The 133914-nt window shown below is 39.1% G+C and overlaps 1 protein-coding gene across 1 annotated transcript; it reads right to left on the bottom strand.

The window, feature by feature from the left end:
- Positions 1 to 45593: 45593 nt before the first annotated feature.
- RNF180 (ring finger protein 180) lies at positions 45594 to 114035 on the bottom strand. Its single transcript, XM_086629819.1, has 6 exons — positions 113934 to 114035; positions 111597 to 111692; positions 106957 to 107901; positions 67252 to 67477; positions 62362 to 62487; positions 45594 to 45793 (listed from the first exon to the last, which is right to left on the bottom strand). Exons 1-6 carry the CDS (start codon positions 114033 to 114035, stop codon positions 45594 to 45596), a joined length of 1695 nt encoding a protein of 564 aa, XP_086485945.1.
- Positions 114036 to 133914: the final 19879 nt, after the last annotated feature.

Raw genomic sequence — 133914 nt, 5'->3', positions numbered from 1 at the left:
GGAGAGGCGGAGGGGCTGGCGCCCTCCCTCCTTCAGCAGCATGTCAGTCCCTGCGGAACCGCCCCGCCGGTGGCATGCTCTGCCGTCCTCCTTCCCGCAGCCGGCGGGGGGGGCGAGCGCTGCCGTGCCCGGCGGAGAAGGTCTCCCATCCAGCGCCCGCCGAAGCCTGCCCGATGCTCCCGCTGGGGGAGCGGCTTCGCCCCGCCGCGCCACTACTCGCTCCCCCTCGGCGCGTCTCGCCGCTGCGCCCGCCGGCAGCCGCTCGGAGGGGCCCGTGGGTGGCGGGGCCCAGCGGGCTGACGCTGTCAGCAGCGCACCGCCCCCACGGGGCGGGAGCGCGGGCGACAGACGCCCCCCGGGCCTCGCCGCCCCTCCCCGAGCCCGGCAGCGGCGGCGCCTCGTTCGCCCGCCCGGCCGCGCACCGCGGGGGGCGGGTCAACGGCGGGGCGAAGCGCCCTCCCGGTGCGTGCCCCGAGGAGGAGCCGGGCAGCGCCTTCCCTTCGGGTGGCCGCAGTGTCGGCGGGAGCCGCCCCCGGAGCGGTTTTCCTACGGGCGTTAGCACATCGTCCGTCCAGCTTTTGCCGAAGTTGGTGCTAACCTTCAAGAAGCTTACTTAGAAAATAATTTTCTAGTTAGCAAAGACTTAGTTCACTGCTCAAATTTGTTTTCTTTCACGAAAAAGCATCTCGTTTGAGGGCTCTAAGAAGAATGTTCGGAGGGTGCGATGCAACTGCACTGTAGATTGTATTTGTTCATTGTAGAGAAGATTAAATAGTAATCAATTGGAGAAATAGCTTCCACTGTGCACCATAGTGTGGTTGCGGTTCAACAGGCTGATGCCCACAGTCCCCCCAGGCCGTGGACACCAGGCCCTCCAATGCAGATGGCTGTGGGGCTGTGGCCACGCTGTGTCTGCAGCTGCTTTCCTCAATACCCATTAGGGTCTGTGCTGTCCTGGGGCAAGCTATGGTCTAGGCCAGCTTCAGCTCTGGGACTGGTCCTATTCCTCTCCCTAGCCAGGTAGCCATGGCTGTTTAGCTCACTTCCGGTATAATTTTAATTCTTCAGGACATGAAAAGCTTTTTATCTTCCTGTAATGTTTTTGATACCAAGGGAACGCCAAATGCATGACACACAGAAACCCAGTCTTGACAAGGAGCTTGAATAAGCCAGCGATTCCACTCTGGCAGGTTGAGGGCCTCTTCTCAGGCTGTGGTGATCATTACTCTAACACAGACACCCTGGCATCTACCTGAGTCTGGACATTGCCTGTAAGTCTGCTTTGAAACTCTTTTTAGACATTTCCTTTTATTCTCCCTGAAATGGAAGATACTGGATGTGTGTTAGTGTTGACAAGTTTGTGGGGCTTGCAAGCAGTCATCATTTTAGGTAAAACTGAAATGACCTTGTAATTGTAACATTACTGCTGTAAACATACTACTAGATCTTCAGCATCTAGAGCAGCAAGAACTTGCAGTTTGCAAGTGCTATTTTAAGGATACCACTTTTTTTTTTCATAGTAAACTTAATTCTATTACTCACAGGAAATAAATGCTTGGATTTGGTGCTGCATGAACATAAGCTTTAAGCCGGGATTTCATGTTACTTCCATACAAAGACAAAGCATTACCTAATGACAAGGAAAATATTTTTATACCAGCAAAAAGCAAAATGAACACATCTCTCCTCATATCTACATGAAACAAAACACATATATTTGTAAAGGGAAATTAAAACATAGTACTATGCCACATTAATGCTAGTGTTTTAATCGTTGCTCATCTATCATTTTAGTTATATGTTCTAGTCTTATTTCAGTCTATTTGTAGTCTTATTAAGAGCTATCGTAATAGCAATAATGAAGTAATATTAATCCTAAAGCCAAAACCAGTGACAATAAATCTGCCAAAGAGTGCAGCATGTTTGCTTGTACATTATTTATCTTGTAATGAAGTTCTGGTCCCTTGAAGTCAGTGCCAGAAGTCTCATTGACTTTGTAAAAAGGTTAGAACTTAGTTCCTGGTGATATATGTGCCCTGTGTAACACTGAGTCATAGTTGAGTTTTGCCTGTTAGCTAACATCTGGAACAGTTCTGAAGTCCCAGTGACCTACAGCATGTTCATTCCTGATTGTTGGTAGCTTCAGTATGTCCACATTTGGAAGCGGATCTGGTGATTCTTTCTGTAATTTCTAAGACCACATGTTGTCATAATTCTTCAGCTGACCTCTGAAATTGTCATGGAACATGACGAATTTGATGGCAGCCCAGGGTTACGTTGTAGAAGCAGGGGCGATGAGGAACAAGTCAGTTTGGGATACATAAGAAACAGTGATTTTTGTAGGCATCCCAGTTCTCGGACTGGGGGGAAGAGCTCCAAGCTAAGCCACCAAATGCCATTGCACGGCAGGCAGAGGGAACAGAAAGACTCAGTTTGAAAATATGTATCACCAGTAAACAAAATGCTCTGTTGAGAAAACAGAGGTATGTAAACTGCAACACTTTCCTGAAGAGAGACATGATTCTTTCCTCTTGTCTGAACTAGAGCGCATGTCACAAATGGCCTTATCCTAGCTTCATTTCCTGGTGTTTAATGGATTGCAAGAAGCAGGGGCTTGTTGCTCCCTCCCACAGCATCCTCTCAAGACTATGGATAGGTGACCTTGAAATAAGTTCAGAGAGTACTTGGTCCATTACATAGTCAAATTCTTTGGCAACTTCACAGCTCATAACGAAATAAAAGTAAATATGTAGGCTTTGCTATGCCTAGCCTATATCATAATTTGAAAAAATGAACTGAGATAAACTTTTTACTTGGAAGTCTCTCTTGTTCCATTTTGTTGTAATCTTTGTCTCATCAGTTTATTTCTCTGGTTGTTGGCTTCTGGTAATATTTCTGAAGAGTGAGTAGAATGTAATGGACTAGAAAAGTTATGAAAGAGACACTGATTAGCTGAGAAATGTGAGGGGATGTCTTTGGAGAAAAAGAAAAGAAAATGAAAAAAGGGCAAAGGAATAGAGAAGGCAAAAAAGGTCATTTCTGTAGAAAGAGATACAGGGAGAAGAGGAAATCGAGAAACAGGTACTGAAGAAAATAAAGGAAAATAATTCTGCATGATCTCTTTAGGACATAAAAAAATACAAGTTTTAAAGTTAGATTGAAAATGAAAAGAATAACTACAGAGACTTTTTCACATTTAAAAAATATTTATATTTAATCTTTCTATTAAATAATTTGTAATTATTATATAATAAATTACATAATTTATATTATATTTAGTATTATAAAGACATTAATATTTCTTTAAAATATATTTTTTAAAGAAAGTGAACTGACTGTCTTTCTAAGTAAATATGGTACATTTTAAAGAGAGCACAAATTTATTCCCTGGAAATGCAGGGCCAGATCAGTGTCTGGAGGTAAAGCACTCGATTTTTGTAGCAGGCTTCCTCTGGAGTAAAACTGTTTAACCCTCATAAAATAATGCATTTGGGAATCACAGCTTCAATAGCCGTTTCTTTTTTATTAATAATTTCCTACAGGCTGGGAAATTAGGGAAAGGATTGCCACAGAAGTCACTGTGCTGGCCTAATTCCATAATAAGTCTTTTATGTATCCAAGGTGTTAGCCTTCCTGACTTCAGAGATCTTCCAGTGGTGGCAGCTCCCTACACCCCTTCTCCTCAGCATTTGCTCAGTGCAGAACTTACCAAGTCAAATTGTTTTGTAGCAAAGATTGCACATTAGCTTGTTTCTAGTGTCTATTAGTCTAACGTCAAGATATAGAAAAATATTATACTCAGTGTCTTTAGGAGTCAATAGAGCATTTTTAACCTAAATACAGTAATAGAGTCTTTTTTTTAATGTCTAAAAATATTTTACATAGATACCTCACAAAGCAAACAGAGACATCCCTGTCCTGTGAAATTTAGAGCCACAGTTCAACAAAGACTAGCAATATATTAGGCGAGATTGTAAAGAAAACGGAAACATTTTTCTAAGTTCTGTTGTGTCAGTGTCCACGATTTCCAAGTTTACTTAGGAAACTAATGTCCATGCAGTGTACTGGCAGTGGAGATGCTGAGGAAGAGGCTTATTTTGCTTGCAGTCACTGAAAGTTTTTTAAAAATGCAGTCATTAGTGAGTCTGTCTGTAGCTGTCAGTCCAGTATAGGCATGCTGCTCCTGGTTATGAATGCGTGAAACAACACGCTTAAACTTGCAAAAATGTCAAAACGGCTCAGTCTGCTTTACTTACCTTCCCTGTAAGTGTTGCAAAAGGCTGTTTGTGACACTTAAGTCATGCCCTGAGGATGCTAGAGATTATTGCGGTGAGATTTTTGGCACTTAAGAACTATTGTATTCCCTAAATCAGAGAATGAAAGAAATTCTAAGCCAGATAATCCAGGATATGTTCCCACCTTCTGTATTTCCTTTACAACATGTATTTACATATGTAATTCCAACATGAATTTATATGGAAATACCTGTGGGAGCACTCAGGTAGCTAGATAACTAACTGTTTCAAATTTAGCCCGATTTGCCAAACACAATATAGGATTGAATGACAAGGAATTCTAAGAAAATGGCCCATACAATCAGATATTTTTTGCTTTCGCCTCTATGAGTACAATTTTTCTAAAACATAATATTGCTACTAAAATAATGCTACTGCCATCATCACTTCTGTTATTATGAGAAAAAAACACAAATGCCTAGTTTAAAAAACCAAACCTTAGCATAACAAGTCTTCAAACTGCAGAAGTTAAGGATTATTTCTGAAAAGAACAAGGCTAACATCAGTTTCTCATTATGAAAGTATCAATAGAATAATTTACCTTTAGCTCTAGTGTATTCAATAGAATACAGAATGATTGCAATAAAGAAATAAAAGATTGCCTTAACATTATCTTTTTTATGGTACAAAATCTGGCATAAAACCAAAGTCACACAATAAATGGAAGATAAAAAAGACCACTGATAAATCTTCCTGTAAATGTCTGTAAAAAAGCCAAGAAAAATAATCTTAAAGATCATAAAGCACAAAAACCTAAGTAATTTAAATATAAGAACTAACAATTAAAAGTCAAGTTTTGTGATATTATTTAAATTCCTCAGGAATAACAAGTCCCATGACAAATTTAATAAATGACTGAGTGGCAAAATATTAGAAGAAATCTTACACATAATAAATCTGTGCATTATTTATGGGATGGTGAAGATTAAACTCTTAAAGCAAAACATTGCTATTATTAAAAGTAGAATAGGAACAGCTATGAAAAAGAAAACACCATGGGTTTGTGAGGACCTGTAAGATAGAGAAGTGAGGCAATACAGCTCTAGCCAGAGGGGTGTTTAAGAATAAATGTCTGTAGCTGTATCAGTACTTTACTACTTAGAAAAAGCAATGTTTGGCATATAGTGGTTTGGAGGCTGCTTGATGGATGCATAGGAGAAATATGTGAGGTTTGTGGTTTTGTATTAAGTGTATAAATTGCAGTCCTCTGTGTAGTCAGGGAACATATACTTAATTCAAAAAACCAAATATAATCTTTTGAGAATCTCAGAATAGCACGTAAATACAGAAACCAAATAATCTTCATGCCCCTGACTCCTATAGGAAATATGCCCGGACCAACACAGAGGCTCTCCACTACATCGTCAGGAAAGTTTTAAAAAGTCATGTGCTTTATAGAAGTTGAATAGATGGCAAAATTTGTAGTCATTATCATGTCCAGGGTTGTTCTGTAGACCCATGTGGTTACTAGAAATAAAAGTCCTATAAAAAATTTCTGGTTTAGTCAGTATGAGAAATCGTTTGTCACTGTGTCTATACTGTCTCCTAGTCACATGGTTCAGGTGCTCAGGAACAGAATAGGAAGCAGCATAAACTATACCAATGAGAGGAATCTTGCTAGTAGGCTAGATCTTAAACATTTGTTTAAGAAAGAATATTTTTATAGTCTTTCAGCTGTTTTTTTTTTTTTGGAGGTTTTAAAAAGCAAAGGTCCAATAACATTTAAAGAAGGGCATATATGTTCAGATATCAAAAGCAAGTCAAGGATAGGAAAACTTCACTACTGTATCCAATGTACATACAGCACAAGAGCTATGCTGTTACAAGGAATAATCCAAATATAACTCTCAGAGCTAGTGAGCTAATGAAAATCTGAAAACTAAATCAGACTGGACACACAGGCTTAGTCAGTTTGACAGAATTCTGTTTTTGTTATAAGAAGATGAGAATACAACTCAAAATTAGTAAACTAATTGGAGGCAGCAGTACTCTGAAACCTGTTCTGTTTCCCATCTGAATTTGGCCTTTGTGAAAAAGCCTTTACTGCCTCCTTTATATCTCCACTCTCTGCCTGTCCTGATAACTGTTCACTAGCTACATGTTTGAAAGAGAGATTTTAGCCCTGCAAAGCAAACGTTGGCTTCAATTTCAGTTGCACGTTTCTGTTAAATGGTTGGAAGAGATACAACATTGATTTTTAAAATTATCATTACTTCACTTAGGAATTAATGTTCTATTGAAATTAACAGAAATAGATCACATCCTCTTAAGAGCTGTCATCTGGACTGTTACTCTGCAGGTTCAACACATTTTCCCATTTGAAAGATTATTTTAATAACCACATTCTCATATTTTCTTTAAATGAAAGCTTAAATCACACAGAAAATGATGTGGTTTCCATACAAGTGTCATTACAGCACACCACAAACAATGACTTAATCTACTTCTGATACATAGCAAGTGCAGTACAGTTCATTTTTAAATGAAAATGCAGTATCATTGAATCAAATGATCAGTGATTTCAGAGGAGAAACCTGAGCTTTTATTCTGCCTTACAACAAGCTTTTTAGCCTTGCTGCTCTGAGAAACTGCACTGAAATCAAGCCATTCTTAATAGAAACATACACTGCCAACTGCCTTTGTCGTACTGTCTTTAATCAGTTATCAACCTGCTTTCACCAAGCTCATCAACCTACTAAATTCACATTTCTTTTTAATTTCATGGGCATAATTTTCAACATGAAACAAAGCAAACAGAAACACCCTCCACTACACAAGGTTGCCCAAAGCCGCATCCAACCTGGCCTTGAACAATTCCAGGGATGGGGCACCTACAACTTCTCTGGGCAGCCTGTTCCAGTGCCTCACCACCCTCAATGTAAAAAATTTCTTCCTGATATCTCATCAAAATCTACCCTTTTTAAGTTTTAAGCCATTACCCCTTATCCTCTCACTACACACCCTTGTAAAAAGTCCCTCTCCAGCTTTCTTGTAGGGCCCTTTTAAGTACTGGAAGGCTGCAATAAGATCACCCAGAACCTTCTCTTCTCCAGGCTTAACAGCCCCAATTCTCTCAGCCTGTGTTCAGAGCAGAGGTGGTCCAGCCCTCAGATCATCTTCGTGGCCCTCCTCTGGACCTGCTCCAGCAGCTCCATGTCCTTCTTGTGTTGGGGACTCCAGAGCTCAATGCAGTACTGTAGGTGGGGTCTCATGAGAGCAGAGTAGAGGGGCAGAATCACCTCCCTCGACCTGCTGGCCACGCTTCTTTTGATGCAGCCCCAGGATATGGTTGCCTTTCTGGGCTGCAAGTGCACATTGCTGGCTCATGTTGAGCTTCTCATCCACCAGCACTCCCAAGTCCTTTTCCTCAGGGCTACTCTCAATCCATTCTCCGCCCAGCCTGTACTTGTGCTTGAGATTGACCCAACCCATGTGCAAGACCTTGCACTTGGCCTTGTTGAACTTCATGAGGTTCTCACAGGCCCACCTCTCGAGCCTGTCAAGGTCCCTCTGGATGGCATCCCTTCCCTCCAGCGTGTCCATGACACCACACAACTTGGTGTCATCTGCAAACTTGCTGAGGGTGCACTCGATCCCGCTGTCCATGTCTCCAACAAAGATGTTAAATAGCACTGGTCCCAGTACTGACCCCTGAGGAACACCACTCATCACTGGCCTCCACTTGGACACTGAACCGTTGACCACAACTCTTTGAGTGCAACCATCCAGCCAATTCCTTATCCACTAAGTGGTCCATACATCAAAACCATGTCTTTCCAGTTTAGAGACAAGGATGTCGTGTGGGACAGTATCAAATGCTTTGAATAAGTCCAGGTAGACGATGTCAGTTGCTCTTCCCCTATGCATCAATGCTGTAACCTCATCATAGAAGGCCACCAAATTAGTCAGGCAGGATTCACCCTTAGTGAAGCCATGTTGGCTGTCACCAAACACCTTATTTTCCATGAGCCTTAGCATAGTCCCCAGGAGGATCTGCTGCATGATCTTGCCAGGCACAGAGGTGAGACTGACTGGCCTGTAGTTCCCTGGGTCTTCTTTTTTTCCCTTTTTAAAAATGGGGGCTATATTTCCCCTTTTCCAGTCAGTGGGAACGTCACCAGATTGCCACGACTTCTGAAATATGACAGATAGTGGCTTAGCAACTTCATCTGCCAGTTCCCTCAGGACCCGCAGATGCACCTCATCAGGTCCCATGGACTTGTCTGTCTTCAGGTTCTTTAGATGGCCTCGAACCTGATCTTCTCCTACAGTGGACGGTTCTACATTCTCCCAGTCCCTGCCTTTGCCTTCTGTGGCTTGGGCTGTGCAGCTGGAGCTCTTGCCAGTGAAGACTGAGGCAAAGAAGTCATTGAGAACCTCAGCCTTCTCCGTATCCCGGGTAGGCAGGTCCCCTGTTTCCTTCCGGAGAGGGCCTACATTTTCCCTATATCTCTTTTTATCACTGACATATCTATAGAAGTTTTTCTTGTTGCCCTTAATGTCCCTGGCCAGATTTAACTCTATCAGGGCTGCCTGAGAGTCGGAAGGCTCTACAGAGGGACCTGGACAGACTGGATCAATGGGCCGAGGTCAACTGTATGAAATTCAACAAGACCAAGTGCCGGGTCCTGCACTTGGGCCACAACAACCCCCTCCAGCCTTACAGGCTTGGGGAAGTGTGGCTGGAAAGCTGCACAGCAGAGAAGGACCTGGGGGTGCTGGTCAACAGCCGATTGAACATGAGCCAGCGGTGTGCCCAAGCAGTTAAGAAAGCCAACAGAATCCTGGCATGTATCAAAAACAGTATGGCCAGCAGGAGCAAGGAAGTGATTGTCCCCCTATACTCAGCACTGGTGAGGCCACACCTGGAGTACTGTGTCCAGTTTTGGGCCCCTCACTTCAAGAGGGACGTTGAGGTGCTGGAGCAGGTTCAGAGAAGGGCAACAAAAGTAGTGAAGGGTTTAGAGAAATTGTCCTATGAGCAGTGGCTGAGGGAGCTGGGACTGTTTAGTCTGGAGGAGGCTCATGGGGGACCTTATCGCTCTCTACAATTACCTGAAAGGAAGTTGTAGGGAGATGGGGATCGGTCTCTTCTCCCACGTTATGAATGACAAGATGAGAGGGAATGGCCTCAAGTTGTGCCAGGGGAAATTTAGGTTAGATATCAGGAAGAATTTCTTTACAGAGAGGGTTGTGAAGTATTGGAACAGGCTGCCTAGGGAGGTGGTGGAGTACCCATCCCTGGAGGTGTTTAAAAGTGTAGATTTGGTGTTGAGCAATATGGTTTATGGACCCTGACAGTGCAGGGTGAATGGTTGGCCTCAATGATCTTGAAGGTCTCTTCCAACCAGACAATTCTATGATTCTATGATTTAGCTTTCCTAACCTGATTTCTGGTTGCTTGGACAATTGCTCTGTATTCTTCCCAGGCTACCTGTCCTTGTTTCCACCCTCTGTAGGCCTTCTTTTTGTGTCTGAGTTGGTCCAGGAGCTCCTTGTTCATCCATGCAGGCCTCCTGGTGTTCCTACCTGACTTTCTCTTTGTTGGGATGCACCGCTGCTGAGCTCGGAGGAGGGGAACCTTGAATATTAACCAGCTTTCTTGGGCCCCTCTTCCCTCCAGGGCTTCATTCCATTGTACTCTACCAAGGAGATCCTGAAGAGGCTGAAGTCTGCTCTCCTGAAATCCAGAGTAGTCAGCTTGCTGTGCACCGTCCTTGCTTCCCTAAGAATCTTGAATTCCACCATTTCATGATCACTGCAGCCAAGGCTATCCTTGAGTGTCACGTTTCCCACCATCCCTTCTTTGTTGGTGAGAAAAAGGTCCAGCAAAGCACCTCTCCTCGCTGGTTCCTCTACGGCTTGGAGAAGTAGAGGAACCATGCATTCCGGAACCTCCTGGATTGCCTATGCCCTGCTGTGTTGTTCTTCCAAGAGATATTGGGGTGGTTGAAGTCCCCCATGAGGACCAGGGCTCATGAATGTGAGGCAGCTCCTATCTGTCTGTAGAGGGCCTCATCCACCCAGTCCTCCTGGTCAGGTGGTCTGTAGCAGACCCCTACTACTATATCCCCTGTCCCTGCTCTCCCTTTAATCCTAACCCATAAACTCTCAGTTGGGACCTCATCCGTCCCCAGGTGCAGCTCCATGCACTCCAGCTGGTCTTTGACGTAGAGGGCAACCCCTCCTCCTCTTCTTCCCTGCCTATCCTTCCTAAAGAGCCTGTACCCTTCTATTGTGACACTCCGGTCATAGGAGTGAGTAAGAGGGAGGGAGGGTTTAGGGAGACATATTCACCAAGATCATTGTTTCTGACAGTGTATTTCAAAGGTAAGAAAAACAAAGCAGCTTAAGTTTTAATGAATTTTAGATTGAGAAAAGGACACAGCATGTGGGAGGACCTGCAGAGATTCGGAAAGATATAGCATGTCTTTTTTTTGAAATATGTTTTTAAAATCCTGCATGAGGCTGTTGTGCTGCCAGTAAAGAGCTGAAGATTTGAGAATCTATGACTACTCTCCTAAAAATATAGGACTGCGTTATTCTATAGAGGCAAAGAAACAAGTGCTTGGTTTCAGTGTTGTGTCATGGATTTGCATTTTCGTTTTCACCTTTTATTCCGTTCTTTTTAACTTTCTCCTATTGTTTCTTTGCTTTAATTTCTTCACAGTTTATGCTGTATGCTTTTTTAATTGGCCTGTTTTCATCTTCTGTTTGTTCTTGTAGTCTTACAGTATCCTTCCACTCTATATTTTGTCCTTATTTTTCCCATTTTGTTTCTCATTCATTTATCTGTTGTCCATATTCCCTTCTGTTTTTTCTGTGTGATCAAAGAAAAATGTTGTGTTCTGTTCTTCTAAATGACAAGTGGAACTATTGTTTTGAAGTGTCAGATTTCCAAATATGAGCAAAATTCAAAACTTACCGTGCATAGGCTAAAACTCATAATGAGAGAAGAAGATTTATTATACAAATGAGCTTTAAAAATGACAAAAATTCATACATAAACACAGACTACAACACATGGTAGACTTTCAGGGCCAGATCCCTAGTCCTGCCTTTGTTCACCATGAGTAACAACAGGAAACTGGATAAATCCTATGGAATATATGCCACATATATATAGAATATATATACTATGGATTAATACCTGCTTATGTACTATTTCTTCCTCTTCTCCCTGAGGAATGCCAAAGCTAAGAGAGGACAAAATAGTTCGAACAACAGCTCTGGGTGTAATCAATGGGTTACTCTTAACATGGCATTAACACAAATGGGGTTCAGTAGATGTCTGCTGAGAGTTCCATCTCTGTTCAGTGTTTCCCATATCCCCCAGCTGACAGTATTGGCAATATGATTACTAAATTAGATTACATGAGTGTGAAAGGGATAGCTGCTGGAACTTAGAGGAGAATTCTCCATGATCCTGACAAATTGAAAATATCATCCGTAAAAATGTTGTGAAATCATGTAAGGAATGTGCAAGATACTGCACTTTGGTAGAAGTTATCGACCATTCAAACGTAAGATTGGGGTAGGTAAAACCCTGCAGAACAGCATCTGGGCATTTTTGTTGTTGATGTGATGAAGCTCTAAGGAAGAAAACCCCCTATCGTACCAGGAGGTAGAATTAGTGTTACAGCTAGCAAGATATGTGAAATAATAACTCCACTTCATATTTACTCATTGTCCTGCCTTGCACTTCAAGCAAGATGTGGGCCACTTGGAGAGAAGGAGAAAAAAATTATAAGCTGGGTTAGAAAGCGTGAACTCTGTAGAGACTGAAAGTACTGGAAGTAGATAACTGAGGAGAAACAGCAGTTCTCAAGTACACAAACTGCTACAGCATATGGAAAGTAATAATCTTTTTTTTTTTTTTCTGGCATCATAGACATATACAATAAATTTTGGTAAGAGTAGTCAGGTTAGATTGAAAATTCTTTTCCATGTTAAGGATAGTGAAGGGCTGGATTAGTTTTCCACAGAAGACTTTAATTGAAGGTTTTTAAGAAAAGTATGGGCAATCTTCTGCCAGAAATTTTACACATATTATTAATCACCCCTTGGGAGGGAAATGGGATTATAGACTCCTCAAGGTCCTTTTCAACTCTATTCTTCTGTGACTTTTTGGAATTACAAAAATATCATGTCAGCTTCATAAGAAATATTAACTTATAAATATTCCTATAGAAGGTAAAAACTTCTGCTTTCACAACCTTCCCCAGTCTTATGAAAAGTTTTGTCATTTCATGGAAGTTTATTTGTTAATTCATGAGACAAATACTTCCTTCAACTATAGTTGCCACTACTTCAGCATCTTTTTCACTTTTCAAATTCAGTGCTGCTGAAAGCAACATTTCGTTACACTCAGTTACTAGTAATGCTATTGCAAATAGAGCTCTAGGGAATTGATTTAATGACAGCAGTATCAGTTCTATTAAATATTCCAGAAATTTGTACAGCATTTAAAGATAAGAGGAATGAAGAAGTGGGGGAGAAATGAAGGGCGAGAAAAGGAGAAACATACACTAGCATGAAGAAATAGGGTCAAAAAAGCTTAAGAGAATACTTATGAATGATGAAATAAAGTGAAATGGAAAGCATTAAGAGAGCAGTTATTTAGGAGTGAAGGTCAGAGTGATAAATGCAAGTCAGTGGGACACAGGAAAAGAGCAAGCCCACGTTTTGCCTGTAGCTTTTTTCTGTTTTCCCTCTCTTTCCATTCAGAAGACGTGCTATTGACATTTGAAAAAGAATGGAATGTTCTAAGCATTGTTCATCTGTTTTATTTGTAAATATTTTTATTTATTTTGAGGAAATGCCAAACAAAAGCTTTACTAATTCAACAATGGATAGGAAGCTACAAGTATGGATGAACAGCAACAAGAGTGTGTCAAATAGGCATGGGTTGTTTTTTTTTCTCGTAGACTCACAACAGATATAAAAAAGTTTGATTCCCTGAATCCACTTATTATTATTAGTGGAGACTGCCTAAATCCATCAGCTTTATGTGTAGCAAAAAAAGGAAAGCACATGATTCTTATTTTAAATGTGCTGCTTGTTTACAGTCTTCAGTAAATAAATCTAAGGTAAGTTGAATTTCATAATACCTATGGTTTTCTGGTTTATTCCCAGTTGTGAGTGGTCACTGGTAGCTTTTTTATTTTAAGTTGTCTCAGGCAGGACATTGTGTTCTTACCTTTAATGCAGCCTGTGGTCTTTTCGTTGTTAACACAGCCTAAATCCTTGATGTGATGGGTAGAAAGACACTGTTTTGATCCAGTGGCTGAAGTAGTGCTCTGCAGTAAGCCTCAGCATTGCCCTTGTCACAGCAGGACAAGCACATAATTTGCATAGTGGCAGCATCTTTGTGGCTCTTCCAGCTGTTAGAGGTGTACCACAGTATGTCTAAGCTCTGCAGAGCCCAGCTTCACAGGATACATAGGGTGAAAGGCACATACTTTTGCAGGCTCTTCCTCAAAACTCCTCTCTGTAAGTGGAATATCCTCTTCAGGAATGAATGAAGAGTCAAAGTATGCCTCTAAGATTGCAAAAATAAAAGAAAATCTAATCCCAGAAGTATGGGACCATAATATAAAATCACCAGTCAACAGTTAACTTCTTTAAAAAAGAAAACAGCTCATCTCTAATCTAAGTGCTACCTGTAGCAGATATGGGGAGTATTACTTCAAGGGAGAAGTAAATCCAAGACCATGTAAGTCTATGTAAGATTTTTGTTTGGCCTACAATCTGCTTCTAAAGTAACAGGCAAACCATACAAAATGTGCTTCTGTAAAGAAATTACTGTTTAATAAACAGAGTAATTGACTCTGAGTTGAAACAGACTTTGCTTTTGATGTGGGCAGCAAGTGTTCCGACTCCCAAATGAGATTGTGACAAATAGCATCAGAACTAGTAGACAACAAAACTGGCTACTGAAAACAGCAGTGTGGTAACCCAGGAAATGATGAAACACAAGCTAGTTTGTTTGGCAACTACTCATACAAGTGAGGCAAAGGTCCTTCAGGCTTGCTAAATAGATGATTCTTTCTTTTTATGGATTTTTGTTTGTTTGTTTTGCTTTGTGTTTCCAAACATATCTATCCTTTCAGCCGTGGATTTAGTTTGGTGGATGGATGAGGTCAGCTAGTCTTTTTTCAGTCTTTACTACTTTTGGTTGCTCTTTTGCAAAGCTCAGACGCTAGTTAATTTTTACAAAGTAATTCCTTATGATAAAATTTGGGTTTCTGCTCTTGTTATATACTCCAAACCAAGAATGTATAGAGCATGAAACATGAAAAGATAGTATTTTGCAAAGAAAAGTGCCAGAAGTGGTTGTGTCCATAAAAATCTCACTGTGTACATACTAACAGTCACTTTCATACTAAATAGTGCTTCTGCTCATGCTAGTATTATTTCAAATATCCTAAGTATGTGGGATTTTTCCCTTAGCAATTATATCCTCTGCAGAAGCAGCTTAGCATCCAGAATCATCTAGGAAAACTCATCGAAGAGAGAGCTTCTCAGGAACTACAGCAGTAGTAGGTCCAGGATTTGAGCTGGAAGCCCCCTCAGTGTTGCCTTTATGTAGGATTCTGTAACATACAGACATTTGAAAATACTGTGGTCAGTATTTCTTATACCTACTGTTGTACTATTTAATGTTTTTTTTGTAGGCTACTGAGAATAATTTTTTCTTTCCTACATATTATTTCATATTCGATACAGAAAATAGTATCATACTAAGCTGAGAGAGATTGGTTTTACCTCACCTGTATGGCTGGACATTAGATGTAAACTTCTGTTCTTAAGCCTTTATAAAAAAATGCTCCCATAAGGGTGATTTATGATTGTTTTAACTTTGATAACTTGCAGATTGAAAGTAATAGATGCACAAAAGTGTCCTTTAGAAATGTGTGTATCTAGAAGAGTTTAAAAAATAAATTAAATTAATCCAGCTTTTTTTGCTATAAAGGACAGATGGACTACGTCCCCCTATCAAGTTCATTTTAAGGACAAGACAAACAATATGTTTCTTCAATCTCTAGCTCATGGCAAGTGACATACAGAAGCAGCACTTGGCTGAAATTTACAGTTATTATTAACTTTGAAAAATTACTTTCTGGATTCACGTTTAGGAAATTAGAATTTGATTTTGGCGTTGGATATTCTGAAAGAATATGTACAACAAATGCAGTTTTCCAGGTTTCCTCTCTAATGTGTATGATACATTTAGTTTGGAACCATTAGGTCACAGCACAGTCAAAAAAAAAAGTTAAATGGAACAGCATTAAAATTGGGTTAGCAGTCTAGATACTTTTGCTACTATGAACAAATTAACCTAAACTATACAGGTTATGTCAAAGCACCTAATGCAATATCTGCAAAACTTAAAGCAGAAGGAGCGGAGCTAATCACAGTTTACGACTCAAATGAAGTGTCAGCCTTGCACAGAATATCCAGGTTCAAGTAGATCTGATACTAGTTGGCCATGACAATGATTATGAAATAAAAAAGATTAATGGAACATGCATTATGGAAAAAGTCTGATTTTCAAAATTTCTCTCAAAAAAAAAAAAGGAAACTTTGGTCCATCCTTTCAGTATAATTTTCAAAGAACTGGCATGGGTCCTAATGGGATGCACCTGCGGGTGCTGAGGGAGCTGGTGGATGTCATTGCCAGGCCACTCGCCATCATCTTTGCTAAATCATGGGGAACGGGAGAGGTGCCTGAGGTCTGGAAGAAAGCAAATGTCACTCTGGTCTTCAAAAAGGGCAAGAAGGAAGACCCAGGTAACTATAGACCGGTCAGCCTCACCTCCATCTCGGGAAAGGTACTGGAACAACTTATCCTTGGTGCTGTCTCTAGGCATATCAAGGATAAGAGGGTCATTAGGGGCAGTCAACATGGCTTCACTAAGGGGAAGTCATGCTAGACAAACCTGATAGCCTTTTATGAGGACATCAGCCAGTGGGTGGATGATGGTAGAGCAGTGGATGTGGTCTATCTTGACTTCAGTAAGGCTTTTGACACAGTCTCCCACAGTATCCTCACAGCTAAACTGAGGAAGTGTCATCTGGATGATTGGATAGTGAGGTGGATTGTGAACTGGCTGAAGGATAGAAGCCAGAGAATAGTGGTCAATGGGACAGAGTCCAGTTGGAGGCCTGTATCCAGTGGAGTCCCTCAAGGGTCGGTACTGGGACCAGTATTGTTCAACATATTCATCAATGACTTGGATGAGGGAATAGAGTGCATGGTCAGCAAGTTTGCTGATGACACTAAACTGGGAGGAGTGGCTGACACACCTGAAGGCTGTGCTGCCATTCAGAGAGACCTGGACAAGCTGGAGAGTTGGGCGGGGAGAAATTTAATGAAATACAACAAGGGCAAGTGTAGAGTCTTGCTTCTGGGTAAGAACAACCCCATGTACCAGTACAAATTGGGGATTGAACTGTTGGGGAACAGCACAGGGGAAAGGGACCTGGGAGTCCTGGTAGACAGCAGGATGACCATGAGCCAGCAATGTGCCCTTGTGGCCAAGAAGGCCAATGGCATCCTGGGGTGTATTAGAAGAGGTGTGGTTAGTAGGTCGAGGGAGGTTCTCCTCCCCCTCTACTCTGCCCTGGTGAGGCCACATCTGGAATATTGTGTCCAGTTCTGGGCCCCTCAGTTCAAGAAGGACAAGGAACTGCTTGAGAGAGTCCAGCGCAGGGCCACAAAGATGATTAAGGGAGTGGAGCATCTCCCTTATGAGGAAAGGCTGAGGGAGCTGGGTCTCTTTAGCTTGGAGGAGACTGAGGGAGGGACCTAATTACTGTTTATATATATGTAAAGGGTGACTGTCATGAGGATAGAGCCAGGCTCTTCTCAGTGGCATCCAATGATAGGGCAAGGGTAAATAGATGTAAGCTGGAACATAGGAGGTTCCGCTTAAACATGAGGAAGAACTTCTTCCCAGTAAGGGTAACAGAACACTGGATCAGGCTGCCCAGAGAGGTTGTGGAGTCTCCTTCTCTGGAGATGTTCAAAACCCACCTGGACACGTTCTTGTGTGATCTGATCTCGGTGGTCCTGCTCCGGCAGGGGGATTGGAGTAGATGATCCTTTGAGGTCCCTTCCAATCCCTAACATTCTGTGATTCTGTGACATTCTGAGAAATCCAGAAAAAGATTTATGTATAAAATCAGTGATCAGTGAGTATACTTAAAACCTTCAAGTAGGTGTGATTTTCTTAATGATTTATTTAAAAAATAAACAGCTAATAGGAACTAGGTTAAAACTTATTAAAAAACAACTGTTTTCAATGACCATATCAATAATATTGTGTCAGGAAGCATCTCCATTATCCTTGATGCAGAGCTTTACCACAGCTGCATCCTGAGTCCATATCTGCGTGTAAATTTAGGAGGTGGGAAGCTCTAAGCACTCTGTGTCTTATGTTCTGTATTATTCTAGATGCCATTAACTATACTGTGTTTACATTGCAGCCATGGGATTTTTCTGCTTTTATAAATACAGTTTAGATTTATTTTTAACAGGAAATTGAGTTAGTTTGCCCTGGTATCTTGAAATGAGATACATATTTCTTCCTAATACAACTCAACTGACTTCAGTAAATTTAGACCACAGAGCAATGTGGCATTTTTTTTTTTTAATTGTTTCAGTTTAATTTTTAATGGAAGGTTACTCTAGTGCTTCCATGCATTGACTACTATTGAAAGACATCACCTTATCAACCTTAGTTTTAAGATCACATATGAAAATGGCATTTAGAAATCTTGTCATTTATCCAGTTCAATCCTAAAATATTACTGTATCTGGAGAATATAGGAAAGTTTATAGTAAAAAACAGTACCCCTGACATCTCTCTGTGTGTTACTTCCTGAATTCTTGAGAGAATTAGTTGGTAACAGTATATGAATTATGTGGCATGTGAATTATATTAATGGTATATGGATTAATAAGGATTAACATTCAACAATTAGAAGCAAGGGCAGAGTGAAAGAATGCAGCATTCAATAACATTGTTTTATGTATTCTGGGACTTTCTGATTGAAAGATCACCATCCATAAGAATTTCCTTTATTATAGATATTTATTAGTAATACTACTGTAACACTACAATCCCTAGAGCATTATTACTTAAATCTCTGATGTGGTTATTGCTGTTGGGTTGCATAGTGCATTCCTACTGTGAATAAAATATTTCTGACAAAATATTAAATTTAAATAAGCTATTTTCTCCGATATGCAGCACTGATACAATTTACAGTCAATGACAGGTACATTCCCATAAAGCAGTCTTTGCCATGCTGTAGTAGCATGGCATCTGCTATACTCTCTGCTCCTGAGTGGACTCTGGAGATCACAAGACAATTTTAATTAGATCATTGGTATTCACAAGAGATGCTAAAAACTAGCATAGGTTACAGTAAAACTTTGACACTGTTAAAGTAAGGTCGACTGTGAAGTTGATGCAATCTTTGATCTTAACTGTCTTTAAACTGCAGAAACATTTCTGTTGCTGACCGCAGGTGAATTTGTTTTGAACATTTAACTGGGAGAATAGTTAAGAAAATTGCTTAGGAAATGCACATGGGTGATGATGGTTCCATGATTTAAGCAATAAGCTACAACCTGTTAATCTGATGTACATGGTCATCAGCTGTTATCATGTATTCTCAAGTTCTGGCTAAATTCTTCTCAATCTTCTTATAGGATTTAATATAATCATTTGAGTCCTTTTACCTTCCCCTTTGCAAAGGCAACATGAAACAAAAAAAGGGTAATTTTGACTTTTCAAAGCTCACAAGTAAAATCCCAGATACCCTTTGTATTCAAGAACTGATTCCCTGCACAAGAACAAACTCCCCTAATTCAGTCACCTGCAGAGTCATCTCTTGTAGACCAGTCAAGCTTTCTTCCTAAGGACAACAATGGATAGAGCTGAATTTATTAATCTTGTGGTACTGTCTCAGGTTTATCATCTTACAGTAGGTCTTAATCACTTCTGCTGTCCACTGTCATTATCTGCAAATCATTTATATTGGATATAGTGAGAAACACTACACTGGAATTCCCTCTCCTTATATAAACTCCAGAGATGCATTATGTAGCATTTTGTTAAACTTCCTGTAAGCATGGGCGCAGTGTGGAAGCTAGGTGGCTTTAGAGGTGTTGGTATTAATTAAGGCCAAAACAAATGATGTTTTATACATTGTGCTGGGTGTATGTGATGGGATTTTGGCAGCACGGGAAGGGTTGCGAAAATGGTCCCTGTAAGTAGCTGTGAAAAGCTTCCCTGGTTCCAAAACTGGTCGGACCACCTCTGGCCAGGTCAGACTCCCCATCCCCTCAGATCAGGGCCAAGACAATCAGCACCTCTGCCAAAGCCCTCTTCAAGATGGGGACAAAGGAGCCCAAAGCAAGGCGGGACCTGTGCTGAAGAGAGTAGACAGCCCTTGCAGCCCGTGGAGACTAAGGGTGGAGCAGAGATCCCCCTGCAGCCTGTGGAGAACCCCACACTGGAGCAGAGATGCCTGTGCCTGAAGGAAGTCTAGAGAATGGTCTCCATGAGCTGCTGGAGGCTGACAACGAGGCAGAGAGGCATCTGAAGCCCATGAGGAACCCCACGCTGGAGCAGGTGGCAGCTCCCTAAGAACCCATGACTGTGGGGAAGAAACCTGCGCCAGAGCAGTCTGATGGGTAAGGACTGCATCCTGCAGGAAGGACTCAACGATGGAGAAGTCTGTGGACTGTCCCTTGAGGAGGGGATCCATTGGAGCAGGGGAAAAGAGTGTAAGGAGTCCTCCTTTATGAAAGGAGCAGCAGAAACAACGTGTGATGAACTGACCTGCGACCCCCGCATTCTCCATCTCCCTGTGCCACTGGGGGAGGAGGTAGAGCCGGGAAGAAGGGAGGGGTGGGGGGGAAGGTGTTGTTTTTAAGATCTGGCTTTGTTTCTTGTTACCCTCTCTGAATGAGCTGTTAACGAATTAAATTGATTTGTCCCCACACCGAGTGTGTTTTGCCTGGGGCCGTGGTTGGTAGGTGATCCCTCCCTGTTCTTGTCTTGACCTTCAGTCCTTCTGTTACATTTTTCTCCTCTCCACCTCAGTGAGGGAGAGGGGTGAGTGAGCAGCTGAGTGGTGGCTGAGCTGTCGGCTGGGCTGCACTGTGACGTAAGTCTATTCAGATTTATGGGACTGAAGGGATAATACACTTTTCATGTTTTTCTACCAAAAATTGTAAAACAAATTTCCGGTTTTTGAAACAGATTTCTAGATTTAAGGAATGTTTGTTGCAAATAAGTATATTGGGAATCTTACTTTTCAGCATCTTTTGGAAGTAGTTCTTTGTCCAGCTGATACAAAACAAATACTATGGGAGGAGCAGAAAGCAGTCTCAGAAATCCTATAGCCAATGCAATCCTAGAAGCTGCTTATGCTGATGTACCAGTAGCTACTTCAGGTCATAATTTAAACCCAAAATGTTTTGAATATGTTAATGTTTAACCTTGGAAACATGTCTCAATTATTTAGTTTTGAGTAGCCCTTTCAAAATATCTGAATAAGAACAAAAATTTGTTACACAAATAAAGCATTCAAACATAGTTACATTAGAGGAAAACACACCTCTGAAGTAATTAGGAACTTAATATTAGCAAAAAAATTGTAAAAGTAAATCTTAATGCTTCGTATATCAATACACATGCAGAAAGTATCAGCATGTAATGAATTAATCACATAAGCTGACTGCTTCAGATTGTGATTGAAGTATAACAACATATGTGTTCATATACACTGGTGCGTATATGAACATATAGTCTTATGAGAAATAATTTTAAAATTGGTACGGATAGGTTAGATTGTATTGCTGATTCCCATTGCTTTAAAGATCTACTGTTCTGTACACTCTGTGTCTCTGTAGTTTGGTTTGTTGGTTTTGTTTTGTTTTTTTTTTTTCTTTTAAAGTATGTGGTATCCAAGGCAGGAATCAAGCATATTGTGTTTGTAGAGCAAATATGGTTAAGAGTGAAGAATGATGCTTAGTTAAAGTACAGCAGTACTGTAATGAGACAAAATAGCTTGGGTGAAATCCTGGTTGTAGTCCTGAAAGCAATGTGTTTTTGCAATTATTTCCACTCCTCAATCAAAAAAGAAGCGGTTTGAGAACACATTTCCCACACATAAAGACTTGATCTACAGATAAAATCTAAGTCTGCAGAGCAATTAGTTTTGCCAAAAGTGCTTTAAATCAAAGTGCTACCAAACTATTTTAAAAATGAAACCTTTTACATGTCTTCATATACAATTAATTTTGGTGGTGTTGCTATCTTCATTTTCCTTTTCTTCCTAGCTAATAATTACACTCTTTATACTGTTTTGTTGTTGTTATTGGTTTGGTTTTTTGTGTGGGTTGTTTTTTTTTTTAAATCACTGTTTTACCTATTTTGCCTAGATAGCTTCATCATTATTTTATGATGGAAGGGATTATGACTGAGATTTGGCTTCTCCATTTATCCATGTATGCAATATTTTAAAAAAACAAGCAACACACCTCTAACTATAGAAGTCATTAAATCAACATGTTTGCTCAATTTTCTAGGACTGTTTACTGCACATAAAGTTGTGTATACATCTTTGCAGTATTGACTCCTACATCGCTGCTACTTGAACAGCATGCTTTCTTATTTAGCATAGCCTCAAGCCACAGCTAGCCTCAGATCTTTCAACAAGAAAATGTATTATATACCCAAATGTTTACAGAAGAAAAATTCTACAGGAAATTTAATTATTTTCTGTTATGAATTTGTATATACCCTTTGTTTAAACTAAGTATACCCAGCAGAGGATTTTGCTATGATGATGTTTTTGCTATCGTCCCTGTTGCAGATCCACTGCTAGTAGTCAGAATTCCAGGGAGACAACTACTGGAAGCTTTTTAAAAGGAGTTTTACAGATACCCAGCTCTTGATGGAAAGTCTGTAGAGTTATCATCCAGTCTGTTCTACCTGTGTATGAAAATATAGTCGTCTTAGGCACTTTAAATGTTTCACACAGTTTCACTTAATGCTGACAAGGGTACCACAAATTTTGTGTCATAATCGTACAAAGTATGATGATTACTTCTCTACAACAGACATTTCTAATATTATTACTATCTTATGCAAATACAAAAACTGGGATAAAAACTTAGGTAGCTTTCATTTAGTAGTGCCTTAACACAGATGATCAGTTCTGGACTGTTGGCAAGAAAAGTAACAGCTGCTGCCTCAAATATCCTCGTAATTGTAAGATATTTGGCGCAAGTATGATCTTATTAATCTTGTTATTTTAAGAGCAATGTCTGGCTCACTGCGCTGTTCTGTATGGTTCATTAATTTGACATATTCCTTTTCCTATCCAGTATTTGTCTTCTTAACTTCCAGATTTCCTCAGGTAGCAGGAATAGAATTTGAACTTCATCCAGATGCAGAACCAGGGCACAGAGCTGTAGGAGAGTCAGCGAAAAATCAAGGTCTGTGTCTGGAGGAAAGCAAGGTCTACCAACTTACCATTAAGAAATAGTTGGCTAATGTAAGTTGTGATATGTTTTTGTTATTATTCATGCTTTTGAGCCTTTATTTCCATAAAGTACAGTCTGATTGATTACTGAATTGTGAAAGTATACTGGTTTATAATTTGATTCTTTTCCCTTTTTTCCTCCATTGGTTTTCAAATTTGTCCATTTCCTGATATTTCCATGTGTCTTTAGTTTGATAAATATTTCTGCTCTCCTGTAGATTAGAAAATGCAGATATCAAGCCTGTTTTTTTTAAACTTTCTTACTTGTCTTCTAGTAAAGTTCACACATGCAAATACTATTTTTGCATATTCAAATTAAGCATAGCTATTTGTAGCCACAATTTCTCAGTCTTATTTGCATGCAAAATGTACATGTTCAATCTGGAAGTTATTTAAGAAGGTAGCTCCAAGCCATTTCAACTCACTTTTCCAATGAATAAAAATTCATACTAAACCAAAAATTGAATAGTTTTATTACTAATGCTTTTGCAACCTTACAATTCAAAGTAATTTTGAAATAGACATTTAAATGTATACATTTACAGAACTGTCATATATGTGAATGTGACTCTTTCTGTCAGAGACTTGTTTTTTTTTGTTAATCTTGTAATCATCCAGTTTACTAGGAATTTGAATAATGCAAATAAGGCTAAATAATGCACAAAATACAAAACATTAGGACATCGGTCTATGGGAGCTTTACCAGAGTGAAGCTGAGATTCTCAAACGGCAGGAAACATCTGTGACAGCTTCCAAGTACCTAACTGTGCAAGTCCACAGAGCTCCTACTTTGTAAGTATGGTAATGCTTCCTCAGATATAAGGTGCTTCATAGATTATTCACAGTTGATCATTTTTGGGCAATCACTCCTGTAGACATGTAGAGATGGGTTTCTGAAGGGACATGAAAATGGAGGAGGTAGAAAAGACTCTTAAGGAGGTCAAACCCTGTTTTGAAATTCTAGTCCCCTTGTAGGGAAGTGGATTTAGCATACAGGGGCTTTGGATTTAGCATACAAGGCTTTCAAGGGACAAAAGCCTTTCTGATAAAGTCCCCTCTCTGCTCTCATAAAGAGTCTGTGACAAAATTATTTTTGCAGCATGTCTGTCTACTGATGCATCTTGGCACTGTCACCATCTATCTCCTTTTCTTTCTTGGCATCTCATGAACATCTCATAAACATCCATAAACGTCTGGAGAATCATAGAATCATAGAATGGCATAGGCTGGAAGGGACCTCAGAGATCATCTAATCCAACCTCCCTGTCATGGGCAGGGATGCCTCTGAACTAGATGCGGCTACTCAAGGCTCCGTCCAACCTGGCCTTGAACACCTCCAGAGAGGGGGCATCCACAACTTCTCTGGGCAATTTATTCCAAAGTCTTCCCACCCTCGTACTGAAGAATTTCTTCCCAAGATCTAATCTAAATCTGTTCTCCTTCAACTTAAACCCATTTTCCCTTGTCCTATCAGTGGACACTCTTGTAAAAAGTCCCTCCCCAGCCTTCCTGTAAGTTCCCTTCAGGTGTTGGAAGGCAGCTATTAGATCCCCGAAGTCTTCTCTTTTCAAGGCTGAACACTCCCAGCTCCTGCAACCTGTCCTCGTAGCAGAGGTGCTCCAGCCCCTGGATCATCTTTGTGGCCCTCCTCTGAACATGCTCCAACAAATCTATGTCTCTCTTATGGTGGAGACACCAGAACTGGACCCAGTATTCGAGGTGGGGTCTCACAAGAGCAGAGTAGAGGGGGAGAATCACCTCTCCTGACCTGCTGACCACGCTTCTCTTGATACATCCCAGGATGCGGCTGGCCTTCTGGGCCGCATGAGCACACTGCCGGCTCATGCTGAGCTTCTCATCTATAAACACTCCCAAATCCTTCTCTTCAGGGCTACTCTCAACCCACTCTGTGCCCGGTTTGTATTTGTGCCTAGGATTGGCCCGACCCAGGTGAAGGACCTTGCATTTTGACTTGTTGAAGCTCATGCAGTTTGCACTGGCCCAATTCTCAAGCCTATCAAGGTCCCTCTGGATGGCATCTCTTCCCTCAAAGGAGTCCACGGCACCACACAACTTGGTGTCATCGGCAGACTTACTGAGGGTGCACTCAATGCCGTCATCCATGTCGCTGACAAAGATGTTGAACAGCACTGGACCCAGAACAGACCCCTGAGGGACACCGCTTGACACTGGTCTCCATGTAGACATCGCACCATCGACCACAACTCCTTGAGTGCGACCATCCAGCCAGTTGTCTATCCACCGAGTGGTCCATCTGTCAAATCCGTGTCTCTCCATTTTAGAGACAAGGATCTCATGTGGGACAGTGTCAAACGCCTTGCACAAGTCCAGGAAAATGACATCCGTTGCTTTACCCATGTCAACCAGCGCTGTAGCTTTGTCGTAGAAGGCCACTAAATTGGTCAGGCACGACTTGCCTCTAGTGAAGCCATGTTGGCTGTCACCAACCACTTGGTTATTTTTTATGTGCCTTAGTACAGCTACCAGGAGAATCTGTTCCATGATTTTACCTGGCACAGAGGTAAGGCTGACTGATCTGTAGTCTCCCGGGTTGTCCTTGGTCCCTTTTTTAAAGATGGGGGTTATGTTGGGCCCTTTTCCAATCTGTAGGAACCTCACCAGACTGCCAGGACCTCTCAAATATGATGGCTAGTGGCCTAGCAACTTCAGCTGCCACTTCTTTCAGGACCCGTGGATGTATCTCATCAGGTCCCATGGACTTGTGCACCTTCAGGTTCTCTAGGTGTTCCCGGACCTGATCTGCTCCTACCCTGGGTGGTTCTTCACTCTCCCAGACCCAGCCAGCATCCTCTGTGATTTGGGCGGTGTGGTTCGAGTGGTTGGCAGTGAAGACTGAGGCAAAAAAGTTGTTGAAAATTTCAGCCTTCTCCATGTCCTCAGCAACCAGGTCACCCGTATCTTTCCAGAGAGGCCTCACATTCTCTCTCGTTTTTCTTTTTTCTCTCACATACCTATAAAATCCTTTTCTGTTATTTCTAATATCGCTGGCCAGATTTGACTCTGTCAGGGCCTTCGCTTTTCTAACCTGGTCTCTGAGTACACGAGCAACTTCCTTGCACTCATCCCAGGTTACCAGTCCCTGCTTCCATGCTTTGTGTAATCCCCTTTTGTATTTGATTTTAGCCAGGAGTTCTTTGTTTATCCATATAGGTCTCCAGGTTTTTTTTGCCTGATTTCTTCCTTTTAGGGATGCAATGCCTTTGAACTTGGAGGAGATGATCCTTGAAAGTCAACCAGCAATCTTGGACTCCCAGTCCCTCCAGAACTTTACCCCATGGCACACTACCAAGGAGGTTCCTGAAGCGGCGAAAGTCAGCTCTTCTGAAATCGAGGGTTTCAAGCGTGCTGAGCTTCCCCCTCTTAGCTGCCCTTAGGATCTCAAACTCCACCATCTCATGGTCACTGCAGCCAAGGCTACCCACGAGTTCATTACCTACTAGTCCTTCCCTATTGACAAAAACGAAGTCTAACATGGCACCTCTCCTCATTGGTTCCTCTATCACTTGGATAAGGAAGTTATCGTTAATGCATTCCAGGAATCCCCTGGATTCCTTGTTCCCTGCCGTGTTGTTTTTCCAACTGATGTCAGGGTGGTTAAAATCCCCCATGAGGACCAGGGCTTGTGAACGAGCAGCAACTCCTATCTGCCTATGTAGGGCCTCATCCACTTGGTCCTCCCGATTGGGTGGTCTGTAGCACACTCCCACTGCAAAGTCTCCTACCCTTCCTTTCACCCTGGCCCACAGGCACTCGGTTCTTTCCTCATCTCTTGCCAGGTGGAGCTCCATGCATTCCAGCTGTTCGTTGACATAGAGGGCAACACCCCCTCCTCGTCTCCCCTGCCTGTCCTTCCTGAACAGTTTATGCCCCTGTAGTCCAAAACACCAATCACAGGAGTCATTCCGCCATGTCTCTGTGATGCTGATCAGGTCATAGCACTGCAGGCTCACAAGCATCTCCTGCTCCTCTTGTTTATTGCCCAAGCTGCGGGCATTCGTATAGAGACATTTGAGTTGGGTCCCTGATGAGGTACCTGGAGCCCCCTGATGATGCTCAGATGTTTCCACAGTAACCAACCCCTCAACAACCCCTGTGCTCTGCCTGCAACCCGGCATGACACCTTGATCCCTTGCTAATTCACAAGACTGCACAATCTTGCTAGTGCATTCCTCCCCCACAAGCACTGGCATACTGCACTCCGGCTCCCTTCCAGTGATCCTGATTTCACCCCCACCACCTTTCATACCTAGTTTAAAGCTCTGTCTATGAGCCCTGCCAATTCGCTTCCCCAAACTCTTCTCCCTCTGTGGGACAGACTATGACCATGCCTTTCTAACAGACTTGACCTCTTCCAGATCCAGCCGCTGTCAAAAAAACCAAACCCCTGCCGGACACACCAGGCTTGGAGCCAGGTATTAATCTGCTTGTACTTCCTGCCTAATCCCTCATCATTGCCCACAGCTGGAAGGATAGAGGAGAACACAACCTGTGCTCCTGATCCCTTGACCAGGAGCCCCAAGGCTCCGAAGTCCTTCTTCATTGTCCTTGGAGTGGTTCTTCCTAATTCCTCACTGCCTACCTGAAACAACAAAAGGGGGTAATAGTCTGAGGGCTGTACTAGGGAAGGAAGCTTCTTCCTGACATCTTTAACTCTGACCCCTGGGAGGCAACAGACGTCCCTGTGCAGCGGGTCCAGTCTGCATATCGGGCCTTCTGCTCCCTTAAGCAGTGAGTCACCAATGACAATGACCTGGGAGAGAGAGAAGGTTGCATTGCTCCATCTCCTCCAGGCACCAGTGGCAGGAGTTTTGTTGCACCAGGTTTTCCATGGTTACAAAAGTTGGAATTAATTTAAATTAAAATAACTTTGGTACCAAAAATATAGGCAGCTAAGACTATATTGTTACTGGAAGAATCCCTTCAGATTTGATATACCTGGGATTAAAGTGGGATATGTGAATTTTAAATACTGATTTACTCAGGCAGGTCTGAAAAATCCCACCTAAGATTTTATTCTTTACAGCCCTGAATACGTCCCTTCAGGTTTTTTTTTTAGGTTCTTCTCAGTGATGCTTGAATAAAGCTTTTTCTTTCAGAACACTATTTACTTACAAGAAGGGACAGATGCTGACCTAAGAAATTCTTTAGATGACTGCAATACTAACTTAAAGGTCTTCTCTGTAAGAGACTCTTGCCATCTATTCATGAACTTCATAGGCTAAAATACATTCTTCTGATTTTCATACCAATAAACTACATTGCTTTCTCAAGTTTGAAATGCAGAAGAAGCAGCTAAAAAATGGAATGTACTTACAGGAAGTTTAAGACAGTGAGTAAAATTCTTTTAATACGCCAGAAAGCAGTTCTTCTTTACTCAAAGGCATACAAAATGCTCAAGAAGTGAGGCATTATTCTTTGTCAGCTACGTTTTTGCACTTAGATGAACAGTTTATAGCATGATCTAATACTGGCTATCTTGCATCTTGTTCAATTTTTTCCTATACTCAAACGACTGAATAAAACGCCGTATTTCATTTGTATCATAGGTCTCACCTTGCAAACTTGCAATGACGGTTCTTATTTAGAATATTTATTGCTTCATAGACAGGAAGTGCAGAATATAGTGTTTAAAAACTGACTGTACAGAGAGATGGAGAAGTTGTTTAGTAGTAGATGCAATACCAAATGTGTTTTAATCTCTTCCAGATTAGGATAAGGAAGTCCACCTGACATCCTGGGATAAGCACCTGTTACATACATACTTTTGATCCTAAGAATGGTGTGAAAAGTGAAGATAGTTGAAACTATTTTCATAGATCTAAATTACATAACCCAGACAAAGGATCACATGCTCCTATGAATGGTGCTGAGAAGCACAAAAAAGTCTGTCTCAAAGCATTCACATTAGCTAAAACCTTCCATTTGTAATTTTGCCAAAGTAATTTATAACCCCATGTCTGTAAAGGTTTCCTAAAGTCTACTGGGAGTAGATGGCTTTGTTTTGAGAAAGTATGAAGGAAATCAGGTCAAAGCCACAGAACAAAACCTAGAAACACTGTTAGCATTTCACAATGGACAGCTTCAGATAATGCAATGATGATCTAATTTCTCATGAAAGTAGGTGTCTCAAAGTTCAGTGAGAAATAGAACTCTCTAATATTCCTTCTAAATCTTTTCTTTCACTATCCTCCCTTAGGTTCACTGGCTATACCTTTTCATCTCTGTACAGCTGTGTGAATTGCTTTATTCTCGTTTTTTCTCTGTTTGAAAAGCGAATGGAAAACTGTAACCTTTTTTTCTGTTGGATCTACTCCTAGCACAGGCATCTTTTGATGGATAACAAAAGTGGCCTAATTGATGTCTTCTTTACTGTTCCTTATTGATCCTGCTGCAGCAGGCATGTTTGGTGTGGGAAAGAGTCATCCTATTCACAGCCTGTCCAAAGCTAATACAGCCCCCACGTTAATTTAAATGGCTCATGAGAACAGTGTGCTGGGGCTCTCTAATGGGCTTCCTGATACATGCATTACAGGTCAAGCCAGGTTATTCTCCCTCCTTGAATCCCATACTGGTTCCCTCCATATCACCACATCATATTTATACTCTTTTTCCTCACACAGAAAATTAAACAGAAATTACTCTTTTTCATGACACTCCCTCTCTCCTCTCATTCTCCTACTATTCAAACACACTGATTACTTTCTTCTGTTAGAATAATCTGTCACCATGTTCATTTTGCATAACGTGTGCTAATCTCAGCCTGTGGATCAGCAAGAGCTTTTAATCTTTGAAAACCTCCTGGGCACTACATGCTCGCATGCACCCTATGTGTTAGACTTGGCATGTACGTAGATCTGTAGTGCACTCACGGCACTGTGTGTTAATGGTATTTTTGAAGGAACAGGCAGGAGATGTAGGACTACCGTTAAGATCTTCTTTCAAGCTGTGGATTTGAGGGCCAAAGTCTTAAAACAGCACTGTGTGTAACTGGCATGTAAGAAATCTCTAGCAAAAAGGAGCAGTAGTTAAGGTGAAGCTTAACTTTTAGCTTCAACTCATCTGCATGAGATTGAAAGTAGAGATCTGGTAATGAATAGTTCATACTACAAAAACTTGAACAAGCAGTAATTCCACAATGATGGTCTGTCATCCATGAAGTTTATCAAAATTATAGGTTATAATAAAAAAAATGGGGTTTAAAGTGTTTATTAAATATACCAGTGTTACCATGCAACCAGATTAACATTTGTTTGAATGATCTGTAGGTAATGTAATTATTTTATTCTATTTTTTATAATACATATATTACTTCATTATGATATCTTTTGAATTTGCCAGAAGCCTTTGAAGAAAGCACAGTTAAAAAAAAAACAGTAAATGCAGGGCCTGCTATAGAACGAAGGATTTGCCACATTTCCCAGAAAATGTACACTCATGACAACTCAGAATGGTGAGAAAGGAGGTTTTGTACATGTTCCACATGGCTCTCAGCAAGGACTGCAGCAACTCTGACTCTGACTGAATGTGATAAACAGCATCAAGGCTAATACAGTATCTAAAAGCTACATCTCATATAAACTGATGTCAAAAAACAATTTCTTAATGAATGTCAGCATAATTATGTCAAGTGTTATTTTGCTTTTTCTTTCCATTAAAGTTGAAATGTTTCATTGTTTCAAACATTTATTTGAAATAAGTACTGAACATTTTTTTCATTTATCCATTATCTGAAAAGAGAAATCTATTTCTTGTTTTTTTTATAAAGGTTTTTAAAAATACGAGAAACAAACGTTCAGATATTTAGTAATTGACTTCTGCTGGTGGATTTATTAAACCATTTTTTTTTCTATTCTTGCTTAAATATTATTGAAGAAAATTTCAATTCATTTTCAAAATGGTAGCATGTATAAATTTGTTTATAATATTAAATCAGAAATATATTTACCAACATAAAAATAAATGAGAAATCTGCTGTTTTCCTATATAAAAATAACTAGTACAATCATAAGTCTTACATAGGCTGCAGTAATGATTGCAGGAGGATACTTAGACAACTGATATAAATTAACATAGGAAGGGAAAACATTTAGTCCAATAGATCCTAGATCATAGAATCATAGAATGGTTTGGGTTGGAAGGGACCTCAGAGATCATCTAGTTCCAACCCCCCTGCCATGGGCAGGGACACCTTCCTCTGGAACAGGTTGCTTAAAGCCTCATCCGACCTGGCCTTGAACACTACCAGGGATGGGGCATCCACAGCTTCTCTGGGCAACCTGTTCCAGTGCCTCACTACCCTCACAGTAAAGAATTTCTTGCTAATATCTAATCTAAATCTACCCTCTTTCCATTTAAAACCACTACCCTTGTCCTATCACTACAGGCCCTACTAAAAAGTCTCTCTGTCTCTCCTGCAAGCCCCCTTCAAGTACTGGAAGGCTGCAATAAAGTTTCTTCCTGGAGCCTTCTCTTCTCCAGACTGAACAGCCCCAACTCTCTCAGCCTGTCTTCATATGAAAGGTGCTCCAGCCCTCATCATCTTCGTGGCCCTCCTCTGGACCCGCTCCAGCAGCTCCATGTCTTTCCTGTGTTGGGGACTCCAAAACTGAACACAGTACTGCAGGTGGGGATCTCAACGAGAGCAGAGTAGAGGGGCAGAATCACCTCCCTCAACCTGCTGGCCACGCTTCTCTGGATGCCGCCCAGGATACGGTTGGCTTTCTGGGCTGCCAGTGTATATTGCCAGCTCATGTTCAGCTTTTCATCCACCAGTACCCCCAAGTCCTTCCCCACAGGGCTGCTCTCAATCTGCTCATAACCCCAATATTTCTCCTTATGACTAATAAAAGAGACGTATCTCCAGAGTTTTAATTGGGTATTTACTTTGATATACTGTGTTTTTAATACACTTAGTACTATAATTATACCTTCTCCTTATATGTAGCAATATATAAAAAAAAGTAGTAAGCACATTCATATATACTACTGCACTAATTAAGAGGTGTTAAATAGGCAGTGGTTTTAACTGCATTTAACTCTGTTTCATTTTTACAGGACCTTACAGGATGCACTGAAAGTAGCCTCATCAAGTTGTTGCTGCTTTTAGAACATTGACAGTATTTTTTTCTTCCAGAAGTACAAACAGTTGTTTTCTAGGAGCTGGACTGATAAAGGATCATGATTAAAAAGGGCTCAAGGTATCAACATAGTCAGGCATTTACCAAGTGAACTGAAATTTGAAGTAAGACTTAGAATTCTTTCTATCTAGAAGAGAGAATATTACATGCAGGAGAATAGGATTCACAATAGTCCTATCGCGACTGGGTGAAAAAGACGGTAAAGCAGGAAAGATGTATTCAAGACTACCACTTCCCTCTTTTCCCCTTCTTCTATATACCCTTGACTAAAGCATGTAACTTAAAGATTAAATTTCTGTGAAATAGGAACTTTAACTCCATCTTCTGTACTTAATAATGTATTTAAATTCAGACAGAATCACAGAATCTTTTAAGTTGGAAAAGACCTTTAAGATCATTGAGTCTAACCGCAATACAGTGTCTTTCTTTCACGTGACATCAGTAGTGTTGATGCTCCTCACATGATGCCTACGCAATCAACTGGTGCTTAGGGCATTGCTGTGGACAAGGGGAGTTTTGGTTCTGGGAGGGTATGTTTAAAACCCTTTCCCAAAAGCACTCTGGCCACTAAACTGTAGGAAAAGATCACCGTGATCAGTGATAAGCACAAGTATCATTATACACAACAGATACTGCTATTCTAAGGGCAGTTAGGTGTCCAGGACCTTTGGAGAGTATAGGCCTAATTCGTTCTACCTTACAGTTCCTTCCTGGGAGTAAGGGATACTTGGAGAGCTGCAGCCACTCAACTTCCACTTTTTTAACAGTCACCTAGAGCCTGATCTGGCAGTGCACAGGCAGTGTGCAGTGTCACCTGACCGCACTCCCTGCCATCAGTACGATTTCCTAATGCCAAGCGGTATTGCACACAGCCAGCTATGCTGGCTCCGGACCATGCGAGGATTCCTGCACTAAAAGGGGAGTAGAGGACAGCCACTTCAGGTGCAGTATGGCTGTTGCGGCAGTACAGAAGAAGGATTAGTGAGAGACTGGATTTGTCTGTAGAGTAGGTTAAAAACCGAGGAGCTGAATTCATTGCTGAATCAGGACTTCATCCTTACCTGTTTGGAAGACTCTCTTTCCTAGGACTCGACGCTTTCTCCTTCAAGTCTTTGATTTTAGGTGCACTGTGACTCGCTTACTGTGCAGTGACTGGACTCACTGCTTTACCTTTCAGCAAGAAATATACATGTTTCACAGTTGCTGTTGCATTTAAAGATTTTTTAAAAATATAATACCATTCATTATGTTTGAAATAATTTTTTACCTTGCTTTGGAAACCTACTCATTATTAATGTCTAAAAAGTGAGTCATTTCAAGACTTTTTTTTTTTATTCACCATGTATCACAATTTTGTGCTGTCTTTCTAATATAATGCTGAATTATGCTTATAGTGTTTTTTAAAGAGACAGCTCAACAGTCTTTATGAGCATCCTTTTGTACAAAAGAAGTTGTATGACTGCTATGATGACATTTCTGATCACTGATGATTCTGACAATGGAAAGGTTTCTCTTAGGTTTGTCCAATAACCACTGGATTGCTTTACTTGTGTTTGTTAAAAAGCTTAGATGTGAAATAAACTCTTCTTGTGAGTAAAAAACCAGAACTATTTAATAAACCACATTGTGATTTATATTTTGCCTGAAGTAACTTGCTCTTTGCACTATTCAAAGGTTTAGACATTTTCTCCTATTCCTGATGAGGTTACTTAACTAAGCAGAATGTGGAGGCTAGTGGGTGTCCTCCAGAAATCTTCTCGCCATGGATCACAGACAAATCCTGAAAAACTTTTAATATTAAACTTCCTGTAAAGCAGTACAATAAAGAATTTAGTTAATATCTACACAAGCCATGCATGTATAATTTGGCTGTCTTTTAACTGAAATTATGGTAATAATGATAATTTAGTTACTGTTGCCAAAACATGTATTAACTTCTTGGATTAGCACTGTAGTACTTGCATTTAGGTATCATCTTCCGCTTGTAAAAGTGCCTTTCACTTGAGAAGCTCTTAAGTGCTTTGCACAGTGAGCATTGTTACTACCAGGCTCTGTATGGAAAATGAAGTTCTGAAGAACTTGTTTTTAGAGATTAAAAATAATGAGAATTTGACCTTTAAGCCACTCTGAAAATAAGGCCCTTTAGGAATAATAGATAAGAAAGGTGAGAAATAGAGAAGGGTGTCTTGATTTATGCTGTTGATACCGTTACACTATATTCCTGTCTTAAGCAGAATTAAAGACAATTACTAGTACAGCTTGGTAATTTAATTCCGTTATGTCATTTTTTGTAGTTTAGAATTTAAGTCACAGTCTAGATGATAAATAAAAATGAGTCTCGGAGCCTTAAAACTCCCAGGCGAGTACAATACGAAACTATCAAACAATTTTGTAGGTGACACAATTGGTGTTCATGTAAAATTTTGCTATATGCATCGGAAAAATGTGTGACTACACAGCTACTTACTAACTTCCATGTTCATTTAATTCACTAGTCTTTAAAAAGATCGAAAGTGGGGTCAACACCAGTTCTCTAAGATGGAACCAGATAGGGTTATAAATTGCCTGTAACATTAACTTCTTGCAAACGTTCTCTGCTTGATAAGGTATAAAAGAAAATCAGCATGTTCTTCCTCCTCTGAAGTCTAATTCAAATTATTTTAGAACTACTTTAACTTCTGACAGCTGAAATGCATACATTAGCTAGCTAGAGCCATCTGCAAGGCAAACACATTCTTATCTCATATGCTGTCTTTCAGGCACCATCAAATACCATACTATGACTGGTAACGAATTCTGGAATCATGTACATCCCTAAAGATTTATAATCTGCATGGATTAAGGACAGCCTTTTGCGAATTTCAGTAATTTTCACACTTTGATTCTAAGTCTAAACACTATTTACTGGGTAGCATTATGAAGAGCTAATACCCCCAAACCAGGGATTATTTTAGGGAGACTGGGTTTACACAGGATTCTTTAAAGTACTATTTTTCACTTTTCATTGAATACGATGGTCATCTAGATTTTTATGTCAATATGTCACATCCTTTATTTTGTACAGTTAATACTGTGAGGCTACATGAGATTTCCTTTCTGCTCAGTCTGAATTTCATTCTCTAGCTCAGAAACAGCAGAGTACATTATATGAGCAGCATTTTAATACTCATTTTTTTATGACAGAGTAAAAAGGATTTTAAAAAATTAATTTTTAATGCTTGTATCAATATCAAATGACTTACCATGATCTTTTTATGGGTGGCATTTACTTTTTCTGATTCATTGTCTTGTTTGAGGATAAAAGATTACATGTGGAGTATATTTTAAGTGATTGCCTGATTACATTTTAATGCCTTATCGGAAATGTAGAAATACTTCAACTGAATGCTGAAAATGTTTGATGGAAAATGTTGATGGAAAATGAAATAGATTATTATTACATTAAAATGATATCTAGTGAAAAGTCAGAATATAATTACTGCAGTTTTCTCATTCTAAAACCAAACTGCAAATTTAAATAAGCCATCACACATACAGTATCATAGTGATACGTATCACTTGTATAACATCAATCCAGAAATCACGGGAACAGTTTTATTCCACTTGTAAATTATATGGAGATGTCGAGGGCATGAAGCTGAAGGAGTCTTTCCAAATTTTATAGAGTAGAATGGATATTAAAAAATGTGGCTGAGGGAAGGCAGCATAGCTGATGGATGCCAGAGGAGTATCTGGTTAGGAGATCCTGTCATACTGAGGTCTAGAATATTTTTCGAATTCAAAAACTACTTAGTTAAGTACACACAAGATACTGACTGTTGCTACAATATTCAAGGATGTGCTAACAGGTATATTTAAAATTTCGAACAATCCTGTTGGGCTTTTCTTAATAGTAACATTTTTCATGTATCATGAGCAATCCTGAATGAAGGAGCATGTTTTCCCAACCAAGGATTAATGTGTAAAGGCCTTACGCCTCTGAGAGCCCTTAGGAAACCAAGTCCAGGCAGGCTGAGCCAGCACCTCAAGGGCTGCCACTCTTCTCTTTCTATTCTCATTTCCTACCAGCCTCAAACAAAGCTGAGGGAACAGTCAGCTGTTTTCTAGTCAGTGGTCAGTAAAATAGCTTTGTGCCATTAACACTGACCTTCCCTTTTTTTTTAGGCCAGGCTGAAAGGCATCCATCCAGTACCTGCGACTGCTACCCATTACTGCTGTCCAGTACTTTCCTGGCAGCTGCTGCCACTTTACACCTTCATGGTTGGTTTCTTGCAAGAACCAACCATGCTCTGGCTCCTGGAATCCTTTATAGAGAACTTCCATAAAGGAATCCAGAAGCCACTTACAAAAGACCTTGGGGTTTTGTTTATATCTAGTGCTACAAAGTGTTTTGTGCAGTTCTTTGCCAGGGCATGTATTTTCTTTCTGTTTACGTTTGACACAATTTTCATTAAAGGCTGTAAAATCATAGAATCATAGAATGGTTTGGGTTGGAAGGGACCTCAAAGATCATCTAGTTCCAACCCCCCTGCCATGGGCAGGGACACCCTCTACTACACCAGGTGTAGTACACCAAATAAATTAGGTCACAGATTTTTACCTGGGTTAACTTCAGAGTTTCAGGAGGGGGCATGTCATGCCTCAGTACATCAACTAGTTGAAATGGAAGAGCAGCCTCAAAAGGCAAAAAGCAGTAAAAAATACTAGCACACCATCTTGTCTCCTTTGGGTAGAGTTCAGCAGTCACAGATCAAGCAAAACACCTTAAGAAAACTGGCAATATTCAGGAACGTTTTCATGAAGAAGACAAGGAAAATCAACATCTGCCATCAGATGCCCTGGATAACTCCCACGGACTTGCATGGACACCTGTGCATTAGAGGACAAAAGCTGACCCTAAAGTGCCAGTGGAGACTGTGTATCTGAATATGTGAAGAGTGCCCTGCGCAGAATTTAAAGGGCAAGGAAAACCATTGGCTCTCCTATGAAACTCTGTCCTGCTGAGAGACTTTCCTTGAGAAGAAAGCCCTGAGCTTTTTGTTCTACAGTGTCCATCTGCTGACTTGCCCATAAGTATCCTCAGATCAAATTTGTCAGCCTATTCAGCGCATTTTCTCCAGTATGTATCACAGATGGAAGTTTGCCCTCTAGAATCTGTAATAAAATAATTTTAGGGAACTCACAATATAGAATTAGTCTTCTTTTAGAACTTTTTTTTTTTTTTTAGTAAGAAATCACTGTAGAAATATAATCAAGGAAAAGTGTACTGTCCTAAATTAAAGATTGCATTTTACGTTTAAAACTTCCACAGCATAACACTGGAAAGTACTTCCAACTAGGATTATATTTTAAAGCCTTACCAGAAATGTAGAAGTATTTCGACTGAAGAAAATGTGTGATGAAAAATGAAATAGATTAAGTTATTTTTAACTTAACTTATTTTTAACTAAATTATTTTATTAAGTTAATTTTGACAGTATGTATTTTTCAGGATCACATTACAGCAACAAAGAAATCCTAACATGTCTAAGACACTGGAGGTTTAGTTTACTTTCAGTTAATAGGGTAATCAAATGTAAGTAAATGTAAAATTTGAACTTGCTTGTGCCACAAGAAATTCTGAAAACTCATTTCCAAAGTTCAATCAGAATCTCCTTTACAGTAATGAAAAAAGTTTGTAAGACAAAAATGCAGTTGCAGATATACATGAGAAAGTAGATCTTTACAATGATGGCTTCACTGATTCTGCTGGGTTCTGGATCACTGCTGAAGTCCATCATAAATGTGTGTATTTAAGGTTTATCAGGCTTTGGTCCCAACATAAGAAATCCTAAAGAACCTAATTTGGAGAAAGGTGATCTTCAGTTCTTCATCAGGTCCCTTTAGAAGGAAGGCCTCATGCTGGCAATGCCAACCTGAGGCACCCCGACTTAGGAGGTGCTTTGGGAAATGAGTGTGGAATTTGGAATTTTGGAATTGAGTTCAAACCTTTACTTGTAAAAAACCAGATTTTTAGACTTTAAAACCTAAATAATAATGAAAAGTTTAAATAATAAATTCTGACTATCAATTTCTCATAGTAAGATGACTCACACTGGAATAATACAACTAGATTTCTTGTGACTTTTTCCTTTGTACTCTTTTGAACTTTACAATTAGAGGACTGCAACGACCACAGATTTCAGTAAGTAGGAGGAAAGATAACCCCTTAAAGTTTGAACTGGTACCCAAAGAGAGATTGGTTGTATTGACTCAAGATACCAGTGAGAGAAAAAAAAATGATAATGAATTCTCCAGCCAGAGAATTACAGATATGTTTGGAAAAGAACAGAAACGGAAATAAATGTGGGCCAAGTCCTTCCAGCATTGCACTGCCCTGTTTTATTAAGCGAAACCAGCATCTACTCAACTTTCTGGCTTATTTGCCTGTTACTGAAAGATCTACTTTTTCTTGTCCTCAACCTGCTAAGTCTGGTGTGATGACTTCACAGAATCACTCCTATGAGAGATGCTCCACGGGTCCTGAGGGAACTGGCAGATGAAGTTGCTAAGCCACTATCCATCATATTTCAGATGTCGTGGCAATCTGGTGAAGTTCCCAATGACTGGAAAAGGGGAAACATAGCCCCCATCTTTAAAAAGGGGAAAAAAGAAGACCGAGGGAACTATAGGCCAGTCAGTCTCACCTCTGTGCCCGGCAAGATCATGGAGCAGATCCTCCTGGCGACTATGCTAAGGCATTTAGAAAACAAGGAGGTGATTGGTGACAGCCAACATGGCTTCACTAAGGGTAAATCCTGCCTGACTAATTTGGTGGCCTTCCATGATGAGGTTACAGCATTGATGGATAGGGGAAGAGCAACTGACATTGTCTACCTGGACTTATCCAAAGCATTTGATACTGTCCCACACGACATCCTTGTCTCTAAACTGGAGAGACGTGGTTTTGATGGATGGACCACTCGGTGCATAAAGAATTGGCTGGATGGTTGCACTCAAAGAGTTGTGGTCAATGATTCAAGGTCCACGTGGAGGCCAGTGACAAGTGGTGTTCCTCAGGGGTCGGTACTGGGACCAGTACTATTTAACATCTTTGTTGAAGACATGGACAGTGGGATTGAGTGCACCCTCAGCAAGTTTGCAGATGACACCAAGTTGTGTGGTGTCATGGACACGCTGGAGGGAAGGGATGCCATCCAGAGGGGCCTTGACAGGCTGGAGAGATGGGCCTGTGAGAACCTCATGAGGTTCAACAAGGCCAAGTGCAAGGTCCTGCACGTGGGTCGGGGCAATCCCAAGCACAAGTACAGGCTGGGCGGAGAATGGATTGAGAGTAGCCCTGAGGAAAAGGACTTGGGAGTGCTGGTGGATGAGAAGCTCAACATGAGCCGGCAATGTGCGCTGGCAGCCCAGAAAGCCAACCGTGTCCTGGGCTGTATCAAAAGGAGCGTGGCCAGCAGGTCAAGGGAGGTGATTCTGCCCCTCTACTCTGCTCTCGTGAGACCCCACCTGGAATACTGTGTTCAGCTCTGGAGTCCCCAACACAAGAAAGACATGGAGCTACTGGAACAAGTCCAGAGGAGGGCCACGAAGATGATCCGAGGGCTGGACCACCTCTGCTCTGAAGACAGGCTGAGAGAGTTGGGGCTGTTAAGCCTGGAGAAGAGAAGGCTCCAGGGTGATCTTATAGTGGCTTTCCAGTACCTAAAGAAGGCCTACAGGAAAGCTGGAGAGGGACTTTTTACAAGGGTGTGTAGTGACAGGACAAGGGGAAATGGATTTAAACTGAAAGAGGGCAGATTTAGGTTAGATATAAGAAAGAAATTCTTTACATTGAGGGTGATGAGGTACTGGAACAAGTTTCCCAGAGAAGTTGTAGATGCCCCATCCCTGGAGGTGTTCAAGGCCAGGTTGGATGAGGCTTTGGGCAACCTTGTGTATTGGAGGATTTCCCTGCCCATGGCAGAGGGCTTGGAGCTAGATGATCTCTGAGGTCCCTTCCAACCTTAACCATTCTATGATTCTATGATTCTATGCTCCAGTCCCTCAGTCATCTTAGTGGCCTGTTGCTGGACCCTTTCTAGTAGCTTTGTATCTCTGTTGTACAGGAGAGTTCAGTACTGGACATAGAACTCCAGGTGTGGCCTCACCAGTGCTGAGTAGAGGGAATCACCTCCCTTGACCTGCTAGGCACACTCTGCCTCATGCAGCCCAGGATATCAGTAGCCTTCTTAACACAAGGGTGCATTGCTGGCTCATACTCAACTTGGTGTCCACCATGACCTCCAGGTTCTTTTCTGCAGAGCTGCTTGCCAGCTAGGTGACCTCCAGCATGTATTGGCACCTGGGGTTGTTCCCAGGTGCAATACTTTGCACTTCTCCTTGTTGAACTGCGTGAGGTTCCTTTCAGTCCAGTTCTCCAGCCTGCCAAGGCCCCACTGGACAGCAGCACAACCCTCTGCTGTATCAGCTGCTCCTCCCAATTTTGTCCTCTGCATCTTGCCAAATGTCTGCTCTGCCCCATCATCCAGATCATTAATGAAGATGTTGAACAGGACAGGACTCAGTTTTGACCCCTAGAGTATACCACTAGTTACTTGTCTCCAGGTAGAATTTGTGCTACTGATCAAAACTCTCTGAAGCTTGGCTGCTGGCCAGTTTTAAATCTACCTCACTGTCTGCTACTACTGTCTGTCTTAGCACTTTCTGCTAAATAAAGGGTATCTCTAAGGAGAGCTTGTTGTCTTGCTCCACATCTAGCCCAGAGCAATTCACAGCGTATCTTGCCTCCTTTCTCCCAGCATCTGCCTGAGTGCGGGGCTGAACACCAGCTGAATGCTCTTGATGTCCTACAACGAAAAAGTCTTTTCCACCTGCCTGAGACTCCTCTTGTACGGACCTGGAATGCCCAGGAGGACCGTGCCTCCCACATACACTTGTGAAGCTGTCAGGATTGCCAAGGACAAAAGACGTTGAAAACATCACATCCACAAAAGCAACACTACACACCATCAGGACAGTTACTTGTTACATGATAGCTACTCTTCATCCCAGAGGTTGGTGTTATCAGCACTGCTTTTTGCTACAAATGATAAAAACAAACCTGAACGCTGCTTCTTCATCATCTTTTTCCATCTCAGTATCAGTAACTGTGGTAATGCTGTTGTTGATATACGGGGAACATTTCGGGTGTGCATGTAGTGCACTCGTAAAGGCTTAACATACACCTCAGCTTCTGCGGGCAGTCACACAGCTGTGGAAGAATCTGTTGTGCTTCACAGTGGCTACTGCCTGTGCAGCTATTGTTTGGGATTTTTGTTGTTTAGATTGTGTGAGGGAAGAAAGGTGACTGGACCTTTGGCAGGTAGGAGAGCTACAAACATACTACTGCCAGGCAAAAAACTCATAGATTTCATAGATTTCATAGATTTCTAGGTTGGAAAAGACCTTAGAGATCATCGAGTCCAACCGTCCCAAATCCCCATTAAACCATATCGCTAAGTAGATCATCCACCCTATTCTTAAACACATCCAGGGATGGGGACTCAACCACCTCTCTGGGCAGCCTATTCCAGTGGCTGACAACCCTTTCAGAGAAGAAATACTTCCTAACATCCAACCTGAATCTCCCCTGACTAAGCTTATACCCATTTCCTCTTGTTCTATCACCCAACACTAATGTAAAGAGCCCTTCCCCCACCTCACCACCATCCCTTCTCAAATATTTGTAGGCTGTAATCAGGTCTCCCCTCAGCCTCCTCTTCTCCAGGCTAAACAGCCCCAACTCCCTCAGCCGCTCCTCATAAGTTTTATTGTCCAGCCCCTTGACCAGTTTAGTCGCCCTTCTTTGGACTCGCTCCAGGAGCTCAAGATCTCTCTTAAAGCGAGGGGCCCAAAACTGGACACAATATTCCAGGTGCGGCCTCACCAGTGCCGAGTACAGGGGCAGGATCACTTCCCTGTTCCTGCTGGTCACACTATTCTTGATACACGCCAGTATCCCATTGGCCTTTTTGGCCACCTGGGCACACTGCTGGCTCATATCAAGCTGGTAGTCAACCAAGACCCCCAGGTCCTTCTCCGCCAGGCAGCTCTCCAGCCACTCTTCCCCGAGCCTATAGCGATGCTTGGGGTTTTTATACCCCAAGTGAAGGACTCTGCACTTGGCCTTATTAAAGCTCATACACTTCTGAGTGTGCACAAAGTCACTTTGCCTGTCAAAGCCAAAATTAGTCTTGTCCTCAATTTCTGCTGCCTTCAACAGTTAATTGGTCTGAACTAACAGCACTAGCACTGAGTATTCTTAATTACCAGAATGTGTTAAGATCCACACCCTGCCCCAAGATAATTTCTGACAAAAGCTGACTGTTTCCTGGAAAGCACTGAAATAACTAAAAGGCTGCTAGTATGAAAAGAGTAACTCACAGTAGTAAAAAATTCAACAAACCTTAGCTGCATCCCAAGCAGAAACAGAATAGATAGGATCACAAACAAGACATTGATTGAAAAAAATAATAAACTTTAATTCCACCAAGCAAAATCTAGTGAAATGACTGCAAAATATTAGAAACAACTCAAATTTTATTGCAAACATTTTAATATTATTGTAGATAAGAAAGACAAGCTTGCAGAGCAGGATAATTTAACCAGAAAATTACTTACAAAGGATCTGCTCTTGCTCCCACAGATATCAACAGCATTTTACAGGCAGACTTCAAGTAAAACCAAATTTGAGACTTTGAATTGTTATTATAGCTTTAAAAAAGTATGTATCTCAAAAAAGCAATAAAGGACAAAAAAAAAAAAATCTCCACTCTATACCTTTTAAAGTTATTTTCCTATGGAGAATGTCTCTCAGAGTTGCAACAGCATTCGTTATGTACATTTGTAATGTTTTAGATCTAATTGTCCCCTGCAATTAATGACAGCCAATATAAAGTAAAACAGTATAGTCCAAGAAACAGTTTATTGATTAGGCGTTGAAGAAAGGCAGAGCTACACAGTTAGAAATGCCATACAAAATTGTCATTCCTACTAAACTTGGGAAAATGCAGCCACTGTCAGTCATGTTGTATGCTGTAAATGTACAAAAGGGGCCAATATTACACTGGATTTTTTTACTCTCCTTTTGTGGCCTTTTTCAGAATAAAACCATGGTAACATGCTACTAAAAATGATGTAAGTAATTCTCTCTTACATAAATAGTTAGTACTTATATTATGTTTCTTATGTCTCAACATATTTTGGAGTATTTATTTAAGGATATTGCTTTATCAGATAACCCTGGTTAAATAACTTTACATTACTATTGGAATTTCAGACTATGTCAGGTAAGTTAAAGTAATTTTTCATGATATCTTCTAGTATTTTTGAGATCAAAAGGTAGAAGAAAATTTGGCTTTACAGGTGAATCAGTTCCTCTCTTTGCTGAGATAGGAGCAGTAAATTCGTAAGATTAGAGAGACAAATGAAAATTGCAGTTAGAATCCCAGTCCTGGCACAGATAAGAAAAATGTTTAAAATTATTGATAATATTTGAGCATACAGAGCTACCCATCTGCATGTAGCAAAACATAAGCCTATGATCTAAAAACCCTAGCTTTTAAAAGACTTCTTTGTATCAAACTAAAGAAGGAAATTCACCAAGTGGTTTACTATAACCTTAAAAGCTTTTAAAATGTTATGCCTAATGGCCTCAGTAATAGAGCCAATCATCTTTAGGTAGAGACAAAGTAACTAGATACACTGTAATTACAAAAAATGCCTTTCTGCCACCACCATGATGACATGGTGACGGTCAATTTCAATTATTATATCCCCTTAGATTTGCATATATTAAAAAACGATGGCAAAAATTATTTAGTTCAATCAGTGTAGTTAGACTTGTAATTTTCAATTCTACACATATATTCTCAAAGGTATTATTTTATGCAGCCTGTAAGAAAACTAAATATTAGTAGCTGTTTACTGCTGTTTTTCAGATTAAGTGAAAGTTTCTGGTCCTGACTGACCATGCTGGCCCTGCTCCAGCAAAGATGCATAAACACACATGCTTAATAAAACCCCTGCATTCATTCCATTCCATCACATTTGGCAGATGGCACCTTCCACAACACATTTCTCCTTGTTCTCTGCTAGAACACGGGAGTACACCACCTACTGAAAAACCACAGGTCTCCCACACAAATCCTGATATCAGAGGGACTACATTCATATACTCACATGCTCTTTTAGATGAAACCACAGTATGCTTCACAGGGTCATGCCCTTAGAAACAAAAACTTCCTTGTACCTTCTTGAAAAGTAAGCCCCTGAACTACCCTGTACCATCCTTCAGCACCTGCTGCCCATGACAGTTTCTAATATCCTTTTCATAATTTAATGGACGCTCTTTCACTTTCATTTGAAAATACTGTGTAAAGCAGCAAGTATGGAATGATTGCTGAACTGGCTGCAGTTTGGTAATCTAACTCAGCAATCTATACATAGAATAACTATAAAGTGCTTCAGAATTGTTTCACATGAAAGGTGCAAATAAACACTGCGTCCTCTTATGTGATCTCCCTGGAGACACACGGTCCAGGTGAGCCCACACTTGAGAGAATCCCCAAATTGTTACAGCAATTTCATAATGATAGTCATTTCTTACAATAGAGAATGCTTCTTTCTCCAGCATTTACTGGGGTTAGTTTCTCACAGCATCTTAGCCAGCAGGCCTGCTGCTTGCTCTCCATTAGCTGTCTTGCTGGATCGAAACACACTCATCTGGATGGGTAAGAAGCTGCTCTGGGAATCTGCACAAAAACGGTCCAATTAATGCACAAAACTTGAGCTTGTTAGTTGATTCCTTCTAATTGCCATTTGCTGAAAAGATGAACTGTCAGCAGACTGCAGTATCATTTCTCCTTTTGGTTAACAGGCTCAAAATTTCAGGCACTGAGTACAGCACATCTCCACAGCAGAATGTTGACAGGTCTATCAATTGTCAAAATTTTCCTGGATTTGGAGTATGCCATTGAAATAGCTCTCATGAATGTCCATATAATGCATGATGCAGCACTGCAGTGCTTATAATCTCCTTTTCCCAAAAGATCTGACTATAAATGGGAAGCATATTTGTGGCTTTTATGTATAAGGAATTGAAACACCAATGAGCGCGCAAAGTGTGTCAACACAGAGTCAAACCCCAGAATGACTCTGTGGATCATATTTTGTGCAGTACACAGAACTCCCCTAAGAACAAGCAGTACTGTATATTTCTACAGAGTAATTCTTTTATACATTAGGGATAAATCCTCTTCCCATCAAAATAATGGCAAAACTCCCACTGAAGGAAGTATGATCTGGATTTCATGTTATATTTGGAACCAAACTCTAGTACTTTGTCACACATAGAAGAAGTATCAAATAGCCTCACAGCATGCTTGATGCAATCTATTACAATTCTGAATGAAAAACACTCAATATCAAACATTTTGCCTTCAAGTTTTTTCTGTTCACATTATTGTGGTTGACATGACTGCTGTCTTCCTTAACTGATTACTGCAGACTAAAAAGGGAAAAAGAAATAACAAAGAAAACAGAACACAATAAATCCTATTACCCAGTTGACTGAATAAATGTAGATTATCACCATGTCCATATCAAACCGCCATCCACGGCTATCATCCTCAAAGTCCATGTAGTCCATCCTGTGAGCAGCATGTGGGAAATGCCTCCTTGTTACAGTATTTGAGCGTCTTTGAAAACCTGCTGAAAAACAGACTAGGAGATAACAATCTTTATAAAAGCAACCAGACTGAGTCAAAAAAAAAAACCCTCAAGTTAACTCTCCTTCCCCCAGTTATTTACAGGACAAATGGAAGCAGGAGGTCTCACACCTGTTCTTTGCTTTGTTGGACAAGAAGTGCTCTGTGGACTTGATTCTGAAAAATGTAAAAAGTAACTGTCTTCCACGTTGGGAAAATAATACGTTTGTTTGTTTGGATTTGGCACACTCTACTATAATAAAGTAATGTTATCTGCTTATGTTACCCAGATCTATGAACACCTCTCTGTTGGTGCCTTCTTCCACTGAATTTGATTCAGTGATCTATAATTGAAAGTCTCCATACAATGTAATTTATCTCTTGAGTAATTAATCTCTGGATTCCCTAAGTCTACTCATTTGAATTCTTTAGTAAACTGTTCCTCCTGTATTCGTTTAATGACTTCTGAGACACAGAAGTTCTTCCTTTGAAGAATCACTCACGGTTAGACATGCTATCATTGCATTTCTTTTTATTTTTTGTTTTCAATGACAATTTGCATCAGTTTGTCACGTGCAGACACTAAGTTTCTAGATGTGCATACATCAGAATCTCTCTAACATTATTTATGTTATTTTGGAGACTATACATGAAATCTTCATGCTAGTCAATGGAGTGATGATGTTTTATGATGGTTTTCAGTGACTCCAAGTGGGCTAAGACTTGCCTCACAGCTACAAATACTATAGTGATTCTAGAAAAAAAAAAGTAAAAAATTCCAGAGATTTACTTTTTTTAAAGAGTTTTAGAGTATAATACCACAAATTTTATGCAAGTGCATGAGCTAAACATCTGCTTAAAGATGCTGAAGATCTGTTTGAAATATGATATGGACCTCTTGATTCTTTATGTTATTCATAGATTCATAGATTTCTAGGTTGGAAAAGACCTCAGAGATCATCGAGTCCAACCATCCCTAATCCCCATTAAACCATATCCTCAAGTAGCTCATCCACCCTATTCTTAAACACATCCAGGGATGGGGACTCAACCACTTCCCTGGGCAGCCTATTCCAGTGGCTGACAACCCTTTCAGAGAAGAAATACTTCCTAACATCCAACCTGAATCTCCCCTGACTAAGCTTATGCCCATTTCCTCTTGTTCTATCTCCCATCACTAATGTAAAGAGCCCTTCCCCTAACTCCCCACCATCTTTTCTCAAGTACTTATAGGCCGTAATCAGGTCTCCCCTCAGCCTCCTCTTCTCCAGGCTAAACAGCCCCAACTCCCTCAGCCGCTCCTCATAAGTTTTATTTTCCAGCCCCTTGACCAGTTTAGTCGCCCTTCTTTGGACTCGCTCCAGGAGCTCAATATCTCTCTTAAAGCGAGGGGCCCAAAACTGGACACAATATTCCAGGTGCGGCCTCACCAGTGCCGAGTACAGGGGCAGGATCACCTCCCTGCTCCTGCTGGTTACACTATTCTTGATACATGCCAGTATCCCATTGGCCTTTTTGGCCACCTGGGCACACTGCTGGCTCATATCAAGCCGGTAGTCAACCAACACCCCCAGGTCCTTCTCCGCCAGGCAGCTCTCCAGCCACTCCTCCCCGAGCCTATAGCGATGCTTGGGGTTTTTATACGTTAATTTAAAATGAAGTTAATTTAAAACAGTATCTTTGATTACTGAAAAATAACATTAGTCATTCGGTAACAAAATTCTGAAAAATTTGAGTCTTCTTTAAACATCTTTCTGCCAAGATGTAATTTACTTGAAATATGCTCATTTAAAAACAGCTTTATTTCAAATCTGTATTTTCCTTAATTTCTTTTCTAACACTTTTTAAACGTTATTGTCAAATAGAAACCTAAATTTATGTTGATATTTTCTAGTTCTAAATTTAATGTGCAAATGGTATCAGATTTTATCACTAATTGTACATCATTCACTTTGCCTTTTACACATGAATTTTAGTGTATATTACCTTCTCTGGAAGGTCATAGTCAAGACTGCTACCCGTGCTTTCTTTTTGTTTATTTCTATACTTCAAGTAAATATAACACAAAATGTTAATGACTGGTTTTGGATCAAAAGGGATAATCAGGGAATTACGCAAACATGTAGCTACATTAGTTTTGACTTGGTAGTCTTCACCTTCTAGAGGATTTGGACAAATATTATCCTTGATTAGTATGTCTGTGCAATTCACCTTAAGGAAACCTGCAATGAGTTTATCACAGATTAGACTTTGTAATGCAATCATTCTACATTCAAGAACAGCTGTTTCAGTACAGGAAACTGGCTATTCTCTAATTGCTTTTGCTATAGAAAGCCACAGGAAAACTGTTGGTGCTGTATTAAAGGTATGTATCCAATCAGGAACTGCTTACTATACATGGTGTGTAATCCCTGTGGCTTCCCTGAGTGTGAGTAAAACTACTGAAAGTTGACAACCAATCATGGATAATTTCAATTCCGCTGCTGAAACAGTCTCTTTTTTACTATCTGTAAATTGATAAAGCTTCAGCTGAAAACGTCAATAGTACAACTATTCTGTAAAATGAATTCTAGGACTTAACAGAGGCTAACGAAGAACAAGAACCGTTTCTTTTCCCTGAAGTGTTTTACCAAGTAAACTTGCATACAGTACTGAAACCAAGGATCAGATTTAGAAACCCTATATGATCCATATGTGACTACTGTCTTTAATAAATTCTGACATGAAAAATACCTCATGTCTGTCTCTCCAGCTAGAGTGGAAATAAGCTATGTCTCTGCGTCTGATTCTAGCCATCTGCACATAAAACTGAGGGCTGTAGAGCTCCTCAGAAACTGTACAGCAACATGGAGCAGGGGTTTGAATTATGAAACAGAAGAGCTGAGGAACCTCTAAAGGAGTTCTAATGTATGTGTTCGTTTTAAAAAAAGAAACTCTTATCTTACTTGATGATTTGTTAAAACATCTATTTTACTTAACTTTTTGGGCATGTCTGTGCTGCTATGCTCTGGACAAGAACTTCCACTCAAATCACATGAATATGCATGCACAGTGCCAGCCGAGTCTGGCAGACTGTTAGTGGAAACCTGTTACTAGATAATAAAAACAATGTCGTGTGCAAATCACACTTTTATACCCTCCAAAGCATGCAAATCATAAAGGATTCTCACCAGAGCATCAAGAGGCACATCTGTTACATGAGTCCCTGCCAAAGTTCTTGCAATCTCCTTTTGAGGTACTAGCAATACTCAAAATAGGACTATAAACAATTAAAAATATTAATAAATGTTATAAATTGTCTGACCTCATTTTGCTATGACTAAAGAATATGAGATAGAAAATTTTAAAAATAGATAGAAAATTTTAAAAATATTTTTTAAAATAGAAAATTCCCAAAAGAATAATATGCAAGCTGTAATAACCATTTACATTGTAAGTGTTCATGTAAAATTAAATTACCTAAGAACAAGTGTTCCTAGGTAATGAGATGTACCAAGGTTATTTTGATGCAATCTCTTCTTTCTGATTATAAGCTGCAGCAGACAGAGCTACTGAAAGACTACAAGAAAAAAGGCAAGTACAGCCTGACACCTTCCCATATGTGCCCTTGCAGCAACCAGCAGCTTAGGTTGCCAGTGCTTTGGAAGCTGGGCTCAGAACAATGTGTTAAAACAGCAATGACAAGACTTTCTTTCCTTACATGTGACTGTGCATACTTTTGATCCAGATATCATATTGCCCCACCTATGGGCCTTTGTGTCCCTTGGTGGAGTAGTCTTAGAGCAAATAAATTGATTTCCTTTCAAGCGAAACTAAACCAGGAGATGAGCTCCAAGAGCTCTTGTATGTTCCAGTAATATACTCCAACCACTAATGGGCATTCAGCCCTCGGGATTGGAAGTAAGTTGTCTCTGTTCTCTAAAATGCAAATATGGACATCTGGCCTTCAGCACCAATTGATTTGCTCTGTCTATTATGGCTGATTTAACTGCTAATGTAGGAATGCTTCTGAGAGACAGCAAACAATCCTTCCTAAATCATCTTTTTCCCATCCGTAATTTTACAGACCTCTAATATCTGGTTTTTGTAATATCCTTTCCCAACAAAAAAGTTGTAAATTTCCTTTGTATGGAAGAACTTCCATACTTCAGATCATCCTTTCCACATTATGCTTCACCCTACTTCATCCTTCTTTGAGATGATGTAATCTAAAATTATATGCAGAATTGGAGATGTGAGATCACCACAAATCTAGACGATGACATAATCTTTTCCATTTTCTTACGATCCTAATAATTCCTGCTTACCTTTTGACTATGGCTGTGCATTGAATGTTTTCAGAAAACTAATCACAGTATTACTCACAGCTCTTTTCTTAAGTGGCAAAGCTAATTTACAGCTCACGATAGTGAATATTATGTATTACGGAGATTGCATAGGCTCTGTGGGCAACTTCTCCACCACTTGGCTGTCCTCACAGTGAAAGCATTTTTCTTATTTGCAGTTGGAATCTCTCACATCCATTATGGCTCATCCTCCTGCCATGCACCACTGTGAACAGCTAGCCTGTCCTTGTGGTAGGTCTCCTTATAGGTATGGTAAGGCTACCTGGAGATCCTCCCCAAAGCCTACTTTTTCTCCAGACTGAACAAGACAGTTCCCTCAGCTTCTCCTCACAGGTCAGGTGCTCCAGGCTCCTGAGCATCCTGATGTCCCTCCGCTCCAGTTTGCTGTCATCTTTCCTGTATTGGCAAGGGTGGGGAGGTGTGCAAAACTGCAGTATTTTAGATGTGGTCTGCTGTGTAGCAGGGGATAAAAACTTCCCTCATTTACTGCTCTTCACACATCATACTCGTGTTCCAACAGCCCAGGATGCTGTTGGCCTTTGCTGCCAGGGCGCGCTGCCAGCTTGACGCGCAGCTTGCTCTCCATCAGGATGCCCAGCTCCCTTCCATGGCACTGCTCCCTGGGCTGCCAGTGCCCAACCTGTCTCACTGCCAGGGGCTCTTCCTTCCTAGGTGCAGGACTCAGCATTCATCCTTGTTGAATTTCACAAGGTTCCGTTCAGCACATTTCTCCAGCCTGACTAGGTCTCTCTGAATGGCAGATGTGCTGCTGAGTTTATCAATCTATCCTCCAATTTGTTGTCCTCTGCAGACCTGACGAGAGTGCATTCTGTTGCCTCCTCGAGGTCACTGATCAAGAGAACTGTTAGCTGTCAAGTTCATATTTACTACCACCAATTAAATAAATAATTTAGTATCACTAATAAACTTTATCAGCTGTATATGTATCACTTTTTCATACCACGTATGAAAGTTCTGAACTACACAGACTGCTGTGGGATTCCAACAACAATCCAATGTAGTTTGATAGATGCTCTTTTACACTGTATTTTCTATCTTCTCCCTTGGTTTGGTTTTCTTTTTACGTGCCCTGCTGAAAGGGACTTCATCTGTTGAAGCATGTGCTTTACTGTTTCAGCACATTTCTCTCCAGCCTGTCTGTCTCTCTGAAGAGCAGGCTCCACTGACTCTATCAACCAGTCTTCTAATTTGTTGTCATCTGCAAACCTGATGACAATGTGGAAAAATGGGCCCAAATTTCCCAGCATTCTGTACTTTTTTCAAGGATACAATGCTTTTATACTGCTTTCACAAACCAGGTATCATCCCAAACTTCTTGCATAAACATCAGCCTTCTCCCACATGTATATCATGTGACATCATTCTGGTTATGCTAATATAATAGCTGAATTGTAGAATTTAGTTAGTTAAAATGAGCTATGAGATCTGTATTTCCAACAAAGAAAAAAGTATATACTGCTAGAGAGATTTATGAGAAAATGTTACTTAGCCTGTGTGAATACCTGCAAGCATGTCTCATTGACTCTGCATTTCACATCTCAAGCTGTCAGTCTCAAGCCCTCAATCAAACTCAAGTACCCAAAGCATCCACTTCCCTCCCCAAACCAAGGCCATTCAACTCAACCACTGTCCTTCTCAGATCCAGAGTTTTAGTTTTTCTCCTCCTCCTTCATGAAAAGCTTGAACCTCCCTACCCTCCTGCCTCAGGTCCTTCAGCTCCACACACCTACTGTCTCAGAAGTCAAAATCTCATTTTCTTCTAGAGAGAGTACTCAAATTCCAAACTCCTCTTGCCCCAGGGCACACACCGGAACCCCCATCTTTCCTATGCTAAAACTTCTACCAGCATCTTACAAGGTTTGCAAAGTTCAATCATCTTCCCAGACCTCCCTCGCTATCCTACTCCTACCTTCCTCTCACTTTCTCTCTGCTCTCTTGCAGTGTTTCTCTGCTCTTGCCCTTCTGATTTCATCTGTGGGCTCTCATAGGCTGCCAGTACCTTATATCCGTGTGTGACTAAACTTACATGATGGCCTAAATATCTCTCCATTCCTTTTCCATCCCTAAAATTCAAGTCCTACTTTCTGCTGGGAGTTGGGCTTTAGAAAAACTGGATGTAAAATGTACTTAAGCTGGACATAATTCCTACCTGAAACCATTTTTATATTCACTATGATGTCTGTCTTACTAGCTATAGGACTTTTGCAGGATTTTTGGTTTAAATGTTGAAATCTGTGACAGTCCCAGAGAGGTAAATTGTGGGTAAGGAGTTATTTGCACATGCGTAAAATGTGGTTTATTTAACTCACTGTGCATACGATACAGAGTCTTTCTCTACATGAACAAATCAGCAGCGCGCAGGCAATTTAGTGGGGAACACAGCAACTGTTTTTCAATATGTCAAAGAATGTTGTCTGCAAAGGTTCTAGAAAAGCAACTGATTACTCCAAAAATGTGAAAAGACCATGTCCTGAAGCCTCTCACATTGGGACACAAGATTTGATTGCATAAGGGGCACTCTTTTTTATAAGGCAGAGTGGTTAGGAACTACTGTTCTCCACTGTTACAACTAGCTTTTTGTTTTGTGACTTTCATAAGGCATTTGACATAAGAAAAAGAACATCAAGTTACAGACAAATCTATGCAGAAATCCCCAAATGTGTTAATGCCACTAACTGACATACATTTTACCTGTCGAAGCAAAAAGCTTGTAAAAAACCGTGCGGTCCTACAGAATCAACCACCAGGCAAACGATGCTTCTTGCTGATCAGTGTCAGCATAAATATTGGCACTTGTATCTAAGAATCACCCCTACTCTCTTAAAACTTTATAAATCCTATGTGGATCTGGGAAGAGAATATACACAAATGAACCAGAAATTACTTAACAATTAAAACAAGAAAAAAAAACCCAAAATAATTCATAGAAGTTCTTGTAGCAGTTACAGTTCTTACAAATATTTACTTCACACTGCTATAACTTTCCATAGTATTTTCAACATTACGAATACGATCTATTCTTTTTTTTTTAGTTATTCTCTGACTTTTTCCTCAGAGATATGTAACAAAATAAGCCCAGCATTCAAAGTTATAAACCACGCTTCAATACATAAAAGCTGTAAATGAATTCAGCATTTCTTTGAACTGTTTATTGTTAATCACTGCAATTAACACCTCTCAGGCCTTCATGACCAAGAAGAGGCAACTTCTTATTTGAAGATTTTTCCTCTGTGAAATACTGTAAATTTAATTCGATCAAAATTACAAATATTTACACTTGACAAAGAGATCTGACAGTTTTATTTGGTACAGGAAATGAAGATGAGATTTTTTTCCATTATTTATAATTGAAGATTTTTTGCACGTTCCTATTCAGTAGTTTGAATTCTAAGACACAAATATAGCATCTCTGCCATAAATTAATGACGAGATTCTGAATATTGAGTAAATAACCAAATAAAAATATGTGAAGGCAGTTCCTCTTGCTCTTTTACAGACCGATAATTCACCTTTTACTAATTAACTAATTTACTAATTAAAACACAAACCATAGTGCTAGCTAGTATATCTTATCAAAGCTATTGGAAAAGAAAACGAGAAATCTTTAAAAATAAATGACAGAATCCATAAGCCATATTAAATGTAGATTTAATACACATTTAATATTGAGTATTTTACATAACTAACATTTTTGTTAATGAAATATTATTTTTTTTTACCAATTTTATGAGAAATATTCATGCAACTACTGTGCCCAATCCCTCTTATAAATTCAAAGCGCTAGAACAACTCGTGTTTTCTGTCTTGGGCTGTTTACTTCCCTGCAAGTAAATGAATAAAGAAGCAAGAGGACTGTGGGAGGGCAGAATGAGCTTAGAAAACAAACTGTCCAAACATCTGTGATTATTCTATAATTATCAATACTCATAAATACAAGCTAATTGGCTAGTTTAAGAGCTGGGATGCATACTAAACCAAAAGTAACTAATTTCACATTTCACAATGTAAAATTCATTTGACTATGAAAGCTGTAAAGGAATTTTGCAAAAAAATCTGAAAGCAGATTTTTTTTTTTAAGTAACCAAGTGTATTATTTATTTGTTTTGCTTTTCTTCCCCTAAACCGTAACACACAAAGTACCGAACAGGCAGGACATCATATAAGAACTTTTTAAAATGATTTATAGCAAAACCTACTCTCCTACTTTAAAATCACTTTACTTCAAAATTCAATTAAGGGTGATGAAACAAAAATAATATGCAGATGAAATAAAAATAATATACAGTAATTGAAATGCATGTCCTTGTTTTTCAGGGTGCAAACCAGCTCTGTGAAGAAATGAAACATTGGCTTCTTTAACTGCTCTCTTCTACACCTTGCTGTTTTGACTGCAACCCCTACAGTCTTGACGACTGATACCAAGAAATGCCATGGATGTAAATGCACACTTTGCATACATTCTAGACCATGTCTTCCTGTTATTTCAAAGGTAAGTTTTCTACCTGTATGACATACGTATCATAGTTATGGCAATTTTCATACATTTGCCTTTAATGTAGGGATTTGTAATCACTTTTGTTTATATCTGCATTAGATAAACTGTGTCTTAACAGTGAATGTAACTTGTGGACAACTTCTCTCCTTGCCATGACAGTGCAGGCAACGAAAACCAGGAAATCTCAAACAGCAACTTGAAGTATTTAACTTTCTGCAGTATGTGCACAAATAATCTATATGAAAAATTGATTTAAAAAATTATTCAGAATATTCTTACTCTATGAATTTACTCATTAATTTTTTATCTATTTGCCACTTCTCTTCCACTGTGTCTTCATTAAATCTTTTACTCATCATGGTCTCAAACTTTATTCAGCATTGACATAATTTTTTATTTTTCCCACTTTTTATTAATGGACATTTCTAAAAATCACATTGCAAATTCATGTTTTCTTTGCATCATCCCCCCAGCTGATCAAATACAATATTTGGTCAAATTCAAGAATACTTATATTGATAATTAATATTTATTTAATTGATAATATTTATATTGATCAATACTAAATTTGATCAAATGATATATTGCTGTCAGCAGCTCTTGCTAAATTATCATCATAAAGGTCTTTACCCTTTTGTATCGTATTGCTGTAATGGGATCACCTCCCTCTAGTTTCACTCTTCCCTACAACTCCTCCCTAACTACTTACAACTCTTCTGGCTCCATTTGTTCAGACTGCTACAGTACAAAATATGTAGAGGCAAAAGCTATTGATACTAAAAGGTAGGCTTAATAGAATAGCATAAATAGGATCTCATACCAATGCTTATCTCTAGTGTGAATGCTACTTGGCATACTGCTCAATTCTCTTTAGATGCTTATTTCTTGACTTGCGTGATTCCTATATTTTGTTAAAAAAATAATATTAATTTACTACTAAAGATCATTTAACAAAAAATTTGCAGAGTTTTGTTATACACTGCTGTTCACAAGCCTTTCAGTGCTTAAGCCTTTAATGTTTTAGGCCAATTTTAGTGGCATACTGCAAGATAACAGTAATGCAAATGCCCTCTTAAAAATAAATTCATGAATTGGCTCTACTTGTTTTAAGACCGGGTCACTCTGACAGCAAAGGTCAGAGGGCAGACACAAGATGATAGGTATGCCAGGGCCTCACCACACCCCCCTGTAAAACAAGGCTGTGTGTATCTACACAAAGCATTTAGTTTATTTGCAAATCTAGCTGCCTGGCAACGTGCCTCTCTGAATTCCTCCAGAGGAACTGGTGAATGACCTATCTTGAAGCCATGCCATTGTCTTCTAACTAATTCATGTTCAGCTTTAGCTAACCTCAACCCCCAATATTTCTACTTCCCATCGGAGCAAACAAAGGAAACATTAATTCCTCCAGAGAATGAAAAATATAAAGCACAAGACCGTATCTTGAGAAAGCTGACACAGTTTTTCTGAACTGAAAGTTTTCTGAAGCTGACGGTACTTAAGCCATTTTTAGGAAGCTGACCAAGAGTTTTTTGGAAAGAGCTGTCTGAAAAGCTTTCATGCATACTCAACAGAAAATTAAATTTTCACAAGGAAAAGTTACTTAAAAGCTTATCAAGAAAGAAGCTATTTAAAATTTTTAAAAAATGTTTACAAACTGATAAAAAATCCTTCCTTTAATTCTTCATTAAATGTGTAATGGTGATTATCTCTGACTTTTTCTGATGCCATTTCAAACATCCATCTTTATCTGCTCAGCTAACACATTGACCAAAAGTCTCCTGACTTTACTCTGCTGTTTGCTCATCTCTTGCTTCTTTGAGAAGGTATGCTTAATCTGGCTATGATCTAATAAAAACGCGATCACGTTTTCTTGCTTATTATTCTCGTATGTCACCTTGAGTGCTTTCATGCTTCCTCTTTTGTCCTTCATCAGATTCAAACTCTAGCTTTTGTTTTCACTTTCAGGGGTCTCCAAAACTGTGCCTTGCCCAAAACATGTTGCCTCATTTTTTATAATTATGCTATACAAGTACCATATTCCTCCAGAAATCTTAGCAGTCTTCTAGACAGTAAGTGCTCTAGGATCAAACTGAACTTGTGTTCATGTCCAAATTCTGGAATAGTGTGGATCTATCTGTGTCACTAACACAGATGTATGAAGTATAAATCACGAGCGTGTTAGGTAGCAGAAACAATACACGCTCGTCCTACTTTCTTCTCTATTAACTCATTGATAGGGATGAAGCCAACTGGTATCTCTACCATCTATTCTCAGCAAAAAATTCTTTGTTATTCTTATAGTAAATGGGATTTCTATGAGGCATCGAATCAAAGGACTGCACAACAGGCAAACTTAACTTTCAAGGTAAGATGTGTTTACACCAGCAGAGTTGAGACTCTTCAGGGGCTACTTCAGTACAAACTGCTCTCCTATGCAGTGCATTTCAGTGCTAAGTGGACTGGGGAGTGTGCTGGGGAAGCACGTCTGACATAACTTTTAATAAACATAATTAGTTCACAGCTAATTAAAAATATAACCAGTTCTACTGGTCATTGCTCTGTGGCCATGATCTATCTTTTGCCATTCTAATTGGCATAGCTGGCAAGGATCATTACCCATTTCCACTAAAATGCAAAGAAAGATACTTGCTAACTCCTGAGAGTGGTGAAGACAGAAGGCATCTTTGCTTCCACTTGTTCAAAGAGACCCATCATAACCTGAACTAGTTTCAGCAGAACCTTACAAAAAACTTAAAAAAAGAAGACCAAGAGATATATTATGCTCTAAAGAGATTCTGTGATGACACTGCCACTTCAAAAAGCTAGTAATTCAAAATCTACTTAGCGTGGTTTAACTAGTATTATTCTCAATTGTCTTTAGAGAGTAAATGATAAATATGTAATATTATTTGATAAATACATAAAATACTTTTAAGTAAAAACTGTAAAGGAAGACAACATTGTCCTCAGTAGGACATCGCACAAGAACAGGCATGCTAAAAATAGTCTAAAAGTCTTCCTACCCTATCATTCTTTATCTGACAAGGCCAAATAATGAGGAATTGGTGAACAGGAAGGAAAGAATGTAAGAACAAGGCAAGCATATTGCAATACTTTCCTGGTATTCTCTCTCAGCTCCTAGGGACTTGCAGTGCAAGGATCTCCACAGGCAAACGTGATATCTTTGAGTTTAATAAACTTCACTCCATTTTTCTTCCAAGAATCTGCCATTATTTGAACTCATGCTCTGGCGTAATAATAATTTTATTTAATGTCATCTAGTTCTTTTATAATGAGACAGCGAATAACAGCAGCCCATTCGCTTCTGCCATGACTTTAATTACCTCTATCATCCTCCCTCTTTAGTCATCTCTTATTTTAGCTGAAGCATTTTAGTCTATTTACATACTCCTCATCAGGAAGTAATTTAAAACTGACATTCTTATTTATTTTCTCTGTATCCTTCCAGTTTACTATCTCCTTTTGCTAAAGATTGCTGAAGATCACTCAGTACCATGACAGTTTTCTGCCGCTCCTTGCCCTTGGCTTTAATTTTTATTATCCTGAATATTTCAGTACTGTAAACAAATGTTATCGCCTCCATCTCCAGTAACAAATATGCTGGATAGTACAAGCTGTTCCATATATCCATCTAGGACCAGACTGCTAATGCCCCTCCAGTGAGAAAAATTGATCATTTATTTCCATCCTTTGTTTAGTATGTTTTAACTAGCTATCAATGGATGAGAGGACTTTTCCTCTTATCCTGAACACAGCTATGTTTTTTCAAGCATCTTCAGAAAAGAACCTTCCTAAAAGACTTATGGAATTTGTAAGCTGCTGGCTGAAAAGCACAATATCTCTAACTCCCCTAAAGTTCACCTGGGTCTCTCTGGTGCTGCTGTGGGACCATGGCTGTGTAACAGGTCTAAAATGTTCTTAGTTTGTCTTACTGGCCAGTATGAACACTTAGTTCCCTAAGCAGAACGAAAGATGCCAATCTAGCATCCATTCAGGGGTATGTCAAGAAATACACGGGGAAAGGCTACAGTACGTTTTTTTGTGATGGCCTTTCTATCACAATTCTTGGTGTTGCATAATTACAGATATCAATATTCCTGGAACAGCAGTCTTAATTAATATCATGGTTAAATGGGAACAAGCAATCCTGATGACACATACAGATTAGCTAGAATGTGATTCCCTTCAATGCACTGATGAACCAACAGAGATGACTGAGCAGCCATAATTTCTGAGAGGTGTATCACTCTCCTACACAAGCTAGCCCTAGATGCAGTCTTTAGGACTGGAAAAAGGCTACGAATTTCCTTTTGCAACTGGACCGTGGCTCTGAGCAAGTCTCTAAAGAACAGCCTCTGCAAAAAAGCTTAAAAGATAAACAAGGCTGTTGATACTTACACAATGCTTTGTATTAACACTGTTGGCAAAACAGCAGGGACAGAAAGAGGCAGTGCTAACAGGGTGAAGCTTAACGCATCTCTGTGGCACTGACCTTTGTACCTTAAAGCTCCCCTTACATTTTATTTTGTTTTTCTTTCAGATTCACTTCTGTTTGGTGAGGTGCAGAAGTGAAGGCTTGAAGGCTAGCTGGAGCACAGCTGCTTCATGGGATCCAAGCGGGACCTTGGAATCAAAAAATCAGTCTTATCTTTCTTAACAGTGTCCTGTTGGAGCTGAAAGGACTTGTGGGCAAGAAAAATGGGTGCAAGCATTAGGGTCCAAATGCTGACAGATCAGCAAAATTACAAAGTTGCTGTCAGTGCAGCTGACCTAAGACACAGCGAAGCAGCAGTGCTTGGATTCTGTTTTCTGTCTTAGTGTACTATAGGCATAACAGATGCTCAAAGGCAACACTTCCCAGTAATGTGTGTCTCCTTGAGGCAGAAAATTCAATTACTGTGAAGACTGTAGACTGTAAACGCATCTTGTGAGAAATGCATGTGTGCAAATTAGCTTTTTGTGATTCCACAAGCTATACTGAAGAATCTGAGGGATCCTGGCTAAAAAAAGAAAGCCTTTTGGTGAAGAAGCACTGCACAGTCCCACAACTGCAGTCTTAAGTAGTATGACAAAGGAACAAACAACTTAAAGAAATGAGGAAGGAAGGCCAGGGCCACAGAATTTCTTCTTCGACAATGCAGTATTGTCTTATGAAAGGAAGTTATTCTATATTCAAAACTGTATGTTTTCATTGCTTTCTAAGCCTTGTAATCATATCTCTTTTCACTCCAGTCGCTTTACTCATGTACCCACTCCGTTCTTCTTCCCAGTCTTTATATTTTGTCTTCTGCAACTCTAATATCTTATTAGGCTGTTACCTTCCTAATTAAACAAAAATTAATCTAAGTAGCTTCTTTCCCCCTACCGCTCTCACTGATATTAGAGATCATCATTCTAGACCATGTCTTCCTGTTATTTCAAAGGTAAGTTTTCTACCTGTATGACATACGTATCATAGTTATGGCAATTTTCATACATTTGCCTTTAATGTAGGGATTTGTAATCACTTTTGTTTATATCTGCATTAGATAAACTGTGTCTTAACAGTGAATGTAACTTGTGGACAACTTCTCTCCTTGCCATGACAGTGCAGGCAACGAAAACCAGGAAATCTCAAACAGCAACTTGAAGTATTTAACTTTCTGCAGTATGTGCACAAATAATCTATATGAAAAATTGATTTAAAAAATTATTCAGAATATTCTTACTCTATGAATTTACTCATTAATTTTTTATCTATTTGCCACTTCTCTTCCACTGTGTCTTCATTAAATCTTTTACTCATCATGGTCTCAAACTTTATTCAGCATTGACATAATTTTTTATTTTTCCCACTTTTTATTAATGGACATTTCTAAAAATCACATTGCAAATTCATGTTTTCTTTGCATCATCCCCCCAGCTGATCAAATACAATATTTGGTCAAATTCAAGAATACTTATATTGATAATTAATATTTATTTAATTGATAATATTTATATTGATCAATACTAAATTTGATCAAATGATATATTGCTGTCAGCAGCTCTTTGGGAGGGCATCTATTATGGTGTCAGAATTCTTCTATGCCTGTAAAGTCCCTGGGAGCCTCCTGACGCGAGGAACAAAAGCAAAGTCAAGAACACCAAATATAGAACTTTAGATGCTGCCAAGCACAATTTAGATGTTAGCCCAAAAAAGCAGCTCAATAAGAAAATATTATACACTTATGTTTTGAACTGACACAAATCCTACAGTAGCTTTTATTCAAATAAAATGTCAGAAGAGAGAGAATTGCAGTGACACTTAATATTTAAGAAGGCAAACCCAAAGTTTCAGACAGCTACGTCGTTCGGGTTTCCTATTAACTACACCTACCCATGCTCGCATTCAGTGTGGAACTTTCAGGCTGTCCTTTGGAACCACATAAATCCAGCATCCTGAGTTACTTTTGTGGAACGACACATCCAATTTTCAGGTAGCACAATACTGAAGCTGTATGACCTTTCCAGATCTGGTTTGTACAAAGCTCAGCATGGTAGCAATTCATGTTTATGACATAATACATATTACACTATGGAACATGTATGAACTATGTCACAAACAAAGTAATGTATTACAATAAATCAGTAAGCTCACCATCATCATCCGCACTACATTAACTGCTGTTAGAGAAAAGAAATACTCATCTTTGTTTTTCCTGCCAACACCTTCCTCTCTGAGTAATACCAAAGATGATCTGCCAGTCCTCAAATTTCTCAAGTTTGCTTATTTTTGATAGCTAAGAGCACTTATTGTTATTTTCGGTATCAACTCATGACCTTGTGTGACAGAGTTTTGTAAGTGGAGGACCAGAATTTATCAAATTTGACCTGCAGAAAGGCCTGAGTAGACTCACAAAAGGAATATAAAAAGGATGTCCTGTTTTATTTTTTCCATCTACTTTTAGAGGCAATCTATTGTTCTCACAAACAGGAATAAGCTATCTGCTAGCAAGACTCAGCACTACAGAAAGTAACTATATAAATGTAGATGAGGCCTGGTGAAGAAAGGCCATTAGACTGAAAATAGGGGAATGTGGGTAAACAGTGAATCCCACATTTCAGTAATGTAACTTAAATATTTTTCAGTTAACAACTAGTTAATAGCCATGAAAATGTTTAAGTGTTGAAGTAGCACGGAGAGGACTAAGCATTCTTCATACCATAAGCAGAAAACAAAGCCAAAACACACTCTCCCTTTACTCCATTTCGTATACATAAAATGAGCAATATATATGACATTATTCAAACTTTTTTACATGGCTTCTTTCATAAAAGATTGATTCTGACTTTTTTTGGAGAGTTCTTTATTGACCATACTCAGAACTAGTAACTTTTTTTCCACAGTAATTTTCTTTATTCTACTATGCAGACCAAATTTTTTCCAAACAGGAAACTACTTTCAGTTACCCTGATAACATACAAAAATAAAAATTTAAGAAAAAAAAAAAAAAGGTGTACACACAAGTTGTCTTTTTACAATTTTGCAGTTTATCTTTAGATTCAGAGCACTGTGGATGAGTCACTCAGGAGAATTTAACTTAGCTCAACTTTAATAAACACCCATCTCTGATTTCCTATGGCAAATATTAGATGGAGACTTATTTTTAAGTATTATACCTCAAGATTGAGCCTAGTCTAGGGAAAAAATAAAAAACTTACCTTCAAAAACTCTGAAGGCTTTCTTGCAGCTTGGTAGAGGCCATTTTGCAGAATTTGATTTTTGAAAATTTTCTTTTAACTTCAAATATTCCGTGGGGAAAAAAGATTTGATTGAGTTGTTCAGTTCTACAATAATTAATGGGAAAGAATGTATATATCAATACTGTAAATATAGCAATAATTTGCTTATCTTTATACTACAAAATAAAAATTCCTTATCTACTGTGTAACCCTTTGTTTTATTATAACATCTCTTAAATTGTTTTAAAATCACATAAACCCAAGCATTTTCAGATATAGCAAGAACAAGTCTTCAACATTCAGTTTTGATTCTGTTCCTCTGAAAAAAAGCATGTAGGAAAGATGATGTCAAATTCCAGCAAAATGAAGTACATTTTGTAAGTATTTAATTTACAAAACTATGATGACCTCTATGAATGAAAATGACGTCTATCAAACTGTGGTATTAATTCTCAGTTCAAACTGGCTTTTGTTTAACACTATCAGTCAGTAACAGAAAAGCACGGAGAGGGGAAGAGTGAAATATTTTTTGGAGATTTTTTAGATGTTGTAGGTCAACAGGAATTAAGAACACATTTGTAGCATGATTAATGACACATTACAAGAGTTGACATAACTTACTAATCTCAAAAAATCATCATCTTTCAGGATATAATTTGGGGAAATATCTACAAGAACTGCAACTGAAAACCGTCAAAACTAACCTATACATAGCAACACAACAATGGAAAACAATTTAAAAATAATCATATTTTCCTACCACAGAAAAGAAGTGATCTGCTGATAACAGACAGAGTTGCCAAACTAGTGGTTTACGGAAAACGTCAAACTCCCTCATTTTGGCCCTTCAAACCACCATGGCTCCAGATAAATACTATTAATAGCAGCCACTACCATAATTCTTGCTGTACCTTAAAAGAAAGAAAAGGCCCTTCATAGATCTTTAAGAAGGCTTATGTATAATTACCTTACTTAGTTCACCGCAATTCTACATACTTTTTCAATAATCAGTATTTTATGAGAGGATCAAATCTTTTTCTCTGGCAAATTTGACAAAGCTAAGCTTTTTGTGAGCAGGCTCCAGAAAGATGAAAAAATTCCTAACATCCTTTGGTTGCAGTAACGTTTTCTATGTAAGAGGAAGGTATTAGCAGATTTGAAGCAAAACCAAATACGCTAGTCTTATTCTAAAAATTATCCTGTATCTCGCCATGTCAGAATGCAGGTGGAATGAGGCTACAGAACACATGCAGAGTCAATAAATCTCTGAATCCTTCTATCTCATTATGTGAGAACAGCACTACTGTACCCATAAACCTCTGTCAGTGACAGAAACAGGCCATTTTCTCTCCTAATTATAAAAGGAATAAGCTGTCTATTTTTCACTAGCAGTTTTTAATTTTGATATTAGGGCTTTTATGCTACTGAACGTATCTGGATGAAGCACTATTTGGATTCAGAGAAATAGCCTCTGGTGAGACTCTGCTTGCCTCTCACAGCATCAACAGAGAATATTTTACTTTCTTTCTACAGGCCATAAAAATCGACTCAGTTCTTAGAACGTTGCTTGGTTAGGCTTTTAATGAAAGATCCTTTCAGGCTGGCCAGGCCACTTGTCTTCCTGTACATATGTGACCCTACCTCTACCTCCTGCCTGGACCTCCCATGCACAACCACTACACTGAATCTGCGTTTCTCCGAAGTGGTGGATTTATTGTACGTGAGCAACAGATCTGGCCTTTCTTGGAAATACTTACCATGAACGAAACTTTATATGAATGGAAGTGTATGAGCCAAGCCCTGACTCACTCTTTCCCCTCATGGGAGAGGCATTTAAAAGACAGAGTCACTAGAAATGGGTTGCTGCAATCGGATCAAAAGCTGTTGCCTTAGGTGTATGCTGGGCACCTTACCAGCTGACTAGATGTGAGTTTATCCAGATGAGAGAACACCTTTTAAGAAAGCCTTTAAGAAAGACGGGAACACACGGTGGACACCATCAGAGCAACCTATCTGTACTAGAACTCACTCTCAAGGAAACCAATAGAAAAGGCTCACTTGATCAAGGCAACAGGCCAGAGAAAGCATCCTCACGGGTCACATCCTGCTTTGTAGCTCTGGGTTAAGCACTCTTTTTCTCCATAATTGGTGGATAATTGACCTGTCAGCCTTCATCTTTTTTTGACATCACATGCATCCTTCTGTTGCAGTTATGTTCAGTTTGCAAACTGTACAAGCTAAAAAGTGAACTTCTGAATATATCCTTAAATGTTTTCTTTTTGAGATATCCTTGTAAAATAAAATGCAGTTATACAAAAGGAAAGCTGCAGAAAGTATCCAGAATAAATTAGTGAGGGAAGCAAGACATCCCCGCTGTAGGACTAGAGAAATACGTAAAGAATGCTAGCTACTTTGCTTTGCTAGCTGCACAAACCTATAGCAGCAGTGACTTTAGCACAACCTTTAAAAGGCTTAATAAATCACCTGAGTAAAAAAAGTGTTTACTACCCTTTACATTGGTCTGGCACCATCCATCTTCCTTAATGTGTTCATTTGACTAATTTCTCTGATGATATATTATCATCTTTTGTATTTCTTGGTTGATTTAAAAGCTGCTTAACGTGTCATGCACTGGGAAATTACAAAATATTTTTCTTAATATACGTATAATAAAACAAAGTAAATTTAGTGTGTCTATTTTCAAATATATTGCTAAGCCAAGCATGTATTGCTATATAATGAATAGCAATATAAAAATAGCTGCTGTAAGGCCATATGGATTTCTCTTATCTGAAGTCGTTAATACTAAACACATCTCATAAACTGTTATGGCTCTCTATTTACATATTTATGACACTGTATTTACTCTTTAGCCACACAAATCCTTTTCCTGAAAAAAACACAAACCCTTTTTAATATTTTCACAGAATGGGTTAGGTTGGAAGTCTTGAGATCAACTGTCTAACCCACCCTGCTCAAGCAGGGTCAGCTTCAGCAGGTTGCCCAGGAGCATGCATGGTTGGGTTTCAAGTGTCTCCACAGACAGAGACTCCACAGCCTCTCTGGGAAACCTGTCTGATCACCCTCACAAGAAAAAACTGGTTGGTTGTCTTCAGATGGAATTTGATGTGTTTCAATTTGTGCCCACTGCCTCTTGTCCTGTCAGTGGGTACCACTGAGAAGAGTCCGGCTCCCTCTTCTTCATCGCCTCTCCATCATGTATTTTAACATATTGTATATTAAGTACTCAAAGGCTACAAATAATCCTGGTGATATTTCACTTAAATGACTACTTTAAATGTGTTGAAAAGTTTTGCAAATACATTTCAGCAAGTATCTGTATTACCTCTTTGTGCTCTCCCAGCAGTATTTTACTGCAGCAAATCTGCTAAATAGCTTTTTTAAAATTTAAATAGCCCTAAAACAACTGTAAGTAATTCTCTACTGGTGAAACACATTTCATCTGTACATCAAATTCAAAGGAGCATCAAGCATTAAGCAAATGAAATGAGAACAGCTTGAAACCTCTATACACCAGCCAGGCAGGGTGCTGAGAGTGCTCACGCTGCAGCTTTCCATCCATTTTCTCTGCTGCAGTGCTGACATAGTCAGTCCCTATCCCTGGCCACCAGCAGCTCCCCAGTGAACCATCCTAGAGCAATTAGTTTGTCTAAAAAATGCCTCCTTCCCACCCAAATGTGTTCTTATTTAGTCCACTCAGTTCCTCAAATTGGTTTGCCATCAAATTATACAAAGTTGTGCCTGTGCAGAGGAAGAGTCTGTGCGCAACCAGAAATAGAAGCTGGGCAGCTCTGCTGATCAATGTGAAATCCTACTTTAATCTGCATCCCCAACCTGTCATCATCACAGCACTCTCCCAGTTTAAAGCGGATTGCTGCAAGATCTCTCTAGCATGTAAAAATAAACAAACTCTCCTGCATGGCTGAGTCATTTCCATTACTTTGTGACCTGTCCATGCACAGTTTTAAGTGCTGTAAAGGGCCTAGCTTCAGATACCATGGTGCAATTTTATCCATGGTGCTTGAATTTACCTTTTTAAGCTTTAGGCATAAAAGACTGACTCATGCTGTTCCAGGTATCCCATCTACAGCACTACTTACCCTCTTCTATCCCTGTACCTGTTCTGACATCAAACACCCCTTACCCATGTTTTCTTACTTCGAAAAGTCAGGAGCACTAGAGATGAAGGTGAAAGAGGCCAGGAAGGGAGAATTTAAAAACCAGATTAGTTAGGAGGATTCTACAGTTCTGCCAGCCTTTATTTTCTAAATAGCTAAATGTAGCTAAATTAAAGCCATAAAACCAAGAAAAGAGCTCTTTTTTTGTGTGTGTCATTAAGTTAGTAATTTTTAAAATGCTTTTCTGATATTTTGAGAAAATGTTTATTATATTTGGAGTTTGTGATTATTTAGCAAGAGGAAACAAAAGAAATGCAAAAATCAGAACCTCACCTCAAAAATAAAAAAGTTTTCAAATATGCATCCAAAATAGTTTCTTGCCACTGAAGAATGCCTATGTGGAATAGTCCTAAGAAGAGCTAAATGCAAAGAAAACCTCACAGCGGATTAACACCACCAAATTTTACTCTGCATGCATTTTAGATGTGGCCCATTGCACATCTTTCCTTTCTTTTCTTTGCTTTCTTTTCTTTGCTTTCGTTCTTTCTCTTTCTTTTTTTTCTTTCTTCCTTTCTTTTTCTTTCTTTCTTTCTCTTTCTTTTTTTTTTTATGACTATATTTGGTTAGCAGGGTTTTACCATACTTTCAACTACATATTTATTCAGGCCAGAAATACAGGAAGGAAAGCTAAAAATATTTTTCTGTATTGTAAAAACTTTCATTTTTATACCTGTTTGGAAAAAGACTCTGGCAATTGTGGTGCGACACAGTGGACATGGAGTGTTGGCTGGATTGTCTTTGGCAAGCATCCTTAAGCAAGGTTCACAAAAGATGTGGTTGCATGGATAGCACATGTAAGGATTGAAATAAACATCCAGGCACACTGCACAGAGATAGCTTTCTTTATCTCCTCTGAGTTCATGCTCATCGTCTGTATGCTGGTTATCATTTGCAGTCTGCAAGAAGGAAAAAAAAAAGAAGACATCTTTTCACAGCTCAGCTCATAACTATTTTGGATAAACCAATCGGCAGGAAGGTGACTTTAAATAACACTTAAGGTGTTGGTACACACTGGTGATATTCTTAATTTTTAATACAGGTTACTTTTAATGAGATGATGAAACATACTGGTAAGACAGGAATGTCACAATGAGCACTCTGTAGGAAAGGAGAACAAATATCATATGAGACAGTAAAAGAAGGAAATAACAAAACCAAAAAGGCTGAGTAAAACTGTACTATGATCAGATTTCTTCTTTAAAATGAATTTTAACAATTTATTTGTAACTTTCTTACCAAAATACCTGGTTACTTTGCCAAGAAAAAGCAAAACAAGCCAAAAATGTCTAAAAATAACCTGTGGTTTGTTCTGCCTTTGAAAGGTAATTTGTGATGGGTATGTTTCAGCAAGAATAATGACTCATAGTTTCAAACAAGCCACAACTTTATTACTACAATGCAGAATTCATACCTTAGAGTAGAAAGTCTAGGAACTCTTAACGTCTTTGGCAACTACTTGTTTTTGCCAGCATGTATGCTCCAAATTTCTTTGCACTGATACATTTGTAGGGGGACATAGCTGGACTTCCCAAATGGTGTACGTGCCATATGAGTTTAACAATTTGTGTATATTGCCAGATTCCTGCTTTGCTCTTGTAAAATAACTGAACTTTTTCACCTAATCTGAAGATCTAATACTAATGGCATCCAGATTTTTTGGCTTAACAAAAAAAAATATTTTTTTTCATCTCTATAGGACTACACAAGAGATGTTGACTTTGCTCTAGCTCCTCTATCCATCCTGTTTCACAGCTAACAGAACCCAACATAGCCCAACATCCAAGAGACTCACCAGGAAAGACCCAAGACAGAGGAGGTTGTCAGACACTGCTAGGTGTCAAAACTCTTTCTCTCATGCCCCTTGTTCTAAACTCCCAATCCTTGCCTAATTATCTCACTTTAAGTGCCCTAATTTTAAGCTGCCTTGTAGTACCAGTGACTTCTTCCAAGCTCCAGTATACATACCAAATAACCTCATGGACCTTGCTCAACCACTACTCTGTACCTACCTCTTTGCTAGTCCTGCAAAGCTAGTCTTGCAAGTCCTTCCAGACACCTGTATTTGACATTAAGCACAGCTGTTGATGGCCCTTCTACTCAATAAATACTACTCTGTGCTAGAGCAGGCGCTTGATTTGCATCTAATTTGCACACCAACTAGCTGTATATTACACAGGCCACTTTTGACACTCACAGTCCATGGCAGACAACCCCTGCCTGATAGTGGTATACCAAATATTAATGATAATTGGGGGTTTAGTGCCTGCTGTAGAGACAGGAGTCCCTAAATCTGTTTCAGAAGTGATTACTTCGACAGCTTACTGGTTTGGATTTCTGTTGTCTCTCATTATAGTCAGTCCTCTGCTACCTGGGATATTGAACACTGCAGATAACGAATAAGCCCTAACAGTAAGGGTACTGTGGAACGCATTTGAAAACACAGAGCAGCAGTATTTACCCAGAATTTATCAGTTCTGGATAAGCGCTCGTCCTGCCATGCTGGCTCAGCCTTCACATCACTTTCCAGAACACCAGGTGCCAAGAGGGCTTATAAATTCTGGCCTGCTGTGACACAAATGCATGGAGACAGTTTGGGTTTAGCACTGTGTCCAAACATAAGCTCTTGTGCCACCCTAAGCATCAATAACTGTGGCTCTTGTAGCACTTACCTCAGCACTTATTACTCCAGCTGGATTTTCTCCATGCTAGACTTGAGACGGGCCCAGAAAACTTCACCATGTACTGAAATTTACTGCAACTAGGCTGTACTGACAAGCAGCCAGTGTAGGTCTGGCTGGGACTAGCTTCTAGCTTCTCTAGCATCTACAGAAGCTAGTCCCAGACAGTAACAACTGGGACTTCTAGCTCCACGATGTAGGAAAGAGTGTTAGTGCAGCACTGTATTACAACTCATCGGTAACACTCTTTAACCCAGACTGTCTCCACACTTACAGCACAGACAACGTGCACCAGAATAGAATGGCAAAAGGTAACTGAGAGCTGATTACAGCTAGGTAATTTTATAATACTGTTCCTTTGACAAAAAGTAGAAAATAATTTGGCACAGAAAGTGAAGAAAGTAGTCTGAGCTTAACACATGACAGAGATGATTTCAGCAGAAATCAGGAATTGCTAATACATCGTGACAAGAATAATCCTCTCCAATCTAAACGTGGACTTGGCAGTGTTAGGTTAACGGTTGAACTTGATGATCTTAAAGGTATTTTCCAACTGAAATGATTCTATGTAAAGACAAAATCATAATTAAAAGCTAGCACAAAACCAAAAGAGGGGGGCGGGAGGGGGCAGAAGCAAGCTTTTGCTAACTGGCTTTAATGAGCACGTATTGGAAAGGAAATACACAATGCATATAGAGAAGCTGTCTGTCTCATTGGCTGCAAGTTAAACATCTTGCATGAGCCAATTAAGTAAATGAGGGAGCTAGAGGCAAAATGGCTGAGGACTCAATGGTAATGGTTGGTTCTGAGATAGGTTTGTAATCATGGCAAGATGCACAGACAGGAGAATCTCAGAGCCAACTGCAATTAGAAAGATCAAAATTATTCTAATGTGCAAACTAGACTCCAGTTAAGAGTAATCTGCTAAGTGGATCAGAGGCAGAGCTGTCTTTTCTACAGCTTTGCGCCCCTTCTCAGAAGACCTATCTAGGCACATGGCATCACCTAACACTGCAAAGCTAAAATCAGAGTAACTTCCTTATGCAGGAAGCTAATGCACAGTAATTTAAACAGGCATTATTTTTCGTTTGCAATTAAGCAGTGCCTGTATGTTCCAACTAGAGCCAGAGCTTTGGTGTTCAAAAGCTTTACAAGCATAAACCAGAATGTTGTTCTTGCAGAATTGTAGTACAGACAAAATTGAGAAAGGCCACGTAGACATCAAGGGCAGTGATGGGAGTAAAAGACTGCCAAATGCTAACCGGAAAACCTTGAAAGCAAAACTACTCCTCCTAAGAAATGAAAGAAAGGTAAAAGCCTTTAAGTTGACATCTTCCTGAGTCACTTAGAAACTGCTAATACGGACTGTATCACCCGAAGGTAGCCCCTGATACTGCACTGGTTGGACGGCAAAAGGATGTTAACGAAAGAAAAAAGAAGAGCAGCAGAGGATCAGCTCCTGCTTGAAAAGCCTATAAAGAATGTCAACTAACAAGGAGTCTAACATGGTTTGGCTGGATTACGTGAAACTATTTGATTCAGTCCCACATTCAAAGAGAACACATGTACCAATGAAAAACATAACACATAATGTAAGATTTACCTGTAATCATGTGAAAGAGCTAGAATCAGTGGATGTAGACACTAACAAGAAATGATTCAATATGTATGCTATCAGTAAAAGGAGGTTCAGATTCAAATCTGGGAGTATGACCAGAACAGGGATAAAACTAAATAAGCATATATAACATTTGCCCCAAGATGCCAAACTACGAAAAAGTGCTCTACTGGACAACGATAATCTTTTTCAGTAATTCCTTACTAAAAGATACTGACATATGTGGTACTCAGAATACACATTCCATTAGATGTTACATAGACTGGTTAGGAGGGGAAAAAAAATTCTTTCTTTGTATGCTAAATGTAAAGGTGGATAAAACTGCAGTCTCCTTGTGGAGGTAACTCCTTCACTGTTCTCTTATATGAACAGTACCTCAAACAGTACCTCAAAAGGGGAACAGTGGTGTGGGAGGCTCAAGAAGCCACCTTTTCACCCTAACAAAGCAGGAGGTAGACCTGATTTGCTACACATTTGCATACCTCACATTCTGAAAGGGCAGAGTATGCATATTCTCCTTTGCTCTCTTGGAAGCTGCCTCTCGGTAAACTGTTCAACATTATTCATAAGCTGTATGTAAATAAATCTATAATGATTTGCATCCCTAAAAGAGACTATAAGCCTTCACTTATACTATATAATCAGAATCATACACTCCAGGTCTGAAAGAGTTTGAAAGAATTAATATAGATCCTGTTTTGTACAGAAATGGATCAAAAAGAAATAAATAATTCTTAGTTGCTGCTGGAAAAAAAAATCAGTGAGTTTAGCCTGATTTTCAACAGAAATGCAGCTTATGGGAGTGCCATGTCTATCCATCTGTTGCGTCATCCCACAACAGCTTTTGAACCCATTAGTTAATTATAACCAAATCTGACACAAGTGTTGTGACCTCAAGTATACTGGCTTCCTCAAAACTTCATAAAAATTGACAACTAGATTGAGTAGAGACACTGAAATGAGTGCCATCGCTATGGGAAAGACTGCAGGCGCTACGTTGCTTTGAATAGAATTTATCTAGCCTAATTTCTGCAGACTAAATTGGTGACTTTTTATGGAGTTTCAAAAGCAAACTCAGAAAACATATTCAAGTCAAATTTTAAAATGTAGGAAAAACTCTACCAAAAATTGTTACTAGCTAAACTAGTAGAAGTTCTTCCAAATCAGGCCATAAGGTCCACTGAGGTTTGCATGCCTTTGAGCACTCTGTTTTGGTTGACTGGTATGATGAATGCAAAATGGCATTTTCTCAGGTGTCTGGCAAACCTAAGCTTGAAACATATAAATCGTAACAGGGCAGAGGTGCCAATGCCCATGGCTTAAATATCTGTACAAATCAATAATTCAGTCTGAACTCCCTGCACTCTAAATTTCTCCCTGTATAACCTTTCAGAAAAATCCAAAGGCAAGCCAGAAACTTCAAAGCAGAGCAAAACAGCCTAAGCAGCTCTCTGGAGCGATCTACTGCCACGTACTCCCTTCAGACCCTCTCTGCTGCATTTGAGTTGGATAAACTGCTCAAAGGAAAACAACTGAAGGACATTTTCTTCATTCTTCTTCTAGAGAACTTTTGTTTAAAGCTAACAGTGCATTTTTTTTTTGTTCTGTATCATTTAGAAGTAGCTCTAGGCAGTGGAGTTGTTTATCTTGTGTGATTAAGTGCTTTGCAGACCAAGGCTTCTAAGGCAACTATTGACAGGACACCTATACTTTCTGTATATGGAGCTCTAAAGAGACAACAATAAATGAATAGAACAATGAAAGTGAAATCAGTATATTTTAAGAGATATTTGCACTCTAACCTCTAGTTAGCCTCTTTCATGTACCAGAGAAAGTAAATTACATATCTTCCTGCTTCTCTGAGAAGGTATGCTCCTTAACACTCTAATTTCCTTTCGCTTTCTATTTGAGTTATCAAAGCTTGTTCTGAGGTCATGTTTATACATGAGGGCTACTGCCTTTCAGACCTGAAGAGACTTTTTGTCCCTCCAAACTGTTTTTTCCATACTCTAGCAGTTTGCCTAATCAAATATGATTTATTTGATTTGTTTAATCAAATGTATGTAGATATACTAACTTCTATCAGCCTCAAAGTGTTTCTATCTTTAGGTAATGATGGCTACAATAGTATTACTACAATCTTTTCTTAATCCTGAATGATCTCATAGTGAACAACACAGGCAAGTTAAATTTCTTATCCAGTTAAAGTTTACTGAATTATTATGCATAGGTCATACTTGAGAAAATTACGTCAGGTTTTTAATGTTCACTGTATCCAAACATTACACATAGTACAGAGCCAGGACAGTAACTCTACAAGGTTATCATATGCCGGCCTGAGATAATTATCCAGTCTATTATTTTAGTATCTGAGCACTTCACAAACGCATCTCATTACAACTTGCGTGGTTAGCTGAATTTATTTCCTCTAGCATGCATTAAAATTTCTTGTACTTCCCTACGGTGAGTTTGTGCTATTGCCAACCTACTCAGCTACGATAAACTCGTGAAGTTCTGCACAGTGCTGTTTGGACTTTTGCCACTGTTAGGTGACTGCCTTTGCACAAATCACTGGCGAGGCATTAGAAAGTCCAAGTCTATTAGCCACAAATCAAAAGGCATGTGGAAAAATTGGATTGCGTAAAGAAAAGATACTAGTGATTAAAATGGTGAGCCAATAGCCTGAAGATGAGATGCTCACTGAGAGCAACTGATACTTGTTAGTTATGAATTCCAATGTGTGAGCGGGCACTCGTACTGTTCTCTTTTGTTCAGGTGCAATAAGGCACAGTTTGGAGGAAGGATCAAAGGTGCTGACAAAGCTGTGCATGGTCAATAAATCTTTGAGAACTGCTGGAGTTCACTACTCTTCTCAAGAGTTAAAGGATGTGTTGTGCACCCTGAAATATAAGTAAGAAGATCTTCTCATATACTGGCCTGGAAAAGTTAGCTTGAAGATATTGTTGAAGCATAAGGAAAAAGATAGGAAAGGAGACAATCTTTCTGATCCCAGACGGAAACACTTGGGATAACCGGGAACTAGGAGCTGAGCAACTGATATGCATGGTCACAGGGCCTTGCTTCAGTGCTTACAAACACCATCTGGAGCAGCTGTACTGGAATCTATTCCCTATGACTAGTAAACAAGAAGTCAAGTGTCTAGAGCCAAGGAATTGTGCATTTCATTTAACCAAGTAATGTTGCTTCTCTGATGAGGCCATTCACATCATCAGCAGAGCAGAGGCCTCACCAATGGAAGATGAAGATACATGAAAAACGTGCCAATTCTTTGGAGCTTTGTAAGGCCAAAAAATTCTTCAAGTACTGAATGCCAGGGCACCTTTATTACCATATGGTAAATGCGAGTACAGAAAACCACTGAAAGAGTATAGCCTGTGCTTGCCCAAAAGGAATTTCTTCTCTTGCCATCTACATAGACTGCTTTTAAAGGCTCCCTGAAGTTCTATACAGGTTGTTACTGAGACCTCTTCCAGAATAGTATATCGAAGTTTGAACATCTACAATTTAAAATTGACATTGAAAACCAGGGAAGGCACAACAAAAACATGTAAAAGCCTAAAATACATCCTACAACAGAAGGCGAAGGAATTCAATCAACTTGATTTTCTAAAATCTACCATAAAAAGGAATAATAAAATGCCACAACTTACAGATGCAATTAACACTTCAAACTGAAAAGAAGCCATAAATTTGAAGTGAGAAAAATAAAGATTTAAAGGGATTATCCATGTGATAAAATCTCCACCACTTATGGGCTGCATACACAGACTATGTTTTCTCCAAAACAGCTAATCTCATGCCCTGTAAATTAATGGAGTAGCTATAAGACCCTGAGTGCAAAGCCTATGGGAGCCAACTCACCAATGTGTAACTATTACAGCCCAGCTGCAGACAGAAGTTAACTAAGAGACAGTACTAGCACTGAAATGGCTGGATTAATTCAGTACTCTATGGAACATAAAGCCCATCCTCATACATGGGCACTTCATTGAAGTCTGAGTAGGTTCAGCCTGCATTTTTCTCCTCTGGAGAAGCATTTATACTCAAAAAATATCAAGGCAATCTGAAATATCTGACTTTCATAGATCTAAAGCTATTTCAAAGAAACAATAAAAAACGTGACTTACTCAGAATGAATTTAAAGTTTTACAGGGTATATTTATTTAACCTGATTGCTCGAGGAACTGCGTCCTTTTTACATAATTAATTACCAAATTAATTAATGAACATTATTTAGAGCATTTTTTAAACTTCTGGTTAGAGATTCGTTGAGAGTTACAGAACTGTAATAACCTCAGTACCCTGTTAATGACAAATATTTAATATTAGATAAATACATTGTTAATATGATTTAAGTAAAATGACAAATTGAGGACATAACTAGAGTAGCTTAATAAAAATAAATTTATAAAATACCTTGATACTTGGCAAGTTAAGCAATTTACTCACTGAAATATTTTTCCTTCAGCAAATCTTTAATCTTATTTATGTCAGGAGATAAAGGCTTATTTTGTGGAAGAAGTGAAAAACAAAACTCAGGAAAACAGATAAAGGAGAAGAAAATGACCTAGTATCTTTTCTTTTTATTCCTGTACACACTTCACAGAACTATAATAATGAATATTTTACTGTATTACTGATTTACGCTGTTTTAATCGGGTGGAAACAGGCCACACAGAACTGAATATCCCTTGCGCTACATTTTGTACATGGGTACAATGCACATACTCCTTTCTTTCCAATCATCTTACATAAAACATTTCAATTTCTTGTTATGATGGTTTAGAAATTATTTAAGTATCTTTTGTTACACAATTTGGTTAATCTCTGCAGTTCCTTCTGTGGAGTAATTGAGCCTTCAACTTTGAATATATGTCTAAACTGGCAGCTCTAGATATTCTTGCCCTCTTGGAAATTTCTCTTAGGAGAATCATATTTATTGTTTAAGGAACATCTGGAAACACAGCTTTTATGAAGATCTCTTGAAGATCATGGCAACGACATCATTGACTCATCATAAAGTATTATTCCTATTAAAATAATTTAATTATCAAGATGAACTCCGAGACAGGCCACTGGAATAAATATTACTCAAAGTACTTGAACCACAATAATCTGAACGCCTTAATATTTATACCCACCCCTAAACTAGTATGTAAGAAATAAGTGCCATGTTACAAGCCTATCTTCATTTTTATTTTGATTTTGAATTTAATAAAATAAAACACACATGCTATTTATTCAGGCATTTAAAAGAATGATGTAAGCATGATAGCTAAGTTGGCAAATGAAGCTTCACACCAAAAATAAATACGCAGACTAGAACATCCAGGCACAGCTATTAGTGTCACTACACCTAACAACAAACTAAATACTAATAATCATTCATCTTTATTGTAATTAGTATTTCAGACAAAGAGGAGGAAAATTCATTCGCAGAGGCCTGCAGAAACTTCTATAAAATCTCTTAGAGACTTGATGCAATACCTGAATAACACAGAAAAGGTTGTGCTGGCCCTTCTGGTGTGAATTTTGTGTAGAGAAGACATTTTCTTTTTTTACAACTTCCTTTTTTACAGAAGTAGGGAAAAAAAAGGGAGTATTTTTCCTCCTTTTGGTATTACTGATCTCCCTTGCATTTTGGAAACTGAAACGCTTAACACGTGTGCTAAACATGTTACCAAATGTAACTAAGCATACTGCTAAACACACTGCTGAGGTTTACAGACATGTTTGGACTGGAAGGTTAAATTACAGCCCTGAAGAAGTAAACAAGCTGCAAGCACAAAGATTGCCTTCTGTTAGTTAGATCAAAGCAGTTGCTATCTACATCTGAAGAGTCCTCCTCTCTGCTACAATGAGAGTACATCTGCTCTCTAGTAGTTGGTCTAGTACATGTTAAAAAGACAAAGAGTCCTGTCAATTCACACACCTAAAGAGCTAGGGAATCAATAAAATATTTCTGTTGCAATATTAATGGTGTACCTGTAAAAGTAGCATATCTTTTCATTTTAACAGAGATTTGCAGCACTGAACAATTGTATGCATTTATTCTTCCGTTCTACTTCTAGGCTTTGCATGAATGTATATACTATTACTCTGTCAGGGAAAATACTCATAACAAAATGTCTGTAAAAGAATGTCGGGAACAGTGCTGCCGTATTTTGGCAGCTTTGCATAAATACAGTCATAGTATATCAAACAATGCATTCGAAATTCTTCTTGCCATTCAGCATAAATCTGAAGCAAATTACAGTGGTGCATGACACAATCCAAGTTAACAGCATACAAAAGGCCCTTTTGCGCACAACACCTATTCTTATCATTAAAATAGGTCTCTTTCCCAGCACTATACGGCAGAAAGTGGAGCAGACAGCTTGGGAAGAGTGCTGGTCAGAGATGGAGGTCCACTCCTGTTCTGAACAGCATTTACAAACTATAACTCAGTGTATTTCCACTTCTGGAGCGGAGCTTTATAAATAATAACATCATTCAGATTTTTAGTTTTGCCAGCTCCGAGTTACGTTTCTCTCTGCTCCTACAGCCTACAGCAACTGCACAGATTTGTCTGCCGTTACCAAAAGATCAACACTATGAGAGTTTCACATAGTTTCTGGCTGCTAGATGTCATTATAGAAGACTAGCTACTGTTTTGGAAAGAAAGATGGGTTTGCTGAACTTAACTCTCATGACAGGCTTTTTCAAAAATGTCTTCAAATAAATTTTGCACAAATTCCTTAGTAGTATTACATAAGCATGACCTTCCTTTCAGTCATTAATTGCAGTGGCTATATGATCAGTCAAATTTTATTAATACAATAATAACACAGATTTCCAATACAGGCTGGGGCAGAAGTGAGAAAGTTCTTGCCTTTTAGTCATCAGATAGATGGGAATTTAGGTAAGAACCATCACAACTATGACTCAAAAGAAGTAATTAACCCAGATCAATTAACTGTGCCTCTATATCTATTCAGCTGGATGCACATTACAGTATGCCCAACCCTGACCCTTCAGCTGGGCACCAGTCAAATGTGACATCCTTCCACCTGGTCTGAGTGCCCACAGTGTTCTTTTCATTGGGCTGGGACATGCTTACCTCTCACCCCAAAATCAGGATACAAATAGGACACCCTAGATTTAAAAATCTGCAAGTATCCTTTGTTCCTACAATTGAGGCATAGTTTGTGACATATTAGAGTAAAAGAAGGATTCATCTAGTGAGATGAATTGCTTTAAATAAGTCGCCCTAAAATTAGAAACCTAAAACTCTATTTAGACAATTAAATGCTTGTCCCGATTTTCAAAAGTTTCCTATCTGGGTGGAGCAATTGGGTGATCATCTTGCTCGGAACAATCAGGTCACCTATTTAAAGTGTCTTAGCCGAGTTTCTTAAACTCAATTTAATTATTGATTACATAAATAGACTCCATCTCTAAACAGTCTTTACAACATTCACTTACACTGAAGGAAAATAAGACAACTAAAGGGTTTCAAGGAAGAATATACATGAGAAACTTAGGAGAAAGGTAATCAGATATCATCACTGTTGCTTAATTTTTTATTCCTAGTAAGATGACTACTGAATAATCCTAACTTCATCAGAATTGAATCTTTGAATTAACTTCTTATGCAGTTCCAGGATGACCTGAAAAGATCATACACCGTTTTTCCTTACAATGCAAACAAACAAATCACTGAAATAATACATAAATACATGTTTTTACTTCAAAAAAGTCAGGAAAATGATGGTAGATTTTCCATCACTACAAATTTGCCAGAAGTGCAAACCTGTTTGATTTCCTACAGAACCTGTATTGCCTTTCTGGAGATTTTCTTTAAGTTGTAAACGATACTTTGAAAAGAAAAAAATATCTAAGGTTAAGATTCCAGGAGTCATCCACAACAAGAAACAAGATCTTTTTCTCCATTTTGATTAAACAGTTACTCTGACTCAGTAAAACTTGCAGTTTGTAACCCATCTGTAGTAGACATTATAATGCAAAATTAAAGCAATAAACCATCAAAACACAAAAGTGTATCAGAAGTCTTCATGTAGCAACAGGAAAAAATAAAGTCCCTTTTGTTTCTTCTTTTCAGGCATCCTTTGGAGAACTACATTGAAATTTGATCCTGCGCTGTTTAAAAAGAAAATCCAGGTATATCTGCAGTAACAAAATGCAATCCAACTGTTCCATATATTGCTTTTCTTACAAATAATATGTAGATGCTCAATTTGATTAACCACTCTTCCCTCAACTCTTATTCTTTATATTTTATCTGATAATTTATCAGAAATTTTATCAGAAATTATGGTTTTGTGATGGCAGCTGTCAGCAATAAGCACTACATTCTTTCCTTGGTATTCTATTCAGTCATATCCAAAGTCATACAAATTTAGCAAAAGCTTGTTTTCTTTAAACTTCAGCATTAGATGCCTCAGTCTGAAAGTGCTGAACATGGATGGCTTCAAAGAGGTCAGCTGTCAGTATACTGATATCTAAATAAATCCTCTTTCCAGATACTTGATTTAAGCTGCTGTTATCCAAACCTTTTCTGTCTGTTAAGCGGAGCAGAAATTATTGCTTTTTATTTCTCAGTACAAGTGAAAAACCTTGTATGCATGCATGCATGCGCAGTTCTGTAACAATAACTAATTTCATATATACTTTCATAAATATTTCCCTTCATACAGAGCACACTACATTCCCTGAATAGGTATTACAACATTCAGACTTTATTTTATACAAGACATGAATTTTCTGTGTTGTATAAGCAGCATATTGCATCCTACTTCATTTTGCCTAGAAGTTATTTATGAAACAGTAAGGCCATTTTAAATTTTAGGGTGGCAACATCTCTCGTGAGCCTTCTTACAAAAGCCTTGAGGGATATGAATAATAACCTCCAACGATCTCAATCTTTTCTCTCTGCTATAGTTTAATATTGCAGACTTTCTAGAGAAGTCTCTCAGAAAGCTTCTCAGAAACCGAATATGAACATCTACCCCTCCAAAAAATATCAGAGACTTTAAAGCTTTTCTTTGGAATGACAGGATGCTGAAATAGAAAAATCAAGCTGAACACGTGCTATTTCATGTTTCTCTGCCTGGATTAAAAAAGTAGAATACAACTATTACTGCTGGTGCAACGTACTCACCAACAGAAGGATTTAGGAATTACTGAGCTGAAGTCTATAAGTTACTATAAATAGGATTAGTAGCAAAAAGAAAGCAACCTCAAAGAAATCAGTAACTGTGTAAGAGAGAGCATATGGATAAAAAAAATCCCAGACCATTTAACCTTGACCATCACTTCTCCAATGCCATTCCGTTTGCAACAACTAGTTTAAAACATAAACCTTACAAAGGGTCTAGGCGGTCCACAAGTTCAAACTTTCTGAATTTTAAACAGTAGACTCATGAGAAGATCTTTTGATGAACCCTGCCAGCTGCCCCTTTCCCTGTACAGAAACCTCTTCACCTGTATGCTAGGCATGGTATGTGGCACTTCTTTAACTGGCATGAAGTTGTTACACACAGTTTCACACATGCTATTCTCCCTAATTATTATGCTATAAGTTTCCATTTAAACACACTGCTACAAGACTAGACTTTTGGATTAAAAAAAATCAAAAGAACTCCGATGTTAGAAGATTTCTTTTCTACTTGCATTCCTGATGAAATTTCTAGCAAAGGAAACAAGCACTTGACTACATCTGCACAGGAATTTTATTCAAAATTTCTGTTGCCTTTGTCTAAAGAGAATACAGCTCTGTAGAATGCATAGAAGCTGCAGAAAAAGCTTTGTGAAGAATGAGCTGGATGGGGAAATAACAAATCCTGTCTTCTGCTCAGCATTTCAGAGTACTCTGATACAGGCAACATTTAGGAGGCAGAATCAGACTTCTTGCTTAGAACATCTTGGACAACAATCTTGCAAAGGAAGCCTCACTGCCCGTACTAAACTGTGATCCATTGCTCGCAACATTACAGTTTCACTCCTCGCAAGATCCACTGCTGCAAGCTGATGTCGACTGAACATAATTCGTGTTCTCTGACTCAGAGGGTATGGGACAAGGCACCTTTCCATGTCTCTCTCTTCAGGTGGGATGTGAGATGCAAAGACAAGTCAGGGGAAGGGCCACCATGGAGCACTGCTCTTGCAATGCTCAACTAAAAAAGATTACTTTTTTTGGTGGGAGGGTGGAGCTTAACTGGTCCTCTTTCTCTAATTAAATTAATCCATATTCTGATTAACTGTGTAGGACAGTGGAAATAAATGTTTCTTTATTTTTGAGAAAATGTACCTAGCAATAAGTTATGATTCCTCTATCATGAGTGTTCTTTCATTGAGGTGTATTGTGTGCCTTTTTTGTAACATTTACATTCATACTGCACGCTAACCTGTAATTTGTATTTCCATTATAAGCAAAATATAAAACAGCAATATATTTCATTAATGAAGGGATCTGTACAGAAATGCTCTTTGCGTTCTCATTTTCACCTACAAATTATTCTTTTGATAAAACAGTATCTTTGTCAGAAGAAAATGTGCTTCAAACCTTGTGAATTGATTACACTTTAACAGAAACTTTATTACAGTATTTTAATCACATCATCTCCAGAAACCGAAGCTACTCCAACATGTTCTGTTGTAACTGAAGAATTCCAATTTCATGGTGATTTTATGTGGCGAATACATTTCCTCTATGTTTGTCTCCAAACAGAGCTCCAACTAACTTTCTTCCTTCCAATTTTGCTTACATGTACAACTAACTAAAATGATAAAGCTTCCTTACAAAAAGAAAAACAAAAAGAACAAAAATGACAGTAAGTAATAAAAAATCACCTATGAAAAGGTTAGAAAAACCTCAATGGACAAATTCAGTCCTAAAACAGTGACAATCTCTATAGCTATTTAAATTTCCATAGAAATCTTCATCAGCTTTGCTGAAGCCATCATTCAGATTAGTTAGGTCAGTCTTCTCAAACATCCTGTACGACGGTGTTGAAGGGATCCCATTTCGCTTACTGACCTCCCTAAGAGTTACAGAAAATTACCATCAACTAGAACATACAGGGAACATCATTTTCTAATTAAGAATAAAGAAAGCAATAAATTGTCAAGCACAGCTGTAGTGTCTGGATATCTGAAACTGCTGAAAAAGGAGTAAGAAGGAAATGCTCAAACAATTTTAGCACTTCAAGAAAACGCTGCTGATACAAAATAGCAAATAGAATTTGAAAACAATGCTCATAATTCTGGCTGCAACATTGAGCACTATGGGACAGAGAATTAAAGCAGATGATTTCACTATTTAATTAACCAATTAAGTCAGTATCTGGAGAATTCACCAGTCAAACAGAACCAGCAGCCAAATAAAGACTAAGTTTTTTAAAAAAAAAGTATACTTGGAATAATGGAATAAGCTTCACAATGACTTTATTGTTACTAAATTTACTGAGAATATACTGCTTCAGTCAAACAGTACTTTTCAGGGTCAATCAAAAAAATCACACTCAGATGTTAGGACAACCTCTTATAGGAAGAATCTACTTCAAAGTCATGTTACAGATGAACATTTTCATAGTTAAGAAGCAGACACAATGTCCATTGGGATTCTTCATTCATTCCAAAAGCTTGCTGAGCCTTATCTTTCAAGACCCAAGAGGATATGAAGGAAATAAGTTAATAGGACAGAATTCATTTCTTTCACTGAAAAACTGAAATACAATACAGGAAATAAAGCTATTTAACTCCCCCAGCAGCAAGTATAAATTTGTAAAATGCACAAAATCCTCTAAAACAATGCATTTTAAAGCCACAGTACTTTTGGCACTTCCTAAACAACAGGGTGAAACCGATGTCCCATTAAAGTCACCTGGACAGGTCTAGGATTTTGTTCTGCAGCATTAGATAAGAAGAGTAAGCAGGCTGGTAGGAGTTTATTACAGCAGTATAGCATTCATTCATCTATAGCTACTACACCAAAAAAAAAGGTATTTATAAATATACAGGTTGTAGCTACTAATTTTATGATACAAATGGAGGCACAGAGGAAGTCTTAGCGGTCATTTATCTTTCAATAAAACCAACACTACCGTAATATATCATTTGTGATACTTAGATGCTGGCAAGATTCTTTTTTAAGTGTTAAAATTCTTCACAAAGTAGTCTAGAAAATAAAAACCTTAAACATGATCATCTTCTCATATCTAAAATGGATCTCAGGCTTTTGAATTTATCTTAGCACTGGTACACCTTATCTAAAAAGCTGAACTGCTCATGAAGCAAAATCGCCATATACATTCATTAAAAGTCTCAAGACACCTGGATTTACAGAAGTGAATACACTGCCCTATACTTCACTTAGATATTTGACAAAATGAGTACTCACATCTGACTATGGTAGCCAACATACAAAACAATTCACCACCAGTAGACAAGGCATCTCAAAAATTTCACTGCTGACAGCCTGACAGTCCTTGCAAGACTGACACTAAGAAGGTATTAAAGAGTTTGGAAATTTGTATAAATATAAACAGAACTGGAACACACAGCTTACAATGTTTTCATGTGAAAAACAGTTCAAAACATACACAAGGGAAAAAGGAACACCAGAAAGGGTTATTTCAGATTCATTGCTCTAAATGACGCAAAATGAACTGCAAATTAATTTTTTGGCAAAGTAGTGTATTCTAGTTTGATATCAGAATATATATCCTCTTTTCGAAGAATCCAATAGTTTTCTAATACTGCCCACTACTATTAACATGGTAGTTAAAGACAGTTTTATTTTTAATTATCTACACTGACAGTAAGAAAGGATACTACTTCCTACTTTGCATCTAGTAAAATAGTGGGGGAAAGAAAGGAGAAACTATCAAAATAATCTTATTAGACTTCAGCAGAGGACAGGTCTCACACAAGAGCATCCCACATAATTCAAGACTCTCAAGTGAGGTCTTGGAAACTTTCTGATGTTAGCTACTAATTTTGATTTCCTTAATGTGGGCAGCATCCCATGTCCTAGTTTAGCAGAATGGAAAAGTCTTTTCTAATGAGGAAATGTAAGAGGCAAAGACAAAAGACCCAATACAACGAAGCACTCAAAGCGAACGAATGCCATTTAGTTTGATTGTGCTGGGTTGGTTGCCTCCTTAATGTGAGTCTGATAAATTGTGATCATTTTAAGATTTATTATTTATGTCAGTTCTTCAGGCAAAAGCAGGGCATGTTTGGAGCAAGAAAGCTCTCTTTTATATTGTTCAAAGACTTGCCTATCTTAAAAAGAATAAAACTTGTTAGGCTACATACTTTTCATTTCATGTCTTTCACAGTGCATTCAACAGGAGGCTAGGACTTTATTTTGAATCTTAAAGGACACGAGCTAAAGCCCTCAAGCAGAAGATCCGACATAAAGCCTTTGTGAAGGGTACTACCAGCACAAATACTTAGAGTGCACATGACAAATTCAAATCCTCTAGCACCCAACATTTTGTTACTAAAAAAGAGTTCTTAGACCTCATTCTGCAGATAAACCTTCAAAAGTAATAAAATTTAACTGGTGGAGACAACCTGAAAGAAAAACTCAGTGATGCGAAGTCTGCCCTTCTTAAGCCTGAGTGCAGTCTTAGCTCTGAAGTCCATCACTGTCAACTTTAGTCACTTAACCACGGATCATTCCGTGGATGCACGTGGTATGAAATGGCAACAAAACAGACTCAGATGGGACCTGCAGATGCTGCTGGGAAGAAAACGCAGAAAAAAGCATGAATGTGTGTCAAAAAACAACCACCAATGAGGGAAACAAGAAAATTTCTTCATAGCAGTCTGTGTGTGGCTGTGCTTTGTTTTTGTGGCCAAAAGGGTCCTGATAATGCACCAGTGTTTTGGCTGTTGCTGAACAGCACCCCACAGTGTCAACAATTCTTTTCTCCCCACCGCTGCAAGTAGGCTGGGGGTGGGCTGAAGGCTGGGAGTGGAAAGAGCCAAGACAGCTGACCCATACCACAGGATGTCACACTCAGCAAAAAATCCTCAGGGAGATGAGGAGGAAGGTGGGATGTTTGTGGTTATGACATTTCTCTGGGCAAGCAAACAAGACATATGCTGAGGTCCTGCTTCCCAGGAACTGGCTAGACATTTCCCTGCTCATAAGAAAGGGTGAATAAATTTCTTTTGGCTCTGCTTGTGCACAGGGCTTTTACTTTCTCTATTTAACTGTCACTATCTCGATCCATGAGTCTTCTCACCTTCCTTCTATGTCCTCCCCACCCTGTGGGAGAGGAGCGAGCAAGCAGCTGAGTGGTGTTTGGCTGCTGGCTGGGGTCAGCCCGCCACAGCCCTGAAGGTACGGAGCAGATACTACTAAATAAGTGTTTAATTATTCTTCCAAAGAGTGTATCTTGTCAGGAATAAAGAGGCATACAGATTACAAAGTAATTTTATTTACCAAAAAAAAAAAAAAAAATCAAATAAGCCCTACTCTTAGACTTGTTGCATAACTGTGGAAGATAATTATACAACTAAAAGAATACAAGAAAGCATTACCAATTTTGCTCTGTGTACTAAAGTAAATGATGTACACAAGTTTTTAATAGCTCTTCAGGTTGCAGTCATAGTGCATACACACTGCTCCTTACATCACTGTACATAAACTTTTGAGTTTCAACAGCTACTTTTTAAATGCCAGAAGAGATCACTTCATACTAAGTGCTTTAAATTATTATTAAAAAAGATCTTGTAAGAAGTCCAAAGCAATACTCAAATGTAATAAAATCCAGTTAGATCTTACTCCTATAATTTTTGTACAAAATGTCATCATAAGTCCTCCTAAATGCTGTTGTTAATTCAGTATCTTATACACATAATTATCCACCTCTAAAAAAGACGAGAACTTGTGAAAACTATTCTTTTGCAGAATATTTGCACACGTGTACAGAGTTAAAGCTTCCAAGTTCAGGGAAAGGCAGACTGAAATGACATACTATACACTCCAAATGTAATTTTTGTAAGTGGTAGAAAGCAACATGTGTTAACTCCTGAGTATAAAGAATGCTTTATTATTTTCAAGTATTTCTAAAATAACATTCAGAGTAGCTGAAACTATATATCGACTGAGTATTAGTTTGCTAAAAAAAAAAAAGTCCATATAACATCTCCCTTTAAACCATGTGTGCTCCCATTTCAAAATATACAAGTTTACTAGACAAGACTTTATATATATAATCAATATAAAATGTGAGCATAAAGATGCCAACAGAAACATTAGCTTTTGAAAAGATTAGACAGCATCTAAGAAAGTTAATTGAAAAACGTAAAATTATTTTAATTTGCAAAATCAAAATATACTTCTAAGTTATTACCAGTTCTAAAACAGTCAAAGCATTTGATACCGTCCCCCACAACATTCCTGTCTCTAAAACTGAGACATGGATTTGACAGATGGATATCCACTCGGTGGATAAGGAACTGAATGGATAGTTGCACTCAAGGAGTTGCGGTCAATGGCTTGATGTCCAAGTGGAAACCAGTGATGAATGGGCCCTCGGGGGTCCATATTGGGACCGCTATTATTTAATGTCTTTGTCAGGGACATGGACAGCGGGGTTGAGTGCACCCCCAGCAAGTTCGCAGATGACACCAAGCTGTGTGGTGTGGCTGACACGCTGGAGGGAAGGGATACCACCCCAAGGGACCTTGACAGGCTGGAGAGGTGGGCCCGTGTGAACCTCATGAAGTTCAACAAGGCCAAGTGCAAAGTCAGATCAATCCCAAACATGGATACAGGCTGGGCAATGAGGAGATTGAGAGCCGCCCTGCGGAGAAGGACTTAAAGCAACTGGTGGATGAAAAACTGAATATGAGCTGGCAATGTGCACTGGCAGCCCACAAAGCCAACCACATCCTAACCTGCATCAAAAGCAGCGTGGTTCGTAGAAGGTGATTCTCCCCCTCTACTTTGGTGAGACCCCACTTGGAGTACTACATTCAGCTCTGGGGCCCCCAACTTAAGAAGGACATGGAGCTGTTGGCAGGTCCAGAGGAGGAGGGCCACAAAGATGAGCTGGGTCTGGAGCACCTCTCCTATGAAGAAAGGCTGAGAGAGTTGGAATTGTTTAGCCTGGGGAAGAGAAGGCTCCAGGGAGACTTTCTAGCAACCTTCCAGTACTTCAAGGGGGCCTACAGGAAAGATGAGGAGGAACTCTTTTTATCAGCGAGTGTAGTGATAGGATGAGGGGTAATGGGTTTAAACTGAAAGAGGGGAGATTTAGACTAGATCTAAGGAAGTAATTCTTTACTGTGAGAGTGGCGAGACACTGGAACAGGTTTCCCAGGGAAGTTGTGGATGCCCCATCCCTGGAAATGTTCAAGGCCAGGTTGGACGGGGCTTTGGGCAACCTGGTGTAGTGGAGGGTGTCCCTGCCTATGGCAGGGGGGTTGGAACTAGATGATCTTTAAGGTCCCTTCCAACCCAAATCATTCTAGGATTCTACGAAATGATATTATACCTTACACATGTAACAACTGCTTAGAAGCACTGCATTCTGAATACATACATTAATTCTGCAAGAATTAGCTTACAGGCAGAGGAACAGATAGTAATAAGAATAGTTCACAAAACAGGAAGAATTGTGGTATATGGGAAAAGGGAGAATGACACACCTTCCTTTATACAACTTCAGCTTTTGCATCCCAAATATCATCGCATATGCTCAGGCCCTACTCTTAGACAGGCAATACCTACTCATACTTTCATGCTGTAAAAGTCACCACACTGGTACAATGTAGCATATACAGCCACTTTGACCTGACAAAGGAGACATCCAAGACCTCATTACGTCTTCAGATTGCAGGGTACCATCTGAGATTCTGACCCAGAGCCAAATAATTTGCCGGATGGACACAACTAGTATGCTCTGGGAGGAGTGGCTCTAAGGAGAGTGACAGGACAAAAGCCACCAGACTTCAGGTCAGAGGATGACTCCTTGGCCTTCTTCCAGAAATTACAAATGTACCTAGAGTGTCTAAGTGCCTGACCTTGATCTATTCGAACTAGTGCAAGGTGGAAATACAATCTGCACTGGCTAAAAGTGTCCTAAAAGTAGGACCAAAAGACTCTCCAGATCACTGAGCCCAGTTTTCTAAAACTGTGAATAAAAAGACAGGAGGTTCACAGACTGCCCTCTCCACAGCCACAGATCCTAAACCCCATTCCAACATCCTGAAAGAAGTTTGAAATTTGTACTGAAAGGCTAAAGCAAAAATGACTACCTAGTAAACTAAGAGGAAAGAAATTAATGACAGATAATGTTGGGAAGGAAACTTACGAACTTATCCAGAGGTCTGTACTACATATCTGCTTTCACCAGTTCAACCTGTGTGAAAAATTTCTTCCTGGCACCAAATCTAGTCATTAGGTTACTCCTGAGAGTGCAAAGATGACCCATCAACCCAGAATCTGAGAGATTAATGCCAAAACATTCTGCCTACCTCATGTCTAAGTATGGTAGATTTCCAGTGCTTGGTGAATTTCTAAGTGCCTAAGTGCAGTACAAACAAAAACTCATATCCAAAGCTACAAAAAATAAATCTGTCCCACTTCTGCCATGGTACGAATGATATCTTGAAAAGAAAGGATCTCAGACAATGCCTTTGACAAAAGGTTTCTTTACAATATGACTTTGCTATTATTTTTCACAAAAAGAACATTTAATTTTCTGCGTTTGCAAGAGAAGCACAATTGGACAATTTGAATGATACACTTTTCTAGGTCTGTATTCAAAAGGACAATCTTCCAGAAGTTTAAAAGGTACACACACTAACTTGAAACAGACGCTGGTGTCTCGTTTTTCACCTTACACTCATTTATAGAACAGACAGTATTTACCTCTTCACTTGTATCAAATGAGATTATAGGTCAAGATCTTGAACCTTATAATGGAGAAAAACACTGAACTACTGATTTCACAAAATGCGTAGCTGTACATATCATAACTGCCATATGGCAATCTAATATATTTCCTTGTAATAAACCTGGAGTTATTTTCAGAATCCAAAGGCTAACACAATTCTTAAAACAACTATAATCTAACTCATTTCAGTCGAAAATCGGAACAATTTTTACAAGGCATCAAGATACTTATTTAAAAACCCAGGAAAAGTCTTCAGAGGACACAATAATTACCTCTACTCTACCAGGTTTGAGCATACCCATTTTAACCTCAGTTTTCAGTATGGCAAGACAAATGTATGTTACCAACAGAAACTGCATTTCTAGACAGCTACTGTAAAGTGTGAGTCCGTTTTACCCACCTTTGTAAAGGTTATTTGCCAATTAGTTAAAGCTTCAAACCAACCTACTTACTCCAGAGCAATTTGCAACAGTTAGCCAGCAGACAACTCACTCATCTCTTAAAACTTAAAATCTGTTACCTGAACTAGAGCCTTTTAAGTACTTGTGATTTTCAAAAAAGACTGTTCTCACAGAACTGTCCTTTTGTCAAGTATGTATTTTTAGCTTCAGATTATGTCTTGTTTTCAAGCATACTAATTTATGTGTACTCAACATTAAATATTCATTAATAACTTTAGAATGCGGGTAACAGCTCTGTGAAAGTATATATAATCTTTTTTAAAAAACTATTTTACCTAACAAATGAAACTATATTAATAATTCAGACTGCTCCATAATACCACACTAAATGTAGCAGCTTTTAACTCAACTGAGAAAAACACTTGGTAAGATTAGGATTTTTCAGTGATGATGATCTGTGGTTTGCACCAGGCATACACTTACATATATACATACACATTTAGATATAAAATAAAATGGTTGCAATCAGGTAAGAAGTTCATGTAAGAAAACAAGAATTCCCCAAATGCTCTGCAGAGAAAACATATGATTGCTTCTTAAAATCTAACCTTTTGTAACACTCTAACACTGGAAAAATCACTAGCCACTGTCTGCTGCCATTGTGATACAGACTAATCCTGCATTCTGCATAGGCAACTATCTGTTTCTGGGACGTCTGTTCAGGTTGTGATTAACTGTCATCAGTGTGAAGACAGCTGACTCTTTGCACAGCCATTTGTATCTAGCAGGTCTCATAGGACAGATCCAGAATCACACGAAAGCTGATCTTAAGCTTTCAGTGCCAGTAAGATAAATGAGCAGTCTAGCCACTTCCCTACAGTGTGAAGAAACAGATTTAGCACCGTAGAGACACTTCTGTGCAATGTTAGCTCAAATACTTCTGCATGACGAACCCAGAAACGGTAACGTATGGTGAAGACTCCTGAGTAACCCTGCCTGGATTCAGGTTGACTCCCACGGAAGCTGCCAGACGGTCCTGCATCATGCTCTTTCTTAACGGTGCAAACCATGGCATCAACTTCTATTTAGCCCTCAGCACATTCACGCTAATCACCCTGTGGTGCTGGAGAGAACAGCAAAGGAACTCAGGAACACCTTCAGAATTCAGCTTGCTCCCCTAGACAGTCTTATCGGACTTGAGTTCAGCACTGGCCAGGCCAGATTGAGAATGATTATACATGCAACAATTGAAGTGTCTTTTCAGAATGGTTGGAGAATTCATTTCACTTGGGTTTTTCATAATTTCCATCCACTGAAATACTCGAAGATTTGTAGTGCTCCAGATGAAGCACTTACACTGTCCTCAGTTTTCTCAAAGAAAAACCTCTGCCTGGAAAATGTGACATGCTTAGTTTTGCATCAGATGGAAATTAAATTTGAATTAGAATACAGAACCTATCTTATCTCACAGCCGCTGGTCTATCAGCGTTTCCGGTCTCACCACAGCATGACTTTTTTCTCTCACAAGTCTCTAAATACTTTTTCTCCACTGTAACCTCCCTGAACTGTCTAACCATTCGTCTCCATAGCACCTATTTCAGACACAGTGAGTAAAGAATATACTATTTATTTCTAATTTTGTTAACTAAATTCAGTTGGTCATGTGCTTCTTCGTATACAAGACGATGTTGAGCATTTAATTTTATTTCTCCAATTTTTATTCTTTGCTTCAGCTGATCTTCATCATTCTAGCTGGCTGTTCTCTTCCACTGAATCACTACCGAAAGTAAACTGCATGCCCTTGAGGCAGGGATTATTGAGTTTACCTACACTGAAAAGCATCTAACATTTATGAAGTTCTCTGAAACAAATAAAGATACTCAGCCTCCTAAAGTTTTCATTGAAAATGCTACAACTCACTTCTACAGAAAAGCTACACACTAAGCAAAATGTTGCTTACAAACCAAATGGTTTAGTATGAATTTAGCAATATTTAAAACAAATGTTATAGCAGTTTTTATGGGGAGCTCTTTCAGTCCTTGCGCTCTTAGGCACCATCACTGTGTATTTAGTGCGACTGCACGCTGTACACCGGTAGATTTACACATTTAACTTCATTTCTGTCCTTCTGGAACGCAATGTCCTTTCTTCCAACTTGTGACCAGCATAAGCAAGCTTATGTACCTCAACAACTAATATAATTTGTGGGCTACAAATAATCTGTGATGATGGCTGTTGTTCAGATACAGAGCAGTCTTTTCGAAAACACTACCAGAAAAAAGAATATGAAATTAATTTTATAGGCTTTGGAAGGAATGTCTAATGCAGTATGATGAAGCTAAGCTAAACCAAATTCTCCTTATGGACAGAATGAATCAAGCACAAGAATTAGCCTTAATATACCAGCAAACCTTTTACTTTCAATTGTGTAATTGTTGGTATCCACATATTTGGCATCTTTATAATTTGTCACTATTGCTAGAGCAATACTCTATGGCAACTCTGCAACATTGAAGCAAGTTTGCTGAATACCTTTTGCTAATTCAACAATGTGCTTACTGCAGTGGATCATGTTTCAGAAATCTTTTATTCCTAAGAAAAAAACAACGGCAGCAAAAACACTCTCATTGCTTGATAGAATACAAGAATACAGCATGCTACTATGTAATATAATTGTTATTAATGTGGCAGTGCAATAGATAAAGCTATGTTAGTATTTCCAGAACACATTCTCTTTTTCAGAGCATATTTTTCGTTTTCAGAAATTCTGACATGGCATTAAATATTTTCTGCAGAGATAAAATTAAAATGCCACTGACTGAACTTCTCTAAAACATGGCTGGACATTTTTTCTGCTATCAAATGATAAAAATATAGTAACTTCTGCAATTTCAGACTAGTTTTAAAAATACCTGTAAAGAGTAGTTAATTGTAACCATGTTTATGGTATACTGCCATGTCCACTTAGGCTAAATTTAGCACAAAAGTAAGGAACCAAACATGAGAGTGAAAATCTGTCTTTCCTAGAATCAACTGAGGACTAAGTTCGACCTCAGGGCACATCTGCAGACTTTGGTTATCCAATGTTATCAGCACACAGGCCAACCAGGCACGATTACTAGCTCCTGCAATTGTTCATTTTCTTGCATTACTGGTGGAAATTAAGATGTACTCCACAGAATTAGACATGTTAATTCCTTAGGAAACACTGGAATCACCAGATACATAGTTTGCATTGTACTTTTGCTATTTGTTACCAAGCCCGTTTTTTAACCCAAGAATACACTCAGTACCTTGTGGAAAGAGGGTTGAACGTAACTGGATGGGCAGGCTGTTCTTAGTGCCTAAGAAGTGCTCTGTAAAATGATGGCTGTCAATTACTTTTCATTACAGAAGTGGAACAGACAGCTGGAATTGGGGTCTCAGATTTGCCTATTCAGAATGAAACAAATAAATATTTGTATTAATGTATCTTAGAAATTCTCCCACGTAAATGGTACTTTGTTAGTTACTGGTTAGTTACTGCAGCTGATCTTAATTAATTAAGAATCAATATATGCTTCTTTCCATGCTACTGGTCCTCCCCATCCCAGCCCCCCCAAATATTTTAAGATTTCATTATCACATAGAAGAACATTTACTTTCAGAGTTCAGAATTTTTTGAATAATGTTTCAGGTTATGCTGCTGAAAAAGTAGTCTTTCTCAAAAAGAACCCTAAACCCAGTAATTTCTATATCAGTATAAGAATGTTATACAGCCGAAAACAAACTCCCTGACTATACTGCCAAGCACTGTATCAGTGGACATGCTAGCTTAGAATAATTCATGATTTAAGCATGGATTATTAAACACATTAAATACGTAAGGCTACAAAAGCTCCAAAGCAGATACAAATGTCCATCTTAACAATTTATGAAAATAAAAGCTGGATCAGTTTTATATTCACATTATAGAGTCAGGGTATCGATACACTGTGATTATGCACTAGCCCTCAATTCTATTCACAGCAAATCAGTTCTGGATAAAGTCTCATACATTTCCACTGAGAATAATTACATTGTTATAGTTATCATAAGAAACATCCATCAAGTGAAGACAATTTGCTGATAGGACACAGTATGACTGCAAACGACCAAAACCCTAATATGACCATATTTTCCAGCAGGACTGTTAGAATATTAAACAAACTAATAATTAGCAAAAATAGTAAGCATAGAGCCATGTTTTTGTGTTATAGCTCAGCTGATCTATCAGCTAACATTTCTTTACTGCCAATCACACTGTTCCAACTATACTCTTACGCTGGCTGCAGCAACCTACTGAACTCGGCATGAGCTGATGGGGCAGAAAAATCAACGGAGAATATTTAGGTTTTGTCTTTTTTTTCCTCTCTGAATCGGGGAACTGTGGAGTCAGATGAGACAGGGGAAGTAGATAGCTGTGGACAGAATTGTATGGGGATTCTTTTTCAGCCACTGTAGCATGAAACCACTGCCTACGTTGTCTACTCACACTGTCATTTAAAGTAAAAAGATAATTAGATACTGGCATATTTTGGCGCTGCCATGTGGTTCTGACTATGCTGGTACTTTGAACAAAGAACTGTGCAAATTGCCCAGAAAATCATTCATAAAACCATGCTGCAATAGCATATCACTGACATGATGAGTCATACACCTTTCCTGTTGCTCATGCTTGGCAAAAGCAAAATGTAACTCCTGAAAAGTTCTGGTTCAGTCACAAATCCACTGTGCCAGTCCACCATTCCAACAGGCTGGCATTCTTCAGGCAGCCCAAACAAAGTCACTAGTAGGAATCCTGCAGAAGGCACAAGATTCAGGATAGTACAAGTATCATACCTTTTGCTCTGTCTTGTGCTAAAAATCCAGCTTGTTAGCAAGCTTGTCAAAAGGACCATTCTCTAAAGTAGCAGGTACCTTGAATTCCTAGTGAGCTTCCAGATGCCGCGCAGAAGATGCATCTTGCACCAACAGGCTCTAAATCAGGAAAGGTGAGCTACTGGCCTGCACTTCAGTACAATTTTTTGTTGAAACAAAATTTTGAGAAAGCACCGGATTTTTCTGAATAAGTTTGACACTACACACAAAAATTTCATGAACACAAAAAAGTTTAATATTATTGCTCTACACTAATCTAGGGAGCTTTCCTTAGAGAAATTCCTAAGATCACAGGAAAATACAGAGGATGCTCTTGATAAACTATGGAAATGGCTGCAGTTTGCTTTTTACTAATATGTCATAACTTACGTCTTTCTTAAAAGCAGATATATAGAGCCAAGTGAATAAAGGATGCTCTCCATTTTGTATGTTCCACATTCCCCTAGAAGTTCCTGGCCTCCTTCTTCAACATCCAAATGTATGGGTGAGTTGACAGGCATCACTCTTTGTCTCTATTTTCTAATTCTTAAAGCTCACTTGCGTGTATGTGAGAAGTCTTAGCCTCCGGAGAGCCTGCTCTGCTTCATGCCTCTCCCCTTTCCTCTTTATAGTCCAGCTTCAAAACAAAGCACAGTAGAAGCAGGAAAGGTATATGCATTTGAACTCCACCTCCACCACCTTTTGTTCATCTTCTTCCACCTCTATCTGCAGTCATATCCAACACAGCAGGAGCATGACAAGAGACAGCTGAAGAAAAAAAACCTCTGTTTCCTCTACTTTCTTAGGCTAAGCGAACTCACTCTTGGACTCAAGATTCACAGTTGTCCGCTAACTTCCAGCTAGCTCTGTCTGTGCCAGGTCTCTTCCCTCTCCACACACGAAGGATTCCTTATAAACTAGCATCTGGGGCACAAAGGAGCAGAGGTGATGTGCGAGCTATGTTGTGGCCATAGTTTTATAGTTGAGGAGTCCTTTTGCAGAGATTTCAATACTTAGGGCACTAAAAGGTACAGTATCCATTTTGAGGTGTAAGAACTGTTTTCATCCACTGTGCTCAAAATCTCACTTTCTGCCTGCTTTTCATGAAGAATTACTTGAACAATTGAACTCTACCTGCAATAAACGATGACAAAAAGCATACTACATGCACAAATACAGTGAGTCTGTTCCCACAAAGCATGCACATCGTATCTGAAAAATGACAGAATAATGGAAGACAAGCAGGAAAAAAAACTTGTCTTAAAGTGCAAATAAGAAATTGAAGATAGGATGATGTGAAAACACACGAGACTCCAAAAAAGCAACTGCAGTGGTCCAAAGTCTTTTGATATGGTACCATGTGTAGTGTACGGAAGCGCAAAAAGAAACAAACTGCTGCCAACAGGAGAAGACGAGGTAGAGAAAATTGGGATAGAAAAACAGATACTCTGAACCTCATCAAACCAGGTTACTGGATTTGTTGAGATGCAAAATGCTGAACAAAATCTGTGTTAGACACAAGAGAAAAATATATCTTTGCAGCTGCAGGTGATGAAATCGTGGTACATATAAAGTGAAACAGAGAATTCGTATAATGTGCTGCGAGACATAAAATTCAGTAATACCTTTCATTGCTATTCCCCAAAGCAGATTTTACAGAAGTTCAGTCTACAGAACATGCGGAACAACTGCGTGCCCATCTCAGCACTCTGGCTGAGCAACCACCTCCTACCACAGCTCTCCATTAAAAAACGAGATTATATTTTACTAATAGTGGATCCAGTTAATCCAGGAGATCCTCATCACAATCTGTTCCCACTGTCGTGGGTCACGTACTGTACTTTTCAGCATATGTCTCCAAAATTCAGTACTGCTAACCTATTTGTATAAAAACAGTTTCAGTGCACTAGTCAAAGCTACATTTATACTTAAGCTAAATGGAATTGGGACACTTTTAGAATAAAAGAAATCCAAAAGACAGACATCCACACAGTGGTTAATACCATTCTAAATACGAATATATTCCATAGATTAACAGATTTCAATCTAGAAAGATTCATCTAGTAGCAATTCTAATGTATTATTTATATCCTCCTAAAACAGCTTACTTTCAGAAACCAGATTGGTCTGTTGTGCTGTGCTGCAGAGGGAAACAAAAACATATTGCCACAGCAACTACAAAAATGGTGTTCTGCTTTTCAGTTTAGTAGTTCCCTGTAGAAGACATTTGATCATCCAGGAGAAATTTTTTTCTGTTCAGCATTTTTTCTAATACAAAAAAACAAATTCTAGTTTGCTAGTATACCAAAATCAGCATGCCTCTTTACTGTAACATATATAACATTCTCATTTCAGTCTGGATTTTGGACCAACCTCAAGGGGAGTACTACTTAACAGTACAAGCTGTGTCATTATGCAGCCAAGAGGAACTACCAGGTCTGCCTGTATCTAATCTTCAAACGATCTTTTTATGTATCTTTTCATACAACCTTGCCTGTTTTGTAGCAAATCAGATTGAGCACTGAACCCACTTAACACTTGCAAAAAATGTAAATAAGAAAAACCATATACAACTGCTCATATGCAATGCTACATTCTTCACTTTGTTATTCTAGAATCTTACTTTGCCAATGTTGCCAATAAAACAAACAGTATTTCTCTAAACCATAGAAAATATGCCAACTCTGCTGCTAAAAGGGAAGAATATACTTAATAGTATCCACTTCTGTAAGGTGCAAGATTAAGTCTCTGTGATCTTAACAGGTATAATAAGTTAAACATATTTGCTATGCATCGGACTTCAGGAATATAAGCAAATTAATCTGACTGAAGAACAGCAGGTCCTACCTAGGACATGATGCTTCTGGATCTGCCAGTGCTGGTGGGTCTGCTACCATGGGGCTTGGTTTCCACAAGTTTTTGATTTATGACTGGCATTTTTTCCTACTGCAAAGTTCATGTATAGCTTCCCATGTTAGAGCACTTAAATGACTGGCACCCAGTTTTTACCTTTTTCCAGAATCTCAGGTGTAATATTTATTTCTAATCATATATGCCTTTTCTTTTTTACAACAAACCTTCTCCTATATCCAAGTGTAACAGTCAGAATGCTCCAAAATCATCTACTCTTTCCAATTCAGCGAGCCCACTGAATGTAACACTCCACCTTGCATGGTTACTTTCACTATTTAATGTCTTTTCTTCCTTCACCATGTCTGCAGTCAAGCCCTTTTTCATATTCCAGTGAATGCTTTTTGCTCTGTCTCTTATGAATTAAATAGCTTTCTACGACTTATTTTCTTAACCAGTGTTTGCATGGTTACATACAAAAGCTTTGGATGAAAACTAGTATGACAAGAATAATAGCAGACTAAGAACACAGGTAGAGTTTGTTTTTCCAGTAAAGTACATTTTAGAGTTGCACTGTAATTCTAGCTCTCCTTTTCCTGAGACACACTAATTTTAATCTGCAAATGGAAGCTGAGATACTCTAAATTAGATCTGTTTAGATCTTCTAATTTTACTTTTTTTTAAAAAAAAGTCCATAGAATTGCTTTTTCGTACTCCTTTTTTTTTTGTTGGATATTTCTTCATTTTCTACACGGCTTTTACCAAACCATGAATGAAAATTTTTGCATTTATGGAAGAATTAGGAGAATCATCTTTCTTCACCAGTTGCTTCCTCTCAGTCTCCCTCATCTAATATCACATTTTAGTTCTCACGCTGCCAGCTAATTATTTGCAAAATGCTACAGAATCTGTATTAGCAGTGCACTTTAGCAAAAAGTTTAAATCACAATTAAAACGGCTTTTAAAAGCTATTGGACAAAATATAAATGAAATAGACAATGTCATTAAAAGTTGGGAGAAGCATCAAATGATTTATTTCTTTGAGTAAGTGTTCATAACATTGCATATTTATTTGATTCTACATAATTTTACTAATCATACAATATTGATTAGTAAAAGTAGTGCAACCTCTCCTCATTCTGTACATAGAAGAAAATGATATACAAAATATGAAAGTAAGATCATTTAAATTTTTTCAATTTTTCGAGCTACAAAAGAATAAAATTTGATTAATCTTTTGTCAAATTGTTGGATTTCTTTTACGAAGACTACGGGGAGGAAGCCTTACTTAATGAAGAGGAATATGTATGTTTCTGAGTGAAGGCATTTTCAAAAACGTGAGATCATTACTGAATCAGAACGTTTCTTTTTGTGTTCACTACGCTCAAATGTTTTCTTGTGGATCTCCAGTCTTCAGAAATAACATATCAGACTTCCTAATGCTCAAATGAAAGGTGAAATACTTTTAATTTAGAAACTTGATTGCAAATTACTTATAATGGGGACTGACAGATTTCTAGCATCTTCACAAAAAGCAGATATACTCTTGAAAGAAAACTGAAAAAGAAAAAAACCCATGCTTTCCATGTAGTAAATGTGAAGCATGTTTTTAGGTAAGCCATCTATAAAGGAAACCTTCCTCTGCTGATGTGTAATCATTTTAATTTAGGTGTTGATATAAAGCATTAGGGAAGCACATAATAGCAGAAAAAGCACTGTACCAAACAAAATCTTGGCAACAGCTAGCTTTAAAAAATGTATGTTGTCACAGCTTTACAGCCATAAGGGTGTTAGACCCTAAGATAGGAAACTTTCATTTTGCTTAACTTACTGGTAAAAGCTTGTACTTTGTACGCTCAAAAGACTGACAACTTCTTTAGCTGTAACAGTAGATGGATGATACCTTTCCTTACATTTAATTCTGAAATGCAGCTATCATACAAAATCTATTCAGTATCTTTCAATACTATTTACAATAATTAATTTCACCAATTTGCTACTTTAACTTTTTCATTTCCTACTAGAATCACTGATTGCTTATTAACTTCAGAAACAGTAAGTTTGTATGAGATCTACTCTTTTCTATTCCATTTGTGTGACATCTTTCTGATGTCACTTCTCAGTGACTGCCTGCAGTTTTATCTAAAATATTTGAAGAAATGTAAAGAAAAAAATATTTTCAGATAGCATTATTTTCTCCCAAATGCAGACATCGGGGAAAAAAACAAAGCTTAGAGGTTGAATATCACAAAATGTAAAGGTGAGTCATGGATAAGAAACCTTCATAGATATATTGACCACTACAAAGCATGAGGAATTAGTTATTTTTTAAAAAAAAAGGTAAGGAGCTTTAAATCTCCCAGATGTTAGGAATTTCTTTTTTCCTGATAAAAAGTTATTTTTTAATTTGAAGAACTGAGGCCTGCACTCTATTTAAATGTTCACGCAGGCAGCATTTAATTTGCCTCAGTTTATATGTATTCAGAGAGTTTCCTACTATGAAAACCAATTAGAAATATAAACAACGCAAATTCTTAGTAACAATTTGTAGAAGTGAAGGACTACAGGCCTGGGGCAAAAAATTCTATACAATTTATAACAATACAGTCTTTTCTTCTTTAAAGTCTCATCTTTAACTTTCTCCTTATTGTGTATTTGATGTGGTCCATCTGGTAATACATAGTAAATCTCATAAATATGAAAAGGCTTTTGTATTCTTGTTCATATCATGTCGAACTTTGATTTTATCTGCCATGAGTCATCTTATGTAACTGCAGTTTAGTCTGCTCTTCACTCTATCTGTGTAATAAGAATCCATGATGAAATTAGGGGATGCATCTAACTGCATCCCATTGAAACCCACCTCCATGAACAGGTCACTGTCTTCCTTAGCTGAGGGACAGCAAGTCTCATAAATTGTTATGATCTAAGTTGTCTGTGGAATTCTAGAAAAACTAAAATAATAGTTTCTAATACTTACAGTTTATATAAGGAAAATCATACAGTATTTTGACAGTTCTAGGCTGTTCACCAATATTTTCTCGGAATAGTAATCAATACAACCTTGGAACAGCAGCAATGACCTGTACGTTACTTATTAAAAAAAAAAACACATTTTTTTTCAGACAGTCAAAAAACTAAAACACGTAACTCGCTTCACTGGGCTGCTTTTGTCCAGCAAGATACAATGACTGCAAGGATGGCTCAGGATGTTACTGGTGGCATGGCACACTACCCCCGCTGTTGACTCCTCAGGTTGTAGCACTACCAGTACAACACTAGTATTTCAGGCAGAGATGGCTGCATCTGGAGTCTTTGTGTGTCTCTCTTCAGAAAAACTACACATTACCAAAGATGTTGGAAAAACACAGGAAGATCAGTGAAAACCACTGTCTCTTCTTAGCATACTTACTACCAAAGGTGGCCTGACACCAGGAAGTAGCAGATGACCCCCTTTGTAAGACAGGCATTTAATGAGCAACAGCCCATGGACTTCCGCTATGCTGAGGTTATTCTATAGTACCTGTATATTCTGAAAGTATTTTATAGACTAGCAGCTTATTCATATATATATTTCACTTAAATGAAGGCAGATATTCACAGCACAGTCAGCTACTCTGGCTTTCATTAAAGCTATATTATGACAGTGTAGCTACACTATATGCTAGTCTATATATTCTAGCTTCAAGATGATCATAAAAAAATTTAAGAGTATATGCAGATACACTGAGACAATCCTGATACGTTGCATTGATCCAGTAGTCCCTGAGAAATTTTCCCTCCTTTCCAACATACAAGCGAAGTGTTAAATAATTTACAATACAATCCATGACAGAAGGCATGCAGAGTTTCTTCCTGACAAATCCTTGGCAAATTTTATTCCAGTGGTTTGCGTAAAAGACATATCAAAGAGTAGAAGAGGTCAGATCAGACAACGTCCTCAAAAGCTGTAATCACAAATAATAGCATGAAAAGACTGCAGCTCAAAGTAATTAAAGTCTAAAGTGTAGGGGTTTAAAGGATTGCAACAGGAGCTCCAGATGTACCTCAGAAACCAGTAGCTTTCATGTGCCATTTCCCTCAGATACAACTTCCACAGAAACCACAACTGCAATTTAACAAAGGTAGATCAGGCATTTGGGCATGAATCCACCATTCTTTATACCTCCTTGTTAATTTAGTTTATAATCAGTGACAGAATTAATCTAATTCCAAAAGTAACCATGTAGGAGCAATGGTTACAACCAAAGCAAAAGCAAAGACAGACAAGCTTTGGCTCAGAAGCTCCTCATGCCCCGAATTTTTCCCCTCCTTGGATCAGCTAGTTAAAAAAGATACTGCTGCTTACTTGTAACAACGCAGCACTGCAGCTGCCAGAACAGCCAGAAGCTTTGTGCAGAATGCTCGATGCCTCAGGGCTGAGGCTGTCCATGCCTGCTCTGGCTGAACTTCCCTCGCCCTGCCTGCTGCTTGGTTTCACCTGGTTTAGCTGTGACAGCAATTCCCATAACTGACCAGATGTCTGTGGCTAATTTGTTTGACTTTTGTTATCTTTGTGTGGTACAACCACTGACAGCCGTTATTCCATGTAGAACGAGATATTTACAACTCCAACATAATGACGTAGTGTAAAGAAATACAGGCCTGATGAAGATAGAAGACGCCTTGAGAAAGGGAGACCCGGGATGCAACACAGAGGAGTACAGGCATGGGATCACATGAGATGGGGCACTGAGATGGCACTGGAGACCACAGCAGCTTTAACTTCCCAGGGGTCTGTTAAAGAAATGAAGACTTGGGCCTGGACAGAATTGGTTTTAGGGGTAACAAACAGAACAGAATTGGTTTTAGGGGTAACAAACAGAACAAAGAAACTGTACCTTACATACATAAAGGGTGCCATATAAGGTAGTCTGGATGTAGCATGAAGCTGCAGACAGTGAAGAAAGCGCGAAGGTATGAAAGTGTGTCACCCAACACATAAAAATGACCTCAAGTGGATTCTGGGGTAAAGAAAAAGAAACCATCAATATGATCACCATATCACTCCCAGCGAAGGACTGAGATGCTGCTAAACCGCGGTGACACTCCACCCCACCAGACCCCAAGGTCTGCTGCTAGCCCGCAGACCCCAAGGCGCAGTGCCATGGGCAGAACCACAGGAACTGGGAGGAACAAGTGAGTGTGTGTAACAGACTCAATATTAATCTTTCTCTTTTCTTTAATAATTAAACCTGGACTAACAAAAAGCACCCTGTTAAGATTTTACTTACATGAAGAATGAATTCTTGGCTTGATGTACACAGCGTGTGTTTCTTCTTTGCCCGTTAACATGATGTGAGTGTAACACCCTGCAGCCTGGCTGCTCAATGGTTCTTGAACCGTTAATGCTATAGCACCATCAGCTCATTACTACTATTCCAGAAAGAGTAAATCATAGATGTATCAGGCCAGGGAATGTGAACTCTGCAACTGCATGTTAACACAGAAGCACTTCAGCCTTCTTTATCTCAAAGTTTATCGTGCTTTAAAAGTAAGTACAACCAGTTAAGTACAGAATTTAAAAACTTCTGTTTTGAGAACTCATCCAGAGTAGGAGTGGTTTTGAACACTGAAATCAGAGTTTCCACCTTTCCCAAGCTGGAAACGTATATATTAATATTTGATCTTCATTTCTCTTACAGTCTCTTGAGGGAGTAAACGAGAAAGCTAATGCGGGTACAGTACGAACTGCACAGAGTCAAAATGCTCTCCCACTGCCGCATCCCCCAATCATAATTTTGGGGAGTCACAGCTAGTCAGTCACTCAACTGAGTATTACCTTATATTAAATCCACTATCTTTTGGTGCAGATCTCAGAGTATGGGATTAGGACTGTCTCTTTCCCCTGTGTTTCCACTTTCTTTACTTTAAGCAACTTCCCTAGGGCCTTGTATTTCCCTAACAAAGGCCACAATTGAGACTTTCTAGTCACTGCTTGCCTCCTCCAGCTGTGATTTCATTCATCTCCTTCTCTTCCTGTTTTAATTTGGTACCAACCCTAAATAATGCTTTTAGCCCTCCAACACCCAGCTGAAGAATTCATAAGCAGTCTGAGGGTAATTCTTGTTTTAAGTATCATCATAGGAAGAGTGACTGAAATCCAAGTACACAAACACATGACGAGACACCTGAAGGATTTACAGTTTAAATACAAACATGACAGTGCAATAAAAAGAATTACAAACCAATGTACACATGTAAAAGAAACAAGCACAGATTAAGTGAACTATGGTCACAAGTTAAATATTTGAAGCCTAGTGCTTTCTCTACAAGACTGTCAGCTGCTAGAGAACATCAGTAAGAACTTGAAAACTCAAGGATCTAGGGCAAGATAACAGCACTTGACAGTGTGGATCAACAATGCAGTATCTCACCCTGTCCTGATTTCAGATTAACATTGGGAGCATGAAAAGTAAACTCAGTTAATGGAAACTGACCGCTAGTCACCTTTGTAAGACAAAACTTTCCTGTTTTAAGAGATACAAAAGAACTCGTGATGTGTCAAGTTATAATATGAAGCAAAAAGGCCAAAAAATATTTTTTTCTGATGGAGCAGGATCATTTCCAACAGGATTCTGCATTTTTGAAGCTGGCTACATAGTCTTCCTCTATGTAAAATGATTGTGAAGCGAAATGAAATAAAACTGGAGGAGCCACAAATGGTATTTCTGCCTGAGATCTGTCAGAAAATCATTACAAGCTTCAGAAATTAGCAAACAACGCAAACATATAATGAGATATACACAAAATGGAATTTATAACAGAAGTCATCTTCTTAGCTATAGCAACAATAACAAGAACCATTATTAATACTGGCAATTCCTAGACTTAAGTAGTTATCATCATCCCCTGACAATATACCAGAAACCTAAAAATCCCCCACGAACACAAACGCTTGCACATGGGCACACACCAAATGCAGGAACCCCCCTGGCAGGCACGAGGAGCTTTCCCTTGCAGAGCAGGCAGAGGCAGCCCAGGTCTCTGTGCAGTCAGCAGCCTGGCTCCATCTGCACCCGCACCACAGAGCCTGCATTAGCCCCGGCCTCCGGGCCACATGCAGCTCAGGAGCTCACAGAACCACTCCTCTTTACAATCCAAGGTTTATTTACTCCAGCTTAGTAATAGAGTGCGTTCTGCCACAGCACAACGTTTATGGGCGCATTTTGGCTTACTGCGTAACAGAAAAAACGTCTGACGGATAATGTTACCACATTACCAAATAAACTCAGAGAAGCAGCCTATGCACTTACAAAGAAACTCCAAAGTCTGTTCAGGTCTGTTCTCTCGAACTGCTCTCCAGAAAAGCTTTAATTAAATATAAAAATGAGATGCACGGTACCTTTAACAGAGAGAACTTAAAAGAGATTCACCTCGCATCAGGCTTCTGCTTCACCGAAGTACTTCTTAAAAAAGCACTTAAATTAAATACTTCCCATTGTCATTTATCAAAACTCACTCCATCCATTTAGAGGTTTATGCTTTTTTCCCTTTGTGAAGTTTTACTATCTGATTGCTTAAGGATATGCGTAAGCATGCTGGAAATCATGACTACAAAGTTCAGCAGATCAGCTTCCTATTGTTAAGTACCACTGCAAAAACATGCACATTATTACAAGGAGGGGTATCGGAACACTGAAAAAAAAGGACAGCAAGTGGAATTTGCAAGAAAAGGGAGGATACCTAGACTGGCACACGAGAGGGAAGCAGCCATGAGAAGGAGTGCATGGCAGAGGTGCCATTCTCTTTGCAACATGTCAGACTATACAGAGGATGTGATTTTCTAGATCCGTATTTTCCTGACAAGATACCATAGTGGTGTGAAACACAGCTGCACTAGCCACACGTGCTGCTTGACACAGAGTCTGAGAAGCAGGCCTGTTAAATATCCCATGCCATAGTTATAGACTTTCACCAAGGTTAAAGAAATCAATGCAAAACTAAAATATCTTCCCCTCAAAACTACTATTCAAAACCAGATGATTAATTTCACATACTTTTTTTGTTTTTATTTTTTATTTTTTATTATTATAATTTTTATTTTTTTGTACTTTGTAAACCCTATTCTTACTGATTAGACATACTAGATTTAATAACTATATATCATGTGCTATATGAAACTTCAAAGTAATGTAGGAATTGGTTAAGCAAGGTTTAAGAAGAAAAAGACCTCAAAGTACTTTTTTTTTTCTCAGCTACCAGAAATTTGGAAAATTTGTACAACATTTTATTCTCGAAAGTAATATCTAACAAAGATTAAAGTGGCTGGAGAGACTGCAGATGACACGACTGTGCAAATTCCCATATATACTGTGCTTTTGGATCATCACTGCATTTAACAGAAACAATAATGCCTGGAATTTTTAAAGCCATTTTAGGCACTTGGACATCTAAGACTCTTTAGACTTATTAGAAAACAAGTATTCAATATTAAGATACCCAGATCTTGGAAACGTTCTTTACTCTCAATTTCAGAGAAGCATTTGACACAATAAGTTTTCAAAATGTCACAACGCCGATTTAAATCTTTCTTTAAACAAACAAAAAAACTTTCCAAAGATGAAAGAATATACGTATGCCATACTGAAAGTCTCATAGTATGTCCCAGACCCATCACATTTTCAGGCTGGTTCTTACACTTAATTGAGAGAGACAGCCTCTATGTATCTCTCTCAATCCTGAATTCACTATTCTGCTTCAATTCTGTACTATATTCAAAAGGCTCTGTTTACTGTATGTAGGAAAGAGGTTGAAGTCACTTGGTGTCAGAGCAGAGTGGAACTGTGTAAGAACATCAGAATATTAAGAGTGAAAATCATTTTGGTACAAAGGAACAACAGAAAATCCATACATGAACTATTGGTCTCATATATTCTATTGCAGTAAATGCAAAGCAATGAAAACAATTTAATATCTAACCTAAGCACAGTACATTCAAGTCAGTTTAGTATTTCTCAATAAGGCATAAATATTAAATTAGACATGACTACCATAAAATGTAAAGCAATTACATTAAAAAAAGATCTGTGAAATAAGGTTTACATAAGCTTTACATGTCACTACACTTTATCTATGGAATATTGTAAGATTCTCACAATGACAAGCCTACTCAAAGCGGGAGAGATTTCTCAAGTGGATACTAATCCTCTGACGAGACTTTCTATGTTTGCTCTTGCTGGCCACACAGTATTTTATAGCAGGAATTTTATGATGAGAAATTTTCTTTTAAAGGCACACATATCTTTCAGTCTTTCTACTGAACTTCAGAGCAAACACAAACTGTGTTATCCATTTTGAGATATATTCCTGTTTTTTCTCCCCTCCCTCGCACCAAAAATTACATGACCATCTATGGTCTTTAATTCTGTTCTGCTTTGGATTGTTTGAAGAAGGAAACCATGGTTGTATAATTGATAAGAGTATGTAACATTTCTGTTAGATCTGTAGATGAAATATTTACCTACTAAAGACTAATATTTTAAATAGCAACAATCAATTCCTTATTCAAAGAAAAATATTACAATAAATAATAAACGCAAACAACTTTTTCTTTACTGTAAAGTTAACTTAAAATGCCATTACTTAAAAGTTACGAAATTCTGAAATGCCAGGTTTTCTCATTGAGAAGATTTGAATGTTTAGTTGTCCTTTAATCACACTAATTAAATTTTACTGTGTTTCTTCCTACTTTAAATTTTTTATTAGATCACAAAACAATAAGAAGGCCAAAAGAAACTAGTTATATATACCCACCAAGGTTTGATTTTACACAGAAAAAAGCTGATCACGTTGAATTAGAAAAGCTACACGCAGGAAGAGGTCATAAATCCTTGTTTGCAGGATATCTGACTCTAGACAGCACCACGTTAAACCAGTATTAAGAGACAGGATTAAAAAAAAAAAAGTTGGAATGATTTATAAAAGCGAGGCAAACTTTACAAAAAAAAAGTAGCATAAAACACCTACTTGCTTCTGCAGCCACCGTTCTCGCCTTTTTTGTTTTCTCCTCAAGCTTTTCAACTTGTTTCTTTCTCTCTTACTCAGCTTTTGGTTGGAGGAAATACCCGCAGGCTGCACAAGACCAGCAGGTGTGGTGTATTGTTCCTGTTCTACAGCACTTGTGGGTGAAGAAAAGTCCATCACAAAAGGTGACCCATCAGCAATGGCACTCCCAGAAGATTGTCCAGTAGCTTCAAAATCACACTCACTTTCTGTTTCTTTATGTAGTAATGTGGTAAAGGAAGTAACTGGAAACCTTTTTTGTAGTCTGTCAGCACTGGAACTACATAGGTCCTGAAAAGAACTACCATCTTCCCTATTGGATTCTAACTGCAAGACACTTTGTGTGTAAACAGGTGGATTTTCATTTTGTCCATGGTAAATTGTTCCCATACTAAAAGTTTCATACAACACATGTGACAAAACAAGTCTCTCTCTGCTATTTAAATCCAAACTACGTGATCTTCTGTGAAAAGGTTCTACAATGCACGCATCATTCATAGGACAGGAAGCAGAAAGATTTCTTTTCTGATTTAATGCCTTTAAGAGAAGTTTTTTACTTTTCATCTCAAATCTGGGAGCTCTTACTTCTAGACAAAGTGCTTCTGTTAATCTTCCAGTACTGTTATTATTTCTGGCCTTGTATGGAAGCCCTCGATTTTTGATTTCCAAAGTTACCACTTCATGGCAGGTATCCTTGCTGAAATCAGACTGAATTTTAAGGAGAGGTGAGTGTTTTCCTGATGATTTTGCCAATTTAACAGCGAAAGCTGGCTGATAGTCAGTTCGACTTTTGCAGAAATGTATATTTGCTAGCTGTCCGCAGGAACATTTTGTGTTGCAAACAAAGTTAAAGCCCCCTAAGCAGGCCTCACAAAACGGACAGTGCAGTTTTCCAATTGTCCACTGTGCCTATTGACAAGAAAAGAAAAAAACAACCCAACACATTCATTATAAATAAACGATTAAGAAATGATTACTAGAGTTACTTTTCTCCTTTAATAAAAGGGTTTACTTTTTGTTTTTCCAACACAATAAAAGAGACTTCACAGTAGAAAGAAAATCCACCATAAATAACGTTCTAGTCAAAACCTGGCTTGCTGCAGTGATTAACTAATTCTAAGAAAACTAGAACATACATTTCAAAATGTCGGAGGTTTGAAATACACTTAAAATTTGTCCACAGATAGAATAATGCTGCAATACTAACGAAAACATTAGATCCTTTAAAGCAGTGAAATCAATTTACCACGTTAATCTGGAATTGGCAAGCACAGTTTCTCAGCTGAGTCTTCTGAGTGCTGATACATTTCTTGCATACTAAGTACAGTGGAAAGAGATTTCTTACAAACAGAATATAGCTTTCTACTTTGCTTACCCCACGAAAGCTTGGAATGGTACTTGTATTTTGGTGTATGTAGTACTACAATATAATCTGTGTGCAGATACAATGACAAATCCTTAATATACTATCCATAAGGAGACAGTTATTTTCATTATTTGTAATTCTATTAATTTAATTTCAATTCTAAAGGCACTTTTTCAACAGAAAATATGTATCAAAGATCTATAAACTCCTACGTATTTCCACAACTATTAGTATTTTCAGTAGATGTATTTATCTGTCAGCATAATCACTTTTGAGGATTAAAGTTATGCAAGTGTTTGTGGGATCAAAGCCCAGAAGAACAACATTATCAACTCCAGTCACACATTACTCACTAGTGTGCCTAAAGTGCAGTTGAGCCATGAATACCGAAACTGCCCAACACTTCTAGTTAAAGTGTTGCTTTCAGTTGCAAATGTCTTTCAAGGTAGTTAGGGAAGATGATTCCATGACTGATGATTGTCTGATTGAAAGCTTCAGAAAGTTTCAGTAAAACCAATTTTGGAGTTTCAAAGTTAGGGAAGATGATTCCATGACTGATGATTGTCTGATTGAAAGCTTCAGAAAGTTTCAGTAAAACCAATTTTGGAGTTTCAAAAAAAAAACAACTTGTGCAGAAAAAAGGTTATTTTTTCACATGCAACGCTAGAAAAAGTTCCGGAAACACTTCTTTAAGAAACTTACTCCTGCCTTGTGGGTTAAAATCTCACAAAGTATCAAAGATGTGCCTTTCACTGCAGTTCTGAGAATCTGTTTAAATCTGGACATGTTTTTGACTTAGAGAAAAAAAAATCTCAGTTTACATATGCCCAAAGGCTTTCAAATCCTCAAAAAATCCTTGAACATGCACAGTCTCTCTCAGTTTATAAGGCTGACTGACATGTGCATACGCTATTCTCAAAGGAGAATTAAGCTGGTTCAAGATTTACTGTAAGTCTCCCACACTTCACTTCCCAGATGCCATGAGCTAGGCACTAAAATTCAGGGAAAACCACTTTCTAGTGCCTTTAGTGAGTCTCTCTGGCACTCAGACACTATAGAAACTGAATCTCCAAACGGAGAGGAGGAGTGATTCATGAAGGCTAGGGAAGAAGAGTAGCGGCCTGGTAAAAATGGAAATGCGAGAGATGGTAGGGAAGAGAAAGGGCATCCCTCTGTCCCATGTGCACAGAGACTGGGAGATGAGGTGCAAGTACCAGGGAGTTGGGGATTGATTTAGCATGAGTTTGGCAACGGATCGTGGAAGCATTGACTCAGCAAAAGAAGTAACAACCTACGAGTGGAGGAGGTGGTAGGGAGAAAACCAGCAAGATTTGAAAAGGAGCCGAGCGTACGCAAATGAAATGATGGGCTGCATAAAGAGAAAAAACTGGGAAAGGTTATCCAAAGAAGCTAGAACAAGTGATGAGTGATGGGGAAAAGAAAAGGCAGGTCAATAAAGATCACTAGCAGCACTAGCTAGATACTTATCATTACTGAAGATTATCTATACACTAATGTGTGCATGAAACCCAATGAGATCGGTTAAGCACAGGGACAGATGGCAAAAAAGAACTCGCTGGGAAGCAGTGGGTTTTTACAGCCTGCAGATAGACTTTGTGCTTATGTAAAATGATTTAGTCTTTGATTCAGAAGTCATACAGGAGAAAATAACACACGATCACAAAATTATTCAGAGCCCAGGAGGATCCAGAAGTAAGTCAGAATTGTTTAAAAAAAACACGCATTTATCCATTAACCCATGGGATCTTTCCAGAGAAGTCTGGAAAGAACGAGGCAAGAGAGAGCTCCTAGGACATTAAAGGGCAAAAGGAACGCTAAGACATTGAAGGTGTTCATAGAGAACTGCATTCTCTGTCTCTGCCACCAGAGGAGCATTGCTCTTGAGAGACTCAATCTGGAGCAAGTTACGTTAAGCCTCTTCCAAGCAGTCTATGGGTTTTCTATTTCCCAGGTCTCTAACCCGACCCTCTAGGCATTCGAATGCAGAAGGCTGGCTATTTACAGATAAAGGTGAAAAGAATAATGTTAGTATCAACACTGAATCCAATTTTACTGAAATAATATAACATGCAAAGAAAGTACTGTAAAAAGCTTCAATCTTATCATCAGGCATTCAAGATTAGGCAAATCTGTAAAGTGGAGAAATACCTCATCACCCCTAATTTTCACACCCCCCTCTAAGATTAATGTTTCTGAAACAGTTACAGTATTCTGTCGTGCACTACTGAAATTGTAAGAGATAATTAATTTTGAAAACAGTTTAATTAATGTTTAATAAAATAAAACATATTGCAAAACAATGTAGGAAGATGAAGCAAATTTTCTTGATTTTTGAGTGCTTAGTTTTACAGTCATAACAATTTTCTCTTTGTGCATAATTTTCAGAGCAGATTTGCTTAGATCAGAAGTTACTTGCGAGAGAGTAAAACAGACACTGAAGTCTAAGCAGTAAGGAATGGAGACATCCTTTGCCTCTCAAAATCAAAGACTCATCAGAGAAAAACTGTAGGGCAAAAGAAAAGCACTGTTTCTGCTTATTATATCTATGCAACAACAGTAACTTCTAGACATAAAATAAAGAAAATACTCAACTGAAGCAATCAGTACAACAGCAAAGTTATGAGATGGTTTGTAGTTTCAAATAGGCAGTTAAAGCTCAAAAGCAGTGACACTGGCTTGTCATCAGACCTTTGAATTTTCAGGAAGGTAGCTGCTCTCTATTCACATGACATAATAGCACTTTAAATACAAAAGACATCACATCACATTCTAGCAACTGATCTCTTAACAAACTCTCAGTCCAGTTTTATGGAGAAACATGCTCCTGACAGTCACTGTCAGCTTATGGATTAGTACTGCAAGTTATGACGGTCAAGACAAATAAAAACCCAAAGTCTAGATAATTAACGTAATTTTAAGCATTGACAAAACATGCAGAGGTGCCCATGACAGTTAGTAAGAGAAACTTAAATACATTTATCTATAAATGGGCAGGAACAGAATTTATCACTTCTGGTTTTATGCATACGCAAAAAAAAAAAAGAGAGAAAAAAGCCTCTGTAAATGGTAATGATAGAAGTTACTGAGAAAAATTCCCTTAGTTATAAGGTCTCTGTAATATATGTGGACCTTAGCAGAAAAGCACCCTTGAAATTTGTTCCCTTTACTTATTTCACATTTTGAATGATAAAGATGCAAGCAAAAAAAAAAGATCTACCTTTTCAATGACACATTTCACCCACTCTGGAATGGCTTCTACATTCACATGCCAAACGTTGCAAGACTCCTGAGCAGCAGCTGAAGGTCGCGATGCCTGTTAAAAAAATGATTATAGTATTGATACTGATATTCAACATTCATGTAAACTTTTTGTTTGAATACAGCCATAAGTCAGCTTCCCCAATTCAGTAAATATTTTATTAACAAGTGATAAAACTCGAAGATATTAGTGCATTCTTTAAGCTAAAAATCAGGTAGATGCTGTCAATAATTCTCTATTTCTGAATCTAAGGACATCAGACAGACTCCACTGCGGAGACGGAGGCGTTGCGAGGTGGTTTTGGTTTGTTTACAAGAAGAGAAAGTATGCAATTGCTGATCTTCCAAGTATATTCGGAAATTGGTTTCACAAGCACTATCAGCTGACACAATTTTTTAGTAAAGATAAGAAAATTTAAGTTCTAGTTTATATGGAGACTGTGGTCAGTACTGCACAGCTATGCCACAAAACAGTTTTAAATTAATTTTCTAATGCTTATTAGAATAGCAGAGAAATCAGGGACTGTTGGCAACTTTTGAGCTTTTACTGCAATGATGTGACCAACTGAAGAGAAAACAAAATCTAAAAACCTGTAGCATTTCACTAACTCATACTAAAATAAAAACAATTCTCTAACTACCTTTTAGCACAGAAGTGATACAAGTGTAATTAAATCCTTTAATATGGTTTAGAATGTCAGTAAAGTTATAAAGATGAATAAAAATATAAGGAAACTCTGGTGAGTGTTAAAGTCTTAAAATCAGTTGTTAAAATTTATGAATACATTAGGAAACTTAGGGGAATAAAAATTTCATTAAGCTGAAAATGGAAAGCGGGGCTATACACAGAAGCTTTTAGAAATTCTCCAGTGACAGCAGACAGACAGATCCGTGTGCCATGTCTATGCTACCATCTTCCTCCTATCTGTGGAGAGTACCTGTACTTCAACTTGGATAGAATTCTGACTTCAAGTGTTGACACTGCATTCATAAATTCAATATTTGGTTTTAAGATTTGTTCTAAGATTCTTCTCTTTTACTCATATTTCAGCTATGTCTTTGACTGAATGCCTAAAATTCATCAGGGAAAGCTGACATACTGAATACACTATTTGTCTCATCACAGTAGAATCCTTGCCTTCCAATGTCTCAGGGAGTAGTGTTAAATTACCTATTTTTTATCTGCTATCTACATAATTAGAGAAGGAGCTACTTCAGTCTTGTGCACAATGATGGTGGCCTCCACTAGCAATTAAAAGCTTGTGGATAAAAATACCTCACTCTTTTCACTACATTTTTTTCATTAAAGGAGTTGAAATTTCCCCACACAAACCCCAAAAAACGTTTCAATTTTATGCACAAAATAAAAACTGCTCAAGTACAAAGCATGAAAAATATTCCAGAACCTCAAGCTCTGTAAGTGGAATGAATAAAATGGGATTTACTAATAATACTAATTATATCAGGTTCTTAAAATATCGTAACTTTGTTTCTACCTCTATTGGTTATATCCTTCTCCAGTGCAAAAACGAATGTTGCTGCATTTCTAGTGCGTAAATAAAAAAGATCAACCCCTTCTCTTCTATTTGCTTTTTCACTTTGATTCAAGATCCCAGGATGTAAGCACAATCTTCTTGGCAGATTTCACAAGACTCTTTTACGACTGCTAACTGCCATTATAAAGCAGCAGGAAATACTCTGTCATTGTTTATTATGTATCATTATTTTTCTGTTTATTTTAATAAGATGATGTAAACTACTAAGTGGTATTTCAGCCTGGCAGGGAATCCCGCCTCCAGGGCAGGCTAATCTTTTGAACAACTTTTGTGCACAGTCTATCCCCCACTTTTTCAAAATGAAGAGTAAAAGTTTCTGATGTAGGGATATTTGACACACAGTTGACTACCGCAGTGGAAATTAGTGTCAGTATTTAAAAGACACTTTAGAAACAAAGAGTTCTCTGTTAAGAGATATTAAAAAAAAAAAAGACTGCATTAAAATTGTCAAAAACAGAAACCATTTTTATATGAAAAATGGTAACACTATATACTCTACACAAGCTAGTAGTCAAGTGTATCATAAATACCAGCCTCAATGTCGCAGAACATAAAGGTGATCACTGCCTTCTCAGCTTCACTAGCATTACTACTTACATTACTCTCTATGGAATTGTCCATATTTTAGTACTTCTCTCCACAGGAGATTAATTACTAAGTGAGGGCACATCTAATACTTCTTTATTTAAAACCAATGGCACTGGAAAAAGCTACGAACTCCCTCCACACGCTGCACTTACTTCGGATGGCTCTTTTCCATGACATTTTGCAAGGCAAGCAGAATTTGCTATGTATTTTCTACATCTCCAGCAACGTAGAACATCAGCCTCTTGGTTACTCATTTCAACTTGTGATTCTTCAGCTTTGTACGTCTATCTGTAAAGACCACAAAACATACAATTCAGTCACCTGCCTTTCTCTTGCAACCCAGAGGTCTCCTCTTCACTACAGAGGAGACTAAACAAACATTCTTTGATCTTGTATAACATGCCACCTAGACATTTTAAATAGTAAAGTGAAACAGTTGTTTTTATTTCCAGTTTGCATACAGAAATAGAAAGCAACAACAACAAAACAAATCATAAAAAAAATAAAACAACTTCCTCAATATTTAGGCAAAAGAACTCCAGTTTTCCCAGAGTATATCCATAGAAATAACTCATTGCTATCCTACACATTAAATACACACACACACACGCACAATTAAATACACACACGCACACGCAATGCCACATGACAAAAAGAACACTGACGTAAAATCACAGAAGACAAGGACTTTTCTTAATGTGCGCCTGGAGGCTTGCTCCCTTAAATTATTTTGTGTGGGAGAAGCTTTTCACAGACCTGAATCAAACTGTTTGTGAAACAGAGACCTAAATTAAGAGAACCTGAAGGACAAGACAAATTATTTCTCTTTCCTATGCCTTGCTGTGTTCTAATGTCTCTCTGGTCTTCCCCAATCTGTTTCCAAAGCCTTCCCTTTTCACCATGTTTTCTCCGAAGGTCCTCCAACTCTTCATTCTACCTTCTTCTGGTTTTACCCCCTAGCTTGTACTAGCTACATGAAAAAAAACCAAGATCTTTTACATCTACACACTGCTAGGGTTATACCTACTCACAGTGCTGAAGTCCACAGTGCTTTCTGACAGGGAAGCTGGGGCATAAAACTTAAAACCAGTATCAAAAGAAACTCTGTTCTTCCACCACCCAAACATCTGATTTTGCAATTATTTCAGCAACTTAACTTTTATTTAGTTTTCACTAACTAAAGAAAATCTGAGGTGCTCAATATAGGCTAATTGAAGGGCAGTTTGGCTTATTGAGCCATATGTATTGCATTTTCCCCATTTTCTCCATTTCTACCTTTCCGTTTTCTGCCTTGTTTTACGAATTAATCAAAGACTATGAAACACACACACAGAGGTTATTAATTATTTTCCAGCATATTTCCTACTTTTTCTCCATAGGTAAAGAGTCTGAAATAGTTTGACAAGGAAGAACAGAAACAACGTGTGCATACACTAGACTCCTAGCTCAAGCGCACATGCAGCTTTTAATAACCAGATCCACCAGATTTTTACAAGCAGTGTGTACTACTTTGCTGTGTCAAATGCAGCATTAGACTTCACAGAGTGTTGAAAGAATGACTGCCAGTCATGAACTTGTTTGTATTACTCAAACACCTTAAAGCTGTTCTAATTAATTTATTCTTCACAATTGCATAACACACTTCTAGAATGAATTTAATCTTACAATAGCTCAGTGAGAACCTCCAATCTACAACCAACCAGTAAAGACTGAAAGACTTTTTGCATAAGGTTAGCTTAGGCATACTTTTCAGGTACAGCCACATCCCCACTTACCAAAATGCATTCTTGAAACCCACTACAGTTAGTGATACACATCTTGCACATCTTATATGCTGTATCTGTGTATTCAAATGGTATATATTTAAATCTCTGTGTACATTCTGTTTCACTTATGCTAATTGTTACAGAAAAAGCTGTTTTGCTATCTGGTGAACAGCTGCTTTATTTGAGGCTGATGATGCTTACTGGAGCGGGGTATAAAACAATTGGTGATAGACTTTTGAACCAACAGATAAAGGACTGACAGATACCTGCACTTGCTGCATCTAAGTCATGCAAACAAAGGCTGCCTAAGGATCACTGGCATTTGAAGGGATGTAAACATCCCCCTCACCTGAACAGTATCTAGCAAGCAAGCACTGTTTTACTGCAAAATAAAACCTTTTTTTTTTATTATTTATACATTTTAGAAGTGTCTACTTAGTTCTACACATACTTTTCATTTAAAAACACATGTACATGAAAGAAATGAATGTATACTTATATATGTGATAACCCACACAGCACAGGTTGTATTTTGTGTAACCAAGAATGCTGATAGTGAACTACATGGAGAAAATCACCTTTAAGCGCAAATACTTTTTAAGACTGTATTACAGTGTTCTTCCAGCCTAGCGGAATTTAAAAGGGAAAATTCCTGTAGGTCTATTAAAATTCTGTATGTATGTGCCCTTTGCAGCTCTTAAGAGGACAAAAGAAACTCTATAGAATCATAGAATCATAGAATCGTTAGGGCTGGAAGGGACCTTCAAAGGTCATCTAGTCCAACCCCCCTGCAAGGAACAGGGATATCTCCAACTAGATCAGGTTGCTCAGGGCCTCATCCAACCGGGCCTTGAACGTCTCCAGGGATGGAGCATCCACCACCTCTCTGGGCAACCTGTTCCAGTGTTCTACAACTCTCATGGTAAAAAATTTTTTCCTAATATCCAACCTGAATCTACCTCCCTCTATTTTAAAACCATTACCCCTTGTCCTATCACAACTGGCACACACTATAAACGCACACTAACACATTGCAGAGGTTTCTACACATATCATGCTAGAACACAGCCAATGAAACATTTCTGATCTGTCACATAAGCATTAATTTTTATTTTGATTTACACATACCTTCAACTGGAACTCAAATAAAAGCATACAAACACAGGATTTTGAACTGGATTTATAGTTAAATGCTGTTTAACCACAGTGTTCTGGATATATCTTACTAAGTTTTTATTTGTCTTGTTTTGTATCTAAAACTATTAAAAGGCATCTTGTTCTCAGCTTGCTTTGTCTTTCAGCAAAAAAATGCCAACATAAAGACAAAAGATTCCAATTCAGCTCCCAGAAACTCTATAGTGTCACCCTCAGTGGGCCTTCACAGCTCGGCACTGGGCCATGTTTGTTGTAGCTGTACTGCTTTCAGATCAGTTGTTTTGTGTGAGACCACGTTTGCCTCCAAAATAGCATGCAGACATATCCGAGTGTTCAAATGCTCCTCCATGGCTCTTGTTTCATGTCCTTCAAACGTTTTTCTGTGATTCAGTCCCGGAAAAGTCAGGAGCGGAGGCCCCTAAGACTGCCTTCCCTAGACAGCGTCCCAGTTCTCTGGCTCGAAAACCGTTTGTCTAACCTTTTCTTACAGACCTTTGACGGAGATTTCACAGCCTGGCCAAACTATTTAATTACATTCTTATCTGCTATTATTTTAACTCCGCCCCTAACATCTAACCGGAATTTTCTTGCAATTTCTTTTATTCCCTGTGAATACAGAAAACAAAATGGCTCCTTTTCTCCCATGAAAGAACATTTTATAACTTTCAACACTTATTACATATTAGCTCCCCTTCAAACTTGTCTTTGGGTTAAACACATTCAGTTCTTTCCCTCCTTCCTCACAGATCATGCTTTCGTGATCTCCATCCGCCACTGCTATTTTGCAAACTCTTTCAAATGGGTCAGCTATTCTTGCACAGCAAGAACCTGGATGCAGAACTCAAAATGAAGTTTTACCAGCACCGAGTAGACCAGACACATTATATAAATTTTCAAGGGGAAAAAAAAAACACAACAACAACAAAAAAAATCACTAGATCCATTTGAAAATGTTGTTTCTTAAATTTATAAGTCCAAGAAGCACAGGAAGGTTAAACAACAACTCCTCAGCAGCAAACAATTTGTAAGTAAGTTCAGCATGAGATCTTTCAACATTTTCAGATTCATATATGTTCATCAATATGTTAAGGGAAATTCTATTTTTTCCCCTCTTCCCACTCTGTCTCGAAAACCTACGAGCAACACCACAGAAAGCTAGTGGAACAATTCACAAAGAAAACAAAAAACAGGCAAAGGATCAAGCAGCAGACAGGGCAGCTAGAGAAACAGTACAGAGCTGATCAGCTTCCTGTTTATTCGTCACTCCCTGAACGGGACACTTTCCCTTCTGGCATCCTCTCTCTAGTAGGAAGTACCCTTTGATATTTACATCTAAGTTTCTTATATAATCTGAATTGTATAATGTATTAAGCTTTGGCTAATTCTTCTTCAAAAATATCGCTAGGAAACACGAAGTAAAACACCAAGAAAAAAATCTCAAATATTCAAAGTGAAGAACTAAACACAAACCTCTAAATTTCTGTTGAAAACCTGTTCCAGAACTTCTTTTCAAGTAGCTTACCCCTCATCCCCAAATGCATAAATACGATAAAATGCCTACAGCCGAACAAGTGGTTCTCAACACCTTTTTGTTAAAAAGTCATCTGTGATTCCTTCAGAACTCTGGAGCCATGAAGACTACAGTAATAATTAGGTTGCAGCGAGAAATTAGGCCACAGAAACCCAAGCATTGGTTACCGGGAGTCTTGAAAAATAATAGATGAGTGGCAGCTTTGAAGGAGGATGACAGAGAAAAGCTAGGTGAGCTGTCCTAGCCAACAAGTGTCCATACCAGAAGTTCCTGTTCCCAGAAAGGGAGGAACCGACACTTCACTGGACAGAGAAACAAGCAAGGAAGGCATTTAGATGCACATAAAAGCTTGCTGCTAGTTTCTGATCTCAGAAGTATTTCTGCTTAAACAGACACTTTAAAAAGCATACTTAGCCAGTGTTTCTCAATAAAGTAGCACTTTGATTCAGAGACAGAAAAGAAAGTTTAAAGAACTGCTTCCAGGTTGCCAGAGAAGCAAAGCAGCAAGATGCATGAAGAGCTGTGCCATCTGCTCCTCTGCTAGCTCCTGCTCAATTATGAACTGTTCTACCAGTTCAGCCATTGTTGTGTGACCAGCTTCCATATCATGGACGACTGGCAGATGAGAGAGGGTGGCCTCTTTCTCTTTCAGCAAGAGTAGCCCGTGTAATTAAAGGCAGTTAACATAAAAATGGGAAATAATGTTACTTGCAACGTATTACTTTACTTGCTAAAATATCCTACAGCATGCTGCTGAAGTCGACAGATCTACCAGATACAGTAAAGGAACGTCGAGTGTTTAAATCGTTTTGACGGCGAACAGACCTAACGAACAGGTCAATGGAAAACCATGGATGATGCATAACCTCTTTCCTGCATGAGATCCCCCAGACCAATACTGCCCCTTTCACGCTCCTGCATGTACACAGATTAGCTGTTGCACAAAATAAAGGACTAAACCAGCACGCATACGCTGTGCTTGTCCCAGCTCCTGCCCACAAGTCACCAGGCAAGCACAGCCGCAACAGCCTCCCCCGCCCGCCCCGCCGGTGCCCGGACGCCTCCTGCGCCCGCCCGGGCCCCGCTGCAGGGCAGCTCGCCGGCCGGCACCGAGTGCCTCCTGGCCGCGCATCCGGCGGGGCGGGCGGCGGCTGCGGCGAGCCCCGCAGCCGCCCCCGGAGCGGCGCGGGGAGGGCCGGGTTGGCAGCTCGGCGCTGCGCGGCGCGCCGGTGGGCTCCCAGGGCGTTCCGGGCGCCGACGGGCGGCGGCACCGCTAAGTTAACTCCGCTCGGAGAAGTCGGAGCTGTCGCCGCCGCGCGTCGGCGCCCCCTCAGGCGGGCGCTGGGCTCGCCCCGGGACGGGCAGCTCCGCCGCTCCCCCCGCTCCAGGCAGGTGTCCGCACCTCAGCGCTCAGCCCGCCCCCCACCGCCCCGCCGCCCGGCGAGACCCCCGCCCAGGGCCCGGCTCGTCCCCACGGGCGGCGGCGGCTCCGCTCAGCTTACCGGGCCGCGCTCTGCGAGGCTGAGGAAAAGAGGCGACGCCACTGGGGCGAGCGGGCGGGCGGGGAAGGGGTTGCGCAGCAGCAGCTGCTCCTGCGAACGGGAAGAGACGGGAGACAAACGGCGACGGAAAGCGCTCGGCTAGCGCGGCGCCTGCCCGGCCCGGCGCGGCCCGGCCGGCCGTGGAAGTCACCCTGGGGCCCGCTAGTCCTCTCAGGCGGCTGCTGCGTCCCTCGTCCCGGCGGGAGGCCGGGCGCATCGCCGGGGCTGCGGGGCCAGCCCTGCTGTCGCCGGGGAAGAGGGCAGCGGCCCCGCCAGCCTGCGCCGTGCCGAGGTCGGAGGGTGGCACGTCCTCTCGTCTCCTGACTGGCAGAGATGGAGCCGGGGTGGGGTCAGCCCCGGCGGCAAGCTGTGACAAGGGTGAAGAGGCGCGGTAGTGAATTACAGGGAGCTGAATGAAAACTTTTCAATAAAAATTGGAACAACAACAACAAAAAATGTTCCTCCACGCCCGAGGAACAAGCCCAGACCCAGAGAGCTTATAGTCAAAACGAGCGGGGCCAGGGACATCAGAGGGTCCGACAAGTGCCAGCAAGCAACCACACACCGGACAGGGCGTCATCAGTAGCCCCTGACTATTTTAAAAGGCAGCAAGAGCAAAGAGGAAGCTTTAAATGAAATATGGGGGAGAAAAATGAAGTAAAGTCGTGAACCTCTGTGGGGAATTGCTGCGAATCATGCAGAGCGAGCAGCTTCACCCACCCCTCGCCGGTGAGCGGCGGTACCTCGGCGCTGTATAACAGCTGGTAAACGAGGTGGGCGGTGTTCCCACCTCAGGAGCGTTCGGCCTTCTGTGGTGATGCTCTGACCTCACCAGGAGCTAACGTGCTCTTAGCTGACGACCTGCTAAGTAATTGTTGTTCCGCTGGAAACACAGGAAGGGACCAGAGTCGTTGGAGCAGTGTGAATGTCAGAAAGGCTGGAAGTTTGCTGAGGGGAAAAAAAGAAAAATAGATTCTGCCCACTTTTTGGCCTGCGGACGTGGTTTGAAACACTGAAACCTCCACTTCAGTGTTTCTTCTACATTTATGATACTTAATTTCTGCGGGTTTTCGTGCATTTCAGTGTACATTCCCTGTAGGTCAAGACAAGGTTTTGTTACCTGGTAGCTGCTTTGGACGATGTAGGACTCACTGTAAGATTTGGGCTCTTAACGGATGCTGAAGTGCACTACCACCATTTAATTTTTTTTTTGCAGTGCTCTCATTTACCCGAATTTTTTGCTGGTTTTTTGCTCTTCACTACCTTGCTCCTATTCTAACAGGCTGCTTTGTAACAGTAGAATTAGTCTGTTTTTTTCTTGGGATACAGTATAGGTTTACTTACTTCCTGCTATTTAAAGTTCCGTTCATGTGAAAAGTTTTCAAACAACAGTGTGATACCAATAATTTGAATAAAAAATATAATAACATTCATTCAGAAAGCCTGATGTTTTTCAGTAATTACAGCTAACTAAATTACTTTGTACTTATTTGTTCTTAAACAGTATAATTGGATGTGGTAGGATTTTCCTTTTTTTAGAAAACAACAAATTACCCTTTTCTATGATGAATCATTTTCCTATCTTACCATTTTCCCTCTCCATGGTTGGAAAAGATGTTGGTTTTATTTTTGAGAAGAGGATTGTTAGGTTCTTTTTAATGATTATTGCATTTGGTGAGATTTGTGCTAATGACTACTTTTTCTTGCCTAAAGTAGAACCAGTAAAGAAGGAAGTTACAAGTAGAATGCTCACAACAATTAAATTCTTTCTCTGCCATCATTGTACTGTAATTTTATGTAGAAGAGACAGGCTTTTATTTTGAAATAATTTCTAGTGTGGTACAGTATGCTCAAGTTTAAACTGAAACGACTATTTAGAAAAAGCACTATTAATCAGTCATTTTCTAGCAAATTTAATTGGTAAAGGCACATAGAAACGAGCAAATAGGGAGATGAATGGAGAAAATAAAATACAGGTTAAAATCACTATCTTCTAATTTAAGGCTTCACCTTCTGACATGAAAGAATATTGAAACTATTAGAGAAGAGAGCTTTTACTCTTTCAAAATTTTGTCATGTCATTTGCTTCTGCTTAAGTATGATGTAGGGTTAGACTTCGAATTTAATGGCATCGCATGCTTAAGGAGAAATAGCAGTGAAGGTGGCACTGGGGGAAACAAACGAAAGGCACTGTATGGCTCATGTCTCAGCAACAGCAAATAGAATGAGGAAAATAAAACGTTGCTACTGACTATAAGATTATATTTTGAGAATTTTGTTCAGCATGTTTGATTTTATTAAGCAAGGGCCATTCAGCGATGTGGCTAGCTGTGTTTTTTGTCTTACAGAGAGTGTTTGTCTGTCACAGGACGAGGACAGGGCAGGTGGCCTGTGGAAGGTTAAGAGTGAGTAAAGTGATCACTAAGGAGGTTAACAGATATTGCTTGTGCTGTGGCTTGGGGGTATGTGACCACCTGGTGCAGAACTTAATTCCAAGGCAGAATATATATCAAGTGCTTTTTGCCAAGGTAGCACCTTAAGTCTGCGGTGAGCAGTCCAAGGATCATTTCCAAACTGACACACAGTACCTAAAAAACCAGAGTATTTCTGACTTGCTGTTCTGAGACAAAGATAGTAGAGCAGGAAGACTATATTGAAGGCTGTATGCAGCGTATCAGGGAACACTGAAACACACTGCAGTGGTGTGATGATTTGTGCACAGACAGTGGCACATACTGTTTTTATGTCCATGGCACATGGATAGTATATCTGGTTCACAGGCGCTCTTTGAACACTTCTGTCAAGTGCTGGTGTATTCCAGTAGCCACAGCAGAGACATGTAATTTTCCTTGCCAATAGTGTTGGTGAAGCTGGAAAAAATAATCCTTAGCTGCCTAGAAAAATGTATGAACTGACTTTCACTCCTGTAGAGTTCCTGTCTTTATCAAAATACATCTTCTCCAATAGAAGAAATGACATTTTCTCCAGATATTCAGTAGTGCACTAATGAGTATAACCTATACATTGACCCAGTTCCGTAATCCCTGGTCCTTTGACCCATTAGGCTGTCCCTGTCAGCTGGGGTCCTCTCCAAGACCTACGTACCTATTATTTGATCATCTGTACTGGAGGAAAGTGTCTTAGAAAATGACCAGAGAGGGAGCATTAGGAGAAATGAATAAAGAATTGGAAGCTGTTGGGTGGAACTTTCAGGACTTGATACTGAGCACAGGAGGATATTTGTTGTTGCCACTACCTGTTTTGTTTGTTTTTTTTTTCTTAAGCAGTTTGCATACTTGAACAGCATTGTATTAGGAGAAGCCCAATGAGCAGCACTGGCCTGTTTCACCCTTCACTAAAGGATTCATTGTTGGAAAAACTTTGGTAACACTAGACCTTACAATAACCGCAAAGTGTAATATTTTTCACTGTATGGAGATTATAATCTTTTTGGATTTTATTGTCCTTTCAAAAATACACCCTGATTTTCAACTTAGCTTGTCATTCAAGAGCTTTTCCTATTACAAAGTAAATTGTAAGAAAATGACACTTCTTTCCCTTTCCCTTGAAGATAATAGTTTAAATTTGTAGTTAACATTCAAAATCTGATTTGTAAAGCTCGTCATACTCCATAAGGATCTAAAGCCTTACAGAATATCCATCAGTCAACGAATCATCTACTTTCCTTTTGCTTCTTTTTGAAAGACAATCATATCAGTCTAAAATTGCTGTGTATGGGCATAGGCTGTATTAGAGCTAGGAAAAACATTTTTCAAGTCACTTAGGCCTAGATCTTATAAAATAATTTTTAATACTGTTTTTTCTTGGCTTGTGGTTGCTTGGTCCCTGGAGTTGAATCCAGAACTGTGTTAAATGCAGGGAACCTCTCTGTGCTTCAGAATCATGCTGATCAAGGAATCCTGCTATCTTGAGGTAGGATAAAAGAAAATGCCATAAAGAAGACGCGTTCTGCAAGTGAGTAAGATCAGTGAAGTATACCGATGTGTTCTGTTTCTCACTTCTTGGGAACTAGTTCCTAGGAGTGAGAGTACTCATACAGAAAAGAAACCTAAGGTCACTTCTCTCTACAACTTGCTTATTCATCCCACATTTCCCATAACTTGGGAGAACATACTAGTTACCCAGCTAAAGATAAAAGCACATTTTCTTTTTCTTCATGGTGGCACAGCTTCAAAGAATTTATAATCTGTTAGACTGCAAGGAATGGAGGAGGTCATGCCTGTACCCAAAGAATTATAGAACTCAAATAGGAAAGGCATTTTCAGGGATCTTCAAGCATCAACTTAAGTGTTTTAAACTAAGCAGACATATAAAAATATGTTAACAAACCTTTGAAGAGAATTTTGTACTATTTTATATTTAATTTGAGTGAAAAAGAAGGACATTGCAGTTAAGCCAGTCATTGTAAATTTTGATCAGGGCTTTTGATTATGGTGATTCAGTTTAGGTTAAATGGACAGAGAAACAAAAGTATGTCTTCAGGTGAAGTGCTTGACTTGAAGAATGAGCTTAGGTAAGCTAAAGTGATAACTCAGTCAGCCTGAACTGCTCAGGAATTTGAATGGATATCTGAAATTGAAGTTAAATTTATTTAAATTACCAAGAAGTTATATCCAAGCAAGGAAAAGACTTTCAGAAATAATGCCGGACCTAAATGGATAGTTACTTAAAGAAGGATTTTAGAAGTACATAAACACCTACAAAGACTGGAAAAGAACAGAAAGGAGTTAAAAAACACTGATCAGCAAATAAAATTGTTTCTTAGAATGTAGAGCGGGAATAAAAACTGTTTAAATTGAGGCTGAATTATAACTTGTCAAGAATATTAAAAAGAACTTTACAACCTTGGTTATTAGAGAAGTGGAAAGTGAATGAAATTCAGGTGAATAATGTGCAAGGTTATGCACTTGGAGACTGCTGACAAGAATGAGCAACCTGGTATAGTGGAGGGTGCCCCTGCGCATGGCAGGGGGGTTGGAACTAGATGATCTTCGAGGTCCCTTCCAATCCAGACCATTCTATGATTCTATAATTTATTCTATCAGCTGAAGACTCATCAAATGGAAGCAATAAAGAGAAGTATTGGAGTATACTAATTGGTCACAGGATGTCTGCGCATTGGCAGTGTGATGTAGCTCTGAAAGGACAGATTGTAACCTGGACTGTGGGTGTATTTCCAGTACATACAGGATAGTATGAATGCTCTGGTTATTCGTTACTTGAAATAACACAAAGAGTTGTAATAATCTATTTTTCAAGAAAGTAATTGGAGCTAGAGTAGGCACGAAGTAATACTACTATGATCAAAATGGATAGAGTGTACCTTATGGGAGGACAGAAGGAGGTTTGCTTACTCAGTTCAACAAAACAAATGCTGAGAAAAGCTTTTCTTGATAGGTCATCAGTGAGAAAATAAAAGGTTATGACACCAATATATAGCCTAGAAAATGTATGTTTAAAAAGTAGGTATGAATTGGCCATTAAGAAATGTAGGATGGAAACTGAAAAGTTGTAGATGTTCCACCAGGGAGATTAGTGGAAGAGCTTCCTAATAAAAGTATTGGAGAAAAACACCAACTGACTTGGAGATGAAGTACAGCTGTATGATATGAAGCTTTCTTACAGCAGTTGGTGGTGGCATTTGAAGATCTGGAAGGTTCTTTCTAGTCCTCTTACTACACTGGCAGCTTTTTTTTTTTTTTTTTTTAATTTTACACTTTCTGGGAAAAGGAGATTATCCTTGGTAATTTGTTACCTAGTGACTGAGTGTGCCTCTGTGTGCTTAGTCCTGATTTTCCTGTCTCATGAGAGGCACTGCCTTGTCAGTGCTTAATATGTATATAAAAATAAAATTTCCTAAGAAGTGTGAAAATATATCTTATATCCTTCAGAAGGGAAAGAAAGGAGTTTGGGGTTTTTTCCATGCTGCTATCATTCAAACATTCTGAACAGCTTTGCACAGTAATTTCAATTTAGTGAAGTTTTAGCTTTCATAAGACTCCAGCATCGTCTGTTGTTCTACCATTGTCTAAATTAAATCTTTGCAAATATTTTTTTATTCCATTGTTATATAGTGTATGAGAGCAGCCTGAAATTAATTCCAGTTATTAACACTTTTCCAGTTCCCCTCTCAATTCCCCAGTTTCTAGCAAGGGATCTGGCTGCCTCAGAGCACATTTCAGTATCGCCTCACCCAAAAGTTGTCTTCTCTTACACCAGGATGACAGCAGATTCCACAAACCCTGTAATATGCTAACAGTGTTAATTAGTAGTAGTAAACAGATCATGTAAGGGAACCTGCATAATAAAACCACCCACATCAATCCCAGGTAGGAGGAGGTAGATGTATTCCCTCGTCCTCTCCATAAGATAGCTCCCCCAGCACAGCAAGGCCATCAATGCCAGGGCAAAGCACACAGCCATTGCTTGTACTAGCATGTTCTCAAGCTCAGTGAAATAAAGAGATAAGCAGTACAGCCAACAAACTCCGTGACCTGCACAGGAGCTTGCCACTTAATATCTACTATAGCTATAGCAGGCTTAATACAAACTGCTGTTGTCTTGTGCCCCATGTTGAGTGCCAAAAAGGACTGTGATGGGTTGACCCTGGCTGAATGCCAGATGCCCACCAAGATGCTCTATTGCGCCCCTCCTCAGCTGGACAGGGAAGAGGAAATATAATGGAAGGCTCATGGGTCAAGATAAGGACAGGGAGACCACTCAGCAAGTACCATCATGGGCAAAACAGACTTGACTTAGGGAAATTTGTTTAATTTATTACTAACCAAATCAGAGTAGGATAGTGAGAAATAAAAAAAAAAATCTTAAAAACAGGTTCCCCCCACCCCTCTTTTCTTCCTGGGCTCAACTTTACTCCTGAATTCTCTACCTTCTCCCCGTGAGCAGTGCAGGGGGACAGGGAATAGGGGTTGCAGTCAGCTCATCACAGATTGTCTCTGCTGCTCTGTCCTCCTCAGGAGGAGGGCTCCTCACACTCTTCCCCTGCTCCAGCGTCAGGTCCCTCCCATGGTACACGGTCTTCCATGAACTTTTCCAAAGTGAGTCCTTCCCACAGGCTACAGTTCTTCACAAACTGCTCCAGTGTGGGTCCCCTTCCGTGGGGTGCAGTCCTTCAGGAATGGACTGCTCCAGTGCGAGTCTCCTGCAGGGTCACAAGTCCTGCCAGCAAACCTGCTCCAGTGTGGGCTCCTCTCTCCATGGGTCCACATGTCCTGCAAGAAGCCTGCTCCAGCACAGGCTTCCCACACAGTCGCAGCCTCCTTCAGGCATCCACCTGCTCCAGCGTGGTGTCCTCCATCGGCTGCAGTGGATCTCTTGCTCCACCATTAACTTCCATCGGCTGCAAGGGGACAGCCTGCCCACAGGTTGCAGGGGTGCCTGCAGCACCTCCTCCCCCTCCTTCTTCACTGACCTCGGTGTCTGCAGAGGTGCTTCTCTGACATATTCTCACTCCTCTCTCCTGCTGCAGTTGTGGTTGTGCAGGGCTTTTTTCCCCTTCTTAAGTATGTTATCACAGAGGCACTGCCACCATTGCTGATGAGCTCAGCCTTGGCCAGCGACGGGTCCATCTTGGAACCAACTGGCATTGGACGTAGGGGAAGCTTCTGGCAGCTTCTCACAGAAGCCACCCCTGTAGCACCCACACCGCTACCAAAACCTCACCACAAAAACCTCATGCAGTTGGTATATAAGAAATCCATGGGCACTAAATTAATCTCTAAATTACTTCGGAGTTAGCTTGTTTATGTACATGTTCCAGTTTAAGTTCCATAATTAAAATGTTAAATTATGAAAAACTTACTTGTCTTATGCTCAGAGGATGATATGCTCATTTAGATATCAATTTCAGTTGAGGACATAAATAATTTTGAGGTAATTTCTATCTTTACTTTTTGGAAAATTATGTTATTTATATTACACAGTTTCTGAATTGAGAGTTGTGGTCTAGCGAGTGCTTTGTTGTGCTTGGTATTTGCAGTTTGATGGCACAACAAAAACAAAACAGAGGACTTTGAAGCTTTATTTTTCTATCATTATACTGTGTTCAAATACTCTTTTGTTATATTCTAAAGTACCTCCTACACTCATGCCTCATTGCGCATAATATTTTTACTTTTACTGAAATATGATGCCTATGAATTCTCCTGCCAGATGTCACAGAGATCCCAAATTCTCTTCTTGTCATATAGTCATCTAAAATGTGTAATATAATAAGACACTACAGTAAACAATGTTTTCGCTACAGTTAGTTATCTGTTACCAGATTCTACATAAATTGAGTGCTACCTTACTGCTTTTTCCATGCAAGCCCTCATGCAATCCTTAAATGTAAACTTTTATTTATCCTAACAAAGGGGCCAGCTAAAATGACCATTTTGGTTTCCAAAATGAAGCACTAAGGGGCTGAAAAGAAACTCCCTGCTTTAGTGAGGTGATTCAGGGCGACTATGTGCCTTGCAGAGTCAGTGAAGAGTGAGATTCTTTGAAGGGTGACTCTCTGTTCCAGCATTGGCCAGGTCATCGCCAGAGCTAATAAGTAAGAACATACACCCATGAAATTATGACACTAAACACTCTTTAGGTAGAAGCGCTGATGCTACCAACTAACAGAGCATTTGCTTTTATGGCCTTTGGCATGGTTTAGTCACATCTCCGCTTCAGGCTTAAACCACGTCACAGGATCATATAGTGATAGAATGATAGAATCATAGAATGATAGAATCATGGAATCATAGAATGGTGCGGGTTGGAAGGGACCTCAAAGATCATCTAGTTCCATGCCCCCTGCCATGGGCAGGGAAACCCTCCACTACACCAGGTTTCCCAAAGCCTCATCCGGCCTGGCCTTGAACACTTCCAGGGATGGGGCATCTACAACTTCTCTGGGCAACCTGTTCCAGTGCCTCAGACTTAAGCTATGTGCCCGCAGTTTCTGAGCAAGACACTAGACTTAAATGTTTAGAAAATTTTGAGTTCACAATGTGGACATTATAAACTGCAGGCACTTTAAGAGCTGCTTGGCTGTGGAAAGGTGGTATTCTCAGTCTTTTTTATTATTTTGATACAAGGCTTGATTGAAGTAACCACACACGTCCTTACTTAAAATGCTCACGTATTCATGACACTGGCAGATATGACATGACCCTCTGGACCAGCAGCTGGAGGCCAGGTTCAGTACCTGAGGGCATCTCAAATGGCTCTAGGAGCTTATTTACTGGCAGCTATATGGAGTCCTTATATTCCATTGAAATGTATTTGAGTTGTCCGAAAAGTAAGTGTTCTTATTTGCCCAAGTATATCAGTTTTTAAGGATGATGAGTAAGAAAAGAAAGTCAGCTAAAATCTTTTTGGGAATCGGTTTCCTGTAGTGAACAACTCTGCAAATCTCTGAAAGTGAGATTTGTGCTTCTGCTGTATCCAGGGCATTTTCTGTGCAAACTGTGCCTTTGCTTTTGAGCTTCCTAACGTGGCTTCTTAGGCAGTAAAGATTACTGATGGCTTCTTCTCATCTGTCATGCTTCAGCTATGTCATCTCTAGACAACTTCTACTTGCAGTGAAACATATTAAAACCATAGAAGAGTGACTAGTTTCTAAGTTCAAGGAATATGGGAATGATTAAATTTTTCATCTGCCTCCATGTGCCTTACAGTGTTTGCTGTCTAGCCTTATGTATAAATTGAAAAATACAATAATATCACGTTGCACTTGGCACTCTTTGACAGCCACTTACTGGATTCTGTAGGATCTCACTAGGTAGGCAGTGCAGGAGTTAGATGTAAACCTAGCATTTTAGATTTTGCTTAATACAAAGAGTGTTCTTTCAAGAAAGCCCACTTTGTGCTTCAGTTTTTGAAAACTGAAAAAATTGTGAAATAGTTATTTTTGGATTCCATATACTAGTTGCTGGGACTTGTCTTATCCTTACATATTAGAATGAAATACCTCACTGTAATTAAGCTACCTTAGAATTCTCCACCTCTCTGTAATTAGTGTAAAAAAAGGTTGTGATGGTCTTGTCCATCATGGTGAGAAAGTCCCGTATTCCTGCAGAGTTTAGCTCTAGGTGGGGCCTGAAGGCTGATGGTGAAGCAGAGATGTGTCTGCAGTCCAAGAAAAGGGGCTCCATGCTGAAGCTGCACCCTAAAAAGCTGTGGTTATGGGGTAAAAGCCTGTGCTGGAGCAATATGATGGGTACGGATTGTCTCCTGTGGGAAGGACTCATGTCAGAGAAATTCGTGGACTATTTTCCTGTGAGGAGGGGCCCCGTGTTGGAGCAGGGAAAGAGTGTAAGGGGTCTTCCCTCTTTAAGGAAGGAGCAGCAGAAAAAATACGTGACAAACTGACTTGCAACCCCCTGCCCCTGCACTGCAGAGGTGAGGAGGTAGAGCCGGGAAGAAGAGAGGGATGGGGAGAAGGTGTTTTTAAGATCTGGTTTTCTTTTCTCATTATCCTTTCTGAATGAACTATTAACAAATTCAGTTGATTTGTCCCCAAGCTGAGCCTGTTTCACCCAGGACACTGGTTGCTGGGTGATCCCTCCCTGTTCTTGTCTCAACCCTCGGGCCTTTTGTTACACTTGTCTTCCTCTCCAGCCCACTGAGGAGAAGGAGTGAGCGGGCAGCTGCATGGAGGCTTAGCTGCTGGCTGGGCTAAACCACAACAACTTTTTTTCCATTTGGTTAGATTATCAATATTAATGACTACAAGAAGCAATATTTGTTGATTTTTGTATTAGCAGTGTTATCCTTTACAAGGGAGCCTGTGGTTCTTCATGCTAAGTACAGCACAGCAAAATCATTGTAAATTAATATGCAATGTAAATAATAAGGATTATAAGAAGCTCTTCTTTAATTTTAATGAGTAGTAAAATTCTTCTATACTTCCATAAAAATATTTGATTCTTCTTATCCATTGTAAGGTGAGGTGAAGTGGTAAGAGCTGTTAGTACTTTGCAAGCAAGTTTAGTTTGCTACCACAGTCTCTGTCCAGTCAATGGGGCTATAGAAATGCACGTGGTAACATTTTATTGTCCTTTCAAGCTGAATTCTTAGAAGTGCAGTTCTTCATTAATAAAAAGGAGAAAGAAAATGTTTTCATATTGTGTCGAAAACATGGATTCATTTAAAACATTGGGAAAAATTGTGTCTTTAAAGCATCTAAACGGATGGCTGAAAGAATCTAGATAATGTCGGAAAGTCCTTTGTGCTCTGCATGTTGTCACAGCCAGGCAACGTACCAATGAGAAGCCAAGTGATGAGACAAAGAATCTGTGTTGGATTTATGTGGTGGGGTTTTGGTAGCGGGGGAAGGGCTACAGGGATTGTTCCTGTAAGAAGCTGCTAGAAGCTTCCCTGACTCCATGTCACATTCCCCACCTGGAGTTATTCTCTGTGTTAGGTTGGCATGAGAGCATACTTGGGCTAGTGCTTGGAGAGTTTCAGGAGAAAGCTGGAGAGATTTGTGGCCTGGAGTTCTCCCTACTAGGCACACACTTGCCCTTCAGTTTTCTGTTTCTGATTAGTCACTGTGTGTAGGCAGCACATATCTCACTGCTCTGGATGCTTCTGAATGATCCTGGGATATAGGCACCTTCTGAAGCAACCCACCTGTGGTGCAGTATTAAAGTGTCATGCCACTGACCAAAAGAGCTGAAGATACTATCTCTGCATCGCAGGGAAGGAGTAACTAGATGTCGTTAGCAGACTCATGCCCATAACAATATTTGCGTATCTTCTAACCTGAGAAATCAGATGTGTGCTTTGGCATCTTTTTAATATAATTTTTTTTAAATACAGTAGAAACGTCAGGAAAATTGTATTTTCAGCTATCCATAATCTTCCAAGAGGTCAAACTGTCAATGATCAGAGCAGTTCTGCCCTGATCTAAACTAATGGTTACGATCCTACACTACACAGAATACATAAATTTCTCGGACTGTCTTGAAGAAAGCGCGTGCTTGGCGTAGCCATAGAATCCAGCTCTAGGTGTCTGTCTTTCTTTTTTTTTTTTGTATTTTCCATGTTTCTGCTAACTGCATTTTTTAATGCACTTTTTGATACCTGCTTAGCCTGTGTATTTTTTCTGTAGTAACAGCTTTAAAACATTTTCTTTGTCCCCTTTGCAATCTTTTGTATCTCTTATCTTGTTAAGGTACTAATATTCTTGTGTTCTGGTTTTTATCTGCCCTTCTTTTATATGTGTTCAGTAGTTTTATATCTGGCAGTGCTTCTTTTATTTGTTTACTAAGTATCTCCTCTTTCCATTAAATCTCTCTCTCTTCTAATTTTCTGAGCTCAACAGAAACATGTGGACAGTATCTCTTGCTCGATACGAAAATACGTATGAGATTGCTTTATGTAAAGCAAAAGTACTGACTGTGCTTCCAGACAGTGGGCCACCAAACAGATAGGAAAAGATAAAACCGTACATTAGATCCGTCTGGTAAATGCTGGGCTGAGATTGCGAACTGTAAAAGCCAGAGGCTGGCATGACCAGCAGAGGGAGAGATTTCCACAGTCATTACCCCTCTATTAGGGATGCCCCGAGTCCAGCCTCAAAAAGCGAGCATCAGAGCTCCAGCGCAAGCATAAAGTGTGTGAGGAGACGCGTAACAAAAAAAAGATGGCTAAAGCAAAATATGTAAACTACCTAAAAAGACAGCACTGTCTTGAAATGGCTGCAATTCTTCCTTAATTAGTAAAAAGTTTGAGAGATTTAGGACGTAAGAATACAGAAATAATAGCTGTGAGACATGACTGAGGAAATAATTTTAATTAATGGTGGTGATATTTATCTTCACGACTGGTTCAAATCAAGTATTGATGAAATGAGATTAAGTCTTTAATAGGGAAATCTATTTCATTACTCGAACGTCATTTTTCATATCAGTTCATTAGAGTGTAAAGTGAACTGATACATCTTCTTGCTGAAATGCTTTATTGGTTAACGAAAATTTCACTACTGGCTATGGAAATGATGTAAACAAATGATAAAAACAAACAACTCATAAAAGGCAACTTGTGTAAGGAGTAATTAATTCACTGGTAGTGCCTGGAACATCATGAATCTTGTTTTGAACGGTATGTTCTGAGCAAGTAACAAGGTAAAAATCTCTAGATGTTTTTGCAGGATATTTGTTCTTAAAGATTCTAAAGATTTTCCTGAAGAATGGAAATGGGAATGAATGGGAAAGGCAGGTTGACTTATCCGTGAGCCATCAGTATTTTGCAAGCTATCATTGATCTCTAGGCATAATGAGCTCTAAGAAAGGTGTGGGCTGTGCTGAAGAATTTAGCTATTACTTTCTCTCAGTTTTTACTGGAACCAGAGAAGGGTGAACAGACATGCGATACAGACATAGCGGACTGACCCGCATAACAGGCCAGCAATTAAACTGACCCAAATCAGCTTGCGATCATGTTTGGTATCCTACCTTCCTTCCATAATTTACTGAAATTAATTTTCAGTTCTGTTAAAAACAGGGCTGCTGGGCAACAGCCCTCTCGTGCCTCTAGATTAGAAACAAAATTAATAGACTTGGCTATTATGAGCTAAAGAATAATTACTCAACTAATTGTGGGGAGGTAAGTGTCAGGATTCAACAAAAGGTCAATATTAGGAACGATATCATTCAATGTGCCTTGTTAATGATTCAAATAACATTTTAATTTATGGATTGGCAATGTTCTAGGATGCCATTTTAGATCAAAGCGCAAGATAAAAGGAAATGATGGAATAGCGTGTAGTTTTCAGAAAGCATACTGTAACAAAAGTTTGGCAACAGTAGGCAATACTAAATCACAACCTAAAACAAATGCAGTGTAGTTCTAGGTAAGTAACCAATCTGCAATATCTACAGATTGGTTGAAATTTGGGTGAAGCAAAGAGGGTTACTGTTGATCTTTACATCATGCCAAATGCCAAAGTAATATTTACGTAGACTGTTGTAACGGGGATGGGTGGTGAAAGGATATTTTTCTTTGTTGAGGGGGGTTTACTTAGTTTTGATAGCTGTCGTGGTTTTGTTTTTTTTTTGGACTGAGGGTCGAGACAAGAACCGAAAAGGGAGCACCCACCAAACATGGTCTTGGGCAAAAC

The sequence above is a fragment of the Tauraco erythrolophus genome, chromosome Z (genome assembly GCF_009769465.1).
Source record: "Tauraco erythrolophus isolate bTauEry1 chromosome Z, bTauEry1.pri, whole genome shotgun sequence".
In the NCBI taxonomy this organism is placed as follows: Eukaryota; Metazoa; Chordata; class Aves; order Musophagiformes; family Musophagidae; genus Tauraco; species Tauraco erythrolophus.
Note: the sequence above shows the minus strand (reverse complement) of the source record. Positions and strands in the feature narration are given on the sequence as shown.

Bases quoted from the DNA above. Each gene is read 5' to 3' on its own strand.
- RNF180 (XM_086629819.1), bottom strand. From the start codon at position 114,035: ATGAGTAACCAAGAGGCTGATGTTCTACGTTGCTGGAGATGTAGAAAA. The intron at 107,902-111,596 runs GTAGATCTTTTT...TCTTGTCAATAG, and splicing joins TGAAATGTGTCATTGAAAAG to GCACAGTGGACAATTGGAAA. The intron at 45,794-62,361 runs GTAAGTTTTTTA...GTTTTTCAGCAG, and splicing joins AGCCTTCAGAGTTTTTGAAG to GTTTTCAAAGACGCTCAAAT.